We start from the raw sequence: 144,179 nt of genomic DNA, 5'->3' as shown, positions 1-144,179 counted from the left end.
TTTTCTTCAAATCCTCAAAAAGGATGAAAAACGGCGTGCTATAGTATGCCGTACGGTAGGGGCTATAGCCCATGTTCAAAAATGATGAAAAATGAGGATAACATTTTTTTCAAAAATTCAAAAAACGATGGGCTATAACCCATGTTTTTTGAAATTTTGAATTTTCTTCAAATCCTCAAAAATGATGAAAAATGGCGTGCTATAGTATGCCGTACGGTAGGGGCTATAGCCCATGTTCAAAAATGATGAAAAATGAGGATAACATTTTTTTCAAAAATTCAAAAAACGATGGGCTATAACCCATGTTTTTTGAAATTTTGAATTTTCTTCAAATCCTCAAAAATGATGAAAAACGGCGTGCTATAGTATGCCGTACGGTAGGGGCTATAGCCCATGTTCAAAAATGATGAAAAATGAGGATAACATTTTTTTCAAAAATTCAAAAAACAATGGGCTATAACCCATGTTTTTTGAAATTTTGAATTTTCTTCAAATCCTCAAAAATGATGAAAAACGGCGTGCTATAGTATGCCGTACGGTAGGGGCTATAGCCCATGTTCAAAAATGATGAAAAATGAGGATAACATTTTTTTCAAAAATTCAAAAAACGATGGGCTATAACCCATGTTTTTTGAAATTTTGAATTTTCTTCAAATCCTCAAAAATGATGAAAAACGGCGTGCTATAGTATGCCGTACGGTAGGGGCTATAGCCCATGTTCAAAAATGATGAAAAATGAGGATAACATTTTTTTCAAAAATTCAAAAAACGATGGGCTATAACCCATGTTTTTTGAAATTTTGAATTTTCTTCAAATCCTCAAAAATGATGAAAAACGGCGTGCTATAGTATGCCGTACGGTAGGGGCTATAGCCCATGTTCAAAAATGATGAAAAATGAGGATAACATTTTTTCAAAAATTCAAAAAACGATGGGCTATAACCCATGTTTTTTGAAATTTTGAATTTTCTTCAAATCCTCAAAATTGATGAAAAACGGCGTGCTATAGTAAGCCGTACGGTAGGGGCTATAGCCCATGTTCAAAAATGATGAAAAATGAGGATAATTTTTTTTTCAAAAATTCAAAAAACGATGGGCTATAACCCATGTTTTTTGAAATTTTGAATTTTCTTCAAATCCTCAAAAAGGATGAAAAACGGCGTGCTATAGTATGCCGTACGGTAGGGGCTATAGCCCATGTTCAAAAATGATGAAAAATGAGGATAACATTTTTTTCAAAAATTCAAAAAACGATGGGCTATAACCCATGTTTTTTGAAATTTTGAATTTTCTTCAAATCCTCAAAAATGATGAAAAACGGCGTGCTATAGTATGCCGTACGGTAGGGGCTATAGCCCATGTTCAAAAATGATGAAAAATGAGGATAACATTTTTTTCAAAAATTCAAAAAACGATGGGCTATAACCCATGTTTTTTGAAATTTTGAATTTTCTTCAAATCCTCAAAAATGATGAAAAATGGCGTGCTATAGTATGCCGTACGGTAGGGGCTATAGCCCATGTTCAAAAATGATGAAAAATGAGGATAACATTTTTTTCAAAAATTCAAAAAACGATGGGCTATAACCCATGTTTTTTGAAATTTTGAATTTTCTTCAAATCCTCAAAAATGATGAAAAACGGCGTGCTATAGTATGCCGTACGGTAGGGGCTATAGCCCATGTTCAAAAATGATGAAAAATGAGGATAACATTTTTTTCAAAAATTCAAAAAACAATGGGCTATAACCCATGTTTTTTGAAATTTTGAATTTTCTTCAAATCCTCAAAAATGATGAAAAACGGCGTGCTATAGTATGCCGTACGGTAGGGGCTATAGCCCATGTTCAAAAATGATGAAAAATGAGGATAACATTTTTTTCAAAAATTCAAAAAACGATGGGCTATAACCCATGTTTTTTGAAATTTTGAATTTTCTTCAAATCCTCAAAAATGATGAAAAACGGCGTGCTATAGTATGCCGTACGGTAGGGGCTATAGCCCATGTTCAAAAATGATGAAAAATGAGGATAACATTTTTTTCAAAAATTCAAAAAACGATGGGCTATAACCCATGTTTTTTGAAATTTTGAATTTTCTTCAAATCCTCAAAAATGATGAAAAACGGCGTGCTATAGTATGCCGTACGGTAGGGGCTATAGCCCATGTTCAAAAATGATGAAAAATGAGGATAACATTTTTTCAAAAATTCAAAAAACGATGGGCTATAACCCATGTTTTTTGAAATTTTGAATTTTCTTCAAATCCTCAAAATTGATGAAAAACGGCGTGCTATAGTAAGCCTTACGGTAGGGGCTATAGCCCATGTTCAAAAATGATGAAAAATGAGGATAATTTTTTTTTCAAAAATTCAAAAAACGATGGGCTATAACCCATGTTTTTTGAAATTTTGAATTTTCTTCAAATCCTCAAAAATGATGAAAAACGGCGTGCTATAGTATGCCGTACGGTAGGGGCTATAGCCCATGTTCAAAAATGATGAAAAATGAGGATAACATTTTTTTCAAAAATTCAAAAAACGATGGGCTATAACCCATGTTTTTTGAAATTTTGAATTTTCTTCAAATCCTCAAAAATGATGAAAAACGGCGTGCTATAGTATGCCGTACGGTAGGGGCTATAGCCCATGTTCAAAAATGATGAAAAATGAGGATAACATTTTTTTCAAAAATTCAAAAAACGATGGGCTATAACCCATGTTTTTTGAAATTTTGAATTTTCTTCAAATCCTCAAAAATGATGAAAAATGGCGTGCTATAGTATGCCGTACGGTAGGGGCTATAGCCCATGTTCAAAAATGATGAAAAATGAGGATAACATTTTTTTCAAAAATTCAAAAAACGATGGGCTATAACCCATGTTTTTTGAAATTTTGAATTTTCTTCAAATCCTCAAAAATGATGAAAAACGGCGTGCTATAGTATGCCGTACGGTAGGGGCTATAGCCCATGTTCAAAAATGATGAAAAATGAGGATAACATTTTTTTCAAAAATTCAAAAAACAATGGGCTATAACCCATGTTTTTTGAAATTTTGAATTTTCTTCAAATCCTCAAAAATGATGAAAAACGGCGTGCTATAGTATGCCGTACGGTAGGGGCTATAGCCCATGTTCAAAAATGATGAAAAATGAGGATAACATTTTTTTCAAAAATTCAAAAAACGATGGGCTATAACCCATGTTTTTTGAAATTTTGAATTTTCTTCAAATCCTCAAAAATGATGAAAAACGGCGTGCTATAGTATGCCGTACGGTAGGGGCTATAGCCCATGTTCAAAAATGATGAAAAATGAGGATAACATTTTTTTCAAAAATTGAAAAAAACGATGGGCTATAACCCATGTTTTTTGAAATTTTGAATTTTCTTCAAATCCTCAAAAATGATGAAAAACGGCGTGCTATAGTATGCCGTACGGTAGGGGCTATAGCCCATGTTCAAAAATGATGAAAAATGAGGATAACATTTTTTCAAAAATTCAAAAAACGATGGGCTATAACCCATGTTTTTTGAAATTTTGAATTTTCTTCAAATCCTCAAAATTGATGAAAAACGGCGTGCTATAGTAAGCCGTACGGTAGGGGCTATAGCCCATGTTCAAAAATGATGAAAAATGAGGATAATTTTTTTTTCAAAAATTCAAAAAACGATGGGCTATAACCCATGTTTTTTGAAATTTTGAATTTTCTTCAAATCCTCAAAAAGGATGAAAAACGGCGTGCTATAGTATGCCGTACGGTAGGGGCTATAGCCCATGTTCAAAAATGATGAAAAATGAGGATAACATTTTTTTCAAAAATTCAAAAAACGATGGGCTATAACCCATGTTTTTTGAAATTTTGAATTTTCTTCAAATCCTCAAAAATGATGAAAAACGGCGTGCTATAGTATGCCGTACGGTAGGGGCTATAGCCCATGTTCAAAAATGATGAAAAATGAGGATAACATTTTTTTCAAAAATTCAAAAAACGATGGGCTATAACCCATGTTTTTTGAAATTTTGAATTTTCTTCAAATCCTCAAAAATGATGAAAAATGGCGTGCTATAGTATGCCGTACGGTAGGGGCTATAGCCCATGTTCAAAAATGATGAAAAATGAGGATAACATTTTTTTCAAAAATTCAAAAAACGATGGGCTATAACCCATGTTTTTTGAAATTTTGAATTTTCTTCAAATCCTCAAAAATGATGAAAAACGGCGTGCTATAGTATGCCGTACGGTAGGGGCTATAGCCCATGTTCAAAAATGATGAAAAATGAGGATAACATTTTTTTCAAAAATTCAAAAAACAATGGGCTATAACCCATGTTTTTTGAAATTTTGAATTTTCTTCAAATCCTCAAAAATGATGAAAAACGGCGTGCTATAGTATGCCGTACGGTAGGGGCTATAGCCCATGTTCAAAAATGATGAAAAATGAGGATAACATTTTTTTCAAAAATTCAAAAAACGATGGGCTATAACCCATGTTTTTTGAAATTTTGAATTTTCTTCAAATCCTCAAAAATGATGAAAAACGGCGTGCTATAGTATGCCGTACGGTAGGGGCTATAGCCCATGTTCAAAAATGATGAAAAATGAGGATAACATTTTTTTCAAAAATTCAAAAAACGATGGGCTATAACCCATGTTTTTTGAAATTTTGAATTTTCTTCAAATCCTCAAAAATGATGAAAAACGGCGTGCTATAGTATGCCGTACGGTAGGGGCTATAGCCCATGTTCAAAAATGATGAAAAATGAGGATAACATTTTTTCAAAAATTCAAAAAACGATGGGCTATAACCCATGTTTTTTGAAATTTTGAATTTTCTTCAAATCCTCAAAATTGATGAAAAACGGCGTGCTATAGTAAGCCGTACGGTAGGGGCTATAGCCCATGTTCAAAAATGATGAAAAATGAGGATAATTTTTTTTTCAAAAATTCAAAAAACGATGGGCTATAACCCATGTTTTTTGAAATTTTGAATTTTCTTCAAATCCTCAAAAATGATGAAAAACGGCGTGCTATAGTATGCCGTACGGTAGGGGCTATAGCCCATGTTCAAAAATGATGAAAAATGAGGATAACATTTTTTTCAAAAATTCAAAAAACGATGGGCTATAACCCATGTTTTTTGAAATTTTGAATTTTCTTCAAATCCTCAAAAATGATGAAAAACGGCGTGCTATAGTATGCCGTACGGTAGGGGCTATAGCCCATGTTCAAAAATGATGAAAAATGAGGATAACATTTTTTTCAAAAATTCAAAAAACGATGGGCTATAACCCATGTTTTTTGAAATTTTGAATTTTCTTCAAATCCTCAAAAATGATGAAAAACGGCGTGCTATAGTATGCCGTACGGTAGGGGCTATAGCCCATGTTCAAAAATGATGAAAAATGAGGATAACATTTTTTTCAAAAATTCAAAAAACGATGGGCTATAACCCATGTTTTTTGAAATTTTGAATTTTCTTCAAATCCTCAAAAATGATGAAAAACGGCGTGCTATAGTATGCCGTACGGTAGGGGCTATAGCCCATGTTCAAAAATGATGAAAAATGAGGATAACATTTTTTTCAAAAATTCAAAAAACGATGGGCTATAACCCATGTTTTTTGAAATTTTGAATTTTCTTCAAATCCTCAAAAATGATGAAAAACGGCGTGCTATAGTATGCCGTACGGTAGGGGCTATAGCCCATGTTCAAAAATGATGAAAAATGAGGATAACATTTTTTCAAAAATTCAAAAAACGATGGGCTATAACCCATGTTTTTTGAAATTTTGAATTTTCTTCAAATCCTCAAAATTGATGAAAAACGGCGTGCTATAGTAAGCCGTACGGTAGGGGCTATAGCCCATGTTCAAAAATGATGAAAAATGAGGATAATTTTTTTTTCAAAAATTCAAAAAACGATGGGCTATAACCCATGTTTTTTGAAATTTTGAATTTTCTTCAAATCCTCAAAAATGATGAAAAACGGCGTGCTATAGTATGCCGTACGGTAGGGGCTATAGCCCATGTTCAAAAATGATGAAAAATGAGGATAACATTTTTTTCAAAAATTCAAAAAACGATGGGCTATAACCCATGTTTTTTGAAATTTTGAATTTTCTTCAAATCCTCAAAAATGATGAAAAACGGCGTGCTATAGTATGCCGTACGGTAGGGGCTATAGCCCATGTTCAAAAATGATGAAAAATGAGGATAACATTTTTTTCAAAAATTCAAAAAACGATGGGCTATAACCCATGTTTTTTGAAATTTTGAATTTTCTTCAAATCCTCAAAATTGATGAAAAACGGCGTGCTATAGTAAGCCATACGGTAGGGGCTATAGCCCATGTTCAAAAATGATGAAAAATGAGGATAACATTTTTTTCAAAAATTAAAAAAACGATGGGCTATAACCCATGTTTTTTGAAATTTTGAATTTTCTTCAAATCCTCAAAAATGATGAAAAACGGCGTGCTATAGTATGCCGTACGGTAGGGGCTATAGCCCATGTTCAAAAATGATGAAAAATGAGGATAACATTTTTTTCAAAAATTCAAAAAACGATGGGCTATAACCCATGTTTTTTGAAATTTTGAATTTTCTTCAAATCCTCAAAAATGATGAAAAACGGCGTGCTATAGTATGCCGTACGGTAGGGGCTATAGCCCATGTTCAAAAATTATGAAAAATGAGGATAATTTTTTTTTCAAAAATTCAAAAAACGATGGGCTATAACCCATGTTTTTTGAAATTTTCAATTTTCTTCAAATCCTCAAAAATGATGAAAAACGGCGTGCTATAGTATGCCGTACGGTAGGAGCTATAGCCCATGTTCAAAAATGATGAAAAATGAGGATAACATTTTTTTCAAAAATTCAAAAAACGATGGGCTATAACCCATGTTTTTTGAAATTTTGAATTTTCTTCAAATCCTCAAAAATGATGAAAAACGGCGTGCTATAGTATGCCGTACGGTAGGGGCTATAGCCCATGTTCAAAAATGATGAAAAATGAGGATAACATTTTTTCAAAAATTCAAAAAACGATGGGCTATAACCCATGTTTTTTGAAATTTTGAATTTTCTTCAAATCCTCAAAATTGATGAAAAACGGCGTGCTATAGTAAGCCGTACGGTAGGGGCTATAGCCCATGTTCAAAAATGATGAAAAATGAGGATAATTTTTTTTTCAAAAATTCAAAAAACGATGGGCTATAACCCATGTTTTTTGAAATTTTGAATTTTCTTCAAATCCTCAAAAATGATGAAAAACGGCGTGCTATAGTATGCCGTACGGTAGGGGCTATAGCCCATGTTCAAAAATGATGAAAAATGAGGATAACATTTTTTTCAAAAATTCAAAAAACGATGGGCTATAACCCATGTTTTTTGAAATTTTGAATTTTCTTCAAATCCTCAAAATTGATGAAAAACGGCGTGCTATAGTAAGCCATACGGTAGGGGCTATAGCCCATGTTCAAAAATGATGAAAAATGAGGATAACATTTTTTTCAAAAATTCAAAAAACGATGGGCTATAACCCATGTTTTTTGAAATTTTGAATTTTCTTCAAATCCTCAAAAATGATGAAAAATGGCGTGCTATAGTATGCCGTACGGTAGGGGCTATAGCCCATGTTCAAAAATGATGAAAAATGAGGATAACATTTTTTTCAAAAATTCAAAAAACGATGGGCTATAACCCATGTTTTTTGAAATTTTGAATTTTCTTCAAATCCTCAAAAATGATGAAAAACGGCGTGCTATAGTATGCCGTACGGTAGGGGCTATAGCCCATGTTCAAAAATGATGAAAAATGAGGATAACATTTTTTTCAAAAATTCAAAAAACAATGGGCTATAACCCATGTTTTTTGAAATTTTGAATTTTCTTCAAATCCTCAAAAATGATGAAAAACGGCGTGCTATAGTATGCCGTACGGTAGGGGCTATAGCCCATGTTCAAAAATGATGAAAAATGAGGATAACATTTTTTTCAAAAATTCAAAAAACGATGGGCTATAACCCATGTTTTTTGAAATTTTGAATTTTCTTCAAATCCTCAAAAATGATGAAAAACGGCGTGCTATAGTATGCCGTACGGTAGGGGCTATAGCCCATGTTCAAAAATGATGAAAAATGAGGATAACATTTTTTTCAAAAATTCAAAAAACGATGGGCTATAACCCATGTTTTTTGAAATTTTGAATTTTCTTCAAATCCTCAAAAATGATGAAAAACGGCGTGCTATAGTATGCCGTACGGTAGGGGCTATAGCCCATGTTCAAAAATGATGAAAAATGAGGATAACATTTTTTCAAAAATTCAAAAAACGATGGGCTATAACCCATGTTTTTTGAAATTTTGAATTTTCTTCAAATCCTCAAAATTGATGAAAAACGGCGTGCTATAGTAAGCCGTACGGTAGGGGCTATAGCCCATGTTCAAAAATGATGAAAAATGAGGATAATTTTTTTTTCAAAAATTCAAAAAACGATGGGCTATAACCCATGTTTTTTGAAATTTTGAATTTTCTTCAAATCCTCAAAAATGATGAAAAACGGCGTGCTATAGTATGCCGTACGGTAGGGGCTATAGCCCATGTTCAAAAATGATGAAAAATGAGGATAACATTTTTTTCAAAAATTCAAAAAACGATGGGCTATAACCCATGTTTTTTGAAATTTTGAATTTTCTTCAAATCCTCAAAAATGATGAAAAACGGCGTGCTATAGTATGCCGTACGGTAGGGGCTATAGCCCATGTTCAAAAATGATGAAAAATGAGGATAACATTTTTTTCAAAAATTCAAAAAACGATGGGCTATAACCCATGTTTTTTGAAATTTTGAATTTTCTTCAAATCCTCAAAATTGATGAAAAACGGCGTGCTATAGTAAGCCATACGGTAGGGGCTATAGCCCATGTTCAAAAATGATGAAAAATGAGGATAACATTTTTTTCAAAAATTCAAAAAACGATGGGCTATAACCCATGTTTTTTGAAATTTTGAATTTTCTTCAAATCCTCAAAAATGATGAAAAACGGCGTGCTATAGTATGCCGTACGGTAGGGGCTATAGCCCATGTTCAAAAATGATGAAAAATGAGGATAACATTTTTTTCAAAAATTCAAAAAACGATGGGCTATAACCCATGTTTTTTGAAATTTTGAATTTTCTTCAAATCCTCAAAAATGATGAAAAACGGCGTGCTATAGTATGCCGTACGGTAGGGGCTATAGCCCATGTTCAAAAATTATGAAAAATGAGGATAATTTTTTTTTCAAAAATTCAAAAAACGATGGGCTATAACCCATGTTTTTTGAAATTTTCAATTTTCTTCAAATCCTCAAAAATGATGAAAAACGGCGTGCTATAGTATGCCGTACGGTAGGAGCTATAGCCCATGTTCAAAAATGATGAAAAATGAGGATAACATTTTTTTCAAAAATTCAAAAAACGATGGGCTATAACCCATGTTTTTTGAAATTTTGAATTTTTCTTCAAATCCTCAAAAATGATGAAAAACGGCGTGCTATAGTATGCCGTACGGTAGGGGCTATAGCCCATGTTCAAAAATGATGAAAAATGAGGATAACATTTTTTTCAAAAATTCAAAAAACGATGGGCTATAACCCATGTTTTTTGAAATTTTGAATTTTCTTCAAATCCTCAAAAATGATGAAAAACGGCGTGCTATAGTATGCCGTACGGTAGGGGCTATAGCCCATGTTCAAAAATGATGAAAAATGAGGATAACATTTTTTCAAAAATTCAAAAAACGATGGGCTATAACCCATGTTTTTTGAAATTTTGAATTTTCTTCAAATCCTCAAAATTGATGAAAAACGGCGTGCTATAGTAAGCCGTACGGTAGGGGCTATAGCCCATGTTCAAAAATGATGAAAAATGAGGATAATTTTTTTTTCAAAAATTCAAAAAACGATGGGCTATAACCCATGTTTTTTGAAATTTTGAATTTTCTTCAAATCCTCAAAAAGGATGAAAAACGGCGTGCTATAGTATGCCGTACGGTAGGGGCTATAGCCCATGTTCAAAAATGATGAAAAATGAGGATAACATTTTTTTCAAAAATTCAAAAAACGATGGGCTATAACCCATGTTTTTTGAAATTTTGAATTTTCTTCAAATCCTCAAAAATGATGAAAAACGGCGTGCTATAGTATGCCGTACGGTAGGGGCTATAGCCCATGTTCAAAAATGATGAAAAATGAGGATAACATTTTTTTCAAAAATTCAAAAAACGATGGGCTATAACCCATGTTTTTTGAAATTTTGAATTTTCTTCAAATCCTCAAAAATGATGAAAAATGGCGTGCTATAGTATGCCGTACGGTAGGGGCTATAGCCCATGTTCAAAAATGATGAAAAATGAGGATAACATTTTTTTCAAAAATTCAAAAAACGATGGGCTATAACCCATGTTTTTTGAAATTTTGAATTTTCTTCAAATCCTCAAAAATGATGAAAAACGGCGTGCTATAGTATGCCGTACGGTAGGGGCTATAGCCCATGTTCAAAAATGATGAAAAATGAGGATAACATTTTTTTCAAAAATTCAAAAAACAATGGGCTATAACCCATGTTTTTTGAAATTTTGAATTTTCTTCAAATCCTCAAAAATGATGAAAAACGGCGTGCTATAGTATGCCGTACGGTAGGGGCTATAGCCCATGTTCAAAAATGATGAAAAATGAGGATAACATTTTTTTCAAAAATTCAAAAAACGATGGGCTATAACCCATGTTTTTTGAAATTTTGAATTTTCTTCAAATCCTCAAAAATGATGAAAAACGGCGTGCTATAGTATGCCGTACGGTAGGGGCTATAGCCCATGTTCAAAAATGATGAAAAATGAGGATAACATTTTTTTCAAAAATTCAAAAAACGATGGGCTATAACCCATGTTTTTTGAAATTTTGAATTTTCTTCAAATCCTCAAAAATGATGAAAAACGGCGTGCTATAGTATGCCGTACGGTAGGGGCTATAGCCCATGTTCAAAAATGATGAAAAATGAGGATAACATTTTTTCAAAAATTCAAAAAACGATGGGCTATAACCCATGTTTTTTGAAATTTTGAATTTTCTTCAAATCCTCAAAATTGATGAAAAACGGCGTGCTATAGTAAGCCGTACGGTAGGGGCTATAGCCCATGTTCAAAAATGATGAAAAATGAGGATAATTTTTTTTTCAAAAATTCAAAAAACGATGGGCTATAACCCATGTTTTTTGAAATTTTGAATTTTCTTCAAATCCTCAAAAATGATGAAAAACGGCGTGCTATAGTATGCCGTACGGTAGGGGCTATAGCCCATGTTCAAAAATGATGAAAAATGAGGATAACATTTTTTCAAAAATTCAAAAAACGATGGGCTATAACCCATGTTTTTTGAAATTTTGAATTTTCTTCAAATCCTCAAAATTGATGAAAAACGGCGTGCTATAGTAAGCCGTACGGTAGGGGCTATAGCCCATGTTCAAAAATGATGAAAAATGAGGATAATTTTTTTTTCAAAAATTCAAAAAACGATGGGCTATAACCCATGTTTTTTGAAATTTTGAATTTTCTTCAAATCCTCAAAAATGATGAAAAACGGCGTGCTATAGTATGCCGTACGGTAGGGGCTATAGCCCATGTTCAAAAATTATGAAAAATGAGGATAATTTTTTTTTCAAAAATTCAAAAAACGATGGGCTATAACCCATGTTTTTTGAAATTTTCAATTTTCTTCAAATCCTCAAAAATGATGAAAAACGGCGTGCTATAGTATGCCGTACGGTAGGAGCTATAGCCCATGTTCAAAAATGATGAAAAATGAGGATAACATTTTTTTCAAAAATTCAAAAAACGATGGGCTATAACCCATGTTTTTTGAAATTTTGAATTTTCTTCAAATCCTCAAAAATGATGAAAAACGGCGTGCTATAGTATGCCGTACGGTAGGGGCTATAGCCCATGTTCAAAAATGATGAAAAATGAGGATAACATTTTTTTCAAAAATTCAAAAAACGATGGGCTATAACCCATGTTTTTTGAAATTTTGAATTTTCTTCAAATCCTCAAAATGATGAAAAACGGCGTGCTATAGTATGCCGTACGGTAGGGGCTATAGCCCATGTTCAAAAATGATGAAAAATGAGGATAACATTTTTTCAAAAATTCAAAAAACGATGGGCTATAACCCATGTTTTTTGAAATTTTTTTTTGAAATTTTGAATTTTCTTCAAATCCTCAAAAATGATGAAAAACGGCGTGCTATAGTATGCCGTACGGTAGGGGCTATAGCCCATGTTCAAAAATGATGAAAAATGAGGATAACATTTTTTTCAAAAATTCAAAAAACGATGGGCTATAATCCATGTTTTTTGAAATTTTGAATTTTCTTCAAATCCTCAAAAATGATGAAAAACGGCGTGCTATAGTATGCCGTACGGTAGGGGCTATAGCCCATGTTCAAAAATGATGAAAAATGAGGATAACATTTTTTTCAAAAATTCAAAAAACGATGGGCTATAACCCATGTTTTTTGTAATTTTGAATTTTCTTCAAATCCTCAAAAATGATGAAAAACGGCGTGCTATAGTATGCCGTACGGTAGGGGCTATAGCCCATGTTCAAAAATGATGAAAAATGAGGATAACATTTTTTTCAAAAATTCAAAAAACGATGGGCTATAACCCATGCTTTTTGAAATTTTGAATTTTCTTCAAATCCTCAAAAATGATGAAAAACGGCGTGCTATAGTATGCCGTACGGTAGGAGCTATAGCCCATGTTCAAAAATGATGAAAAATGAGGATAACATTTTTTTCAAAAATTCAAAAAACGATGGGCTATAACCCATGTTTTTTGAAATTTTGAATTTTCTTCAAATCCTCAAAAATGATGAAAAACGGCGTGCTATAGTATGCCGTACGGTAGGGGCTATAGCCCATGTTCAAAAAAGATGAAAAATGAGGATAACATTTTTTTCAAAAATTCAAAAAACGATGGGCTATAACCCATGCTTTTTGAAATTTTGAATTTTCTTCAAATCCTCAAAAATGATGAAAAACGGCGTGCTATAGTATGCCGTACGGTAGGAGCTATAGCCCATGTTCAAAAATGATGAAAAATGAGGATAACATTTTTTTCAAAAATTCAAAAAACGATGGGCTATAACCCATGTTTTTTGAAATTTTGAATTTTCTTCAAATCCTCAAAAATGATGAAAAACGGCGTGCTATAGTATGCCGTACGGTAGGGGCTATAGCCCATGTTCAAAAAAGATGAAAAATGAGGATAACATTTTTTTCAAAAATTCAAAAAACGATGGGCTATAACCCATGCTTTTTGAAATTTTGAATTTTCTTCAAATCCTCAAAAATGATGAAAAACGGCGTGCTATAGTATGCCGTACGGTAGGAGCTATAGCCCATGTTCAAAAATGATGAAAAATGAGGATAACATTTTTTTCAAAAATTCAAAAAACGATGGGCTATAACCCATGTTTTTTGAAATTTTGAATTTTCTTCAAATCCTCAAAAATGATGAAAAACGGCGTGCTATAGTATGCCGTACGGTAGGGGCTATAGCCCATGTTCAAAAATGATGAAAAATGAGGATAACATTTTTTTCAAAAATTCAAAAAACGATGGGCTATAACCCATGTTTTTTGAAATTTTGAATTTTCTTCAAATCCTCAAAAATGATGAAAAACGGCGTGCTATAGTATGCCGTACGGTAGGGGCTATAGCCCATGTTCAAAAATGATGAAAAATGAGGATAACATTTTTTTCAAAAATTCAAAAAACGATGGGCTATAACCCATGTTTTTTGAAATTTTGAATTTTCTTCAAATCCTCAAAAATGATGAAAAACGGCGTGCTATAGTATGCCGTACGGTAGGGGCTATAGCCCATGTTCAAAAAAGATGAAAAATGAGGATAACATTTTTTTCAAAATTCAAAAAACGATGGGCTATAACCCATGCTTTTTGAAATTTTGAATTTTCTTCAAATCCTCAAAAATGATGAAAAACGGCGTGCTATAGTATGCCGTACGGTAGGAGCTATAGCCCATGTTCAAAAATGATGAAAAATGAGGATAACATTTTTTTCAAAAATTCAAAAAACGATGGGCTATAACCCATGTTTTTTGAAATTTTGAATTTTCTTCAAATCCTCAAAAATGATGAAAAACGGCGTGCTATAGTATGCCGTACGGTAGGGGCTATAGCCCATGTTCAAAAATGATGAAAAATGAGGATAACATTTTTTTCAAAAATTCAAAAAACGATGGGCTATAACCCATGTTTTTTGAAATTTTGAATTTTCTTCAAATCCTCAAAAATGATGAAAAACGGCGTGCTATAGTATGCCGTACGGTAGGGGCTATAGCCCATGTTCAAAAATGATGAAAAATGAGGATAACATTTTTTTCAAAAATTCAAAAAACGATGGGCTATAACCCATGCTTTTTGAAATTTTGAATTTTCTTCAAATCCTCAAAAATGATGAAAAACGGCGTGCTATAGTATGCCGTACGGTAGGAGCTATAGCCCATGTTCAAAAATGATGAAAAATGAGGATAACATTTTTTTCAAAAATTCAAAAAACGATGGGCTATAACCCATGTTTTTTGAAATTTTGAATTTTCTTCAAATCCTCAAAAATGATGAAAAACGGCGTGCTATAGTATGCCGTACGGTAGGGGCTATAGCCCATGTTCAAAAAAGATGAAAAATGAGGATAACATTTTTTTCAAAAATTCAAAAAACGATGGGCTATAACCCATGCTTTTTGAAATTTTGAATTTTCTTCAAATCCTCAAAAATGATGAAAAACGGCGTGCTATAGTATGCCGTACGGTAGGAGCTATAGCCCATGTTCAAAAATGATGAAAAATGAGGATAACATTTTTTTCAAAAATTCAAAAAACGATGGGCTATAACCCATGTTTTTTGAAATTTTGAATTTTCTTCAAATCCTCAAAAATGATGAAAAACGGCGTGCTATAGTATGCCGTACGGTAGGGGCTATAGCCCATGTTCAAAAATGATGAAAAATGAGGATAACATTTTTTTCAAAAATTCAAAAAACGATGGGCTATAACCCATGTTTTTTGAAATTTTGAATTTTCTTCAAATCCTCAAAAATGATGAAAAACGGCGTGCTATAGTATGCCGTACGGTAGGGGCTATAGCCCATGTTCAAAAATGATGAAAAATGAGGATAACATTTTTTTCAAAAATTCAAAAAACGATGGGCTATAACCCATGTTTTTTGAAATTTTGAATTTTCTTCAAATCCTCAAAAATGATGAAAAACGGCGTGCTATAGTATGCCGTACGGTAGGGGCTATAGCCCATGTTCAAAAAAGATGAAAAATGAGGATAACATTTTTTTCAAAAATTCAAAAAACGATGGGCTATAACCCATGCTTTTTGAAATTTTGAATTTTCTTCAAATCCTCAAAAATGATGAAAAACGGCGTGCTATAGTATGCCGTACGGTAGGAGCTATAGCCCATGTTCAAAAATGATGAAAAATGAGGATAACATTTTTTTCAAAAATTCAAAAAACGATGGGCTATAACCCATGTTTTTTGAAATTTTGAATTTTCTTCAAATCCTCAAAAATGATGAAAAACGGCGTGCTATAGTATGCCGTACGGTAGGGGCTATAGCCCATGTTCAAAAATGATGAAAAATGAGGATAACATTTTTTTCAAAAATTCAAAAAACGATGGGCTATAACCCATGTTTTTTGAAATTTTGAATTTTCTTCAAATCCTCAAAAATGATGAAAAACGGCGTGCTATAGTATGCCGTACGGTAGGGGCTATAGCCCATGTTCAAAAATGATGAAAAATGAGGATAACATTTTTTTCAAAAATTCAAAAAACGATGGGCTATAACCCATGTTTTTTGAAATTTTGAAATTTCTTCAAATCCTCAAAAATGATGAAAAACGGCGTGCTATAGTATGCCGTACGGTAGGGGCTATAGCCCATGTTCAAAAATGATGAAAAATGAGGATAACATTTTTTTCAAAAATTCAAAAAACGATGGGCTATAACCCATGTTTTTTGAAATTTTGAATTTTCTTCAAATCCTCAAAAATGATGAAAAACGGCGTGCTATAGTATGCCGTACGGTAGGGGCTATAGCCCATGTTCAAAAATGATGAAAAATGAGGATAACATTTTTTTCAAAAATTCAAAAAACGATGGGCTCTAACCCATGTTTTTTGAAATTTTGAATTTTCTTCAAATCCTCAAAAATGATGAAAAACGGCGTGCTATAGTATGCCGTACGGTAGGGGCTATAGCCCATGTTCAAAAATGATGAAAAATGAGGATAACATTTTTTTCAAAAAATCTAAAAACGATGGGCTATAACCCATGTTTTTTGAAATTTTGAATTTTCTTCAAATCCTCAAAAATGATGAAAAACGGCGTGCTATAGTATGCCGTACGGTAGGAGCTATAGCCCATGTTCAAAAATGATGAAAAATGAGGATAATTTTTTTTTCAAAAATTAAAAAAACGATGGGCTATAACCCATGTTTTTTGAAATTTTGAATTTTCTTCAAATCCTCAAAAATGATGAAAAACGGCGTGCTATAGTATGCCGTACGGTAGGGGCTATAGCCCATGTTCAAAAATGATGAAAAATGAGGATAACATTTTTTTCAAAAATTCAAAAAACGATGGGCTATAACCCATGTTTTTTGACATTTTGAATTTTCTTCAAATCCTCAAAAATGATGAAAAACGGCGTGCTATAGTATGCCGTACGGTAGGGGCTATAGCCCATGTTCAAAAATGATGAAAAATGAGGATAACATTTTTTTCAAAAATTCAAAAAACGATGGGCTATAACCCATGTTTTTTGAAATTTTGAATTTTCTTCAAATCCTCAAAAATGATGAAAAACGGCGTGCTATAGTATGCCGTACGGTAGGGGCTATAGCCCATGTTCAAAAATGATGAAAAATGAGGATAACATTTTTTTCAAAAATTCAAAAAACGATGGGCTATAACCCATGTTTTTTTTTATTTTGAATTTTCTTCAAATCCTCAAAAATGATGAAAAACGGCGTGCTATAGTATGCCGTACGGTAGGGGCTATAGCCCATGTTCAGAAATGATGAAAAATGAGGATAACATTTTTTCAAAATTTCAAAAAACGATGGGCTATAACCCATGTTTTTTGAAATTTTGAATTTTCTTCAAATCCTCAAAAATGATGAAAAACGGCGTGCTATAGTATGGCATGAATTGAACAAAGGGCATTGTTCAATTCATCAAAACATTTAGAGACAAACAAATAGACACTTATATGTAGTTAAAGCAACAGAGTTAAGCAACAGAAACAAACAACAATGGATTCTACAGTGTAAAGACACCAATTTAATTATAAATGTCAATAAAGTTGAATATCTAATAATATCAATTTAAAATGTATTATCCAATACAAATTTCCTTACCATTTTTTATGTTTTCGTTTTGTATTGCTATTTTTATTTGCTAATTGTAGATTGACCTACTTTTTTTTTCTGGCATTCCGCTGCTTGTTATTTTTTATTTTATTTTCATGTGAAGTACTTTGAGTTGCATTTTATGTATGACATGTGCTATATAAATAAAGTTTAATATGTGAAGTACTTTAGTTGTCAAGGATGCAGACAGAGTTGAACCCAGGAGCAAAGTCACAACAAACTAGAGTATAATAATAAAGTATTTAATAAAGAATTACGAGATATCTTACACAGGGGAATGCAGGTAGGAATCAGGCATGAATCAGAATGACATCAAAGTCAACACATGAACAGGCAGGACATCTGTGACACAGGTTACGAACTGACAATGAGTGTTTGTACTGAGTCCAGTTTTATAGTGAGCAGGTTGATTGGAGAAGTGTTCACTGCTGGGCTGATTAGGTAGTTGACAGGTGTGTAAATGGAACTGGGTGTGCTGGAATGGGATATGGGAGGCCAGTGTGGAGACTGAGGGAGAGACAGAATGTGACAGAGTTGCATTTTATGTATGAAATGTGCTATATAAATAAAGTTTACACCACTGACTGTCCCTCCATATAAAATAAAGGCGAAAGTCACAAAAGAAAATTGATCAGTTACAATTCCAGACTATGAAGAATCATTTAATAAAGGAATACTTCCAGATTCAGTTAAAGATTAGCTACAATAATTGTGATATTAAAAGTTAAATGCTCGTCATATGACATAACAGAGAGGAATGGGCCTGACCCTTCTCCCGATGGTCCTCCTGCACCTTGATGTCATGACATGGGACTTGAACCGGCCAACTCTCTGTAGCAGAGGCAACCAGTCAAGCGCTCCACACCATTGCACCAAGGCACCTTTGGGCATTCAGCAGATGTCTCCTGGTGCTTTTGAGTTTTTATTATTTATTCAAGCCTTGAAAAGTTCAAATTACTGCAGCATTGAGCTGTAGGAGGAACAGGCCTTGAACATGGAATGTCTGTACTGAAAGCCTGATGATTAGACCACTGCACCATCAGTCAGACACTCTCAGGCAAAGTCTCCTGGTAATTTTGAAGTGATCTTTTGTTCGTTAGCCTTCAGTTAGTAAAGTTTAAATAACACAGCATCATATTAATCAGATGTTTCTTAGCGCTGTTGAGTTGTTCTTTTGTATGATAGTGTAACAGCCGGGAATCGAACCCTGGTCTCCCACGTGGAAAGCCAACATCTTAACCACTACGACAATTAGAGTTTTGAGGTAGTCAGGCTGAGGCTGAGGCTGAGGCTGAGGCTGAGGCTGAGGCTGAGGCTGAGGCTGAGGCTGAGGCTGAGGCTGAGAGCCACTGCTAGAATAGCAGTAAATGAAGCTCAATAACTAGCATTAAACTTTAGGAAGAGTGGGATTTGAACATGAACTCTCTGTGCTGAATCAATCAGTAACATCTGCCTCTTTGTACTCTTGAAGAGATCTTTTGTATGTTAGCCTTCAGATAGTAAAGTTGAAAGAATCAAGAGTAGAACATAGAATCATGTTCATCAGAGTGTAACACCCAGGAATCGAACACAGGTCCCCTGCACTGAAGGCCAACATCTTAACCACTAAGCCAAAGCAATTGCCTATGGCTCAGTGGAGATATGAGACTTTTGAGGTCATCAGGCTGAGGCTGTGAGCCACTGCTATACAATAGCCTTCAGTTAATACACCTCTACATGTTCTAATCCTGTTCTCCTATAGCTCAAATTAAATAACTCAGAAACTACAAAACATTTCAAAGTAAAAAAGTTCATGGTAAAATGCGCAATTTCCGCAATTTCCGTAATTTCCAATATCCGCAATTTCGTAATTTCCGAAATTTACAATTTCAGCAATTTCCAATTTCCGCAATTTCCGTAATTTCCAATATCCGCAATTTCGTAATTTCCGAAATTTACAATTTCAGCAATTTCCAATTTCCGCAATTTCCGCAATTTCCATGGGGTTGGTAGGTTTAAGTATGTAGGACTAGTAGCATGCCAAAGTTTGTGCTATTGCCATAGAGAATGCATTGGGCGTCTAAGTTTAATAACTCAGAAAATACAAAACATTTCAAAGTAAAAAAGTTCATGGTAAAAGGTTAACTGGAAAGGGTTCTTTCAGACATAAGCCCCTACCGTTACATCTCAGGAAACAGGGAGAGAGAGCACCGTCTCCCGATGGTCCTCCAGCACCTTGATGTCATGACATGGGACTTGAACAGGCCAACTCTCTGTAGCAGAGGCAACCAGTCAAACGCTCCACACCATTGCACCAAGGCACCTTTGGGCATTCAGCAGATGTCTCCTGGTGCTTTTGAGTTTTTATTATTTATTCAAGCCTTGAAAAGTTCAAATTACTGCAGCATTGAGCTGTAGGAGGAACAGGCCTTGAACATGGAATGTCTGTACTGAAAGCCTGATGATTAGACCACTGCACCATCAGTCAGACACTCTCAGGCAAAGTCTCCTGGTAATTTTGAAGTGATCTTTTGTTCGTTAGCCTTCAGTTAGTAAAGTTTAAATAACAAAGCATCATATTAATCAGATGTTTCTTAGCACTGTTGAGTTGTTCTTTTGTATGATAGTGTAACAGCCGGGAATCGAACCCTGGTCTCCCACGTGGAAAGCCAACATCTTAACCACTACGACAATTAGAGTTTTGAGGTAGTACAGGCTGAGGCTGAGGCTGAGGCTGAGGCTGAGGCTGAGGCTGAGGCTGAGGCTGAGGCTGAGGCTGTGAGACACTGCTAGAATAGCAGTAAATGAAGCTCAATAACTAGCATTAAACTTTAGGAAGAGTGGGATTTGAACATGAACTCTCTGTGCTGAATCAATCAGTAACATCTGCCTCTTTGTACTCTTGAAGAGATCTTTTGTATGTTAGCCTTCAGATAGTAAAGTTGAAAGAATCAAGAGTAGAACATAGAATCATGTTCATCAGAGTGTAACACCCAGGAATCGAACACAGGTCCCCTGCACTGAAGGCCAACATCTTAACCACTAAGCCAAAGCAATTGCCTATGGCTCAGTGGAGATATGAGACTTTTGAGGTCATCAGGCTGAGGCTGTGAGCCACTGCTATACAATAGCCTTCAGTTAATACACCTCTACATGTTCTAATCCTGTTCTCCTATAGCTCAAATTAAATAACTCAGAAACTACAAAACATTTCAAAGTAAAAAAGTTCATGGTAAAATGCGCAATTTCCGCAATTTCCGTAATTTCCAATATCCGCAATTTCGTAATTTCCGAAATTTACAATTTCCGCAATTTGCAATTTCCGCAATTTCCATGGGGTTGGTAGGTTTAAGTATGTAGGACTAGTAGCATGCCAAAGTTTGTGCTATTGCCATAGAGAATGCATTGGGCGTCTAAATTTAATAACTCAGAAAGTACAAAACATTTCAAAGTAAAAAAGTTCATGGTAAAAGGTTAGCTGGACAGGGTTCTTTCAGACATAAGCCCCTACCGTTACATCTCAGGAAACAGGGGGAGAGAGCACCGTCTCCCGATGGTCCTCCTGCACCTTGATGTCATGACATGGGACTTGAACCGGCCAACTCTCTGTAGCAGAGGCAACCAGTCAAGCGCTCCACACCATTGCACCAAGGCACCTTTGGGCATTCAGCAGATGTCTCCTGGTGCTTTTGAGTTTTTATTATTTATTCAAGCCTTGAAAAGTTCAAATTACTGCAGCATTGAGCTGTAGGAGGAACAGGCCTTGAACATGGAATGTCTGTACTGAAAGCCTGATGATTAGACCACTGCACCATCAGTCAGACACTCTCAGGCAAAGTCTCCTGGCAAAGTCTCCTGGCAAAGTCTCCTGGCAAAGTCTCCTGGTAATTTTGAAGTGATCTTTTGTTCTTTAGCCTTCAGTTAGTAAAGTTTAAATAAAACTGCATCATATTAATCAGATGTTTCTTAGCGCTGTTGAGTTGTTCTTTTGTATGATAGTGTAACAGCCGGGAATCGAACCCTGGTCTCCCACGTGGAAAGCCAACATCTTAACCACTACGACAATTAGAGTTTTGAGGTAGTCAGGCTGAGGCTGAGGCTGAGGCTGAGGCTGAGGCTGAGGCTGAGGCTGAGGCTGAGGCTGAGGCTGAGGCTGAGGCTGAGGCTGAGGCTGAGGCTGAGGCTGTGAGCCACTGCTAGAATAGCAGTAAATGAAGCTCAATAACTAGCATTAAACTTTAGGAAAAGTGGGATTTGAACATGAACTCTCTGTGCTGAATCAATCAGTAACATCTGCCTCTTTGTACTCTTGAAGAGATCTTTTGTATGTTAGCCTTCAGATAGTAAAGTTGAAAGAATCAAGAGTAGAACATAGAATCATGTTCATCAGAGTGTAACACCCAGGAATCGAACACAGGTCCCCTGCACTGAAGGCCAACATCTTAACCACTAAGCCAAAGCAATTGCCTATGGCTCAGTGGAGATATGAGACTTTTGAGGTCATCAGGCTGAGGCTGTGAGCCACTGCTATACAATAGCCTTCAGTTAATACACCTCTAGATAGATAGATAGATCTTTATTTGTCATTGCTTACATGAAACAACGAAATTCAGTTTAGAGCTTCACCTTCACCTTCACCACTGGCATCACATAATATCCATACTGTACAGTAACCCAAGTGCAATAGTGCTGGTGCAATGTAATAGTGCAAAAGTTCAGTGCAAGTCCAAGTCCATTTCCAGTACCCTTTAATACTACAGAGGGGGGGCTCGGCGATGGGGGGGCGGGGGGCAGGTTGTTCATTCAGCAGCCTGACAGCCTGTGGGTAAAGGCTGTTGGACAGTCGGTTGGTTCTGGACCGGATTGATCGGTATCTTCTACCAGAGGGCAGACGTTGGAAGAGATGGTGTGCTGGGTGGAACTGGTCCTGTAGTGTAGTATGTTATTTGTGCGGCGTAGGCAGCGGGAGGTGAAGACTGTGGAGATCTCAGGGAGACTGGTCCCAATGATCCTCCCTGCAGCCTTGACCACCCTGTGGATGGCCTCCTTGTCTGCCCTGGTGCAGCTGGTAAACCACACCAGTAGCCCATAGGTGAGCACACTCTCTACTGCACAGTGGTAGAAATTAATTAACAGAGCCTGTGGAAGTCCTGCCCATTTTAGTTTCCTTAGAAAGAAGAGGCGTTGTTGTGCCTTCCCCACGGCAGAGGTGATGTTGGTCCCCCAGGACAGGTCGTCGGCGACAGTCAAGCCCAGGAACTTGAAGTTCGAAATCCTCTCCACCTCCTCATTTCCGATGAAGAGTGGGGAGTGGCTGAGATGACCGGACCTGCGGAAATCAACGATAACCTCCTTTGTCTTTGATGTGTTTAAAGCCAAGTTGTTATTTCCGCACCATGCCACCAGACCCTCGACCTCCCTCCTGTAGAAGGTCTCATCGTTTGCTGTGATGAGGCCAAGTAACTACATGTTCTAATCCTGTTCTCCTATAGCTCAAATTAAATAACTCATAAACTACAAAACATTTCAAAATAAAAAAGTTCCAGCATGTGTCTCCACAGTATGCTGAATGATAAAAAGTGTGAATAGAGTTTCTAGGTGAAAGTGATTTTTGACGTACCAATGTCGTATGCCCATATCGTATGGCATACTATAGCACGCCGTTTTTCATAATTTTTGAGGATTTGAAAAAAATGACGAAATGACAAAAACGATGGGTTATAGCCCATGTTTTTTGAAATTTTGGAAAAAAAAGTTATCCTCGTTTCTCATCATTTTGGACCATGGGCTATAGCCCATATCGTACGGCATACTATAGCGCGCCGTTTTTCATCATTTTTCAGGATTTGAAGAAAAAGAAATGCGGAAATTGCGGAAATTGGAAATTTCCGCAATTTCCGCAATTTGCAATTTCCGCAATTTGCGCTATTACAAATCATTTTTTTCCGCAATTTTCCGCAATTCCTCGGCAATATTCCGCAATTTTTCCGCAATACTCCGCAATTCCTCCGCAATACTACGGCATTTTTTTCTTTTTTTAAACACTCCGCAATTTGCTAATGTTTCTCATCTTCCGCAACACCGCAATTTTTCCGGTAAATACAACAAATTGAGCAGGGCACTGCAGGGAGTTGAACCCCGTTCCGGTAAACCAGAAGTACCATTACCAGTGCCTTAGCTTTTGTGTATTCAACTATTTGGTTTTTTTTTTTAATTAAAAAAACATGGGCTATAACCCATCGATTTTTTCATTTTTTTCAAATCCTCAAAAATGATGAAAAGCGGCGTGCTATAGTATGCCGTACGATATGGGTTATAGCCCATGGTCCAAAATGATGAGAAACGAGGCTAACTTTATGGGCTATAACCCATCGTTTTTTAATTTTTAATTGTTTTTTAAATCCTCAAAAATGATGAAAAACGGTGTGCTATAGTATGCCGTACGTCTGCTTTTGTTATATTTTATTAAACTTAGAACAAATACCACAGTGAATCACAGCATAATGCACGTCATGCACACATAGCTGTCGAAATAGCGGTTCGGAATAGCGGTGTGTTTAATCGTTGGAGTGGCGGGGTCTTTACCAAAGTGGAGAAACCCCGCCATTCCGATCAATAGAAGTCAATGGTCGGAATGGCGATGCGTCGGAATGCCGCTCTGTTCCCACATACTTACACCTAGAAACCCCATTCAAAACTATTTAGGTTCATCTTACGGTGGACAATGTGTGCCTGAAATGGAATCTTTTAAATGTTTCATAGTTTTAGAAATATAGTGCTTTCAAATTTGAGAAATTTACAATGGGGCTCTGCTGTAGGCGGCTGTCAGGTCCAAGAATACTACTCCAGCTTTCTCGTTATCCTGAAAGCTGTCCTCGATGTCCTGAGTGAGTAGCGTTACCCAATGTACTGTTGAACTGCCTCGGCGGAAGCCAGCTTGTGAATCAGCTGTGAATCAGCCTCTCCAGGATCTTCTATGGAACACTGAGCAGAGAGATGGGCCTGTAGCCAGTGAGATGTTCTTTCACTTTGGTGTATGACAAACTCTGGGTGGTTATTGTCTCGACCTGGTGATTGCTGCCCTTAGTTCGGCTGCTGTGAAGTCTCCCGACAGATCGTGTGAAGTTTTTGTCAGCGCCAACCATCTTTCAGGAGCTGGGAAGACAGACATGTCTGTCTGTCTGTCTGTCTCTCTCTCTCACGATGGAGCTAAAATGAGACTAGTGCCAGAGGAAGAGAAGATTAGGCTATATAGGCCCATAATACTCTCCTCTCTTCTCCTCCTCCATAATATCATTGTGTGATACTCGTAACCACTGCAGTGAGTGCAGTCAGACAACACAATGAGGTTTAACCTTTTTAATAATAAAGTTGTTGTGGTTGTTGGTATGGTTGTTGTTTTTTTCGGGGTCACTATCACTGTCAGGGACAGACGGGGTTCCAGGATTGGACACATCCAATCTCAAAATCACCACTGTAAATTTAAGTGCACAAAATTATGACCAAATTTACACAATGAATGTGCATTCTCTGAGTTATTAATGTAGGCCACATACTGAAGATTTTACACTTACACATTTGGCCAATGTTTCTGTACCAATGTGCCTGGAGGGAGGTGAAGACTGGATTGAGCCCTAGAAATATGTCTATTTGAAGGAAGTCTGTCTGAGTATGCTCTCCTTCTCTTCTCCTCTGAGATTACAGTTTTATTTGGACATTTAGTGACTAAATATATCACAGAGAGGAAGTCATCCGGGACGTCAGAGGCACAAAGCACTCTGGGTAATTTAGTGTGACAACTCTGAGCTCTCTCCTACACTTGACTCTTTACCATACTGCTTCAGGCCTGTTTTTTTAATTTAATCTGATATTTTACACTAGGATTATGTTGGACCTAATTAGATGATGTTTGTTTTTTTTGCATTCTCCCAATCATGTAACCACTCACAGCACGTCACTGTATTATTTGAAAATATTTGGAAGATTTTGATATATTTGGAAGATTTGGATATATTCTTTATCACAATTCTTATCTTCTGGGGTCCAATAGCAGAGCACTAATGTTATTTCACCTCCTCCTCCAATAGAGGAGCACTGGAAGGTTCTTTCACCTCCAGGTCCAATAGCATATAAGCGGAGCACTGGAAGGTTTGATTGATTGATCAATTGAGTGAAGTAACAGTTTGCAGAATTACAGTACATTTGAAGCAACAACTCAAGGTTCTTTTACTTTATTTTTTATAAGCTTAAGACAGTTCCATGTATTCTTCTACATAAATGTAAAATATGAATATACCTGTTGTGTGAGCACTGAGCTGCATGTCTCTCCAATGGCAAAGGATACAGTGGTTCCAGGCACTTATAGCGATGGGCTACAATAAGCCTGACAGTGTGTCGCAGGTTTAACCCATTTTGGGGCGGGAACCCCTTTTGGTGTTAGCATCATGTTATGCTTTAGCTCAGGGATACTCGAATAGATTTACCTGTGGGCCACATTACAAAAATCCGCAATTTCCATTTCCACCATTTTCGCAATTCCCGCAATTACCATTTCCGCAATTTCCATTTCCACCATTTCCGCAATTTCCGCAATTTCCATTTCCAACTATTAATGGCAGCTGGGTTTCATCATTCAAATAAAATAGAATTCTGTCCGTTTAGCTATAAAATTATGTCAGGGAATAGGGATACACAGTATATGTCTTTCATTTGCATTGCATCTCCCCCCCCCCCCCCCCCCCCCCAAGCTTTTATTTTCGTTCGAGTAATAGTACAACTCTAATAGTATTACTTATAATAATGTAATTAAAGAACTTCATTCAGATTTATTTATTTTTATTTCATTTTCCAGATTTTTTTTTCTTCTTTTTTTTCGATTTTCATTGGTGGGCCAGTCATAATGGTCCCGCGGGCCTGATGTGGCCCGCGGGCCTGAGGTTGAGTATCACTGCTTTAGCTATTGAAAAATAGCAGATCTACAAGCTCATAGCACGGCACCGAGTGCCGCGCTACGAGCTTGTAGGTCTGCTATTTTAGAAAAATCTAAGAACGACTGACATAGAAACATAGCTTTTTCAGAAAACTGTCAGAATTTAGAAGACATTTTTAGAATCTGATCTCAGATTCCCGAGCCCGATGGGCCTTGCTGCGTGTCACTCCGTATCTCTCTCTTCCCGTTTCCTGTCTGACTTCATTCACTTCACAATCAATACTGGCCTAGTAAAAAGCCCCATAAAAAAAACAGGGATAAGGATAAACAATATTTTCTTTGCTATAAAGAGTTTAGTTTCTGATACGTACAGTATTATCCTATGTACTGTTCTCAGGGTGTCGTCGGTGACACAAATCAACAGCCAGCCAAACTCAGTCCAATAAAAGTCAGGATTCATCTCAGTTTGCCTTTATTGATGCCGGTGGTGCTGGTGGTCAACTTTCATAAACAACGAGTGAAACTGTAAAAATAGAAAACATAAAATACACAATCAGCTCAATAACATAAGATCACCTAGCACATGCTAGGCTAAGCATTCAGTAGTTTGTAATTTAATAAAACATTAACACTCTACCTCACATAATTTAAGGCAAGCAATCAATCATTAAACATATTAAGCATCCCATGTAATACAACAAAACAACTCTCAGATTAAGCTTACAAGACATGAGTCAAGGCAATTGTACACAAACAAACTTACAAGAGATGGTTTCAAGCCAAAAACAAAGAATGACAGTAGCAGCTTCTGTGTGTGTGTTTGCTCCTAGGCTGCTGGAGAACAACTGACTTCTGCTGTCCTGCACACCTGAAATGACTGAACCTCAATTGGCTGCACAATTGGCTCCTGATTACACATCAAAGCTAAATGCACACACATTAGGGGGGTGTCAAACCTATCTAATATACTGAATAACTGGGACAGCACATCCTAAATTCTATTGGAAAGTTCTCTTCCGAGGCAGAATTCCAAGCACATCACTAAGGGGTGTGTTTGGTTCCAGAGGCCAGAGTGTGTTCAGCGCTACATGAGAGATATGGGACGGGTATTTCCCTACTTTCTGTTACTTATTATGCATGTGTTTTTATGCTTGAGCTTGACAGGAAAATGTGTCACTGTACACACAGTGAAATCCTCAGAGTTAATTTAACCATGCACAATTACACAGCGTAAAATCAATTTTCAGCTTCACCGAGTGAGCACGGAGGAAACGGTTAGGGGTTAAGTGCCTTGCTCAGAGACCCTCTTCTTCCCAGACATAGTAATTATGTATAGCTGACACGAGTCTCTCTCAAGGCTCTATGCTTTGTCTGCTCCTTTTTTCCCTTATCAAATCTCTTCGCCGAAAATAGCCAGCAAAATAAATATTTTTGCCTAAAGCTCTATACTCTCTGAGTTGAATAAGGATTTTACTATGGTTACCATGTCATTCTGGTAACGTACTGTATGCAAACAGCATTCACCAGCCCAGTGAGCCCTTTGCAGCCTCCCCCCGCGACCCCCCCCCCCCCCCCCCCACCCAACCCATCCAGGTACTTGAAACCCTTCTTTATAGGCCGGAGAGAAGGAAAGGCCTCATTGGGACAAGTCTCTCTGAGGGGATGGGAAACGTCAGGAAACATTTAAGAAGCACCGTTGTACTCAAGTGCATACTCACAGAGACTGCTCTGTTATGGATGCCCACCACACACACACACACACACACACACACACACACACCGCCACCCAACCTCACCTCCGTCCTGTCCGCCTCTCACCCGTCACCCGCCTTCCGCTCTCAACAGACTGGAAGTGAAAAAATGCAACAATACCTTCATTATTGAGCTGTTTGGCATCGCTTCTCTAAGTAGCACAAGCTACGTCATTAAATTAACATCACAGCATGGCTCCTCGCCAAATCCCTGCCCCCCCCCCCCCACACACACACACACACACACACACACACACACACACACACACACACACACACACACACACACACACACACACACACACACACACACACTCCCCGCCCGGCCCAGAGCATTGAGGTGCACTCAGGAGGAAACTCATTCATTCAGGCGGATACCAGGTCAAAAAGCAGAGAGTGGGGGTAGAGGGAAAGAGGTTTTGGTGGGGGGTCGGGGTGGGGGTGGGGGGATGTTACTTGTACCGGCAACCTCTTGACGTTGAAGAATGGCGGCCCTCCACACCGCCATGCTGTTGTGTTGGTTGGTTGTTCTTTCATGAGGCCGGGTGTAGGAAAGACGAAGCCTTTCTATTCCCCTGGCAGCCGTGGAGGACAGAGACAGATTGGCTTTTTGTTTTGATGTCATGGCATCCCTCTGCCCTGCCGTCGACGCTGGGGACGAGAGGACGGCTTCTGGTGCCAAGGCCCTCTGACCAGCGTTTAGGGTGTAACCGATCTCCCAACCCTCTCCCATGTGACTGTGTGTGTGTGTGTGTGTGTGTGTGTGTGTGTGTATGGGCGTGCGTGCGCATACTGCGTGTGGTGTGCACCTGCTCAGCAATGGCCCTCTATTAGGAAGATTTGTACAGTCATACCGTACGTTACTTGTTGCATTACTTGGCTCAAAAAGGCACCTCGCTGTTGATCGGAACCTGTATGGTTTTCCAACAAGGCTTGGAACAGAAGAAACTCATGCAAACACCAAATTATTTGGTAAAATGTGAGTTAAAGATGATCCAAAAAATGTCCTGCATGCAGGTGAAGTGACGTAGGGGTAAAGTTCCTGCCCACCTCCATAGAGTGGGGTACGATTCCTCTGCAGTGCCAAACACATGTCAAACACAACTGGGTATTTCCACGGGTTGGGAAGCCAGCAGGGAGTGTTCTCTGTCGTTCTCCTAGCAACTCCTACAGGTTCAGCATGGAGAGAAACTGGGAGGGACACCGTTTTGCTCCACCTGCGTTACGGCCTTCCCAGTGACAGTGACTCCCACTGTCAGGTGAAAATAAGTGGGTGACATATCCATGAGTGTATCAGAGGAGACAGGTGGTACCTACTACACACCTAGGCCCTCATTTATCAACCGTGCGTACGCCAAAATATGGGTGCACGCCGAAATTGCCGACATTTTTGACATTTACCATTTCCGCCAAAGCTTGAAATTGAACGTGACAACGTTCAAAATCCACGTTTGCTCCTCAACTGGCGTACGCATTTTTTTCTGTCTTCGAGCTGCGGAGCAGCATTGTCTGAACTGCTGACACGCTGTCACAGGCATCTAAACATATGCAGATTTTACACTCATTAGCTAGGATAGAGTATGAGAAATCAGAAAATTATTTCTGCTTTCCCCTGTGAATCCTTATCCACGTTAGCCCTCTGGCTAATGCCAGGCTACTATGGACCAACACGGTTGGCAGTGACATGGACTACAGGGCATAGCCGTGCAGGCTGCCATTTTGTGGTTCCACTCGAAAATAGGCCATGCATTTGTCCCATAAAAAATATCAATTATTTCAATTATTCAATTATTTTAAGCCGAGAATCAAGCCACCCAGGATCCTGGTGAATCATGAACATAAAAGCTTTGAATCTTCTGTACTGGCCATATATGGAGCGTGTCTTGAGTTTAAAGAGTTTGATGTGGTCAGATCAACATAATATGGAATGTCAGAACAGGTCACCTCCATATATGGAGATCTAAGGGTGGCAGCGGGGGCAGTGTCTTCAGTGTACAGGGTTTGATGAGGGCCCAGGTAGGGCCGGGCCTTAATTTCGGGCCTGTTTTGCATGTGTTCTTTTTTTCTTTCTTTTTTTTTCTCATAGAATAAAATGTTTTATTGTCATGATGACCTCTGGATGGCTTCATTCTAGGCTATACATGACAGGGTTGTGTGGGGTGGGGAGATTGGCCAAATTTTAAAAGATCAAAATATTTGATTTAAAATCTAAATATTCTCCTCCCAAGTTTCCCGTCAGGAGGAATCTTATCTTTAATCAAATCTGGGGGAATCAACAAGTCACCAGTATGATTGTTTTCTGAGAGCTCAGCCAAACAAACTAGGATGAAAAAACATATGGTTTCAGTTTAGTTTAGTTTAGTATGCACTCATGCCAGACATGAATTGGAAACAGGACTGGCATAGATGATCTATTATTTATATGCGTGTTCATTATCATAACTGATATCAGCATCATTATAAGTGCTATCGATGTGTAAACATAGAGGTGGTGTATTGGGATATTTGATTGTGGGACACTGGTTGATAATGGATTCAGTCAAGAAAGTGTTAATATGCTCTGCATGTGGTTTGTACAATAGGAAATAGTTCTGAATGAAGACAGTGAGTTTTATCACTGTACTGCAGTGCTTCTCCTTTTCAGGCCGTGACCCCCCAAAAATAATCATATTGGACTGTCTTTTTGCCTCTATAGCTCTGTTCTTTCTGACTTTTCCATCTTCCATCTGTCTGCCTACTCCTTTTTCTGTCCAGTGTTAATTTCGTAGACTAAAACTACCGGTATATCAAAAAATGGTCCTCGACTATACTTTGTTCGAAAACTAAATGAAACCTAAAACTATGACTAAATATACTAACAATTTCGTCATATTAGACACTATACTAGACTAAAATGTTAGGATAGGGACTAGTGGAGAAAAGATCCAGTAGAACTTTCATGTTATGTTTGGTTGTGCTCGGGTGTTGCGCTCTGAAAATAGCAGATCTACTCGGTTTTCAGCATGCAACCAAGCCATTACTACGCCATCAAGGCCCGCCAAAAACACATTTTAGTAGACCAATATCTTATGTTATTTAGTCCAACTAAGACCAAAACATTTCAGATGACTAAAATATGACTAAAAATAAATGAAATATGATTGCGGTCAAAATCAACACTGCATCTGTCTTTTTCTTCCCCTCTTCTTATGCCTTCCGCTCTCTGCCTCTCTCTCTCCCTCTCTCAGTGAATGGGGTGCTCATGTAAATGTGAATGTGTGGTATTAGTCACAGAGTGCTGCTGGGCCTGACTCTGGTGTTTGTGCTGTGGTATTGTTACAGTGTGTTCTCCTCTCTTATCTCTCTGCACCATTCACTGTATAATCTCATTTGCCTTCGGGAACTGTATCACAGACAGACGAGTCTCCCTCGGGTGTCTGGAGTGAAACGACAAAACGTCTGGAAGGAAGGAGATAGATGGAAGGCTTGTCTGGGTTTTCGAATCGCACAATTAAAAGGTACAATTTGGTTTGTTTTGAGATGTCTGATGTACTAGTGTTAATAGCTGTGAGTCATTAACCCATTCAGGACGGAAACCCCTTTTGGTGTTTTAAGGATCGTTATACTTTAGCTATTGAAAAATAGCAGATTTACAAGCTCATAGCGTGGCTACGAGCTTGTAGATCTGCTATTTATTTTTAAATCGTGAAAATGAGGCGCAAATCTTTGAATACATGTATATTCTTTCACAGTGAACATTTTTAACTCATATCTTTGCTTCCCTGGAACAACATCTTTTCAGATAGAGGTCCGTGGCCAATTACATATAATTTTTGGGGTCCTTGATATTAAATAGTTTGAGAACCACTGACATAGAAACATAGCGGTTATAGGAAATGTTTTTTTTAAATGTATTTGTAAACATGTCCCTGGTTCGCAGTGGTTCGGGCATGAGAGAATATTAAAAAAAATGTTAAAACTGTTGAAATCTCTTGAAAATAGGGATTACAATGATTAACAAAGACAAAGAAGAGTCCAAAGAAATTCCAAGACAAACATTTTCCTTTCTTTTTTTTTATTGTTGTCTGCATGTCTTTGAGCATGGTTGTCTAATCAACACCTTCTCACAATCTCACTTCTAACTATAGAACACAATCAACACCAGGGTTTGCTAGATATGAACACTGAGCATCCAGAAAGCACACATACTGTAGAGGCTACTGAACACAACGCCACAAGAACATAGGACAGTACGGCAGGGGTTCTCAAAGTGGGTGCCGTGACGCAAGTCCAGGGGTGTAGCAGAATACTTTGATAATATTTGGAATTGAACAATGTCACTTCAGTTTAACCACTTAAACCCTGCTATACTTAAGTAAGACCGACCACCAAACCTCCTCGTCAAAGAATAGCCGATCTACAAGCTCACAACGCGTCACAACTAACTTAAATGTCAACTAAGTATGAAGTTATTTTAAATCTGTTGTAATGGAAACTATACTCGCTCAAGTTTTCCTCATGACACATACTGTGTTTTAGGGGGAAAGATTTACATAATTACGTAGCGTAATTCAGGGCTGCCTTGGATGAAAATGTTATTTACAGGGGTGACGTGAGACAAAAAAAATGGTTTGAGAACCTCTGCAGTAGGGTATGTCGCTGGAAGAGCATAATAGGCAGGGCTTTTGCTGGAACGTTACACAGAATTTTAATAGTATGTGTTGTTGGGTCCGAAAAAGTAACCATCTGGAGTTTTCGGTTTGTCCTGTGTTTGTGTGTCTTGACCTGATGACGATGATGGTTCATTCCCGGATGTAGATCCGCGTACACACCACATCATCAGCACCAAAAGTCTGGAGGAGACAAAGGAACATTTGAATATGTTTATTTGGTACCATTGTACGATTGTGTGTTTTAAAGCCTCCATGTTTTTGGCATGAATAAAATGTATAATTTTGTCCAATCTGTAGTTTCTCAGCGTGAACAAGAAACAAATATTCTCTCCAGTTTTCATCATGACGTACTGTATCTTAGGGGGAAGGATTTACATATTTATGTACCGAGGATGTTAATACAATATAACTTATACAATTGGGGTAGTTGTATTTTGTCACCCTGCTCTTTTATTGAGACGTTAGTGCCGATAGTGTCAAAGATCATTTCTCACTTATAGACACAGGAGGATCTGACTTGAATTTTGATTAAGAGCAAAGTCAAAGAAATACATTGTGTACACCAAATATCCAGTAACGAATTCACCTTAGCCTTTTTGAATCTATATGGTAAACCTAACCCAAGAAAATAATTTCAACATCATCTAATGCAGAGAAAAAAAATTGGTATTGATTAGACTGTCTAGGACTTGGAGTTTGTTCAGCTTTAGTAAAAAGAAAATACATTTTCAAGTGGGTTATATATTTTATTCTGACAGGAGACACCACAAAGATGACCGGCTTGAATTACAGTTCCGGGTTAATCTGATAATTTATTTGTTTCGTTTAATGTACATTAAAGATACAAGATGTATTTATCTTCTCACCAGATTCTACTATCCTTCACTGTTCAGTTATTTTCTGTGAAGCACAATTAGTTTCCAGTGTATAATAAGTGCTATAACTTAATTTATATGGCTTGTGACCAGTACTAGAATGGACAGGTTGCTATAGCAACTCTGTAGTTCTTGATTATTATTATTATTATAAAACAAATCACACCCGTGTGAAGTGTGGGGCACTCTTATCATCGTACATCATCTCATTCCGGCCAATCACAATTTGCGTCCTCACCTTCGTCATCAATGTTTGTGTTACACAACTCAAAATTGTCCTTTCATTGTCAATGGCATTGTAATGTTTGTGTAGGACAACGTTTGTGCACACACACCAAAAGCTGCTGAACATAGGAGGGGCTAGCGCCCCTCAAAAAAACAAGATGGGGTGGTGGGGGCTCACATACTAGAAACTTGACCTCACAGAAAGAAAAGTAACTAAGTAGGGTTAGGCTATAAATAACAAACTACTACTACGTCTTTCCGCTACATACACTCTTCATTATGCTAATCACTCTGGGTCACATTAAAAATGTTATGATGAAACCACAAGCAAGCTGCCGTAAGAACTGGTTTGTTCGTCCAATCCAAATCTGAATATGCAAACGATGAGTTGTCTGAATCCAATTCTCTGATGTGCCAGAATTTTTTCCTTTTTTTAAAATGGTGTCTGATGTGGCCATGGAAAATTGCTAGACTTTGCCTCAAAGTGTTTTCGATATAAACCAATTAAATGGAGCGTGCTAATCCTTATGGAAATGTGCCCCACTTACAGTGCAAACTGCCAAAAACAATCAAAGCATTGGATTTATGATTGTATGTCCGTCTCTCTGACGCGGAGCTAAATCTCGGTGTATTGTTCTGTTGGATATGATGCTTTCCTCCATAAATGGATAGATGCTTGAATCAAGCATGTCATTCTGCTGCTTTTGTCCTGTTGGACTGAGGCTGTCTGGGCGCAGCGATGACTCATGTCTGTTTTTTCTTGAATACTATAAACTGGATTAAGTTGATTCTGCCCTATATTGTAGTCAAACTGACGTGTATGAACTGTTATTGTGGGTTTGTTTGTGCTCCGATCAGGATTTTTGAGGCTGATACCGATCACCAATTATTTTCCTCAGGATCTGCCAATGCCGAAACCACTTAAATGCTTAAACTATTTGCTACTACATAGGCCCAGCTGTCACAATTATTAGCCTACACAATAGTTGATAATCGCAATCATAGGAATAGCAGATCTACAGGCTAACGTAAGCTGAGATCTGCTATTTCAGCTATTTAAAAAAAGAATAAAGTTAAAAATGATCAGTAATTTCTTTGTATACTTACTGGTATTTAAGTTATTTGTCATACAGTATACGTTTTGATTACAAAGCCAAATGGCAAATAGAAATACAATTTTCATTCAGTGTTCAGTGCCATAAACACAATTCAATAGTTGACCATTGTTCAACACACATTCATCTCTTGATTAGGACCTTCAAATATTATTCAATATCAGCTGCTACAGTATATGCGTCATTATATTATATAAGACATAATGCTAAGTGACACATTTTGAATTTGACAGTCAAAAATAATGAATGAATTTTGCAATCGCAAAATTTGGCTGATCACCGCTTAAGTGATTTGGAGTGAAAATCGTCTGATTTATATCGTGGACGATCAGAACACCCCTACTAATATTAGCTGTATTGGGTTTATGCAGTGATATCACTTATTTGTAATCATGGACTTATGCAAATATGTTGTGTTATCTTGGGAAGGGAAGCTAAGATGATTTCTCGATCCAACATTTAAAATAATGTATAATATTGTTACGTGTGAGTCAGATGAGGAGAGGAGAGAGGAGAACAACAAGTCAGTTTTAATTGACATACAGTGAAACAGGAATAGTATTTCTGTTCTGCACCAGTGAAGACATTGGTGGTTATATACTGTCTCAACAACCTCTGGTCCCCATGCACAACTTCCATTAGATGTCCTCCTCCCTGCAGACCACATCACACCCAGCTGCTTTTATCACCCTCCGTCAGTACTGTAGGTCCTCTCAGATAGAAAGAGCCTCTCCATTCTTAGGAAGAGGGTGGTCTAATCTTTGTCTTCTGGGTTTACTTCATGTTGATACGTTTAGTTCATGTGGATGGCAGAAGGGAGACTAACACTGGCAAGATTTGATCCTACAGTATGTCTGCTAAAGTTACCGAGGGACGTAGAGGAAACCATAATCCTACAGTATGTCTGCTAAAGTTACCGAGGGACGTAGAGGAAACCATAATCCTACAGTATGTCTGCTAAAGTTACAGAGGGACGTAGAGGAAACCATAATCCTACAGTATGTCTGCTAAAGTTACCGAGGGACGTACAGTAGAGGAAACCATAATCCTACAGTATGTCTGCTAAAGTTACAGAGGGACGTACAGTAGAGGAAACCATAATCCTACAGTATGTCTGCTAAAGTTACCAAGGGACGTACAGTAGAGGAAACCATAATCCAAGTTTGAGATCTCATCTCTGGCTCATTTATTTCTTAAGCCATCAATGTGATATCAGCTTATGGCTCCTGTTTCTCGTCGTTTTCTCCTGAGAAATAGACTCAGTATGTCTCAGATGGAACCTCTGATGAGCCATACAGGAGATCTCAAAAATGGCTTAAATGTTGCTCAATGTAGCAGCATTGTTGCATCTCAAATGTATGTTTCTCATTGTTTTCTTCAACATTTTTTCTCTTGAGAAAACAATGAGCTCAGTATAGCAGAATTGTTGCATCTCAAATATAGCTCAGAGTGAGAGCTCATCATGTCTGTAGCACATGGACGCACAGAGCAGCACTCACAGCAGTTTTATCATTTCAGTTTGCAAGCTACTGAAATCATGTACCCAACCTATAGACACAAATGGTAAATATAAGCTTGGTTGCTTTGACAAACTGCGTGCTAGGTAGGTAGGGGGTTACAACTAACTAAGGTCATAATATCCTTGAGGATATTCTTTGCTGTGATTACATGTGCTTTTGATTTCAAATTAAAAAAATAAAATTTTAAACAATTTTGGGCGGGAACCCCTTTTTGTGTTTTAGGGTTAGTAATTGAAAAATAGCAGATCTACAAGCTCATAGCGCACCACAGAGTGGCGCGCTATGAGCTTGTAGGTCTGCTATTTTTGAAAAGTAGTGAAAATGTGCCTCAAATCTTTGAATATATATTATTACAGAGTGAACATTTTAACTAAAATCTTTGCTTCTGGGGAGGTCCCTGGAACAACATATTTGCATGGGGGGGCGGAGGCATATTACATATAATTTTTGGGGTCCTAGACTAGAAATATTGAGCACCACTGATACAGAAACATAGGTATTTCAGAAAAATGAGAAAACTGTCAGGATTTCGATTTTTTTTTTAAATGTTCAGGCCTAAATGGGTTAAACAACTAAACTTTCTGAACTTTTATTTCTTTAATCCTGTGCATATGTTGCACATCTGATGACTCGCCTTGCCGAGTCCTGCCTGAAGAAACTAGGGTGTTACACAAACATCCTGCGACTATCACATAATTCGCCCTCCCAGGACCATGTATTTATTCTCTAAATCCACAGACGAAGGGTTGCCTTTGTCTTTCTGTTGGTTTTGTTGGACATTAGCTCTTTGATAGCGCCGCAGAGCGTGGGAGAGAAGGGATGAGTTCAGAGAGGAGGAGGATTGAGGTCAGGGAGTTTCTAAGAAGGCATTCTCTGTGTAGAGTGTGTGTACTGCAGTGGTGCTCAAAGTGGCGTCCGGGGGACCCTCAGGGGCCCTTGAGAGGGTTCTAGCGGGTCCCCATCAAAAGATGAGTTAATATAGCATCAAAATGAGCCTATACGTCGGCCATTTGAAAATAGCATCGTGCAGAATGTCCCAATGCACAAGTTTTCAAACAGTATATAAATATCTTGTGAAAATAGCAGATCTACAAGCTCACTTTTGTTTTCAAATGGCAAATAGTGCTTAATTGGATAATGTATGCTTTGTAATGATATTCCAAATCTACAAAGTAAAGTTTTCAAATAATTTGAGTAAAATAAATTAATTTGCCGCTGAGAGGTAGAGGACAGTACTTGAGTAAATAAAATTACTTGACACCACTGATAAAGCAACATCATGATTTAAAGCACAGCTCAAGTCCCACTTCTACACCCTTGCTTTTAAATGATCTTTCTTTCTTTTTTGTTATTCATGTCCTCACTGTATTGCATTACTGCTCTTGTTTTTTAATGTTTATGCCTTGCTTTTCTTTTATTTATTTTCTCTATTGCTCTGTAAAGCACTTTGAGCTGCATTTCATGTCATGAAAGGTGTTAGACAAATAAAGTTTTATTATTATTATTATTCTACATAACTTTATTTGTACGGAAATATGCACAATTTGTGTACTTTCTCCTTACGTTCCATACACAGATCGCAGCTTGCTGTGAAACATGACCGCATTGGAAGCTGCTGTGCAAATAAAGTTGAACTTGACTTGATCAAACAGAGCTCTGTGCTCTGCATGGTGGCTAATCCGTCTCATGCATGTTTATAAGGCTTTACAAGATGGAGGAGATGATTGAAAAGGACATTAGGAGCATTAAGGACAGGAGGTAGCAGCTCCCGCTGCTCTCCTTTCTCTCTGCTCTGTGGGGAGTGATGAAAGACGGCTCTCCCCGGGAGAAGGGCCTTCTCATTTCCTTTATGGATGAACTTCTCCTCTGTGGCTCTGTCCTCCTCTCCCTGTCTCAGTCTATTAACCATGTCTCCGCTCTGACAACACTGGATGTCCCCGCTCTGACAACACTGGCTCCCTGTTCAAGTCCTCAAGTGTTTGCAGAAGGCATTTTGAAGAGAGTTTAGTCACAGCGTGCTAAAGAAAACCAAAAGAACAAATGGAACTAAATGGATGGGTCCATTTTTGGTTCCAATTGTGCACTCACAAAGTTACTAATGGATAAATTGAATCTGTAGTTTGATAGAAGTTGGTTCACTATATTAATAGCTGAAATCCGAAATTAGCAGTGGTCTGATGTTTCGTAATAACAGACCACTGCTCTGCCTGTGTTTATGTTGCCATGGAAGCTTGCTGTAAAAAGAAATATTTGGTCAACAAATAACTAGATTAAAATGTTTGGTTGCGCTTGGGTGTTGAGCTACAAGCTATTGTCAGCATGCAACCAGGTGTAAATTCAGCCATTATGACGCCATCAAGGCCAAAATAAAAATAAAATGACGATAAAATCCATTGTACATTTAGTCGACTACAATCTTATGATATTGACTGAAATGTGAGTAAAACTCATGACAATGATGGACTGTGAACATAAAGCACAATGATGATGATGAAGATATGAGGACGTTCTCACCAGTATGAGCTCGTCTCCGTTCAGCTCTCTGGTCCAGAACGTTTTAGGTCCGTCTCCGTCCAGAAGCGTCTGCTGACAGCGCATCTTGTTCTCCGCCTCCCAGGTGGCCAGGCTCTGTATAGGAGCACAACACATCCTGATCATGTCTCAGCTCTGTTTTCTGGACTGGTTGGTAGACGTCAGAGCTCTGGTAGGGCAACTACACGAGCATCAACAAACGGTGACTGTATTGTTCCCATGTGCTCTCGGAGCGGTCTACCCTTCTCAGTAAAGGGGGCAAACCTTTTGAACTATAGGGGGGCGGATGATAATGTGTTTAATTAGCAGAGGATTAAAATTATGTTTGGAATCAAATCAACTATGGTGCTCACATGTACTGTACAGTTACTTGACTGGTTATCTGAATGATTATGTCTACTTTTGTCAAGTTAATGCATTGGATCTGATTTTGATTATGTTAACTATTACTATGGTAGTAGTCGTAGATATTCTCTTTGGTACTTGAAGACTCTGAAATCTAGCACTTGTGCTATACTATACACTTTAAGCAATGCATACGGTTCTTCCAATGTGATTGTGATGTCCATGTCAAATAAATAAACAAACATAACAAAAGAAACAGATCACTGCGTTCAGTGCGTTGGTCTAGATCTGGTCTAATCAAATGGAGTAGACTAGAGTAAGGGTCCATTTGGTTATATTTGTAGTTTTGTACATTCTCTGAGTTTAACATGGATGAACACTGAGTATTTTACTGTCTGTAGTGTGTAGCTTACAGATTAAAGCATGCATGGCCTATTCATACTCCAGTTTTAGGTGATAAGATGTCCGGTTAGTAAAAATCACACTTGTGTGAAGTGATCATCACATTCCTGCCAATCACAATTAGCGTCCTCACTTTCCTGTCATTCCGGCCAATAACAATTGGCGTATGTACTTTGCTCAGCCAATCAAATCATCGCTATGGGGTGACTGATCAGCCAATCAAATCATCACTAAACTTCACACAGACAGACAAAGCTGGGCATAGGAGGGGCTGGCGCCCCTCAACAACAAGAGAGATAGATATGTTTGGGTGAGCGGTGAGTCGCTTACCACCGCGGCGTGACGTCATGTTGTACTTTCCGGTGGTGACCATATCACCTAAAACTACAGGCCTTAACTCTCCCAGGGGTGTATGGGTTCAAATCCCTGAATTGCTAAATGGCTGGATCGAAGTCAAAGTCAAAGTCAAAGTCGTACGATTTGTCACACACGTTACCGCAGTGAAATTTGTTCTCCGCATTTGACCCATCTCTTGGAGCGGTGAGCTGCAGCCGTGACGCGCTCGGGAATCATTTGATTAGTAGATTTGACCCCCCAATCCAACCCTTGATGCTGAGTGCCAAGCAGGGAGGCATTGGGTCCCATTTTTACAGTCTTTGGTATGACCCGGCCGGGGATCGAACCCCGACCTCCCAGTATCAGGGCTGACACTCTAACCACAAGGCCACTGGCTGATGAAGATGGAATGCTACTAGAGGAGGGCGGTAAAAGGCTCCTTGTCCGTCTGTCTGTCTACCACCTCGTTCCCAAACGTGCTAACCACTGGCTGGATTGCCATGGAAGTTCCTGTCCACTTTCATGCTCCTAGGAGAATGACCCCTAATGGTTTTTGTGACACCATGGCCGTTCACCATTAGCCAAAATGACCAGTTCTTGTCGTACTTATAATACGGAATTCATGGATAGAGCTTCTTCTCCAACCTAACATCCAGGCAGCCCTCAACCCTTTAGCCGTGTGAAAAAAACCCCACCACACTTAACATTCAGTCTAATCACTTCCACAACAGTTCAAATGAATCCAACAGGATTATTCCCAGTTCAACCTCAGGATTAATTATCCCTGAGTGAAATAATGTCAGAGACATATATACTGTTCTGGAATCATGGAACCTTTGGTGATGATTATATGGAGATTTGAGAGGCTTTGACTTACTACTGATTCTGAATTTTAACTTGAGTGACTTTGCTCCAGTGAATTACACCATACTAACCCTTTGGGAATTAAGCTAATTATGCCCCGGTTATGCATGTCGCGCCTGTATTGCAATATCCGTTGTACCCATTTTACCTGTATACAGAGTACTTGTTGTACATTGTCAGAGTAATTTGTGCAGTATCCACTCTCAGAGGAATATGTCATCATATTAATGACATCGGGGATCTTTGTATATGGGCACACAGAAAACTTTTAAGACATTTTTAGAATCATGTCGTCTTAATGGGTTAATGATCCCTGCAGTATTTTCCTTTTCCATGCAGCGTTGTGGAAACCACTCTTAACCACTTATGCCCTCTTCCCTAGCTGTCCTGCCTCTTCATCTCTTCTCTGCACTGTCTCGCCCTCCTCATCTCTCTTCCCTAGCTGTCCTGCCTCTTCATCTCTTCTCTGCACTGTCTCACCCTCCTCATCTCTCTTCCCTAGCTGTCCTGCCTCTTCATCTCTTCTCTGCACTGTCTCGCCCTCCTCATCTCTCTCCCCTAGCTGTCCTGCCTCTTCATCTCTTCTCTGCACTGTCTCGCCCTCCTCATCTCTCTCCCCTAGCTGTCCTGCCTCTTCATCTCTTCTCTGCACTGTCTCGCCCTCCTCATCTCTCTCCCCTAGCTGTCCTGCCTCTTCATCTCTTCTCTGCACTGTCTCGCCCTCCTCATCTCTCTCCCCTAGCTGTCCTGCCTCTTCATCTCTTCTCTGCACTGTCTCGCCCTCCTCATCTCTCTCCCCTAGCTGTCCTGCCTCTTCATCTCTTCTTTGCACTGTCTCACCCTCCTCATCTCTCCCTAGCTGTCCTGCCTCTTCATCTCTTCTTTGCACTGTCTCACCCTCATCTCTCTAACCTAGCTGTCCTGCCTCTTCATCTCTTCTCTGCACTGTCTCACCCTCCTCATCTCTCTTCCCTAGCTGTCCTGCCTCTTCATCTCTTCTCTGCACTGTCTCACCCTCCTCATCTCTCTCCCCTAGCTGTCCTGCCTCTTCATCTCTTCTCTGCACTGTCTCGCCCTCCTCATCTCTCTCCCCTAGCTGTCCTGCCTCTTCATCTCTTCTCTGCACTGTCTCGCCCTCCTCATCTCTCTCCCCTAGCTGTCCTGCCTCTTCATCTCTTCTCTGCACTGTCTCGCCCTCCTCATCTCTCCCCTAGCTGTCCTGCCTCTTCATCTCTTCTCTGCACTGTCTCGCCCTCCTCATCTCTCTCCCCTAGCTGTCCTGCCTCTTCATCTCTTCTCTGCACTGTCTCGCCCTCCTCATCTCTCTCCCCTAGCTGTCCTGCCTCTTCATCTCTTCTTTGCACTGTCTCACCCTCCTCATCTCTCCCTAGCTGTCCTGCCTCTTCGTCTCTTCTTTGCACTGTCTCACCCTCCTCATCTCTCTAACCTAGCTGTCCTGCCTCTTCATCTCTTCTCTGCACTGTCTCACCCTCCTCATCTCTCTTCCCTAGCTGTCCTGCCTCTTCATCTCTTCTCTGCACTGTCTCACCCTCCTCATCTCTCTTCCCTAGCTGTCCTGCCTCTTCATCTCTTCCCTGCACTGTCTCACCCTCCTCATCTCTCTCCCATAGCTGTCCTGCCTCTCCATCTCTTCTCTGTCTCACCCTCATCTCTCTCCCTGTGTCTCACTCTCACTCTTCGCTGCATCATGATCTTTCTTCACTGTACCATATCACCCTCATCTCTCTTCCCTGTGACCTGTTATGACTTATCTCTCTTCTTGTTTAGGGTTGTCTCATCGTCCCTGTCCTCTCTCTTTTCTCTATCCAGTCACACTCGTCTCTCTTCATTTATTTGTAATAATGCGCACGCACGCAGTACGCACACGCACACGCACACACACACACACACACACACACACACACACACACACACACACACACACACACACACACACACACACACGTTGTATGTTCCTCCCAGCCCACCCTCCCTACAGACCTATCCTAAATCTCCCATCATGTTCCCACCCTGTTGATAAATGAGAATTAAACCATAATAATCTCCCATCATGTTCCCACCCTGTTGATAAATGAGAATTAAACCATAATTTGACAATAAGATTAGGCCAACAACTGCTGCAAATTCTCACTAGATAAAGTTTGAGGTCTGTATTTTGCGTGTCTTAAGTACCAGGTCTTATTACTTAAGACGTGGAGGTGTGATCGATGCCATTTGGCTATTCTGAGTGGCCAAAGAGCATTGACCAGGTCTTAAGTTAAGTAATAAGACCTTGTACTTAAGACACGCAAAATACAGCCCTCTGAGTGTTCATGAAAATAAATAACATGTTGATGTCATAGGAGTGTTGGAAATTAGTGTGGGGAAGTATTTCCGAGGGGCACTAGCCCCTCCTATGCCCAGCTTTGTGTGTCTGTGTGTACCCCATAGCGATGATTCGATTGGCTGAGGGCTAAAAAAGTGAAGATAAAAAGTGAGGTCATGCAGAAAAGTGAGGACGCCAAAAGTGATTGGCCGGAATGTGATGATGATGTACGATGATAAAAGCGTCATGTATGATGATAAAAGCGCCCCTCACTTCACACGACTATGGTTTTTGACGGGCGCTAGCCCCTCCGCGAAGACATGGTTACCACACTGCTCCGGGCAGCGCACCCCCTGCGCCTCCGCCTCCCAGTTCTTCTGCCCCATTTTCCATACGGTTGTCACGTTTTCCTTTTGCTTTATACGTGATGTAAACAAGTCTTAGTGCTTTTTCTGGTTTCATCCTCGTAGCAGTTTTTGTATTGACCTGTAGGCTATATAATTGTACAATCCTATGCGGTAGGCTATTAATTAATTAATGTCTGTAGTTATGAATGCATGCAATATAGTACATATAGCCTACTTTATCTGCGGAGCCAGCGGCAGGCTTTTCCCAATTGCGGTCCTTTTAAAATTTCAGTATTTTAGGCAAAGCAGTGAAGGCCTAATTATTATATTATGTGTGTGTGTGAGATTCTGATCTGTCATCTCTGCGTGTGTTGACACTGCTCACACACAGAAGAACTGGGAGACGGAGGCGCGCGTTTCCCGGAGCAGTGTGGTAACCAGGTCTTCGCAGCCCCTCCTATATGCAGCTTTTGTCCCCACACTCAATATTAGCCAATCGACAATGAAAGGAGAAATTAGGTCAAATGTCCACCAAAAATGACGTAAATCTAACCAACCAATCACATGAATTCAGTTGTTCATGAGATGATGTATGATGATGTATAATGATAAGAGCGCCTCTCACTTCACACAGGTGTGATTTTTATTTATATAATTATGTAACCTATTGCGGTCAATGCACATAGGTTACAGTTCTCTTTGTTGTCCGGATAAAGTATTCTCAGAATTTTGCCTCAATACTCAATATTGATTGCATTTACATCCAATCAGTATTCAAGTTTCCCTCCCGTTTGTAATGCGGGAGCTGGAGAAAACTCAGATTAGTATTTACGAGCTACCCAACTCTACACAGCTGTTTCCAATGTTTGCTTGATTACATTATCTTCTCTCATTTACATTCAAATCATTCACCACTCAACAGCAGTGTACCAACATTCTGAAGATTTTTGTACTTAAATGATGTAAGTTCTCTTGATTATAGCTGTCTTTAGTTTGTTATAGTTTTGAGAATGTGGCCTAATTTGGCAACATGTGAATTTGTTTCATAAATAAAATATACAAGTAATACATTGCACAATTAGTGCACAATAAGTCCAAGAACTATGGAGCAATAATGGACCAACAATAGCCACACAATCAACCTCATTCATTAAACATGTGATGTGATTCAATTTGATCTTACTAGTATGTTTCCAGTTACCATTTTTCTAAATCTAGGTAGGCTACTGTTTGATCAAAATGTACTGTTTGGAAACGTGTGGAAATGCATCATGCTTCAGCTTGGAATTGTCAATTCCCCTGGAAAAATAATGAATAAATAAAAAGTGGCAAACAACATATTAACCAGAATTTTTTTCAGTATGTTCATAAACCATCAAGATTCCGATTATAAACAGGCTAACCATTATATGCAGAGTGCTTGGACACTGCGATCAGAAAGCTTCTGTGCAACACACCTGGCAATTCAAATAAAATAATATGTACATGTTCCCATTTTGTCCTAGATGTGAAATCAGTGGCCTTCTTTGACAGGAGTATGAAAGTAACATGGCTTGCATGAAGTCACATGTTCTATCGCCATGGAACCTTCAGGAAGACAATCTCTCAGATTCTCTCTGTCACTGAATGGTGTGTTGAAGAAATAAGTAAAAGCCACGGCCCATGGCCTTCCCTTCTGAGTCACCAGACCTCAACCCAAGTTACTGTAATACTTGGTGGCAGACACTGTCTGGAACAACACCGCAGCAATACACCAAAAGATGTACTGTACCTTCCCTGTATCTTTCATTTGTCATCATTAGATGGCCAGCTCAGTACAGCCACGCCCTCGTCTCGGGTCCCACATTGAAGAGGCCGGCCGGAGTGGTTTATACAGGGTGGTGATTATGTGGTCAGGGGTCTGCACCAGAGACTGTTTATGTAAATAAAGACCCCAAATTCCCCTCTACGGTGACTGTCCTGGAGGACAAGACAACCAAAAACTAAGATAGTGTGTCTAGCCAAGGATGTCTGAAGATAGTGAATGCACTTGTGTGAGGATCTGCTTTTACAATATAGTATAGCCGAGACATCAATAATGTTATGAATGTCAACAAGACACAGACTTAACAGGGAACTTGTTTGCATAAAACCCTTTTCAGCACTCCTCGACAATGGATGCTGGGTACTGATTTATTGTTTCAGCCAGACCCGGATTTAGAGACGAGGCGATGTGGGTCGGCTGGAGCTGGGCGAGGGGGTGTAAGGGATGGGGCTTGGCAACGGGGAGAGGGAATCCACACTGGATTCGCTCTCTGACAGCTGTCTGCACAGCGCTTCGGTGCGTTCCATCTCTCGCTGGAGTTTCCCCTGCAGACAAACGTTCTCCTCCCGCATGTTCCGCTCTTCCTCTACATAGTGGGCGCGCTTCTCCGTGTGCTGCAGCTCGGTGGAGTGAAGGCTCTTCTTCAGCCTCTCCACCTCGGTCTTCAGGAAGCGGATGTGCCGCACCATGTTCTCTGGCGACTCGACGTCCGTGGACGCGTCCCTGGTGGAGGGAGGAGCCGACGCGGGCTGGTCCGACTTCCCCTGGAGCATTCTTTTCTCTGCCTCCAGTTTGTCCATGCGCTTCCACAGTCTGTTGACCAGAGCTTCCTGCTCCTGCTCCAGTGTGTTCTCGAGGTCGATCTTTTCACGCCTCAGCTGTTCCAGGGTGAGCTGCTTGGAGATGGTGTCGTTCTCCATCTTCTTGATCTTCCTCATCAGCTTGTTGACCTGGAACTCCTGCTCGTGCTCCAAGTGCTGCTCCAACGCCGCCTTCTCGCGTTGGAGTTGCACGAGCTTCCTCGACAGATCGTTGGTGAGAAACTCCTCTTCCTTCTCGTAGTTGACGGCCAGAGTCTCCTTTTCTTTCTGCAGGGTCTGTATCTTCTTAAACAGAGTGTTGCTGATGAACTCTTCCTCCTGCTCGGCTCGTGCTTGAATGGTAATGCTGCCCTTGCGGAGGTCCCGGTTCTCCTCCTGTAGGGATTTGCACTTGAGTTTGGACGTCTCCAGCTCAATCTTCAGAACTTTGTTCTCCTGCTGCAGTGAGGCCATGCGGTTCGTCAACTCCTCCATGCGAAATTGGGAAATGACTGTACTCGATTTTCCAGCATTCAAGGCTGAGGAGGAGGACATCGGGGTGGCCGAGCTGCTCCAAGCTCCGTCGGTGTCACTCTCACTTGCACTGTCCACCATGACTGTGTGGGCAACAGTGTGGAGTGGTGATGGGTTGCAGGAACAACAGCGACTGGGGGCAGACTAGAACCATGCGACGTTGCTGGCGATTGTTGAAATAGTGTCACTCCACATTTACCTCGCCCAAATATGGAATCATACATATACGTCATATATCAGTGATGTCACAAGACCCGCAACATGAAGTCGGTGATCTGATCTGGGAGCCATGCCATTATTTTGACCCCTTCCCAAAATATCCGCTTGGCCGGGTTGAACCCTTTCCTGCGCCGGGTTTGACAAACCTGCTTTACACTCTACTGCCGGCCCAAGACTCTGGTAGACACTGAACAGCAGAAGGGCAACATGGACCCATAGCTTTCCCTACACTCTCGGAGTCTCCCTCCCTCTGCTCTGTTTGGTTTCTAATAAAGGCCCAGAAAGTCGATTAGCCACGGTCCCATTCTCCTGCAAGCATTTGTGTCTATACTCTATAGCCATGACTGGGATAGATTTGCTCTCTCATTCCCTCCCACCACACAAAAACACACAGACCCACATGCTCCTTTCGCTCTCAAAGCCAAACAACACAGGCACACGTAAACCAAACATACAGTGTACAAATATAGATTCTCTGTCTCAGCACATGCATGCACACTTTAATATTTTTTTTTACACATGGAGGGATGTTTTACAGTATAAAAGTGGTATTTTATACCACTGGTGGTATTAGGGCTTGCTTGTTTGTGTGTGCCTCAACAGAGTGGGGCGGTAGAGTATCTGCTTGCCGGTTGTGGTGGGCCGGTCTGGGCCAAATGGCAGGGCCGAATTTTGACCCAGCCCAGCCCTGGGACTCGTACCTGCATGCGCCTATGTGGTATGCAACTGGACCGCAAGGCCAACAGGTGCCCCACCAGAGAGGGAATTTTGACTTTCCCAAACCTTCTTCAGAGTCTATCCAGAAGAAGGGTTCCAACTAAAATGCCACTGACCTTTCAGAAGGATCCGAGATTTCAGTGGGGAACAAAACATACTCTCTCCCCATGCCTTCGGCCTGGTGGAGACAATTAGTCTCAAGAGTAGCCCAGACCTTCAGGAAAGATGTGTCATTGCCTTTAAAATGCTGTATTATCATCTGTATTATCTCTCGTGAGGGAGGTACAAAGTGTCTTTGTACCAAAGTGTGGCAGTATATAGCTTGTGTAAAAATGGAAGATGCATCTCTGTTACACGAAGTAGGGCATTCATTTACAAAAGACTAACAAAAACAAAGTCGAAATGTGGAAATATAATGTTTCCACAGCAACTATGAAGCCGGTACTTATGTGCTGATGATAGGGCACCATGGGGACAGTTGTTTGTGTAATGGAGAGTCATGTTGTGCGTGGTGTAATTCACACTCCTATTATTCATCTGGCTTCACCACATGCTGCTCCCTGAGAGCAGATAACATCAGTCCCATTCTGACCTGAGATCAGATTCTAAAAATGTCTGTTTGAAAATGACAGTTTTCTGAAAAAGCTATGTTTCTATGTCAGTGGTTCTTCGATTTTTCAAAAATAGCAGACCTAGAAGCTCGTAGCGCGCCACTCGGTGGCGTGCTATGAGCTTGTCGATCTGCTATTTTTCAATAGCTAAAGCATAACATAATGCTAACACCAAAAGGGGTTCCCGCCCAAAATGGGTTAATCAGCACCACCTGCTCTCTCTCTACATGAAACACACTGAGTAGGTGAGTCCAGCTCACTTTGGAATGGATACTAGATGAAGGGTATAGCAGACAGTTTGAACAAGAAGGTTTGAACGTCTTTGATACATTAAAACAATTTCATCCCAAAGTATAGTATAATGCTCTCCCCTTCATGGCAACACCCACAAGTCTGTCTGCTATGGCAACCACTGGGTCAAAACATCAGGCAATGCCATTTAGCCGGTGGTGGTGTGGTGACGTGCCACCGTGAACAAGTGAGAGCATGGATTTCCAAATTTCCACTATACTTCCTGCATTTGACTTATATGTACTGTAGGATAATTCTTGCCTGTGCGGTGGATGCTGCCAATGCTTTTCAATGGGAACGGAGCGAATTTATTTTGCGGAAATCCACGAATGGCAACAAACCGCTCCATTGAAAAGCATTGGCAGAATCATACGTTTGGCGTGATAATGGAAACAAGCCCCTCAGGGGGTTTTGACCTTTGTGCTTGTGTGTTTGTAGCGCAGAATGTGATGATTTGATTGGCTGATGGATGACAAAAAAAAGGTTTTAAATACTTCACTTAATGCACAACGAATTGAGAATATATGAAGGTTTCACGTTTTGAATTATATTACGTAAGAAAATTGACTTTTACACAATATTCTAATTCATTGAGATGGAGCTGTATATCTTTCAAAAAGAGTGTCGCTAGGTAAGCACCTCAACAAGGAGCGTCAATGGAGTGGAGGCAGGGCACAGCCAAGAGGACCCCGCCTCAGTCTGGGCCGCGTCATCCAAGGACGTTACGTGCCAATCTACGTCTGAGAGACGCACCCAAACCAGAAAAGCACTGACCCTAGCTGCCTCAGTACTCACTGACTATCCACGTTGATCATGTCTTTGGTTTGGTTCAGTCTTCAGAATTCACCTACAAGGCCCTCAACAACCAGCCTCCAGCCCCGCCACCTCTCTGACCTCAAGACAAAGAAACGAACCTGGGATGACGGGGCATTCTCAGTTGCCTTACCCCCTCCTCTCTATGGAACTCACTGCCAGCTCACATCAAAGCATGCCCCCACCTTCGCCATATTTAAACCCACACTCAAAACCCTCCTTTTCAGACCCACATTATCTACCTAATTCAAATTCCCCCTTTTTTACCTTTAACATTTTAAAAAATTGCTTAGTTTTTACCCACTTAAACTAGACGTTTTCGTAATAAGGTTTTTATTTAATTTGAGTATTCAGAAAAGAGCGATATAAATTGCATGAATTATTAGAGATTCTGCAGATTTATAGATGGATACTGTGTATCTATCTACATTAAACCGATGACTCAAGTCTTCCATCCAAGAGCAGTGACTGTTCCTTCACTTTTAGTGCAGTAGAACTTACATTTTGACAGTATTGCATCATTAACTGTGCTCTCCCAGCCACAGAGGCTTTGGCCTGTCTGTGCTGTCACTATGAGTGCCGTCTATAATGCCCACAACCTAGATTCCTAGAACAAGGGTCCCAAAACCTTTCAGGCCACGTCTTCTGAAAATAATCATGTGATTGTGAACTGGGGACTGAATTGTAGGAGTTGAGGCATACATTTTGTTTATCTCGGTTCCTCAGATAAATGTTGGGAAAATAGCTGAAGTACAAGCTCACAAGGCCTCACAGTGCGTTGTGAGCTTGTACTTAAAATGTTTGCTCACATAAAATGTTTGCTCTTTGTTGCTCAATATTTGACAATTTGGCCAATATTAAAAAGGTCTTAAAAGTCCTTAAGCTGCCACTTTAGAATGTGCAGATACTCTGTATACACTTATGATGTATGTTGGTTTGTTTACTGTTGAGTGAGAAAACAATGTTGCATATTAATCAACCAGATCACCAAAACCGCCTTTTTCCACCTCCGTAAAATTGCCCGCCTTCATCCCATGCTATCCCACACTGCCGCTGAAACACTCATTCATGCCTTCATTACATCCAGACTCGACTACTGCAATAGCCTCCTGTATGGCGTCACCACCAAGGTTCTCAAAAAACTACAATATGTTCAAAATTCCACCGCCCAGGGACCACATCACACCCATCCTCCGTGAACTCCACTGGCTCCCAGTCAAGTCCAGAATTGAATTCAAAATACTCACCATCACCTACAAAACCCTCAACAACCCTCAACAACCCCCTCTACCTCTCTGAACTCATCAACCGCCATGTCCCCTCCCGCTCCCTCAGGTCAAGCACTGCCAACCAACTGGAACCCCACAAATCTAACAAACGGACATGGGGAGACAGACAGGGCCTTCGCAGTGGCTGCCCCTTCTCTTTGGAACTCACTCCCAACTCACTCAGAGCTGCCCCCACCTTCGAAATGTTCAAAAGCACACTCAAAACCCACCTTTTCAAACTGGCTTTCCCTACATACCACCCCCCCCCCCCCCCCCACGCACGCACGCACACACACACACACACACACACACACACACACACACACACACACACACACACACACACACACACACACACACACACACACACACACACACACACACACACACACACACACACACACACACACACACACACACACACACACACACACACACACACACACACACACACACACACACACACACACACACACACACACACACACACACACACACACACACACACACTTCTTGTTTGTCCCTCTTTTGATTTTGATTTCTAGTTTTTAACCTTTTTAAATAGTTTTCTAATAGATTTGTCTGTACTTTCTGTAAAGCGACTTTGGGTACCCAGAAAAGCGCTATATAAATCGTATATATATTATAATCATCTGGGGAGTCAGACCCACAAAATAATTTGGGGGTCCCGACCCACAGTGTGGAAACCACTGACCTAGAATATGCCCCAACAGGCCCAGACACTCCTGTGTCTGGGCCTGTTGGGGCATATTCTAGCTGATATTCTATGCTGATTTTAGCTATATTTTAACCACTTTAACCAATATTTGATATATATATATTCATACAAAAATAGCAGATATACAAGCTCATAGCGCACCTCTTTGTGGTTTTAAATGGCTGTGTATAAATTCATTGCTGTGCATGCATTGAAATATAAACTGAAATCTGCCAGGCTTGTGTGGTGTGAGTTGTGAGTGAAAACATCACATAATATTCAACCAAGAACCAAAAGTCCTTGGTTGAATGTTATTGACGAAAATGTTGTGAATGCACGTATTTGCGCATTTTTCCATGCAATTTGTCTCCCCTCAAGTATGAACACTACAGCATGACATTTCCCAAGAATTCTGGAAATTGTGAGTTTGGTTTCATAAAGTGGTGGAGAGAGTTTGATCTATTAGTTCTGCTCCATGGGGAAATAACTTTGAGGAGAAGCCTGGTGCTTTATTCATCCTCAGTTGTATTTAATTATTAGATTAATTCAGTCAGCTGTGACATATTAAAATTGAAGTAAAATTTCTCAGCTTCTTCGCACCAACTTGTATGATTTAGGCATTTTCTCTATCATATGAATAGTTTGCACATGTTTAAAGGCCCTTACATGTAAGTCTTCTGACGCTTCACCCTATTATGATAAATTATGTCAATTTAAAGGAAAGTAAGAATCTGTAAGTCTTTTCTAGAAAGTATCAGACGTGACCACCAGTGGTGGAAAAGGTACTCGCATGTTATAATTAAGTAAAAGTACTGCAATGTAAAGTCCAGAAATCAAAATTTACTTCATGAGTATTGAAAATGGGAAATTCTCCAATTCAACTCAAGTAAACTGAAAATACCTCAAAATTGTACTCAGGTACAGTACTCGAGTAAAAATACTTGATACTGTGTGTGGACTGGATACTGGATGTGACCCATGTTTTGACATGGTTTAGGCCCGCCCATCCCGTGGCTTTACAACGCATTTTCTCTTAAAACGTAACAACTAACACATTTTCTTCTGAAGGAAGTGGTGTCTTCTGGATTGTAAACAACTTATTCCACAAATGCCATTTGTGGTTTGAAAAGCATGAAAATGTTGTAAGCTATTCAATATGTCTGTCTAGTCACCACAAAGATCTCAGCCCAGGGGGAAAGCCAAACTGTCAAGAGTTCAGTTCTAGAATATGATGGGTATCGAATGAATATGAACAATCCATTTCAAGACATTATTTAAAATACTTGTGTCTCTGCAGCATAAGGGAAAATAATTTACCCAAATTATTGCTTCTTCTCAACTTCTCTGCTTCTTACACTTTAATTTGGACTCATACGTCCGATTTCAGCATTTTATTTTCACATGCGCTGCTGTCTCATTGTCGCAATGATCCCGGCAGTGACATTCTTGTAATTAAAGCTTTGTCAGTGTTGTGTTGTGTAAAATAATAGCAATACAAACAATGGGAACATGAAGAAGATACATATATAATAGCAGAGGAATTGTGTTTTGACTATTACTTACATTACTTTCCAACACTGGTTGTGAAAGACGTAGTAGTTTGCCATAATATATATTTGATATTTAACATCTCTTTGGAATCAGAGCCTCCAACTGAAGATACAGGAATGATGTTGTACAATCAAGCCACTTTACCACAGACAATGACACCTGCATGTTGTTAAGTTAGACACTGGCTGACAGTTTCAAATGGGGTGTACTGTAAATGTACTCTGGTAAGGTGGTTGTAATGCCTTGTACAGTGATTGTAATTCTCTTGTTCCTCGTGGATTAGCTGTCCGTCCTTATCTGCTTCTACAAGAGTATACAAGTATTACGTATAGTGGCCCTGCCTGCCGGAGGAACTGTAGCTACATCAGTATATAAGCTAGGCAATTATCATTTGAAGCACTAGGCCGTGGCCCAACTCGGGAACGACGCAAGTCGGCAAGTTCAACAAATCCCCAGTTATGCACACTATGAAATCATTGAACAAATACTGTAGTTGATATCATTATTCTGTTGTCTACTGTTCTAGATCAGTGCTTCTCAACCTTTTGAGCCCCCCACCCTGACAAGCACTTGGAATGTCAATGTACATGTATAGGAGTTTAGTTTGACTCTGTAACACAGATAAATATTAGGAAAATAGCAAAACTACAAGATCACGTTGTGAGCTTGTAGATCAGCTATTAAAAAAATGCCCCTTTTGATGCTGTATTGGTCTTTTTTCTCCTAGGTATTAGGTATTAAAAGTGCTTAAATTGGGTCCAGAGTGACTGGTTGGGTACTGTTCTAGATGAAGGTTCTTATTGCAGGGAGTATAAGGACAGGGCCTTGTATACAGATATCAGTATTCTGGGTTGGTGTGTGAGAACTCTCCCTCAGGCTCCAGTACAGATCCAGAGAGAGGCTGTCATCCATCTGATCTCGGCCCAAGTAAAGCTCTCTAATCCGGCTGTCAGACGTCAGGCTGCTCCCAACAAACTGGAGCAAGTGTGGAGGTGGAGTTGATCTCTCACGGGCCAAATCAACAGTCATATACTGTAGTATCGAGAGAACCCTGATAAGGCTTTGACTGATCACAGATCTTTAGTGATCTCACACAGGTTTTTCTTTTTGAGCCGAATGCGAACAAAAATAAAAGCCTGGGTACCGAGGCTAGGGAGCGATTATAGTGGAGAAGTCATTTTATGTTTGGTTGCGCTCGGGTGTTGCACTCTGCAAATAGCAGTTCTACAAGCTCACAATGCGGTGTACATCGGCCATTTTCCACATGCATTAAAATGCATAAAATCAGGCATTACGACGACGCCATAAAGGCCCGCCAAAATACATTTTTGTTGACAACTAAATATACTGTAGATTTAGTCGACTAAAATCTCACAAAATGTATTCAACTAGACTAGAGGTCTAGACTAGAGGTCTAGACTAGAATTAAACTTTTCAGATGACTAAAATATGGCTAAAACGACATCAAAATGTCCTGTCAAAATCAAGAACATTGAAGCCCATCTTCTTTACCTTGCATTTGCGTCCGTCCACCGTCTCCTCGTTGAACTCCTCTCCGATGTGGAAGTTGATCTCGGTGGTCCTGACCGTAGTGGAGGTCTTGATGTAGAACGTCTCCCCGTCCTGCCGGATCTCCACGTGGGGTTTAGACGCAGCCGCTCCGGCCACCTTCCTGAGCATGGCGTTCACACCTGAGACCAACAACACAAGTTTACACAACATGTTAGTCATGGTTAGGAGAACATATAGGTTTATAAAGGTGAAACATGCATGGACCGGAAGGAAGGAAGCCTGCTGCCTCCGAGCACATAACCGCACATTCCATCTCCTATTTTTGTCTCCACCAAAGTGAGTATGTTTTGCACGTCTGTGTGTGTGTGTGTGTGTGTGTGTGTGTGTGTGTGTGTGTGTGTGTCCGTTACCAGCTAATCTCTGGCACACAATGCCAAACTTTGCACACACACTCCCTGGATGCCAACATGAACCTCTGCCCCAAATTTTCCAGAACGGCTTGTTATAGCGCCACCAGGAGGCCGACTTTTGTAAAAAGAAAAGACTCAAATCATGAACGTAGCGTGCAATTGATCTCTCACACAGTTTTAGGCGGAGGGATATATCCCACCCTTTTCACATTGGCCTGTTATAGCGCCACCAACAGGTAACACATTTTTGGAACAAAATGCCTCAAATCATCCAATTGCCATCAAAGGTATAAGAACAAATGGCAGCCTTTTCACATTGGCTTATTATAGCGCCACCAGGAGGCCACAACCTGGAGACCTGTACCCGAGGGGCACTTTTTCTAGTTTTTAAAGATTTAGATTTGTTTTTTTATATATAATTGGTTAAATCAATTAGCTCATAACTGTTCAAATCTAATGAACATGAATGAACATGAATGAACATGAATAAAAAAATAAAAAATACAAAACATGCAAAACGTCCTGTGGATCGGTCTTTGAACAACCATGCAGTGTTAATTTTGTCTACTAAAACTATGACGAAAAATGTTCGACTAACTTTTTTCACTGACGGAAAGTTCTTATTTTTCCAAATAAAAACTAAGCTGTGTTGACTAAAACTATGAATAAGTATACTGACATTTTCATCAACAAATTAAAAATGCGACTAGAGGAGAAGACATCTAGTAGAATTAATGTAATTTCATGCTTGGTTGTGTGCAGGTGTCATACTCCGAAAATGTATCTGCTATTTTCGGCACACATTAAGTATTTACAATTTTAGTAGACTAAAGTAAAACATTTCATAGATGTAAAACATAGAGAAGGTTCAGCGAAGGGCTACTAAATTAATACCAGGGTTGAAAGAAAGGTCATATGAAGAAAGGTTAAAACACTTACAGTTACCAACGTTAGTGTACAGGAGGCACAGAGGAGATATGATCGAGGTCTATAAACTTGTTCACCAGATATAATATGACTTTACAGCCGAGCCTGGGACATTTTTGGGACAGCAGGTATGAGTTGAGAGGGAATTCTCTTGTATTTATGTCTGTTGTGAGTCTGGCGTAGAGGATTTCATCCTGTGCTGGAAATCTTTTCAATACATTTCAATAAATAAATTTCAATACATTTCAGATGACTAAAATATGACAAAAACTAAAAAGGAATTTTGTTGTAAAGCCTTTTAAAACTATCAAAAATGTCTGTCAAAATCAACACTGTAGCGCTGCACTGTGTACTGGTTGAGACCATGGGGTCAGAGCAGGATAGAGAGAGACAGAGACAAAAGGAAGAGACTTTCCTTGAGGCTACCAGAGCCCTGAATGAGGACATAATATACAGATCTAATCATGTGGCTCTGGGAATCCACATGGGTACGGCATGGCTGGATCTCAGTCACTTCACTGCAGCCTGTGTGTCTAGAACGTTGTCTGTGTCTGTAGCGAGTCGTCAGAACACACCTATGACGTACATACTGTATGTCTGACTCCAAATGTGGGCAAGGTTTCAGCCTGATGAGAGACATATTAACTTCCATTATGAATTAAAGTTCATATTAAAGTATACAAAATACAATGTGAAAAGACTGTGGTGGAGGTAGTTCTTTAGCTTTGGACGTACGCACACACACACACACACACACACAGTACACACAGGCCAATCTCTTATAGACGGCTAGTTTTATGCAGAGCAACGCTGAAAAAAAGAATCTCACCCATGCGAACTGAGTGGTGCAGTGTGTGTGTGTGTGTGTGTGTGTGTGTGTGTGTGTGTGTGTGTGTGTGTGTGTGTGTGTGTGTGTGTGTGTGTGTGTGTGTTTGTGTTTGTTTTAGGCTGGGGCATAATTAGGGACATAATTAGGGTATAAGGGCATAATTAGGGACACATGCTGTCACAGTCATTGGAGCTGTGTGCACCGCTCAACAAAGCTCCCTTCAATCTGTAAACAAAACATCAACTTTTGCAGAGCATATACAGATACATCAGTGTCTTTATTCTTGTGCTGAACTTTGCACGTGAGTTTGTACACTACTTTCAAATGAAATAAACATTAAAACAATATATACAAAAATAAATGAAAAACTAATGAAAAAAATCACGGCCCCCTCACGCATTAGAATGTCCTCCTACCTGAGGAGTGAGGAGACGTGATTTTTCCACTACTTGTTTCATTTATTTTTGAGGGGCGCTAGCCCCTCCTATATACAGCTTTTGTCCCCACACGTCTCATATTTGCCATTGACAATGAAAGGAGAAATCATTATGTCCCTCAAATAATATTTGACAAATTTACGTCATATTATGACGTAAATTTGTGGCAAACACAAACATGAAATGCCATTGACAATGAAGGGAAAATGTACGTCATATGTAGACGAGCAAATCGGCTAACGAATCACATAAAATCAGTTGTTCATGAGATGACGTATGATCATGTATAATGATAAGAGCGCCCCTCACTTCACACGGGTGTGCCCCTCCTATACTCAGCTATAGTGTAGATTTTTGTCCTAACACAAACATTAAATGCCATTGACAATGAATGGAGAATTTATGTCATGTCTCTGAGCAAATTGACATGTTACGTCATGATGTACGATGATAAGAGCGACCCTCACTTTAATGTTGAAATATCCTTTTAATACGGCATATTCCATATATTATTCCCCTATATTTTTATATGTTTTAACCTTAATTCTAATGGTTTTGTCTGCGTACAGTATATGAGAGAAAGGGGGAGATAGATTAGACAATAGGAAAGAGAGAGGTGAAAGTGTGAGGGGTTGATGAACTGAGATGTAATCCCTTCTGGAGGCAGACACCCCCTGCTTTGTTTTGTCTGGACTCTAATTGACCCAAGCAGCCTCAGATCTGACCCCCTTGTCCTTCTGTCCCGGTTTCCACTTCACTTCGCTCCACCTACCTAACCACAGAACAGAACCCATTGACCCCCTCATGTCATATCTCATCACATAGTGTACGCCACGGGGTCCGGGGACCCCCTAGCGGTCCTTGAGGGAGGGGGTTCCAGATTGATAGTAACAAAATGGACACACTCTGACATTAGTCTCGCGTTGCCAGACGTTTGCCTCCCACCATTTTCAAATGCTTCCGGTGATATGGTCTGGAGCATGGAAGCTCTGATCATGAGTAAAGCGATACAGACACAGAAATATAGGCATCCTGAAACGTTGTCGCTGCAACAGTCCATGCTTGCTATATACAGTATGTCTGCCTTCTTTGTTGCTATAGCAGTCAATGTTTGCTACCTGAAACCTTACTGTGCGTGTATAAATGGAAAATGGTGCATATAGCGCTTTTATCCAAAGCACTTTACATAGATTGTACATTACAACTACATTCACCCATTCCTACACCGATAGCGGAGGAAACCATGCAAGGCACCAACCTGCACATCGGGAGCAATTAGGGACACTTTCAACACCGACTCTGGGGGAGCCTGGGATGGAACTGGGAACCTCATGGTTCCTATCCGGCTGCTCTACCGGCCACTCTATCCCTGAGCCACTTGACCTCAGATCAGATTCAATGAGGTCAGATGAAATATAATCACAGAGGTTTAAGTTAAGAATGGTGTAACTAAAGACAGAAATGGAGACATTAAACAAAGTTCAGTCACTGAAAAGCCGACAGAAATCAGTGACATTTGGCCCCAATTAATTTGTCATACAAATAACCAGTGGTGGACAGAAACAGACTAAATGTAGCCTACTTAAGTACAGATTCTGAGGATCCATACTTTACTTTTATACTTATTACTTACTTGAGTATGTTACATTTAGTGTAACGGTGTAGCCGACAAGGAAAGTACCGAGTACTTTTAGGTTGGCCGTTTTATTTTTTTCTTCCTCAACAGTAATTAATTTATGTAAGACATTTACTTTTTTTAAAAGCATGTACTTTTGAATACTAAATATATTTAAAAGCCATTACTTTTTTACTCTTGAATAACATTTTGAATGAGCTACTTGTAGTGGAGTAGATGTGACCAGGAGTATCTGTACTCGTACTGGGGTCAAGTATTTCGTCCACCTCTGCAAATAACCCCATTAAAGTATGAGCATCCAGTACGGTTTCCTTTTTGTCCCTTGGTGGTAGCCTGGTGGTAAGACTGGCATTTGTGAGTGTGGCACCACCCTGGTGTGTGGCATTAAGCCACTTTGCCATGCCCTGTGATGTGTGACTGCCAGGACCATCTGGCCTTTGCCTTGTGTTCACACACTCGTCACTCGTCTCACCTCACTGCCACCCAGGGAAGGGAGGGAACATCCCAGACCAGGCACTCATGACCTTAAAAAGGGCTAGTAGGAACAAATTAAACACACCAACGCCTATTGGCTCCAACGCCTTCATCAGGGTGTCCTGACAAACAATAATAAAGGAATACTGGGCTCAGCAATACAGTAGCCTTGTACCAATCATATTGATTATTTATATGATATTGTACCAGTAAGACGCTTGAGGGCGAGAAGGGACCTTGCGTGCCCTGGCCATGTATATAGCGTATCTTGAGTGTACAGGGTGTGATGAGGTCAGATCAAGATATGGAATGTCAGAACAGGTCAGCTCCATATATGGTGATCTAATGGTGGCAGCGGGCGCAGTGTATTGAATGTACAGGGTTTGATGAGGGTGGCAGCGGGCGCAGTGTATTGAATGTACAGGGTTTGATGAGGGTGGCAGCGGTCGCAGTGTATTGAATGTACAGGGTTTGATGAGGGCCCAGGTAGGGCCGGACCTTAATTTTCAGGCCTGTTGAGAACTCTAGTTTGAACTCTAGTTCTAGCCAGACGACGGCGTGTGCACGCATCCGCCTGGGTGGCGTCAGACTGCTGGGCGAGTGCGGTTGCTTTGGCATGTGATGAACTTTGACCAATAAATCGCAATGACCTGGGCACCATATATGGGGGCTTGCCTGGGGTGACCGAGGGCTGGTGTCACGTGATGTCACAATGACCTGGGGGGCTTGCCTCGGGTGAGCGACGGGGATTTGAGTTAGGTGACGTGACAGAGTGATGGGGATTGTGGGTTAGGTGTCAAAAACGCAAGGTTACATTGTTAACTGCAACCTCCGGTCGTAATTATGATGCGTTTGCTTTATGTTATTGATATCCATTTGGGGGGGGGGGGGAGTCAGCTTTCCTGTCTCGCTCCTACAATGTCTCGCTCTCATGTCTCTTGTCTGTCTCTCCTACATTTTCCACATCTCAGTTTTACTAAGGTCTGTCTCCCTTTTAGCCTTCCTATGGTGTGTTTTAATAAAGAATACATAGGCTTAGGCTACAAACTGTATTGTAGAATGCCCACTCTCTTTATTTAAAAAAACTATATATATATATATATATATATATATATATATATTAATCTGTCTGACGAAGTGCCTCTTTGATCATTTCTGTATGGAACGTTCTATAAATGTATATTACCGGTAATCTATATTAATGTTCTCTAAACAGATGATGAGGACGATGGGAAGTGACGGCACAACGCTGCTGAAATCCACGCTAACTAATTCCCTCTTCGACCGGGAGCTTATATGTAACAGAGGAAACAAATGATCTGCTCATGCTAGACACAGTGAATGTGTGTGTGAGAGGATGGAGGGCTGACTTCTAGTGATGATGTCACGATCAGACGTTTGCCAATGCCACGGTGCCACCCTGATTCAGTGAAAATACTAAATATATAATGCATTAAGTGTAAGAATGATTCTAACGCATTCGACGGCGACATGACATTGCAATACAGTGCATTAGCAGTATCAATAAAGGATTCTCTCATTTTAAATTAATTGGCTAAACATGGAGGGTGCCTTAGTAATCGGTGCTGCATTGCCGTTGACATGGAATCCAAACAGGCATCGGGGGTCGCAAAGGTATGACCTGGAGAAGCTACATGTCAAACAGAATGCCAACAGCCAGGGCCGGATATACCATATGGGCACTCAACAACAAAAAAAAAGAATATATATATATATATATATATATATATATATATATATATATATATATATTATTTTTTGTAGCTCCACAGAAAATGTCCCTGCTAATCGGAAGGAAATAAATGGTGTCTAAAAAGATTCGTGTTTTATCGTTTGTGAGGAGGCCGCTGAAAAGTGCAATTGTGTGTAAAGCAGCAACACTGCGCTAGATTGGCTGTTATTCAAGGTGGGTGGGCCCACTGGACTGTGTGAGGTTAGGTGATTGGCTGTTGTTCAAGGTGGGTGGGCCCACTGGGCTGTGTGAGGTTAGGTGGAGAGGTGACCGTGATTATGGTGTAATAAAAGACGCACGTCCGCCATCCAGCATTGCTTTGTTTTCATTATGCATGCATAGCGCGTCAGGTGGCTCGACAAAAAAAAGGTAAAAACACTGAAATACACTGGCAAATTCTCTTACCCATTTGCTTACTATGTGGGTCAAATAAAAATAATGTGTTTGTTACTGCCTGGCTGTCACTCTGGGGCGGGGTAGGCTACTGGGACTCTAGGCCAATATAACGCCATAAAACCCTCAGAAGTGTTAATCCGGCCCTGCCAACAGCTGTGTACACTCTCAATAAACAGATCGTTGTCAGGTGGCATTTCAAATACTGTACATCTATCATCCATGTTATGTAATTAGTTTGATGCACTTTTACACACACACACACACACACACACACACACACACACTTTTCCAAACCACACTTTGCGAACAGTAGGCATGTTGAAGTATACAGAGTCTCAAAGAAGGTTCTGGGGGGAACTCAGATTAGCTGGACTGTAACACTGTAACACATGTTAAGTGGTGTCACAATAGAATGATTGGAATGGCTGAAGATGCACTTTTTGATTCAGTTTTAGGAACTTCAAACCCATCTAGGGTTATTATTCAGTTTCATTCCAAAGGGGACCGCACGCATTGAAAATGTATGCATTCATGCTACTGTATATGCCAGACAGGCCCATTTACCAAAGTCTCACACGATAAGTAGTTGTTAAGTTGTAAAAAGCTTTTCACTTCATTCCAGTTAATAATGGCCAGCTGTTAACACAAGTCATCACCACAACCCCGTTTTACAACATGCATTCCAACACCCACGCAACAGGGAATATTCACTTGCAGATTGCAAAATTATTCAAAATATTTTCTCCCTTTTTTTTGTTGTTGGCTGAATACCCAAGTCTGTTTCAGTGACTATTACACACAATCGACTGACCCAGTTAACTCCTCCCATCCTAAACCATCACTATCAGGAGTTAAGACACACACAGAGAGGGAGAGAGAGAGAGGAGGGATAAAAGAACAAAAGGGAAGCAGGGGAATAGCGTAGCAGGACTCCAGAGAGAGACAGAGGCAGACCTCCGTTGGCATTGCTAATGCATGCCCTAGTTAAACGCTTAACATGAATAATGTTGTTCCTCGCCGCATGCCCTGGGACGCCACACTAACAATACCATGCCTGTTTGTGCCATGGAATACTGACTGGCAATGTCTCACATCTCTGCTGCCCTGTGGAACCCACAGGGGCTTCCCTCCTCAGCTCAGATCTCTCCCTCTCTCATTCTCACTCTCTTCCTCACCCCTTTCCATCTTCTTAAGAGAGGGGCAGACTGCAGACACACACAGAGAGAGAGAGAGAGAGAGAGAGAGAGAGAGAGAGAGAAATAAAAGCAACACTGTTGTTTGGAAGTAAGGTGCTCTGTCGCGAAAGAGCGGCTGTGATGGAGAGTCCTCTTCCTCTCGCATGAGATTCAGGGAAGCAGCAGTGGGTTACGAATAAGGAGTGAGAGAGGCAGGCAGGCAGGCAGATGGACAGACAGACAGAGGTACTGTAGCTAGAAGGATGGTTGGATATAGCCAGGATGAAGAAAAAGAGGGAAAAAAGAGAAGAGAGGATGGGGTGATGGAGGGATACAGACAGACGGAGTATAACAGAGGTGTCTTACCCAGTGCTTTGAGAAGTTCATCAAAATTCTCACTGCTTTTCATCTTCCAGGTGCCGGCAAAGTTAGGCATGACTGCAGAGGTCTGAATAATACCAGGCAAAGACCCTGGACCGCTCTCTCTGCTCTCTGTACTTCCTTCTCAATCTCTCTCTCTGTCTATATGTTTGTCTCTCTCCCCTCCTTACCTCCCTCCCTCCCTCCTCTGTCTCCTTCTCACTCTTACACTTTCTCTCACAACCCTCCTCTTTCTTTTCCTGTCTATCTGTATATCTCTCGTTCCCTCCGTCTGTCCGTCTCCTCTCTGCACTGGTGTTCAAACTTCTTATTTCACACTATTATACCACTTGTCTCTTCCTGGGGCTTCTCTCTCTGTCTCTCTCTCTCTTGACTCACTGTGCAAGCTGCTGATGTGTGTGTCTGTGTATGCGCGAGCGTGCGTGTGTGTGTGTGTGTGTGTGTGTGTGTAATGCACTAGTCTTTAGGATGAGGGTGAGATCCCTCCCACTCAATGCCCTGTCCCATTAATCCAGGAGAAAAACATGTATTCTCATTATTTGTGTGCAGCGAGTTGTTTTGTCATGCAAAATCGTTGAGAGCTTATGTGGCAACACGATAACACGTATTTTTGAACAATGACTTGAGTAGTTCAAAGAGTTAATATTGCCAAAGTTTGTAACTTTGTAGAGAGGAATCACACCATTGTATAAAACTAGCATAAACAATTACCATGCCGATTCAGTTTAGTTCAGTCTTCAGTTTTATAAAAAAAAGGAAATGTAATGCTGTCTGCAGAAACCATTCATTATACAGGTCCCTATGCATGCGTTCGGAAATGCTCACCGGGAATGTGGTCAATTTGTTGAGTATACCTCATACTAAGCATTTAAAGTATGAGGTATAAAGTACAGCAGCCTTGTGTTCATAAAACAGAAAGATTGGGTATTGGGTAAGACTGACGTTATGTATCTTTCAGGACCTTTCACTGCTTTGTCTCAACCATTACTCAATGGCTCTGGTCTCAGCCACCGCAGTGGATATTTTGACATTCCGTTTTTATTTATTGTTAATGTTGCCACTACTGTTGGAGCAGCCATAAACTACACAGGTTCATCTAGATGTTCTGGGCGTCTTGGTAATGTTAGTGTTAGTAAAAAGCAGGTAGAAGAGTAACGTTTGAGGCAGACTAACATCAGTCACTCTGCCGTTCACTATAGTAGAAGAGGTGCGCCTGGTGAGGGTTTAAACCGGACCCGCAGATTCGTCGAGTCCGCCTACAGGAAATACGTAAGCTGCGACCATGAGACCCGTTCCTGGATTCGTCTATAGCACCTGACGAAGCTCACGGCGAAACGTGTTGTGCTAATAAATAAGTTGATGCAGTAAGTTGTCTGTCTCTGTTCCCTGGAGTGTGCAGTCCCTTCCTTGGAAGGCTTTTTCCCTTTTTGAAGTCTATGCCTGCTAACTAGACTTGCACCTCCCACGTTTCCTTTGTTTTCTCTCATATTTTTATATACAGTATATATATATATATATATATATATATATATATATATATATATATATATGAGAGAGAAAACAAAGTTTTCTCTCATATTTTTATATACAGTATATATATATATATATATATATATATATATGAGAGAAAACAAGGGACTCCTGCACATCCAAAAAAAAGAAATTTATTATTTCAAAAAGAGAAATAAACCTGGGGACTGCACACTCATATATTATTCAGTGCAATTTTTTCTTTCAGAAGTAGTTTTAACTTCCATTCAAACTAACTGTTCCTTTCTGATTATAAAAGTTGCATCTGCTTCTGGGAAGCTATACTAGTTCAGAATCAGATACTCCTGTGTTTGGTATACGATTCCTCTCAGATTCTGTGTGTCTGCTTCTGGCAGCCATCCAGCTCTAGGACATGTACTTTGTGGTGAAATGATGATCCTGTGGGATGCCCTCCATCAACTCATCCCTCTCTTTGTTTCAATGCATCTGTGTGGGTTTTCCCCATTCTGCTTCAGAATCATAACCGCAAACAGCAACAACAACGACCAAGTATGAGGTTTGTGAGGTTCATGAGGTTCAAGGCATTTGTATTTTGGCACATGGTGGAGTGCACGTGACAACTGACAACCCAGCATTAAACAACAGAGGACTATCAACAACGTAAATGACCATACAGGACTCGCATATAGAACACAATGCAATGTGGAATGCACGTTACACGGATGACTGATTGGTAAGTAAAACTGGGAGGCAGTGTGTCCTAGTGGTTCCCAAACCTTTTAGCTCAAGACCCAAAAGAGACATTGTCTGACGGGGTATTTACTCGCGACCCATGAAAATGTATCTAAGACACACGTCCCATTACCGTTTGTAAAACAGTGCCCTAGTGGTTAGAATGACTACATACAGGTCTTGGGTTTGCAGCAGTGTCACTGACCTTTAAACCATTCTGGACGGGAACCCCTTTTGGTGTTTTAAGCTTTATGTTATACTTTAGCTATTGAAAAATAGCAGATCTACAAGCTCGAGCTTGTAGGTCTGCTATTTTTTTTAATTATCTTCAAATGTATATATTCTTTCAGAGCGAACATTTTTAACTCAAATCTTTGCTTCTGAGAGGTTCCTGGAACAACATATTTTAAGATGGGGTTCGGTGGCCAATTACATATCATTTTTGGGGTCCTTGACATGAAATATTGAGCACCACTCATATAGAAGCATAGGTATTTTGGAAAACTGTCAGGATTTAGAAGATTTATTTTTAAGTTTAAAGGTTTAAAGAAACTCTCTCCCTGTTCCAGTAGCAGCAGATAAGAGCATCGGCTGAATGTCTAAAATATCAATGTAAAGCAGCTTTAGAAGGGAGGTGGCTCATTGAGATGTTCCCTTGTTTACCCCTGAAGCAGGACAACTCCTGAGAACTTGTATGTAAATTGTGTATCTGCGATATTGTGTTGTGGGTTTATGGGGTTCATTTACTTGGTCCCTGAATTCCTGTGTGTCTTGTTTTGCAGTCAACCATGACCAAAAACACATAAAAGGATTTCATGTGTGCCCGGGGGCAAGATACTACTGTTGTAGCAAATAAATTCTCTCTAAGTTACTCTACTTCTCACTACAAGATTTATACAGAAATAGCCTACTTATTTTCAGTTTTATTGTATTTAACATTTTGAGAAGAGCTACAGTATACCAAAATGCTTATGTCTCACATGAAATCACTACCTTCGAGAGAAGCTGTACATTTGTGTCAGTTTAGGTTTCAGCTTGTAGATATTTTCACAGAATGTTCACATATGACATGCCAAGCGTAGGAATGCTAGGGTTCATGTGGTTAACTCTTAGACCGCTAGCATTTATTGCTAAATTATGATATAATTCACGCCAGGAATAGGAGATACAGGCGATTTAAAGAAACAGATAGAATGGGCGATTATGGCCACAATGATCTTAATGGCGCTATCCTGTGTTATTGACAGCACCAGCAAGCAACCCGACGCTGACGTGAGTAGCATTATGACTTGATCAATCGAAAGCCCTATAAAAGCCCAAAATTGCCGTAGAGCTACGCCAATGGCGTGGAGCCTAGCATCGATTAATTGGCTTTAATTGACGTAGATTAATGGCAATGGCGTGAAGTGGGTAAAGGAAGGACTAATGGGAGATCGGACCAATGCTATGTTACCGCTTACTTTGTGGTTGTAATAATACTTTTGTTCCTAATACCATTCAGAATCGACAGACAACGGGAGAAAGAGAGAGAGAGAGAGAAACACTAGTTTGTGGTTCTTCTTCATCTTGTTGACAAGACTGAAAGACTCTTAATCAATTTTCTTTCTTCTTAAGAACCATCTAACATTAATAATTAATACCGTATACCACACCAGCCCTCAGAAGTTGTTCGTTGAGTATTTTCTTTTCTTCCTGGGAGGAGAGGCTTTGATTTTGACTGGGAGTGAGAGATCAGAGCAAAGGTTCTGATCCTCGCCAAACAAAGCTATAAGCCCAGTGGGACGCACAGCGAACTGAAACGGTCTGAGGGTTCAAATGGTTTGACACGGATTGTCAAGGTTCAAAGGCACTATGGCCTGTCATACTGAAAGCCAGACTCACTGCGGAGGAGGAGGAATGGTGAGATGAGATGAGACACTTCCAAATGTTTGAATACACAACAACCGAGAATGATGGGGTTAGATATGAACAGACCTACAGTAGTTCTCTGCTAAATCACCACTAATCTTTGCACTGCGTTTTCCAAAGATGGTAATACAAACTTGCAAATGTCTTTATTACGTACAGTATATAGAGAGGGGTGTAGAGTGATGTTGATGAACTGACCAAATACCAGACAGACAGAAAAACAGAGAGAGTTGGAAATAACTTTGAATTTTGCCCAAGGAACATCGCCATAAAAGTTGCATTGCAGCCAGTTAAAACAGAAGCTGTGCCTGTACTTTCAACATACTTCAGCTAATGCACTGTGCCAGCTGCTTTACACACTGCCTGCATTTCCCCCAATGGACCATTATGAGTCATTAGTCTGAAGAGGACATCATTATGATGACCAGTGAAGGGAGTGAATGGAACCAGGGACCGGTTCCTGAAATACAGAGAGAGAGTCCCCCCCCACACCCACACACCCACACCCACACACACACACACACACACAAAGAAGAAAGAACAGGATCTGAAGAAAATATACTGAATGAACATAATATAATTTGGACTATAACCGGCCTAGCATAATATAGTTTACACTATTTGATGTAATACTTTTCAGTCTTGGATTTTCTTTACAGTAAGCCTATGTAGATATATTAGATTATATACAAACTTTATTACAGGCTCGTGGCCCACAAGGTAAGACAGTACATCACATATACGAGAATACAAATAAATAAAAATACAGTAAATTTACTATTTATTAGGTTACTACTCTAGGCGAGGCACTTATGCCAGTGTCCTCTGATGGTAGAAGTGTACCTTACAGAACTACGGCCTGGGTCTGTCATCTGTCCAATGAGTCTATTAATTCAGTGGGCGATCCAGCCTGCTCATGAATTTGAATGTCAGGTTCCTCAACAGAGCCATGAATGTAGTGAGACCCAATGAACAGAAAAGCCCACTGGCTCTAGTGCTCCTGGGTTTTTTTTAACAGGATTTGAAGACAGTCATTATAGGCTACTTGCAGTTTGCGTAAGCTCTCCTTCTTATACTTCACCCACAGTGGAGCTGTGTAGAGAGGGGTGCAATAAGCTCTAAAGAGGTTTACCTTAACATCTGTAGTACAATGGTGAAATTTACGGACTAACATGTTGGCTTGTGCATATAGCATTCTCCTCTGTCTAAACATGTCCTCGTCATCCTCTAAGGTATCTGTTACGATATGCCCAAGATATTTTGTCATTTTGGACACACCCATAATTTGACCAGACAGATGAAAGGAATGAATTATAGATGAAGTATAGTTTAGTTATGCATTGAAGAACCTTGTCCGTTGTACACATTAACATCTGCTGTTTTTATCCCAAATTCTGTGTTTTGAATCTTGTCCTGATATATGTATACAACATAATATTAGTATTAGTACTAATCCTTCTATTGTGATTCCATCGTAATATCTGCATTGTTTCAGGTGCTACACAAGGACGTATTCTGCGTTACCCTCACAAGTACTTAGCCGATCTGCCCTTTCTGCCACACGGAGACGGCGTTTTGGGGGACTTAACCAGTTCTTTTTAGACCGGCTCCCAGAGTGGCAAACTTCGGTGAAGCTACTTTGTCGTCTCCGTGTGTAGAACGAATGCCGCCTATTTGCTGAAACGGTGACGCCATAGTCCCCTCGCCCCCTCCAAACTAACCTCAAGTCACCAGGCTTTAGTTTCCATAGTCCCCTCGCCCCCTCCAAACTAACCTCACGTCACCAGGCTTTAGTTTCCATAGTCCCCTCGCCCCCTCCAAACTAACCTCAAGTCACCAGGCTTTAGTTTCCATAGTCCCCTCGCCCCCTCCAAACTAACCTCAAGTCACCAGGCTTTAGTTTCCATAGTCCACTCGCCCCCTCCAAACTAACCTCAAGTCACCAGGCTTTAGTTTCCATAGTCCCCTCGCCCCCTCCAAACTAACCTCAAGTCACCAGGCTTTAGTTTCCACCTCCATAGTCCCCTCGCCCCCTCCAAACTAACCTCAAGTCACCAGGCTTTAGTTTCCATAGTCCCCTCGCCCCCTCCAAACTAACCTCAAGTCACCAGGCTTTAGTTTCCATAGTCCACTCGCCCCCTCCAAACTAACCTCAAGTCACCAGGCTTTAGTTTCCATAGTCCCCTCGCCCCCTCCAAACTAACCTCAAGTCACCAGGCTTTAGTTTCCATAGTCCACTCGCCCCCTCCAAACTAACCTCAAGTCACCAGGCTTTAGTTTCCATAGTCCCCTCGCCCCCTCCAAACTAACCTCACGTCACCAGGCTTTAGTTTCCATAGTCCCCTCGCCCCCTCCAAACTAACCTCACGTCACCAGGCTTTAGTTTCCACCTCCATAGTCCCCTCGCCCCCTCCAAACTAACCTCAAGTCACCAGGCTTTAGTTTCCATAGTCCCCTCGCCCCCTCCAAACTAACCTCAAGTCACCAGGCTTTAGTTTCCATAGTCCCCTCGCCCCCTCCAAACTAACCTCACGTCACCAGGCTTTAGTTTCCACCTCCATAGTCCCCTCGCCCCCTCCAAACTAACCTCAAGTCACCAGGCTTTAGTTTCCATAGTCCCCTCGCCCCCTCCAAACTAACCTCAAGTCACCAGGCTTTAGTTTCCATAGTCCCCTCGCCCCCTCCAAACTAACCTCAAGTCACCAGGCTTTAGTTTCCATAGTCCCCTCGCCCCCTCCAAACTAACCTCACTTCACCAGGCTTTAGTTTCCACCTCCATAGTCCCCTCGCCCCCTCCAAACTAACCTCAAGTCACCAGGCTTTAGTTTCCATAGTCCCCTCGCCCCCTCCAAACTAACCTCAAGTCACCAGGCTTTAGTTTCCATAGTCCCCTCGCCCCCTCCAAACTAACCTCAAGTCACCAGGCTTTAGTTTCCATAGTCCCCTCGCCCCCTCCAAACTAACCTCAAGTCACCAGGCTTTAGTTTCCATAGTCCACTCGCCCCCTCCAAACTAACCTCAAGTCACCAGGCTTTAGTTTCCATAGTCCCCTCGCCCCCTCCAAACTAACCTCACGTCACCAGGCTTTAGTTTCCATAGTCCCCTCGCCCCCTCCAAACTAACCTCACGTCACCAGGCTTTAGTTTCCACCTCCATAGTCCCCTCGCCCCCTCCAAACTAACCTCAAGTCACCAGGCTTTAGTTTCCATAGTCCCCTCGCCCCCTCCAAACTAACCTCAAGTCACCAGGCTTTAGTTTCCATAGTCCCCTCGCCCCCTCCAAACTAACCTCAAGTCACCAGGCTTTAGTTTCCATAGTCCCCTCGCCCCCTCCAAACTAACCTCACGTCACCAGGCTTTAGTTTCCATAGTCCCCTCGCCCCCTCCAAACTAACCTCAAGTCACCAGGCTTTAGTTTCCACCTCCATAGTCCCCTCGCCCCCTCCAAACTAACCTCAAGTCACCAGGCTTTAGTTTCCATAGTCCCCTCGCCCCCTCCAAACTAACCTCAAGTCACCAGGCTTTAGTTTCCATAGTCCCCTCGCCCCCTCCAAACTAACCTCACGTCACCAGGCTTTAGTTTCCATAGTCCCCTCGCCCCCTCCAAACTAACCTCACGTCACCAGGCTTTAGTTTCCATAGTCCCCTCGCCCCCTCCAAACTAACCTCACGTCACCAGGCTTTAGTTTCCACCTCCATAGTCCCCTCGCCCCCTCCAAACTAACCTCAAGTCACCAGGCTTTAGTTTCCATAGTCCCCTCGCCCCCTCCAAACTAACCTCACGTCACCAGGCTTTAGTTTCCATAGTCCCCTCGCCCCCTCCAAACTAACCTCAAGTCACCAGGCTTTAGTTTCCATAGTCCCCTCGCCCCCTCCAAACTAACCTCAAGTCACCAGGCTTTAGTTTCCATAGTCCCCTCGCCCCCTCCAAACTAACCTCACGTCACCAGGCTTTAGTTTCCATAGTCCCCTCGCCCCCTCCAAACTAACCTCACGTCACCAGGCTTTAGTTTCCATAGTCCCCTCGCCCCCTCCAAACTAACCTCACGTCACCAGGCTTTAGTTTCCATAGTCCCCTCGCCCCCTCCAAACTAACCTCAAGTCACCAGGCTTTAGTTTCCATAGTCCCCTCGCCTCCTCCAAACTAACCTCACGTCACCAGGCTTTAGTTTCCACCTCCATAGTCCCCTCGCCCCCTCCAAACTAACCTCAAGTCACCAGGCTTTAGTTTCCACCTCCACTACAACAGATGGCTGATCATCAGCCGGATTTTTACAGCAATATGATACGTTCTGTTTTACTCCAAATGATGCAGGTTTATGACGAGCCTTTCATAACCGCCAGCTCACTGGTATTACTGTAATTCCTTAATGGTTATTTATTAATCTGTACATTATATGTGAATGAATGAATGGTGTTGTTTGACCTGTAAAGGGAAGCCTTTAATATTGTTTGTGCAATTGTGCATTTGTGCTAAATGGTTTATTTCACCATATCCACTTACATAAGTATCACAGCTATTTTATATTTGCACATAATGTCTATTTTCTATAAATCTCTTCTCCGAAAATAACCGATCTGCAGCCCTGTGAGCTTGTAGATGAGCTATTTTCGGAGAACAGATATAAATTATGGTGATTACCAATCTGGAAAGACAAGAAATAAACGGATGATCTACATTATTGTTACTATAATGGTACTGTTTGGTATATACAGTAATAGGCAGCACGCAACCACGGCTGTCTGTCAGTCCCTCTCACAGGCAGGTTTTTCCTGCGCAGTGCACAGCACGCATTAGCCGGGGAGCCACAGGCCCAAAAGCTCAACGGTTAAGGATTAACCTGTGATTTCATGCCGTACTTTTTATTTGTGTTTTTTCTATTCATTTGGTCTTTAAGGTCCACAGAATGAGAGGCCTGCACTGCCGGAAACATCGCGAAAAAAGGTTATGGCCAGTTTTTGTATACCACACCATAGACAACCAATATAAGGCAACATTTTCCAAATTCCATCATGCTTTAAGTAGCATGTGACAATTGTAACATGTCAAACTAGGGGGTTTGTTTCCGGCAGAGCAGGCCTCTCATTCTGTGGACAAATTAATAGAAAAAACACAAATAAAAAGCACGGCATGAAATGTCGTACTTTTTATGTCCAATGAAATGTCCAATTTTGGGCCTGTGGCTCCCCGGCTACATGGACCTCGTCTTCTTGGGTGGAAATTAAACATTCTGAAGGTGCTATCCATGCTTCAACTTGCTCTCTAAATAAATTATATTCTTTGCACGCAAGCAGCCAAAATGTCACGGAAAAGCCTTTGTGTAACTTCAAAACGGCTTTGCATGGAGAGACCCCAGGTAGGATAAACACATCGTTTACTGTCCATATTCCTCTATAAACGGCCTGTTATCACTGTCTAATTCCTCTTTGTTATACTTTGTATAGTAGCATATGTGCAATTTCTCTTGTTAACTAGCTGCAGATTAGGCAAAATGTTTAGCGCTCATGTCTTTTCATGCACAAGGCAGCAGGTAGAATTAATCTATTAACAAGCAATTATCTGGCGTTCAGCGGTGTTGCACAATGAATATATTCAATCTCCAAAGTCAAACTAATAAATTCACAATGCATCATGCCGCCCCTCGTTGTGAGCTTTAAGATCTGCAAACTATGAATCTCATCATGCTTATGTATACTTTGTAGCCTACTTATTAGTTGTGAGAATATTAGTAGGTCTATGTAAAATCAATAAAACTGTAATGATTTGTAATGAAAAGAAAGAAAAACATCAGCTACAGTTGATTATGCCCAGTAGCCTACTGAATGATTATGCCACAATGCCACATATGCATTTTACAGGCGCAAATACTTCTGCGTATGCTCCAAAGGTAATTAAACAATCCCGGCAGTCACGGTATATGTCATATTATAGGCTACTATAAAGAGCGGAAGTGTCATATTCAATTCATCGGAAGCTTTAAGTCCATGACCCACCTAATTCCAACACATGCTAGGGGATGAGTCAGGGTGGAATATCAATGGGATTGGTATTTAAAGACAGAGTGCCGTGATACAAGAGAGAGAGAGAGAGAGAGAGAGAGAGAGAGAGAGAGAGAAAGAGAGAAAGAAAGAATAGGCCTACATAGACACAGCCTACATTGCCACCATGCCAGCCAGTCATGAACCAACAGCCACCCTGTCACAACTCCTAGCCTCGGTCCCAGTCTTACTTCCCAAGCTTCAAGAACCACATACACATACTGTTACAACTCACACCTTCAACGGCAGATAAAACACAAACTGTAGATTCAGCATTCAATGCCAGAGCCAGAAACAACACACACACACACACACACACACACACACACACACACACACACACACACACACACACACACACACACACACCTCCACCAGGGCAGGTCAGGTTGTGGCCTCCTGATGGCGCTATAATAGGCCAATGTGAAAAGGGTGCCATTTCTTCTTGCTCCTTGGATGGCAATTGGATGATTTTAGGCATTTTGTTCCAATGTGAAAAGGGTGGGATAAATTCCTCAGCCTATAGTCCGGCAGCCGAGGTGGATGCCAGACGGGTGGGAAATTTGCTATAGTCTTTTTTATTGGTCTAAAATATTGTCTATATACTGTACACACATTCATGAATCCACTTGCTGAGCGGCTGAAAGTATTGGGCAAATTTTTATAGGGGTTTCTTGTGACCCTACCATTAACATCCTACGGCAAGCAAAATGTCAAAAATGTCAAACTTTCCTTTTGCTTTAAGTAGCATGTGACATGTCAAACCAGGGGTTTTCATGATTCTGAATCCATTCCAAGCATTAGTTTTGCACAAAATACACTCCTTGGGCTAAAAATAAGCTATATAAAAGACTATATACCAAATTTCCCACTTTAAACAAAAGAAGCCCGTCGGCTGCCAGACTACTAGCCCTGGTCCAGTGCTTACAGCGAGTCTCTCTCTGACGCCCTGTGGAAGTCTCTTCCGCAGCCCTCTAGCGATTTTCTCACTCCTGTGCGAGTGTTTACAATTCCCAGCAAATAAACAAAACGACGTAACTACCGGTACTCACCGATAGACCTTTGTAAAAGTCTATTCTCGGAGCTTCTCTCTAAAATGCACTATTTTAATCATTAAATAGAATGAATCCAACCAGATCGGCACAGGCAAAACCCGGAAATGCCATAGTAGAAGAAATGACTCTGCATGCCCGGTAAATTTAGGGTACATTGCGTTATTAAAATGGCACAAAGTGCAGAGAAGCTGGGGACCTGGATGCTTCCCAGCTTCGAGAATAGACTTTTACAAAGGTCTAGCAGGCTTTGTGTCGGTGAGTAGTTACGTCGTTTTGTTTATTTGCTGGGAATTGTAAACACTCGCACGGGAGTGAGAAAATCGCTAGAGGGCTGCGGAAGGGACTTCCACAGGGCATCAGAGAGAGACTCGCTGTAAGCACTGGACCAGGGCTTCCGGACTACTAGTATGAAAGTCCGTGAAAGATTTCACGTAAATTCATGATTTGAGGCTTTTTGTTCAAAACGGGCCAATCCTGCAAATTTGAAAGCCAATGTTAGCCAATTAGGATGGAATATGAAATATCAGACAGATCCGTCTTGAACACATGTCTAGAGATACTGTATAACGATTTGCGGGATTTTTGGACAGAATCTGGAGGAGTGATATCAAAAGGTTTTACAAAAGTCGGCCTCATGGTGGCGCTATAAAAGGCCGTTCTGGAAAATTTGGGGCAGAGATTCAGTGTGTGTGCAGAATTTGGCATCAACCGGGTTAACGGCGCCGGAGATTAGCTGTACACAGACGGACGGAGTGCATAACATACTCTCTCCCCAAGCCTTCGGCCTGGTGGAGACAAAAATATATAAATATATAAATATTCCTACCTGACTTCATCAGTTGTGTTATGCCAGGGTCAAATTGTGGAACCCATGGATCCAGTCATTTTCATCTTCCATACATCTGGCTATAGCTGGCCAGTACTTTCCTCCCAGCATCAATGGCACCGACCAGCCTCATTCTCCTGGCTGCCTGCCATCTTCTCACTCAGCCTTGGATGTTTTGTACTGCACAAGCATTCTGGTGTAGTGCAGTGGTCAGGGATTTAGGGCAGGCCCTAGGGTCCAGCATGTCACAGGAGAATGGACTCAGTGCTGAGAAGAGGCTGAGCTTGGGGGTCATCGTCACCCTGGCTTATTGTTGTGTAGGCTACCTGTGGACAACAAGAGGCAGGTGGAGCTGAGAGAGACCATTTAAGCTTTGACTATAAGTAAGTACGGTAGAAAGAAAGAAAGTGAGCTGACCAAGAGCCACAATACCATACTGTATGGGTCCTGGACAACTCACTCAAACATGCACAGCCTGTTATGCACTCCATCCTTCTGGTTACAACATATAGGCTACAGCCTAGTAGGCATTGAAGTGTATGTAGACTTTATATTACATTATGTATACTATACATAGCACAGTATAGTATAGTATAGTATAGTATAGTATAGTATATGTTTCATGATAACTACTTTTTATGAATGTGATGTATTGCCATGCTTTTTGTTATTGCTTAATGTAAATCGCTCTGGATTAAGAGCGTCTGCCAAATGCCTAAATTGTAAATTGAATTTAGATGTGCAATTCAGGTTGTAACACTACAATATCACTTTCAATTAAACCATCATTGGAATGAAGTTTCAAGTATGTGGTGCTGTGAGTGACATCCCAAACAAAACATTACTGTGTATTGTATGGCTGCACACAGCACACGCACTCACTCACTCACTCACACTCACAGACACACGTTAATGCTTACTCACCTGCAGAATAAACTAAACGAGCAGTTTGTTATGAAGATGAATTAACTTCTCTTTCAAACTGTCACACTTGCGACTAAGAGGTTTTCGGTTTTCGCTTCCTACTAACAGTAACCAGACAGAGTAGACTATACTTCCATGAGGTAAACTACATTAGGCGGCAGGCCTATACGTTGTTTATTTTATTTCCCCCTTTTTTACTACCAAAACATAAGGAGCTCTAGCCCATTATGTGCCCTCAGTCCCTATGTCGGGAGTGATAGCACATGGTGCTAAAAGGAGTAGCTCGTGTCTGTCCGTTTGTTTGCAGCAGGCCAGGTGTGTGGGGGCCGGGGGGAGTGGGGAGGGGGCGTGGGTTAAACGCTTGAAGCCTGCTCGTTTGGCGAAACATTCTCTAAAAAAATGTATGCATTGCACATTTCATTATGCATTTGAATTGGGACCGTACTCAGTAATTCACAGAACATCCGTTAGTTGGCAGTAATGCACGTAATGCAATGATCTATCTAACTATGACGAAGAAAAAAGCGGAAGTGACGCGTTGTAGTTGTCATGGCGGCTCAGATGTGAACGAGCACATTTATTCCTATATTTTACGTGGATTATTTGATGTAATGTAAGTAACATTATATTTTGTCTCTAACTGTTATCTGCAACCTGTCATTATGACTAGCCTCGGATATTCAGACGGGATCGGTTTATTGTATTTTATTTACTATGTGAACTGTGAAGCTTGAAAAGTAGTATTCGCATGCTAATGCTGCTGCTGTTTTGATACCATTGTTGACAAATTCGTAGTTATATTTGTGGGGCTTTATTGTGAACCAAAACATCCCAACCAAAGATGTTTTTTTAATTTTATTTTTTTATTATTAGATTCAGAAACAATATTGTAATGTTTACTCTTGTTCTATACATTCGTCCCGGCGTTTATTCATTCATTTGTGGGAAGCTAAATTAAATTGTCGCTCTTGATTGTCTCGCACAGTAAACGTACGTGGTGCTGTCAGTGGAACCTATTCTGTATGTATAACACGTTTGTATAACAACATTTTTATGTTTTATTTTTTTAGGTTATAGAAGTAACAGCTTTCAGGATCAACAATGAGCACTCAGGTAAACAACTGTTAGCAGAAGAGTCCCGTCTGATCGTATTAATGTGAATCCCTTGACTCCTTCAAAACCGTTCTCAAAGGGCGTCATTAATCAGACCAGTTACCACGTGTGTGTGTGTGTGTGTGTGTGTGTGTTTGTCTTTTATGCTATTAAAGTAGTCTGACATCTGACGGGTACATTGCACTTTTGTCATTTCAGTACAGCATTCTGTTCAAGCAAGAGCATGGTGAGTATATACATATTGATCAACATGTATTTATAGTGTTTATGTATCAAATAAATACGCCATTTCTATAATGCAAGTTGTTTTAGACTACAGGTGACACTCTGCTGAGATATCCCAATATCATTATGTGGTTAGGTATAAGAAAAGAAACCCTCTATGGATTAACATTTTCAGAGAGACATTTCAAAGCAAGAAAACAAAAAAACTAGACAGACACTTTGTTTTGTCCAACAGCTCCAGAGACCAAGAGTCAAGCTTGGTCCCTGTTAGCCCTAGAACGGCTCTTGTTGTTTCATACTGTATGTACAGTATTTCACATACAGAGCCATAGAACTGGCTGCTTAACTTCTGTTCTGGTTACAAATTGGCGCCCTAAATGTCACCCATTAAATAATTCCAAAGACGTGGAGTGAAATATGGTCCTCTAGTTTTATATCCATGTGAAAGTTCTGGCACAAAATGTGTATTTAGTCAATTATCTCTTTTTCAAGAGATTCACATGGACGTGGACATGGATTCACATGGACTTTCTCTCCAGGCGAGGGGGGGGGGGGGGGGGGGGCGGGGGGGGGGGGGGGCGGGGGGGGGGGGGGGGGGGGGGGCGGAATGATCGATGACGTCTGCGGTAAACAGGACGTATTCGTAAAATCAGTTCATTGATCATTCCGGCCCCCCCTCGCCCGGAGAGAAAGACGTCCGTGTGCATCTCTTGAAAAAGTGGAGATAATTGACAAAATACACGTTTTGTGCCAGAACTTTCACATGGATATAAAACTAGAGGACCATATTTCACTCCATGTCTTTGGAATTATTTAACGGGTGAGTACAAACGGAGCATTTATCACATTTAGGCCGCCAATTTGTAACCCGAACAGAAGTTAAGCAGCCAGTTCTATGGCTCTGTATGTGAAATACTGTACATACTGTATGAAACAACAAGAGCCGTTCTAGGGCTAGGTCCCTGTCACCTGCCTGCTTGCTTAATTAGTCTGGCTGTGTCCCTCTGTCTGGCGTTCCCTCCCCAACACACCACAGCATAGAAAAGAACGCTGGAGACCACCGACTGATAAAACATCTGCAGGAGCTTCCTGCAGATGTTGAAAGAGGCCAGTGTCCTCAGGCAATACATCCTACTCTGACCCTTCTTATACAGACAGTTTGTGTTAACTGACCACTGATTGTGTAGTCTCAATGGCATTGTTTTAATTCCTTGCCAGGCTGCTTCAATATCGCCACTTGTGTTTTTTTCACAGCATTGCTGTCAGGAGGAAACCACCTAACTCCATTTTGTTTAGATTCACAAGTTCACAACACCAACTTTGTTGCTTTGTTTTCAAAAAAGGTTATTTTCATTTCCTGAAAAGAATATATTTTTATGAATTTGTTTTGGAGTTACCGTAGGTGGTTTTTCCGACAGCAGAGATGGTTTAACATCGTGTATTTGTTTGCCCTCTCAGCTCACGATGACGCCATCTGGACAGCAGCGTGGGGAAAGAGCGAAGCTGATGCCTCAGAAACCATCGTCACTGGTTCACTAGACGACATGGTCAAAGTCTGGAAATGGTACATCTGTTTATTGGAGTGGATTATTGGCGTTATTGTCATACACCTCTGTCATGCAGGTCTACACTGACTGGCATGAATAGTAAGAAAAGTCAAATTAAATAAACGCCCTTCCAAGCCTTGATGTGAAAGATATTTATTTCACATTTAATTCATTTCAGCTTTTTGGGTCTTTATCAGCAAGGATCTCTCTGGAATTTGTTGACTAAAATGTGCGAAGAGATGTTCAATTATTCAGTACACATTTCATTATTCATTGTTTTTCTTCCCTTTGCACCTTAAAATGTTCTGCTGTAGGTTTTTTGGCATCTAAATTCTCATCTTTGTAACCAAGTCCCTTAAATAAAAAATTGGACCATATTTCTACTACAATTGGGGCCGTTCTTAAATAGTATATAGTATTACAGGTGTTCATCCTCAACAGGGTGTTGCAAAGTCACATGTTAGTCTATATTATATGTTAGTATTTAATGTAATTAAAGTTTAAAAAAAGTTTTTTATTTACACTTTTGCTCACTGTACAATATGTGAACCTCAGATTCTCTGAACACAAATTCAAAAGGTTTCCAAAAAGGCATTATAATTGTTTAAAGTCACCACGGCAAATGCAGAATGTGCTCTCATCTATTGTATTATTTATTATAACAGCCTTTTCACACAGGACCACAGGAAGCTACATTCAAATGACTGAGCACATGTGCCCCTGCAGGTGTGATGAGAAACTGGAGCTCCAGTGGACTCTGGAGGGACACCAGCTGGGTGTGGTGTCTGTGGACATTAGCCACAATGGAGCCCTGGCTGCCTCCAGCTCTCTGGACTCTCACATCCGCCTCTGGGATCTGGAGTCAGGAAAACAGATCAAATCCATGGACGCAGGCCCGGGTAAGAGCAAGACAGACAGAGGCGGTGTGTGTGCAACTGTGCATAGCTTATGAAGTCTTATCTGTATTCCTCTAGGTGTTAAAGGGATAGTTTTTGATACTTGCCATTAATATAGTGGTTGCAACTGTATTACATTTTTTCACGATTGTTCACACACGTTTTTCACAACCTAACCCAACCTAACCCATTCTCGACTGTACACACAAAACTGAAAACCTCACACACAAAAGGCTAAACCCTGACACTCTATGTAGAATGAGCCATTTCTCCTTTTGTAAAATGGCTTACTTTTTCATAGTCGAACATAAAACGGCACACAAATGTGCAGCCAAAAAAATTTATATTATATATATTTTTTTGTGTGGAAAAACTGTAATTGATTGCCCGAGTCCCGTGGTGGGAGTTCTGCTCTGTATATGGTATATATCTGTAGATAAAAGGACCCAGTGTTTCACCTATATGCATTATTGTGTGGGGGGGCCCCCACACAAGAATGCAAAAGACACCGAAAAATGCAACAAAGACGCAAAAAAATAATAGTAATAATTTAACGTGCATGCATAATAGCTCCCCACACACTATCAGCCTCTGGCTATGGGAAACACTGAGGACCACATTTTAGTTTTTTGGATTCACTTTCCAGGAGGAAACATCCTCTGCCTCCCCAGAGATGTGACATGATGTGCTGTGTGAACTCTGCCCTGCAGCCAGCTAAATGCCATGTCACCTTCCATTAGTCACAGGCTGTTACACCTGCTCCATCCTGGTAGCAGTGACGGTTCAAGTAGTGAGAGCAGCATCACGTCTCATCTTGTTATATCATGGATAATATGACATTTGTTTTTTAATATGTTGGGTTTTTTCACCTTTAAACCTGACATCCCTATTCTGGGCAATGTCAAAGAAAACATGTCTTTCTTTTGAAATGGCAGATCCACTAGCCGATCATGATGCATTGTGAGCTTTAGGATTAGAGAGATGCTTGGTGTATATGCTAGAGTGACAGTCAGCTTAATGCTTCGTGTCTTTGCACACGAGTGTTGCTCGCCATCCTCCTGCACTGTGGATGTCTGCGTCATTGGATCCAACATACTGCGATAGCAACATGGAAGGGCTGTTGACACTTGACACGTTCTATAGGTCATGAACTGGAACTAAACCTCAACGTTTAACCGTGTGTGTGTGTGTGTGTGTGTGTCTGTGTCTGTCTGTCTGTCTGTCTGTACACTATCCATCTATTTGTCGCCAAGCACTTTCCCTGACATGCACTTAACCTCCAGCTGACCGTAAATCATTCCACCTCCCTTACACTATTTCTTATTCAGACTTCTTTTAATGGGTCAAAATTAAATACTGTATGCATCTTTATTTTATTTTATTTTTGCATCTTTTTCTTTCTTTAGTTTTTTCATTTTTTACAGTTTCTACAAATTTATTTGATTTTTAAATATTGAGCCGTGATGAAACACGTGAGCTTGTAGAAGTATTTTTGTAAGTTTGAGTCTGCTCTAACACAAACTGGACTGGATGTGCCCAGAGAACAATTCTAAATGTTGAATTTATATCGCACCTTTTATCCAAAGCACTTTACAATGTGCATTACATTCACACACCCGATTGCAGAGGAAACCATGCAAGGCAACCTGCCTCACCCAGAGCAATTAGGGGTTAGGTATTGCTCAAGGACACTACAACACAGTGTTGATTTTAACTGCAAATTCTTTAGTTTTAGTCATCATGTCTAGTTTTAGTCGACTAAATATACAATTTTAGTTGACTAAATCTACAGTTGATTTTGACAACAAAACATTTTGGCAGATGGCATCATAATGGCTAAGATTATACATCTCATGATCGCATGCTGAAAATGGAAGATCTACAATACAAGCTCACAATTTTCAGAGCACAACCCAATGACTTGTCTTATATTAGTTCTACTGGAACCCTTCTACACTAGTCCCTCCCTAACATTTTTGTTAGTTTCATTTGTTGACAAAATTGTCAATATTTTTAGTCTTGGAGTTAGTCATATAGCTTAGTTTTAATTCAGTTTTTAATATGTAGTTTTCGTTGTTGAAAAAAGGCAGTCGAACATTTTTCGTCAGTTTTAGTAGACAAAATGAACACTGCTTCAACACTGACCCGGGGATCAAACGGGGAACGTTACGTTTACGTTACGTTTCAAGGGCTAGAGCGTGCCCACTCTACCCCTTGAGCCACTGCCACCTCTAGAGTTAATTTATAGAAATACTTCTGAAATACACTTCTGCTGTGTTTTCCAGTTGATGCGTGGTCAGTCGCCTTCTCTCCAGACTCCAAGTACATCGCTACTGGCAGCCACCATGGGAAGGTCAACATCTTTGGAGTGGAGAGTGGCAAGAAGGAGTACTCGTTGGACACAAGAGGAAAATTTATCCTCAGTATTGCTTATGTAAGGAACAGTGGCGTAAAAAAGTACTAAAATGTTTGACTTAAGTAAAAGTATCAATAGTGCAATGCAGTAAAAGTTTAAAACTTTAAAAGTACAAAGTTTTGGTATCAAAATGTACGTAAACTACCAAAAGTAGAAGGTTTTCATTATGCATAATGTCCCATTTCACAAGCTTTCAAATTTATAAATGTATAAAAATCTTTTGAAAATAGCAGATCTACAAGCTCTTCGAATTGTATAGTAGGCCTAGTAGTTACTACTAGTAGTAAAAGTAACTAAAGTTTTCAAATAATTGTAGTGGCGTAAAAGTACAATATTTGCCTCTGTAGTAGTAGAATTAGAATAGTAGTAGAAGTACTGAAAATTTGGAAATACTCCTGTAAAAAAGACCATTTCCTATTCGGGAAAATCAGGACGTGAACCCCTTTTGGGGTTCTTGTTGCCATCTACAGTATATAGGAAAAATCGGCCTCAGTCCTAAATGGGTTAAGTACATTACTTGAGTAAATGTATTTAGTTACTGCACACCACTGAAATATCAATTAATTCACTGGGTAGCATCTTAAGAAATGACAGTAAATACCAGTAATAACATAATAACAATACATTTAAATGATTTGTTTGTTTCTAGAGATTGACCATTACATTGTGTTCCCCTGTCACACACACATTCATACACAAGCTAATTTCAGCTGAATTACTGTGTTCATTTGTTCCAGTAGTTTTCTGAGAAAATATAATTTGTTTTTAGTTTGGTTGGTCAATTAAACAATGGTTTACATTAACTTCTGCCTCGGTGATATCAAGATAATGGAGTGAATTGGTTAATGGCCATTTCTAGGAAGATGGGTTGGAATGATTGATCGTGGAAAATGACAAGATATATCAGTGGTGTTTTTCAAAATTAACTCAACATAAAGCAGGTCAACCTGAAATCACATTAATAATCTGAATAGATGTAGTTTCCCCACATGATGATACTTAGTGCAGCATTCATCAACAGAGCTGTGAGTGTTGTGCTGCGGTTGTATTTCAGAGTCCAGATGGGAAGTATCTGGCCAGCGGAGCCATCGATGGAATCATCAATATCTTTGACATTGCCACAGGGAAACTTCTGCACACGCTGGAAGGTATGTAGAAGCAGCCATGTCAATGAGGAATGTAGAAGACATTAAGACAACTAGTCATTTTGTAGATCCTCTCTTATCCGGAGTGACTTACAAAGTGCCAGCCGGAGTAAAGGACATGTTCAGCTGAGTGCTCAAAGGGAATTGGAGTGCTTAGAAAACGGGTACAGTTTGGGCTTCAAAAATAAATACATGCAGCATAATGTGGACGTCAAACCTGGTATATAAGTAATATCATGTTACATCAACATAACCTAGTATTAAGACCTCACTGCTCAAAAGTTAAAACACATCAAAAGGTGTTATTATTTTTATTATATTTATTTTAACATGTTTTATTCATAGCACAGATTTTTATCACTTTTTCCAGTCCAGATATTTAAAAAATAATTACATTTCTGGTCACAAGCCGACAACAGTAGGTCACCTGTGGCAATCTGCGGCTGTTTGGGAAAAAGATCACTTACCATTGTGGTGCCCTTGAGTAAGGCTGTAGTTGTACTGGGCAAGTGGGCAGCTCCCATTGAATATATTTGTACAGTATTCAGCAGTGAACGGTAGGATCCTAGTGTGGAACTATGGTTGTACTGGACCGCTCCCAGTGGCCAACAGTAGAATACTGTGGTTGTACTGGCCCATGCATGTCTTCGGATTAAAACAAAGGTTGATAAATGTCCATTAAGGTTGATAATAGACCATGTTTCTTCCATGTGTGTGTGTGTTTCTGCAGGTCACGCTATGCCCATCAGGTCTCTGACCTTCTCTCCTGACTCCCAGCTCCTCGTCACGGCCTCAGACGATGGATACATCAAGATCTATGATGTGTGAGTTAAAATTCACTGGTCCTATACACATCCAGGATACATCAAGATGTATGTAGGAGCCTGCAGAACCATTGCAGCTCAAGAATCCACCACTCCTGAATTAAGTGTCTGGTGCTGGGAGTCTGGTGCAACGCACAGGTCCTAGCTGTACTCCTGGTGAGAGCAGGAGTGGACCTGATGAGACGTAGAAGGGGCCCGGACAGGAGTCAACCCACAGAGCCTAGTCCCTCCACATGCCTCTCATTCCCGGCATAGTAATTCCGGAGTGGTTCCAACAGATTGTGTGGCCCTGGTCTTTCCCTAGTGGGTCTAATCGAGGGTAGCTACTGGGACATAAATCGGGACTTGGTCACCCGAGTGAAGGATATGATGATCGCGAGGATCACTGAGGATACGTCCCAGTTGCATCCATGTGAATCCTGAGTTCCTGACGATGTCAAGTATTTTGTCGACGACCCAGAGTTTAACAAAAGATGGAGTAAATTGGGTAATGACTGACGAGACCCTGCATTTTATTCCATATCGGGAGCTCTGACTTTGATCTCGAACAATTCCAATGAAACAATTTAGGAAAAAGGTAGTCACTCAGATCTTAGGAACTGATCAAAATAGAGATAACTAACTGTTCGCAACATAGAGGATACACATAACCCCCCCACACACACACACACACACACACTAGTCGGACAGTGTCAGACTTTCAGATATTTGTGTACCGTAATTATGTTCTTTTTGTTAATTGCGTCTTAATTTTGTTTGTAACACTGGGTGTATATAACAACAAAATGAAAACAATTGCAAGAAGATGTAATATGTTTACTGTCTGCAACATGAAATCTAATATGAAGTTGAAAAAGTATATAAAAACAAAAAGTAATGTTATTGTACATAAACTTTGTTTTGCAGGCAACATGCCAACCTGGCAGGTACGCTAAGTGGTCACGCCTCCTGGGTTCTTAACGTTGCCTTCTCCCCGGACAACACTCACTTTGTGTCCAGGTACAAACCAACTGGTCACAAAACACTAATGATGATAATGTCGACCACTGTCATGTTCAAAACCCTCATCTCCTATTGCTTCCTCTCCCCAGTTCATCAGATAAGAGTGTTAAGGTGTGGGATGCCAGCACCAGAACATGTGTCAACACTTTCTTCGACCATCAGGACCAGGTGAGATGCTTAAACCCATTAGACCAGGAAAGCATCTGTGTCATTTTAGATTTGAGCTGAAAAGCATTATTTTATACTTTGAATATTCAAAAATAGCAGATATACAAGTTAACGCGTCACTCACTTTGTGCCACACTTTCTTTTTTTGTATCGTGAAAATGTGTGCACATCATTGAATATGTTTTAAGAGAATATTTGTTTAACAAACTAAATCAAAATTTGCTGTCAAAGTCAACACTTGTTCACTTCCTCTGCCCCGTCCAGGTGTGGAGTGTTAAATACAACAACACAGGGTCCAAGATCATCTCAGCTGGAGATGACCGAGCCATACACATCTACGACTGCCCCATGTGATACTACTGGGTCAACACAGGAACAACTCTTCTGGGATCACTGAGTGTAGATCAATTCAGGTTTTGGTTTGAGGATAGAATGGACACATTGTAAATGACTTGTATTATTTTGCATGGCCTCCTGTGGTCAAATAAAAGTTTTTTTTGTAATTATTTTGCTCTTCTTGCATTTGTTGGAGTCTTTAAAGTGCACCTATCCCTTGAGCTAGTTGTCAGTGTTCAATATTAACAATCGTTGCTGTTGGGAGGAAACCACCTAACTCCATTGGACCGTAGAACTGTCCAATAAAACGGCTAACTCCACCACCTCATGTATGTAATTGACAATATATAAAGTCACAACACCAACTTTGAGGCTTAGTTTTCTTCATTTTCTGAACAATTAACATTTTGGAGTTAGGTGGTTTCTTCCCGACAGCAGATATATATATTTGTTTATATTAAACTATAGATAACCTTCAAATTCCATGATGTGGCCTGATTCTCAGATTTCTAATTTCATTGTCTGAAGTCAACTCCAGTCCTTACCTTACTCATTTTGGATTTTCCATTCTGTCTTGAGTTAAATACCAGAACATAAGAACATCTGGTATCCTTCTTTCAGTGTTCTTTTACTCCCTCTGCTGGTCCAACACAAGTACTACAGTACAATCATAGCAATTAATTTTGTTTTTGTGTGCTTTTTACTCCTTTCCCCCCAATTTAGTTATGCCTATTAATGCCTCCACACACGTGTTCACTGCTGTTTCCTGTAAGGAAGGCTCCTCACCTGCCTGTGAGGAGCCAGGTGACAGGTGCTGCCTAGTGTTGATTGACAGTACATTTAGTTTTATTTGTAGTCATTTTAGTCATCTGAAATGTTTGTCTACTAAATAAGATTAGTTAGTTAACTAAATCTACAGTCGATTGTCGACAAATTAATTTTCTCATAACTTGGTGTCGTAATGCCTGATTTATACACTTGATTGCATGCTGAAAATAGCTGATCTTTTTCAGTGAAAAAGGTAGTCAAAAATGTCAGTTTTTGTCAATGAAATGAACCGGTGCCCCAGCCCGTAGGAATACGTGAAATATCACTGTATTATGCACAGATCGATGTCACAAGTTATGGCAGTGTTCAAGACATAGCTTTATTTGATCAGGTGATCTTTCACATAGACATCTAATTTTGAAGAAATCGGTACATCTCATTTGCTCAGTGTCCACATTACTTCATAAAATGTACTTAATGACAAAACAATATTTACCTGTTTACAAACATTGGCACGAAAAACATAATTCACCACCAGTGGGATGTATTACGTCTCAAGAGATTTAAACATAGTTGCAAACCCTCTGCTTCAACAGCCGTTTTGAAAAACAAAACGGGCAGTGTGAGCTACACATTTATACTGTAACGTAACTTTACAGACACATTAAACCCAGTTCCTTCAGCATATAACACATGTTGTCTTTAACATAACATGTTAAGTGGACAAGCTCATATCTTGAACTCCAATACAGCTCCCAAGTCTGACAAAGAAAAGAAAACATCTTCACTTTGGATATACGACGTATACACACTCCCGGGGGTAAAAAGAGGCAGTGTACTAACATAGCTACTACTAACTGTTGATCTTAATGTGAAACAGTGAGTTTCATACTGATTTCTCAAACTTTTACGTTTAAATGGGTGGCACAAATGTCTGTTTCTGACAGGTTTTTGGTCTAAGAATCATACACACCTGCTTTTTCATTCACATAATATTCAGAGGTATCACAGGTGGTTCTTGCGATTTCATTTTGTGCTTGGGACCAAATCCAAACAAAAGATGGTGATGCATATGAAAGGATACAATCTAAATTATATTATCCAGTATGGATCCAATAGATATACAGTAGCTTTGGAAACTATGCACTTAGAGACCACTCAGTTTCTCTGCTTTACTATTTATAGGTATGTTTGAGTAATAGGCCTTTTTTTCAATAATATACAGTACATTTAATACACATTTCTCCCAAATTCAAAATTAAATATTAGCGTTGTCAAAAATAAGCCAATACTACTAGGCAGAGTTCAGAAATCAATATTTGGAATAACCCTACTAACAATATCCATCCAGCTGGTCCTGTTGCGTTAAGATAGTGATGACCAGTTGACCACAGGAGTGGCTTTTATACAATAACAAATCATACGTTATACGTCCGACACGGTTAGAAATGACAGTTACCGTGTGGGGGTCCCTCTACTGTACTGTCACTGTACTGTAACACCACGCTATTTTCATGTTCAGACCCAGCCAGCCAGCCAGGGACAGACCCAGGCAGCCAGACACCCAAAGGTGTAACCATTCTGCAAGAAAGATCACGCGTGTGAAGTGAGCGGCGCTCTTATCATTCACATTCTGTGCTCAGCCAATCAGCTGAGCACATTCCGTGCTCAGGCAATCAGTTGAGCACATTCCGTGCTCAAACAGACAGACACACAGCTGTGCATAGGAGCTGCTACAACTGCAAAAAAAAGCCTACATAATTATGTATTATCTATTGGAATGCACATTCAAGCTTTTAAACAATCACAATTTTAAAACTGGTTCTCAACTCTAGCCCTGAGGACCATTAGATCAATCTACCAGGTCGTTAACTAACTCGTTAATTAAGTAGATACCAGAATGAAGACCAGTACACCTGGTCCATGAGTTGGGAATCCATGCCTTGAGTTTGATCAGTAGCACAGTCATGCCTATATGGTATGCCATTATTGGCCATTGATTTTGTCACCTTGAGAACTAAATAAGATGTGCTACTAGTACTACACTAGTCAAACACTCATGTACATCATTTACAGTTCAGTCTCATTTGCATGTGCTGTTCAATAACAGCACTTCTACTGAACAAAATCACCAGTAAAAGCACATTTTAAAGGGCAACATATTATTTTTAACCAGACTCCTATCATTCTATTGGATGTAATCCAGATAAACCGGCCAATGGCCATAGCCTCTGAAGCAAGAGGAAGCAAGAGGATGCAAAGAGCGGGCGACAGTGGTCCGAGAGAAAAAGAAGAAACCTACACAGAGACTCTGTGCTGACATGGCTTCTGAAAGACAGTCTAGGTGGGAAATTTCTGCTGCTGATGTAAACTACGGTGAGACCCTGAACGCTATGCCAGCAGAGCTAAGGACATCGTGAACACACCTGAGGTGAGCAAAGACAAAACCATCACGGTGATCAGAGATCTGCAGGTGCAGATCGTTGAGCTCCGAAGCATTTGTTAGACATTGTAGTTTGTTTGATACAGACAGTATGCACTGTGCACAGCGCTAGTTGTTTGTATATTAATGTAAATCATATGTGATTGTTACCATATATCTACAGTCCTTATTTGCTTTGGTGTATAATATTTACATTTGTATGAATGTACAGAATCTTGTTTAGTCAATATAGGCCATATATTTAATCTATTGTATTTGTTGCAATTTATTGTTTTACATAAAATAAGATGTATGAATGTCCTATGTTTCAGACCACAGCTGTAATAAATTGATTCTTCTGTGTCCTCTAACTGGGACACACACCTCCATACTTGGCACCACGCTGAACCCCACTCACTTGAGACCCTTGTCTCCTTTACACCAACAGCTAATTCTGAACCTGAAGGCTTCCAGATATACAGTACTGCAGGAGCCAGCAGTGGCTGCACATATGCCTCAATGCAGTGAACACTCTGCCCCAGAGGTTGAGAAGAAAAAGCAGCCCAAATGCCAGTTGGAAGGCTGCGAACAGGCGTTCTGAACGCCGTTCATTCGGAAGAATCACGCAATAGGAGACACTGATATTTTCACAAATTGTTACCACGTATGGTGACCATAACATGTTTGTATTCCTACATGTCTCTAGTTTATATTTTGGATAAATCTTCCAATTCAGTAGCAGATGTGTAGAGACATAAAGGAAAACATAAAACGGTTACCTTACGTGGTACCAAAATCTATTGGCCTCCTGCTGCCACATCCAAACTTCTGAGGACACTGGACCTGGAGGAGACGAGTGTGGACCAGTCCATAAACTCTGCGGTCGTCAACGGCCTGTTAAGAGGGCGTCTATGAGGAAGATGAGGATGCTCTGAAGCCCCGAGAGGAGCCTCGCGTTGAGAAGGAAAAGCAGCACAAATGCCAGGCAAAGGGCTGAGAGCAGCATGCTGTTCATCTGGAAGAATCCCGTACTTTGGAGAGTGGCCATTCCTCTGCTTCTTCTGTGACGAGAGCTACACCGCAAACTCCTCGCTGAAGACACATCTGCAAACACACGCAGAGGGGAAACCCTTCCAGTGCGGCAACGCGTACACGCAGTGCAGAAACCTTGTGGAGCACAGCAAGATACACCAGAAATGAACAGGTTGATGAAATAGATGAACAGAACTGGTTGATGAACTAGACTCGAGCCATGCACTGCAGGCTGTCAGTTTTTCCAATACCTTGGAATGATAGAACTCGGGTTTAAAATCTGTGATGTTGCCCTTTTAAATATGAAATAAGTCCTAACCACACCCAATAGTTATCATCGGTGTTAAAATGATATGGCCGCAGTACACTGCACGCTACACAAAGACAAGCAGCAATACCAACAATTGGTTTGTGGTCAATATTAAAGTTCCTGAGTAGATGTTTCAAATATGAACATTTGAATCACTTAGTTAGATTAGAATCACTGCTTTACAGGATGAATGTTTTTTCTTTCTTCAGGCTGACTACTCATGTGTTACACAGGTATTGCAGTTTGTTGTTTTGATGGGGGTCAGTTGAGGAAGAACCATCTTTCTCCTGTGGTTCCTTGCACATTAGGTGGGATGGAACCAGGTGAGATTGCTCTTGTCTTGTGGACAGATATAACCACCAGCCTTTACACAAATATGGTCAGTGGTAGAAGGTGACGGAGTACATTTACTTAAATACTAATTATTTGTATACATTTGAAAACTTGAAATGGGACATTCTGCATAATGACTACTTTTACCTTTGGTACTTTAAGCTCATTTCGAAGCCAATACTTTTGTACTTTTAGAATTCCGGAGTATTTATAATATTGCAGTAATGATACTTTTACTTAAGTAAAAAATGTGAGTACTTTTTCCACAACTGCATATGGTACTGTCATATATTGAGTACGAGTCATTGATCCATTGAGAGGATGACAGGATAAAGCTGTGGTCACTTCACTCCCTTCAGAATGGGAAGTGATTGCCATGCGACAGAAGCCTACTACTAATGGCCTGCAAGGCAGTGAATGGCATGGCAAGCCCTAAACTTCAGGACATGCTCCCTCACCTCTTCCTGGACTTCCCGTCAAGACACTTGGTCAACACCCCAAGCACAGACTCCTCCTAGCTCCCAGGTGGTGGAATGAGCTCCCCTCCTCAGTCACTACTTGAGTCTCATGAATCATTCTCCACCGCAGTCTGAAAATTCGCCTCTTCACACTCCACCTCACAATCCTCTTTCCTTGCATCACTTGTTGCCTATTTTGTTTATATTACGTATATTATGCATGTTGTTTAGACAGACATATAATTGTCTGCTTGTCCACAAAAGTAGGTTGGGTGTTTACCTGGTATCCTAGTTACAATTCAGCCATTTTATTAGACACACTTGTCCGGAGTGACAAAATGCAAGATAAAAGTAAATGACAAAGTAACTAGGATAACCAGGTAAAGGTCAGTCCAACAACATCCGTCTAAACATGATACTATCTTAATAACATACCGTTTGTGGTAGAGTTGTCCCGAAACCGAAGTATCAGAAAAGCTGCCGATGCTGCCTAAAATGCGGGTATCGGTATCGGCGAGTATGCCAGTCTATGCCATTCTAATACCATGTTATTCCTCACATGACAAGATTTCATTTACTGTCATATTTGCACTACCGTTTTATATTCTTACTGTACAATTTACATTATTTTTACTTTTTATGTATCACTAGATCAGTGGTTCTCAAACCTTTATTTCAAGCACGCCCATAACTGATGGTGTACAAATGATAGTGTACAGTCTCAAGCGTTATAGACTTGTAAGGGTCCATTTGGAACCCCCTCAAGGAACCGGGATCGGTATCGGTATCGGGAAGGAGAAATTGTATCTACAAAAAACAAGAAGTGATGGGTAACTAACTTTGTAGCATTTAAGTTTCCTTGTACTCCCTTCACCCTGTCGTTTGGCTACAGCTCACGCCACTCCGATCTTGCACTTTCTAAGTCACTCTGGATTCAGATTTAGTCTAACCACTGCGGAGGTCCTGTTCCACTCTAAAAATAAACAGCTAGCTGGTCCACTGTTTGCCTCTACTTAACTATGGATGCTGCCTTCGTCTGGAGGCTCCATTCTAAAACCCTTGCTAGGAGATGTAGTGGTGAAAGTGATGCTGAAAGCCAATAGGTAACCATTTTGTTTATTATTTTTTTTAAAGCAAAGAAAAACTAGCTGCAGTTTGGTGAAGTAGACAATATATGAATTGAGTCCCTGCTCACCAGTGACTGTTTTCAAGCAGTTCCTTCCCTGTTAACCAGTGCTGGTCGGTTTAGGGAGAGTAGGGACCACTGGGACAGCATGTAGGCAAACAGAAAACGTCATTTTCCACCTGTGCTTTGTGGCAGCGGTCACCAGTGTCTGTTTTGGACCAGATCGTCCCGCAGACTGAGTCTCTTCAGGGTCTCGTATCCGACGACGATGAGCACAGAGGTGGGCAGGGAGGAGATGACGCGTGCCGAGAGACCTTTGGTCAGCCCCCACGTCCCCTCCTCTGCCAGCAGCTGTTTGAACGTCTCTATCACAGACGACCGGCCCTCCACCTTAAGCAGAATCACACAGCAACCACAACCAAACAAGCATCAATACCCTGTTTAATCTGTGGGTGGCATCAAGGCACAGACAACTAGATGAAGTGCGCCTCGGGGCACAGGTCTCCACCAAGCCAGGTCAGGTTGTGGCCTCCTGGTGGCACTATGATACTAGGCCAATGTGAAAATGGTGCCATTTCTTCTTACACCTTGGATGGCAATTGGATGATTTGAGGCATTTTGTTCCAAAAATGTGTTTGGCAAATATTCACCCGTTGGTGGCGCTATAACAGGCCAATGTGAAAAGGGTGGGATATATTCCTCAGCCTAAGATTTCACGTAAATTGCACACTACGTTCATGATTTGAGGCTTTTTGTTCAAAACGGGCCAATCCAAATCCAATGTTAGCCAATTATAATGATATTAATATGAAATATTGGACAGCTCCGTCTTGAACACATCACTGTAGAGATACTGTGTAACGATTTGCGGGATTTTTGGACAGAATCTGGTAGAGTAATATCAAAAAATGTGTTTTACAAAAGTCCTGGTGCCGCTATAACAGACACTACCTAATGTGTTTTACAAAAGTCCTGGTGGCGCTATAACAGACACTACCTGAGGGACTCCAGTACCCCAAATGTACATTATTATTTTAGTTTCATTTTCAAGTCAACTAAGCTGGTGTGGTCTACCTTAAAAAACGTTTTATCCCAAACTGACCCTTCGGTGTGGTTTAGGCTTTTTTTTTAACGGTCAAAAAGATCAGATTTTTCTTTTTTTAATCCATTTTTGCACGCACGTGAGCTCCGGCACCTAATAATTTACAAATGAAACACTATAGCAATCATTTGACATATATTTTGCAAATTACATATATCCTGTTCTTGTGGACAGGATGATTGTTCATGCTCTAAATGTTTTATTGTGCCTTACATAGGCATGTGCCTCATACAAGTCCCTTGGGCTTCTTGCCTCCACCTGGTACTTTACCTTTTTATACATCTGTATGTTTTATTATATGTTTCTTATACTGTGCCAAATCAATTGCAGGGAACAAGCAACCTCGCAGCACTTGAGTGCAGTGCATCCCAGATAAACCATTATTATGTATGATGGTCTATGTCAGATTGGGCAGAAAGTGGCAGTTTACAGTTTACCTGCACTCTGGCTCGAACCACATCCATGGGGTTAGTGAGGGTGGAGGCTGTAGCGGCTGCCATTGGTCCAGCGACGGCCTGCAGGAGGAGGTGGGGACACTCCGTGGGGGCCAGCCTCGACAGCCGCTCTGGGGATGGAGAGAAGACATTATGAATGAACTGCACACATCTATTCACACCGTCATGGCTTCCACTCTGGCTCATGACCTGTGTGTGTGTGTGTGTGTGTGTGTGTGTGTGTGTGTGTGTGTGTGTGTGTGTGTGTGTGTGTACAACCTCCACTCTAACCTCACACGACTGTTTTTGTTCACCGTGTGTGTGGTCAAAGTAAACTAATTCACAATGCTAATACAAATACAATCAAATACAATAGCTGGTTACCTGTGTAGAAATGGTAAAATGGCCACCAGAGCGCACTGTTAGGGATGTAGGTAAGTAGCGAGGCCACGTATCCTCTGTAGAATCCACGAAATCCGTCAGCTGCCAGTATCTGCATCATGATGTCTTTCGTCTGCCCAAATGAGAAGTTGTGTCTGCTCGCTGCAACCGCCATCTTAGGTTTCACCTTATGTCAGAACAGAAATGTATTGTCAATGGATACTGGTGGGCATTTAAGTTTGTTTCCCTTCACTGTTCTGTAATAAACAAAAAAAATAAACCAGGGAAACCTGATAAATATAATAAAACATAATCCAATACATTAAAAGGGTTATGTAATGTGGTGTGTGGTCTGCTCTGAATCACACATATTGTATATTATAACGCTCATCCGTTTCTCTCCAAGAGTACAATATTGATGACATTGATAATGTGTGCCTTAACACATAGGGCCACAATGGAAACAAGTCCCCAGGTTTCGTGTTATCCTTTTAGCCTTAATGTCTTACTGTACCACGTCCTGTTTTACATTTATGACTAATAAAGTATTCAATCGATCAAAAACTATGCATGCTAAACCAAACAGCTCTCTTCCACAGCATTTCGTTTTAGACAGCCTTTCTTTGCTTTGAATATTATTAGTTGAAATGTCAATTTCTTCTAAATTCTTTTTAAAAATGTGAATATTTAAGTGCACAGACTCGGGAGTTGCAAACTTATTTTTGCTGCACCTGCCAAAAGAAAGGAATTGTATTCTATCCATACATTAAGCCTGGAGGCCAATTCTAAAAATGTCTTTTAAAAACCAAAAGTTTTCAGAAAAACCTATGTTGCTATAACAGTGGTGCTCACACTTTTTCATGTCAAGGAAACCCAAAATTGCATGTATTTGGCCACCGACACCACCAGGGCCCACCAAAGATTTGAGCTAAAAATGTTCACTTAAAGTAGTTTTTTTTGCCACTCAGTCTAGACAAAAAAACAACAAAATCAAAACATAATAAGAAATATCATTAGTATATTCCACCTTGAAGCGTGTCAGGTGCTCTCCTTGCCCCTGCATCATCAGCTGCTGGGACACGATGTCTATGGGCACGGTGATGGTCTGAGCCACCAGGGACGCTGACCCGCCCGCTATCACCGACTTCACCGTGTTACTGGGCGAGTAGTGCGACACGTACTTGCGCGCCAGCTCGTAGGTGGTGATGTAGGCCTGGCCGGACACCAGGGTGAACGTGTTGACCATGAAGCCTCGGTAGAGGCCCACCATGCCCTCTGCTCCCAGGATCTTGCAAAAAGCATCCCATGTCCCGGTGTAGAGGGCTGTGCCCCTCTGGACCTACAGAAGTGGAGAACAGATTTTATGACATTGTAAAAAGAGGACAGACCTTGTAGTCAGAACACGTTACTCTTTTACACAGATCACTTAATTGGCTCCCTATCAGATACCGAATAGATAGATGTCTGGGGGTCAGTGGCTGTAATTTGTATATATATGTTCGTACATTTTTTTCACAGGCTACTGTAGTAGTAAACCGAACATATTTTGTAACACAGACTATTGGAGCTTTAGATTTCAGGCTATTTTTTTATTTCTATTTTTTTCCCCCCCCTTTATTTACCCAGGGTAGTAGCTGAGCACACATGCTCATTTTCAGCAACGCCCTGCACATACAGACACACATTAAAACCTGGGAGCTGACCAGTACAACCACAGTCTTATAATACTGTTGGCCACTAAGCAGCTCCACTGGAGCAGTTGGGGGTTCAGTGTCAGGGCACTTCAGCGGTGTTGGGTGAGTGATCACTTCTCGGCCCAGATTTTTCCTGCCCGTCCGGGGAATCGAACCGGAAACCTTTTGGCAACAAGGGCGCTCCTCTAACCCTTAGGGGTTGTTAGAATTGAGCAATAGCACGTATCAGACGATTCAGACCCGCTCTAGTGATTTTTTAAGGCTCAAGGTTCCTCAGGCTCAGACAGAGTTGGGCAAGACAGCTTTTTCTGTCAATAGCCCAACCTCGTGGAATGAACTTCAAAACTCCTTAAAACTGAGCTCCCTGCCATCCTTCGGTCAGTTCAAAGGAATGCTCCAGAACATTTTTCACCGTGATTGCTCCTGCTTCAATTGATTTATTTTACTGGTTGTTCTGCATTTAAGTTCCTTTGTAATTTATCCTGATTTATAATGTTGTGTTGATGTATTGTTTTGACTGTATTTGTGAAATGTAACCTCGGCTACATTGAAAATGATGGGAAAATGATGATGATTATGAGGCCACCGCTGCCCAACAGTATATATTCGTGAAGCTGACCTGCAGGCGTGTCCGGATGAGGCTGAACGGGTAGACGGTGGCACGAGTCGTCAAGGTCATGAACACGCCTAAAGAATAGAACTTCCTCTTGTCTAGATCCTCCCACTCGATGATCTGGATGGCCCCTTTCTGGTGCATGATTGATGCTGGCTGGCCGTGGGGCTATAGAGACGCTAGGGGCGAGAGAGGAGGTGGACAATAGGGGACGATGTCGTTGGCCAAAAAGAAGTGACGAGGAGAAAGACAGAGGGGGGCGGGGGGTGTAAGGATAGGCCCCCCTCCTTTAAAGCCCCATGTGTTCCGTCATGAATCCTGTCACCTCTGCCGTCACCTGTGGAAATAGAACAAAAAATTATAAATTCGTCATTCATTCATCTTTTAAATCCAGGCTCAAAATTATTTTACCCGCAAGCATTCTAATCTGCCTGATATGTTGTTGATGTTCTGTCGAGTATGCTTCTGTATGTTATTTTACTATTGTTTGCATTTGTTGTGCTGATGAAATGTTCTGCACTTTGTGCATGCATAGTGCTTTATAAATAAACGTGTCTTGTAAAAAAACAATGAATTCAACAATGAAACCAAATTGTTGGACCATTGTCCAACAACGAGAATTCAATATGCAGTGCACAGACTCAAGATATTTTGTGTGGAGTGGAGCTACTCGGTGGCCAACAGTGTGTGCGCGCGTGTGTGTGTGTGATTGTGAAGCAGGTCATTGCTGATAAACAGCATCATGTGCTCATCAAAACTTCCCTGAATAAATAAGAGGCAAAAAAAACTAAACTAACAAAATAAACCTGCAAGACAGTAAAGACACCATTCCATCAGAGAAAAGTCTGAGAAGTTATGCACAAAAACAATAAATACAACACACAAGTCTGTGTTCACAGGCTGCACACAAGTGAAGCATTATGTATGAATGGCAATACCTTTTCATTTTAGAATTGGTTCACATTGCAAAGCAAATTTCAAATGATTTTCAAATGATCTTTCAGGACAGAAATTAGAATACAAGGACCCTAAGTTATAACACCTTTATCTAACCCTAGCCCTAGAATGGCTGTGATATTACTAACATTACATGCATTCCATGAAATTTAAATGTATGTAATATCACAGCCAATCTAGGGCTAATCTATTCTAACCAATGAATTAACTATACCTGAGGTCATGGTGTCAGTTTGTAAGTGGGTTCACAACCTGCTACTTGTTTTCACTCGATGTATTGTATTCGTTTAATCGGGGATTCATTGATTGAATATGTATTAACAGTTTTCAGAATTACAGTACAATTCAAGCACAACGCAATACAAAGACTGTTAAATGTGAGTGGACGATTAATTAATTCAACCAGAACCGAGGGTCGTGCGTGGTCCCCAGCAGACCTCTACATAGAAAGCCCGATAGTACAGTACAGGGGTCATAAATTATACCTGGTCTGGTCAACTTTGGCCTGGGTTAACGGTTTATGTAAGAACACAAATATGCAACACACACACACGGAAATGCTTTTAGACACATCACAATGGCACTTAGCCCCTGACTGATCTGTCCTTGAAAGGGTGATTCATGCATGCTAGGGAAATATATGTCAGATGTTACTGTGTAGCAGTAACAAGAAGCATTGAGTTATTAGTGTTATTAACGTGCCAGATCATCATCAGAACAAACAAAAAACAAACAGACTTTCTTCTTCTCGCACGCCTCACTCACCCACCTTAACATTGAGCATCCACGCCGAGTCGTCATGGGAATGTGCTGCACAATGCAAGACGGCAAGGCCGGCCGTGTGTTTGATGTGCTAGTTGTTCTGGACGCCTGGGCCTGCTTCAAAGCTACTCCAGGTGTGTTGTAGAAGTCATGCCGTCCCCTCCATTCTGCTGCGAGTCTGACAAAACATTAACATTGGGACTGGTTGCGTTATGCATATTGCAGGTTGAAGCAGATCCGGGATGGGTTCTAGAGCGGATATGGAAACGGTTGGGCGCATGCAGACAGAGCCATTGTGTGCATGTATGTGTGCGCGTGCAAATGACCGGATACAGTAGGCGGGCTCTAGAACGGATCAGAGCACCGACCAGTAAATAGAAACCAACCAGAAAGCTTAGTGACGCGAGCGGGGACGCGAGGGTGGGTGGAAAACAGACACTATTGACAAAAGGTGAAAGTTCATGGAGTGGAGATTTATTTATTTATTTAATTATAATTTACTTATATTTGCATTGACGATTATTTGTTGTACTGGTTCGGTACATTCAAATTAAAAGCGAAGTAATCTTTTAGGTTTTTTTCCTTGGCAGTTGAGAAAAAGGAATTGCATGATGCGTCATATCCGCATTGCCATATGACCACGTTTTTAAGGCGACAGTATACCGTTTAATACCGTGTTGATATTCCACTATGATTTCAATGCTTGCGTTCTGAATCTATCCAGTGTAAAATAATTGTCCGTTTGAATTTGTTTGATACCGACATTCTTTACTAAAATTCCCCCAATTAATTGTAATTACAATTAAATCAAATTTGATTTGTAATTTTCTCCAATAACAGCATATACATTAACTAATTACAATCATAAGTGTGTGTGTGTGTGTGTGTGTGTGCGCGCGCACACACACACACACACACACACACACACACTTAACCCAAGTTATGACCTTATGAATGCATTTCATAAGTAAAGTGATTAACTTTAATATTAGTAAGACTGTTGATAAATCTAATACATGCAATTAATTTGTGATTGTGACCAAGTATATAACAGACAGAAACTCTAAATATTACTGCTTCAGATTAAAGACAAATAAATGTGTGAATAAATAAAACAACTAATCATGTAATATTGACAACAAAAATAGCCATAACATCCACACTCAAGCTAATAACCCAATTCCAAAAACTCATCTGAAACTGTATCTTTATTCAAATTCTGGAAACAAATCTTAGAAAACCTCTAATTTTCAATGATGTCAACAAGTCGATTTTACAATGTCAAGTGCCAGTTCTCTTGGCATTACCAACTACTGTCACTTCAGTAATGTACAATTTATTTATTTATTTGACAGGGACAAAGCTCATTAATTTAACAGTTTTCACATCAATGTAAATGGGCCAGAGTTAGCCGAAGCTAAATTTCATCTGTAGTCATTTGACAATGACATTCTGCACCTTCTAAAACAATGAATGCCTAAATGAACTATTGGAAAACTGTAGGCATAATGGCATATTGGTTTGAATAGTTGGTTGAAAGTAGACATATGACAAAGAAAATCACAAAATAGTATTACAGTATTTCTATTCTCCCCTCACAAATCAACAACATTCACTTAAGCATATCTGGGGACAGTTATAGTATAAGCTCTTTACAATGGGTACTTTTTTTTTCTAATGGCCTGTATTATTTTAGTATTAAATTGGTTTGGTTTAGTTGTTGACTGTTGGTGTTGTTCTAGAAAGCATAACCCACCCCCCTCAAAAATGAACACAATTAATATTTTTAAACAGAACACAATTTGGGAGAAATAATTAAACAATTAGGCATACCACCCCAACATTGAAATAATAATGTATAACTACAACACCGATGAATCAACTCAAATGACATGTATTATTAGAATGAAATTATCGACTCGAGACAGACTGTTGACTGTCAAATTCAAAGGAAAAGAGGGCGCTCTTTTTCCTTAATTTTTTTTGACGATGGGTTCTCAAATTGCTATAATATTAAATAGATAATGAAGTAACAGAAACATTCCCTTAACACAGGGGTTTTCAACGATTGTGAACGAGGGACCACCACCCTGACTTAGAATCAACCTGGGGACCACTGGTGTGCATCCCATATGTATACATCCCACTGTTTCTCAACCAATGGTCCATTGATGACTACTAATCATTTCCTAATATTGACTCAACCAGACAATCCGGTGCACTTCCCACTTCTTGAGATTCTAACTACCCTTTTCTGTTGAATTTCTTGACTTTTTGACTACATGGATGGAGGGCAAAGGAACTGGTTGGAATAACGTGTTCCTTCCACGTGCCATGTCCAGCCGGCTAAACTCTCCCCGGTCAGGTGAAAAGAAGCAGCTTGGAGTCCTCATGCATAGAAGGTAGCATGAGGTCAGTCCGCTGCCCCCCCCAGGGGCAGACGAAGTGTAGTGCCCAGGATTACATTTGATAATTGACACTGGGTGAAAAATGGGTTACAAAATCGTGGGATAAAACATTTAACTTAAGAAAATAGAATCAACATGAACAAATCCTACATTATTAAAAATAATTGTCAGGTACCACACAATACTTCCACGGACCACCTGTTGAAAACCCCTGCCTTAAGAGATTGTTTACTTGTGTCAATTCTTAGTTTGCAATGACTCAGCTCAAATCCATTTCTATGGAGCCATTTTGTCAACAGACCTACTTGACTTGTTTTAGACAGTACTGGTGTCGGCTCTCAAGTCCCAACTGCTTTTCTACCTTTACAGACACATCAAGTGGCATCACCCTGACTGTGAAGAACTTACAATAACTCTTAAGGAAAGGAAAGAGCCTCTCCTTGAACCTGTGTCTGAAGGTGTGTAGATGTTCGTTTGTATCACAATCAGAGAAAGACAGCTCCCCTCTGTCCCAGTCCAGCTGTACTCTGATCGTCTGGGGTTTGTGGCTGACTTCAACAGTAGTGCGTTCTCCGTACACCACTCCAGCCTCGTATTTACCATCTCGATGCAACATTAACCAACCTTGTTGTTGCATTAATTTCGTCTGGCCAGGTTTTTCCATCACACCAAGTTCCCAGTCATCAAGTCCTACCTCTATGTCCCAGCTATGGGTCCCTGAGTCATAGCCCTCGGAACCCATGACGCCGTGTCTGCAGTTGACCCTCTCTGGGTTGTCAGGAAGCGGCTGGCGGCTGCCATATCTCACACTGGTCAGATGCTTGGACAGAAATAAATGAGATGAGGCAGTATTGGGGTCCAGAATCACAGGACTGTAGGAGACCAAGTCCTTCATCTTTTCCCAAATGTTGAAGGCCAGGTTACCGAGGTGTTTGGACACATCAATCAGTGATTCTGAGACCATCTTTGGATCCTGCAGCGTGCACTGGGCTCTTTCTACTGTGGTCTTGTAGTTGTCCAGAAAAAAGATGTCTTCAGCTTTCAGCTCCATCTCTATGGCGTTGATTTTGTCTTCCAGGGTTGTCATCGCTTTACTCAGCCCATCAATCTGATCTTTAATTAACAGACTATGCTGCGCCTCTTCCCTCTTAAGTGCAGAAATCCTGGTCTCCTCTTCGTCTTGTAACAACTCATAAAACCTCTTAAATTCCTCCCTAATCCGTTTCTCTGTGTTCTTTGCCTGCTCCTTCATGTATCTTTCTGTCTGAGTGCACTTCTTTCGAATCTGAATAAAGACATCCAGCTTCTGCTTCAATGGTGTAAGTGCTCTCCGAAGTTCCTCCTTGTAATCGTGGGCAACTTCATCGACTGGACAACACTCGTGAGTTCTATGTCGTTTGGAGGTCTGACACACCACACACATTGGCTCTTTGTCTTCCATGCAGTAGAGTTTGCGTTTCTCGCCGTGCTGGGGGCAGAGAAACCCAGGCCTTGCTCTCCGCTCTTCCTCCTCCAAGAAGGCCTGGCAGAGGTTCCTTAGAGCCAAGTTACAAGGAGGTACACTTGTTGCGGAGACACTCCGACACACAGGACACTTTCTCTCTACCTGCTGCGGACTCCAGCATCGCTGCAAACAGATTTCACAGAAGCTGTGACTGCAGGGGAGGAGGACTGGATCATTAAAGATGTTGTAGCACACGGGACACGTTAAATCCTCTTTCGGGAGGGTCGACACAGAAGCCATTTTACTTTCAACTTGAAAATGTTCCTGAGATTAAACGTTCACTTTCACATAACTGTCGTGTAACTATACAGAATACACCGCAATAACGAGTCTTGTAAAAGAATGTAGATGAATTCAACGGAGTTTTGTTTGCGTCCAAAATACCCAAGACGCGGCAGGAAAGGAAAGTGAGTAAAACTGTGAGCGCCGTCGCCCAATGATAACGTAACATCCGGTCTGGGACCTCTATGCCAGAGCCATAGAGAGTAAGACAGAGTTACGACAACTCCGTTCACTTCATGTGGACTTGACTTCTATTGAAAAGCGACAACCGGAAGTTTACGGAATGCATTGGTGTCTATGGGCTCGCATGAACCACGTGACCAGGCTGTTTTCTGCCCCCTCAATGTCGTAACTCTATCTTACTCTATGGCTCTGATCTATGCCATCGATCCTTGCAGAGCATTTGAACTGAAGTAACCCCGCGTCACCCTGTTGTAAACAAGTAATGCTTTATCAGTCCACATAGTAACAGTCTTTAGTTTGTATTGAGTTGTGCTTTCATGTGAAATACCTACCCATTCTGCAAACTGTTAATAAATACTTCAATCACTCAATCAAACCTGATATTTATTTATAAATGTGAAATTCTGCCAATATTCCACCAGAATCCACTTAAAGTCTATTATGAATTGTTGCACATAAATTCATTGTAAGGAATAACTGCTAACTGCTGTCTCAGAGTCATGGGAAGACACTGAGACAGCTATCCTCTCCTCTTAAGTATTAATTGGATACTTCATTGGCAAGTTTTGGAAACAGCACAGCAGTAGGCTTACAGTCTAAAAAAGCTATGCGAAAAAAGAAAACACAAAAGCCCCCGGGAGGCTTGTTTCCATTGTGGTCCTTTGCATTTTGTATTGCACATCAAGACATGCAATACATTACATATCATTATATCAATATAGAAAAAGTAGGCCAATTTGAAAAGGGTGGGATTTATTCCTCAGCCTTAAAAAGTATGTGAAAATGTTCATGTAAATTGTACGCTGCGTTCATGATTTGAGGCTTTTTATTCAAAACGGGCCAATCCTGCAAACTTTGGAAGCCAATGTTAGCCAATTAGGATGGAATATGATATATCGGACAGATCCATGTTGATCACATGGGTATACAGTAGATCTATATAGTCATGTGATCAACACAGACAGATGAGTAATATAAAAAAATATTTGACAAAAGTCGGCCTACTGGTGGTGCTATAAAAGGCAGATGTGAAAAATGCAGGTCAAAGGTCTCTAGGGATTGTGCAATTGCAAAGTGTTATGCAGATCTGTGCAGTTATAAGTAAAAATGTGAAAATCTGCCTCATGGTGGCGCTATAACAGGCCATTCTGGAAAAGTTTGGGCAAAGGTGTGTGCAGAGTTTGGCATTGGCCGGGCCAACGGTGCCGGAGATTAGCTGTAAACGGACTGACGGTCACACGCGCACGCACGCGCACACACACACACACACACACACACACACACGCGCACGCACGCGCACACACACACACACACACACACACACACACACACACACACACACACACACACACACACACACACACACACACACACACACACACACACACACACACACACACACACACACACACACACACACACACACACACACACACACACACACACACACACACACACACACACACACACACAAAATTCAATTCCGTTCAAAGGAGCTTTATTGTCATGAGAAAACATATGTTTACATTGCCAAAGCAACACACACACACACACACACACACACACAGATGGAGACAACACCACTAAAATGTATTCTAGGTATATTTATAGCAAAAAGGGGGGTGAAGGCAAGGGCAGAGAATGAGACGGTTTGACTCTCTGGGGGCAACACAGTAGACCAGGGATACGATTACCAATAACCTCATGACACCACACCATCCAGTGTTCATAGGCTACTCCCCTTGAGTCTTGACATGCATTCACACTTGTGCCCAACTCTCTCAGAACAAGAAACCAAGACCCATTTATCAGGCTTCTCTTGTAAGTTGTTCATCAGAATGATGCAGTGAAAGAAAGTCTACATGTTTAAGCTCTGCTTGCAGCAGGTCTGTAAAGCAGGGCTTCTCAAAGTGGGTGCCTCAGAATACTTAGACATTTTATCAAACTGACCAGAGGCGAGTTAAACTGTACTCATATTAGTGCGTTCTTTTTCAGCCTAGAATACAGCAAGTCTCTTTACCAAAAATAGCAGATCTATAAGCTCACTACCAACACGTTGTGAGTTTATAGATCTGCTATTTTTGGTGAATGTTCCCCCCAGAATAGGAATACAGGGGTTTAAGTGGTTAAACGCCATGTATAAAAGTTGTTTTCAGTCTGTCTGTCTCTGTCTGTCTGTCTGTCCTAATGCAAAAAATCTCTCTCTCTTAACTTTTCTGACGAGTCATGCGAGGTTACCTTATGATATACCGCCAATTTACATATTTACATACCGTTAATATGACAAAAGGTGCTGTAAATTAACAATGTAATCATTCAGGGGTGCCGTGAGTGAAAAGGTTATTTACTGGGGAGACCTGAGCCAAAATGCTGGAAAACCACTGCTGTTAACAAAGATGGAATGGTGTCAGTCTGTAGTCTGTCCCTTTGCTGCCACACATTGCTACTGGCTGGATGGTCAGATTGTATAATATACTCTACTTTCTCCAGACAGTTTTAATATCAGCTCTCTAATTTATACTTTGGCATGTCCCTTTCTCTTGCCAAAAATAATGTAAAGCTGGAAAAAAAGTGAAAGGGTTTGCACGAAATTAAGTCCAATTACAGTAATCTCACCTTGGCTTTAATTCTACTATTACTATACTACTACTACTACTACTACTATACTACTACTATTATTACTACTTTACTGTACCTTCACTGGTAAGATCCTCACAGGGTAATGAGGACAGGTACTGCTAAAAACAGGAAAGAGTCTCTCAGTGAAGTTGTATCTGAAAGTGTGTAAATGTTTGCTGCCATCACAGTCAGTGAATGACAGCTGTCCCATTTCCCAGTCCAACTGTACTCTGATCCTCTGGGGTTTCTGGCTCACTGTGAGATCAATAGCCGGTTGCAGTGGAACTTCAGCCTTATAATCACCATCTAGACACCAGATCATCCAGTATCCATCCTCTATGGTTCCTTTCTTCTGAACAGACTCTGACATCACACCTAGCTCCCAATATATGCCATCTCCAACCTCAATGTCCCAGCTGTGAGTCCCCGAATTGAAGCCCTCGGAACCCAAGACATGAGCCACACTCCCTGCTCGTCGACACTCACGAGGAGAAAGGACAAACTGACTACTGTACACATACAGGAGAGGAGACTTGTAATACCTGTATCTTCAACCGGTTGTTGAATCATTTAACCTGCTGGCTGCTGCATACATTATATGATTGAAAGAGAAAATAATAACAGGAAATGGTGAGAGAGATGGGGGGGGTGACATGCAGTAAAGGCCGGGAGTCGAACCTGCGGCACGTACACTGCCAGACTTGGGCTACCGGGCCAAGGTGCCTGAACCGCTGAGCCACGGCCCAGGCCATTATTATTATTTCCCCTTGTTTTTTTATGCAGCATCACCCTAAAGCATCCCATACACTTCAAGAGTTTTGACTTTTAACTTTTTATATAGAAATGTCCTTGTGTAAACGAAACAATGAATCATGTGACACAGTGAAACCGTCATTGGTTCCCAAATGTGTAGATGTGAGTGCTACAAGTTTTTGATTGTGAAAGTAAAAGTAAAAGATGTGACAAGGAGGAACGTTTTGCAGATTTCTCCATTGGTGGCGATTATTAAAAGGCAGCTCAATACGCAATACATTAACTTTATGAATAAACATGTGAATTTGTTTATGAATATAATTAGTTTTAGAGGGGTATGATGTTGCGAGACCCGAACCGAAACCCAGATGACCTTGGGATACATCACTCAGGGTAAGTCCCAGGTGCATCCATGTGATGTTATTTCGTTCGTTCAGAAAATGTAATTCTCGTACGTACGTACGTACGTACGTACGTACCAGTCTGAACTGTTGGAGATCCTGTGGGGAGATTGGAGGTCAAATTGAAGTCTTCGCGGACAACTGGTTTAAATAGATTACTCATGTCTCCAAGACCTGATTTTATTTAAATTCAGTTGTGTTGAATTTGTTCCATTAATGGACTTTGTTCACCAGTTTGAAATGGATGCAATAAGTGAGTGAGTAGAGAGGTCAGATATCCCCCTTATACGTATTTATATTGTATGTTTGGTTTGTATTGTCTTCAGTCTTTTATTTATGTATGTTTCGTTTACACAAGGACATTTCTATATAAAAAGTGTGTATGGGATGCTTTAGGGTGATGCTGCATAAAAAAACAAGGGGAAATAATAATAATGGCCTGGGCCGTGGCTCAGCGGTTCAGGCACCTTGGCCCGGTAGCCCAAGTCTGGCAGTGTACGTGCCGCAGGTTCGACTCCCGGCCTTTACTGCATGTCACCCCCCCCCCCATCTCTCTCACCATTTCCTGTCAACCTACTGTCTGTCCCTCGACTCACTCTATAAAAACCATAGAGGTGAAAGCCACAAAAAAACATTTAATAAATAAAATAATAATAATAATCATCATCATCATCATCATCAGTCTCCATGACAACCAGCTAGCCAATCCCAGCAATGGCCGACCTTCCAGACAATGGGTCTGCTCAGAGCCATGTAAGGCTCTGGGTCTGCTCTGCTCCACAGTGTAGGCCTACCTGATGGAAAAGAGTCGTGTTGGTTTTAGAAGTCATCATGGCGTTCACTTCCTCCCTGCAAGGTAAATAAAATAAAAAGCATTTGATAACATTACCTATTGACTCACCGCCGCATTAGATTAGGAAAGAACCAAATGAATCGCCTGAAAATAGTCTTAACGGTTGCTTGTTATTATTTAGGTTAAACTGAAATTGTTCTAGTCTGTCAGTAGTTAGCTAACGGTGGCTATACTGGCTAGCCTACGACATTTACGAATTGTGGCCAAATTGTGCCTCTTCTATCTAAAATCAAAGGGGCATGTCATGCATATTTGAAATATAGCCTTCCCGACGGTTTACAAAATTACCTAACATGAGATTATCCCCCCCTGTTGTTATTTATCAAAGGGAGGACCCTTGGAAGTCTGGAGTAAAAATGACAAGATAGCTTAGCACTAGATGCAAAACAATGTAAATGTATTCAGGAGACAATATTTAGGTTTAATATAGGCTATTGTTTTTGCCTCTCTGTTTGACGCCTGGGAGAGTTTATGATCCAATGTTTTACTGGCTAGCAGCTTCATAAGATTTTACATATTTTAACTGGGCTAAAGCTGAGCTCTCCATCTCTAAGCTAATGATGAGATCTGTCCTGTTGTTGACAACCTACGCTGGCAGTTGTCCCGTTGTTACTTGTTAGTAACACAAAATTACATGCATTCTATTCCCGTTATACGGTGACTTTGTTTATCTAGTCAAGACATTTGGATTGGAGCTCATGAGCTATAGGAGACCAGCTAATGTGGGCTTTCAAGATAACGAGTCGTGTTCTGCTGTCGTTTAGAAACTACCACCCACAGTCACCTAGATATGGATTGATTACAACCATGTTCTAATATATAAAGCCAGATAATCATGTGCTATACATACTGGTTTTAGTTTGATCTACTAAACACTACACCTGATCTGACTTGAGTTGACACAAAACTTTGGGCTTATATTCAATTTCCCTGAATGAGGCTTAAATAAATATAATTCAAGCTAAGTCAACTGATGCTCTTTTTAATTCAGTGTTTGCATCAGATGCACATGATTACTTACACATACCACGTCTTTAGGCTATTCCTTTACTTATACCCCAATGCCAAAATCCCACCTAACTTGGAATATATGTATGGGCTTTTCCAAAGCCCCCTCAAAAAATAAAGTGTGGGCACCCCTGCTGTTGCTGCTCCAAGGACAAACTGAACCATAACAAGATAGGCTGTACCAAAACAATAGCTGTCAGGCCTAGTGGAGACATCTAGGGTCTTAAAAGCTACCAAATATAATGTATTATTATGTACTATAAGTGATGTAATATAAGGAATAATTCTTCATTCTGCAGAATCTGCACACAGATGCTTTCCCAGTTTTAATGGGCTAAGCCTAGGTCCTTGCAGACTGAACGAGTTTTTCTGAAAAACGCTGCTAAAAACACTGCTAAGAAAAACGCAGCAGTGTACAGACACCGTTACTCTGATTAGTCCAGGACTAGGGTTAATCTGTGTCAGAGAAACCAACCCAAGTGTTTTAAAAATGACGAATTAATCAGGATTACACCACTGCAACCATACTGGTACAGTCCTACGTCTGAACAACATGCATGTAATTGTCTATATTGTGTCTAAAGACAGAGGGCAGTTACTCTATTTTTATGTAATTGTGTGGGTTTTTAATCTTTCGATTACTGTTTTGGGTTCATTCATACCAACATGATTTCTACTAAACAATGTATTATCCACTTCTACAACCACAATCCTTTTCACAGGACAGGACATGACGTTTTGTGTTTCGGCACTTACAGTATACAGTCACTGTAGTACTCTGATTCTCCAAGACTGTGGTCATTAGAGCTTTGTTTATAATACTTTTTCCTCCCCATGCAGAGCACCCATACAGCCACCTCATTGACACACTCGATGATGGCAGTCTTAAGTTCTTCAACCCACAGAAGCTCAACGATCCCAGATACAGTGAGTCAACAAACTTCTCCCAGCATCCCCAGCCTCTGAACCTTTTGAGAGTGGCTTTTATTTGCAAAGGCGCGAGACAGACACTCCTGTGTTCTTAGACTAATAACTGTTTTTTGGTTCATTCATTGTTGATGCAGAGTTTTTCTTAAAAGCATGTTCTGCCAAAACAATGTATCTTACACTACCACCAGAAGATCAGTCAGGGTCTAATTTTAATGTTCAGTGATTATTCTACACAGAAGGCAACACAATTAGAATTATATCAGAGTGAATAAGAATAATGTAATGTTCACTGTTTGTAGCCTTTACAGTTTACAGCATAAACTTGTATTTTTGGCACCAAACGGCCAATCGGGCCAGACCATGCATGGACTCCATGGTTTGTGTAACATATTCACCATTAAGTCAAGACAAACATTTTGTAAAACCTACAGGCCTATAGGCCTACAGTCTCCTACATCTCCGTGGATGTTTCCTTGTAGCTACATTAATGCAGTCTGCAGCACACATTTGTAATTATTTCAATAAGTCTGCACTTACCATGAAATCATGTTAGAAGAACACACATTGAAGAACATCTGACTTGTCCACCGTGCATGTCTGTTGCTGTTCTCTCAGTAGTGTGTAACTAACTGTTCTCTTCATCAATCAATTCAAACTGAAATGCAGGTGTGGGCAGGAGGAGCTTAATTACATCTCTGATGAGTTGGGTTAACACTTGTGTGAACACCATTTAAATCAGAAAATGTTGAAATTACACTTTGGGAGTGGAAATCAACTCTGGATTTAATCAACTATTTAAAACAACTCCAAACACTTAAACATTACACCAGATAGTGTTAAAATTACACTTTTGGGGTGGAATTAACTCTGGGCTGAGTTTGGTAACACTGACTTGATCAACTCTTTCAAATGACTCCAACACTGAACCCAATTTAAATCTGATGATCCCAAATGACACTTTGGGAGTTGAAATCAACTCTGCAATGTTTAACCCTGGAATTTCAACTCTCCAATTTTTGCTGTGTACTATATGCCGTTATCATTCGTTTGGTTCAGAGAACCTGTGTGGCCTGGCTGTTTGGGGACTGGGAAGGAATAAGTCCACTTTTTATGTTACACCTAGAGACCCCTAGCCTGGGTTTTAACAGCCCCACAAAATGTAATTACTGCCACCACGTCAAGCTCTGTCCAAATAATATGCACAGATTCTCCATCGAGCTGCAACTTAATGAATCAAATCAGTCTGATTTAGAGTTCAGACCCAGTAAAGAAAACATGGTGTGAATGTTTGTTGAAGCTGCACCCAAGTGGGCGCCCGCTGGCCTAGTGGTCCAGGCGCATGTCACATATAGGCTCTGCTTCCAACCAGCAGGTTGGTGCCTTGCTTGGCTTTCTCCGCAACCAGCCGTGAATGGAATGCATACATTGTGAAGTGCTCTGAAAAAAGGCTTTACATGTAAGTAGGTTAGAGTGGCTTATTATCGCTATCAGCCAAGAACGAGGGAGTTTATCCCTTTTTCAATGTGCTAGACCCCAAATGGATTGCTGAGGTGGAGTGCAACACCTACAGTACCATCAGCTCCCAGTCCCAGTACTTACTCACACTTTTAGTTACTCAGCATATGCTACTCATACATTTGAGTTATCTGTGCCTGGGAATCGAACCCAGAATCTTCAACCTTGTGGTCCAAAGGCGAGAGAGCTTTACAGACTGATCTAGTATATAAATGGATTGCAATAAATGTAGGTGCTACTGCTATGTAAATGCAGACCATTTAATGTATCTTGTCTGATAATACTGCCTGCGTGAGGGCAAAGTAAAAGTCGTACGATTAGTCACACACGTTACCGCAGTGAAATTTGTTCTCTGCATTTGACCCATATCTTGGAGCGGTGAGCTGCCCTCGGGAATCATTCGTTGATTTGACTCCCAATCCAACCCATTGATGCTGAGTGCCAAGCAGGGAGGCACTGGGTCCCATTTTTACAGTCTTTGGTATGACCCGGCCCGGGGATCAAAACACCGACCTCCCAGTTATCCATCAGGGCGGACACTCTAACCACAAGGCCACTGTCTGGCTTCTGTTTAGAGCTCTTCACGGCTCCCAAAACTGCTGTGAAATTTGATCAGATTCAGACCCATTCTGAAAACATTTGCAAATAAGAAACCCAAACCCGAATGGACCTGTGACAATTTCGACCTGTTTTCCGAGATTCCAGAGAAACCTGACCCAGGTAAATGTGGACTTTATGAATTAATATAGCAGACTTGTATTGACCAATTACCAATTTATGGTTAAAGATAGAGAACGACTTGTTTCGAACGCAGATAAATCCTCAGCATTTCAAAGTTTTAGCTGATGCGATGTGCCTGAAGGCTCCACACTTCATGCACTTATAACAGCTCCTACTTTTCTTTATCCACGATTTGCATGAAGTGGACCCCCGCAGGAAAGTTGCCAGTTGCTTTAAGCTCCTTTATAATAATTTGCTTTGAGCTTTGCTTTCACCTCAGGCTCCTCAGCACTGTTGTCGAGATCCCAGACAATGTAGAATTGCGGGTCTTCTCGGATTCACTCGGGTATTACACGTAATGATTGACCGACCCCAGCCGCAAGAGATTACTTCAGACTACTTCTGTTTTGTTCTGTTCTAGTGTGACAGCCTTGGTATTTTCTGAATCATTGTTTTAGTATATGACCACCTTCTCCCCATGTTTTCTTTCATTCACCCTGTTCAGAGGAGCTACCTCTGTCCATCCGTGTCCTGTTGGAGGCGTCCATCCGTAAGTGTGACGGCTTCTACGTGAGACAGGACGATGTCCAGAACATCCTGGACTGGCAGAAACAGCAGAATGTGGCAGAAGTTCCGTTCCTTCCAGCCCGTGTCCTTCTTCAGGACTTCACGTGAGTTTAAGAACGTCTCTCTGGAGTAGAGCTGGGCGATAATTGACCACGGCTCTCCACATTTTGTCTCTGGAGAGAACTACCGAAATTTTACCAAAACTGTGACCCAGATTTTGTTAGTTTTTATAATGTTTATATAATCGCGGTCTCAATATGGACCCAAATAATGGTGATTAAAGTTTTTGTCATAATTGTGCAGCTCTACTGTGTAGCATGCTCTTGCTAACCTGTTTGAAATATGCACCACATAGTTTGGAGTCACCAGATACATCTGATTAAAATTGATATTGAACTTGAAAGCAAACATGATGGGGAACCACAGTAAAAAAAATAATATATAGAAATCATTGTTCTCTAGAAGGGTAGATAAAGCCTGCTCTTATTTGCATGTGATATTTTAATATCAAATCTATTTTGTGCTTATTGAAAAAACCATTGTCCAAGACAACACACTTTTCCATCAGATATCCAATCGTTAAAACAAAAGCAACAAATGTAAAAAAATTAACACTCATCTTTCACTTTCTCTAATAACAACCTAAAACACGAACCTTGGTTGAAAAAAACCCCCAAAGTTGTCCTTTAAGTTCTCAGACTTTAAGAGATGTTGTTAATGCATCGTAATGACATCAATAGCTTGATAAAACCTATGGGCTTTACTTGTAAAAGGATAATATGACTCCTGTGGGGAAACGCATGTTAGGTTAGATTTGAGATCCTCCCGATAGCAACCCAGCACAACTCAGAATTTGATGAGAGTTAGCACTCTTGCTTCACATATTGTTTTCTTCCATGAGAAATAGACCCGAGAACCTTGCGACCAGCTTGTCACAAGCCTCTGTTTCTCTGTCAGTGGTATTCCTGCCCTGGTGGACCTAGCAGCCATGAGAGATGCAATAGCAAAACATGGTGTGGACCCTGGCCTGGTGAACCCTGTGTGTCCCACCGATCTCATAGTGGACCACTCACTACAGATAGACTTCAGCAAATGGTGAGGTTTCTAAAAATGTTATATACTCTGTGTGTGTGTGTGTGTGTGTGTGTGTGTGTGTGTGTGTGTGTGTGTGTGGAGTTACTTACCTTAAAAAAAAACCTCAATATGATTATAGGAATTAAAACAAAATGTAATCACTGAGTACTACTACAGTACCTGCAACTTAAACATCTCAAATTACTAAATTGTTTTTATACTACTGCAGTCGACAGCCATTAAAGACTTTCTTGGAGAATCCTTTACACTGAAAATATTATGGGTCAAATTCTGGGGAGAATATTTGGGGAAAATAGCAGAAGTACAAGCTCATATCGCATAAGCTCATATGTATTTGCTTTTCGGGAAAAAATAAGACAAGGTATAGAGACCTGTGGGACCGGTCAACTAAGTTTACAAAACCACCATGAATTGGTTATTTCATCTATGCTGTGTATGGAAATGTGCGTGTGGTCTATACTTTCATATTTCTATGATTTCATTGTTTTAAAAAAACGTATTAGACTGATCTAACATTCAGCACAACATTTTTGTCAATTGACCGTCTCTCATCTTCTCCTCAGTGCCATACAGAATTCCCCCAATCCAGGAGGAGGAGAGGGTCAGAACCCTGCCCCCCGCTCCACGCCTCCTTCCAAACCTTCCCTTACCCCCAGAGGAGCAGCGCAGCAGTGTGGGGGAGGCCAGAGAGGGCCCTGTAGTAAATCGGGTTGCAGTGAAGCCCCAGCGATCTCCGCCTCCGGACGAACGTCAACCACTGTCCAGCAAATAGAAAACACACCCCTCCTCTGCCCCTTTCACCTGAAGCCCGTCTCTGAGTAAGTTTGCTCACTGTAATCTGTTAGTCACATGGTTTGCATTTTGCAATGCAGGAAACGTGACCTATTCATTCAGATTGAGCCAATGAAAGACAGCTGTGTTTGTCAGGTTCATGGCCGCAAGCCAGCAGCGCAACCCACATACTCTGCTGTGCTTCTCATCCCACAAATGGGAATAAGCAGACTGTGCATGGGTATAAAATGTATTGCCATGAAGCATTGTTACAACAGAGTCATTATCCACCAAACATTTCCGAACGATTTTCTTTCATGTTTAAATATGTATATATATATTTTTTCTGCAGACCTGAAACAGCCCTAAAGAATCAGGAAATGGAACTGACAAGAAACAAGGAGAGGCTGCAGTTCTTTAAGGTTGGACCTGATGTATTTTAAAATGAACTCTCTTTAGGAGGATTTGTAAAAATTAATGTTGGACCAGATTTGTAAAACTCACCTGAATGATGGATAGTTTGTTGTCAAAGTGGCTGTTTACGAAGAAAAAACATCCAAATCTACCAGTTTGATGACTGGGTTTAAAGGAACATGGTCTGGCATTTTTAATTTAATGTATTAATTACTACCAACCATTTTTCAAAGCATGGCTTTTGAGGAAGCCAATGACTCCTTCTCATCCATGTATATAGCATCAGTTAATTTCAGTACATTAGCAAAATCAACTTGCCGACTTGAAATGTGATTGAGATAGGTTTAGGGATAAAGGTTAAGGCACGCCCAAGATAGGGCCACATGTGTCAGTACTGTATATCAGTTAAGTCCGTGGACCATCGTTTGAGAAACAGTATAAGACATGGGATGCATTCCATAACAAGTGTTACGAAAGCACTAATCTTAGCCCATATCCCATTACAACACAACAGTGGTCCCCAGGTTGATCCTTAGTCAAGGTGGTGGTCCCTGGTTCACAATCAGTTGAAAACCCCTGAGATGGGTAATCCAACAAACTATCATTGACCAGTTAGTTTGTCAAAGTTTTGTAATTGTGTTTACGGTAAATAATTCAAATTTGAAAGGTCTAGCCGAAAATAGTTCCTGTAAAAAAGATTGATTATGAATGAAAGTCAAACAACCATGACTTCTTAAATGAGCACTTATGTCTGTCCATCATTGACTTCTACTGACTTTCCAAACAAGGAAATACTAATTCTGTTTAGTGAAGCTGTGGACATTTGTAGTAAAAAAAATCCCTGAATCCCAGTTGGATGCGTTTGCAGCCTTCCTCTCATCCGGCCTTGGCCAAAGGCATAGCGACCCAGGCCGAGGCACCTGCGTGTCGTGCGCTCGAGTCCCGACCCGATTCCCAACGACCTTTCCTGCGTGTCACTCCCCATCTCTCTCTCCCCATTTCCTGTTGGCCTACAGTCCTGTCAATAAAGGCATGAAATCCCCCAAATAAATCTTTAAAAAATAAATAATAATAACTCACTATCTATCTATAGATCTATAGATGTGCAAATCCGGTCAAATATCAATCTTGGTTAGGGCTGCTCCGAATATTCAGCCACCGAAACTATTCGGCTGAATAGTGACAAAAATACATCCCTAATCTTGGTCTTGGAAAACGTTAGACTTTTGGTGATGAAAATGTATTGGAATGCTGCTCACCCACTGTCATTGTGATGTTTGATTGTTGATTGTGATGGTGGCCTCTCTGCCTCTACCCTTCCAGTGGTGTTCCAGAGCGTTCCAGAACGTAAACGTTGTTCCTCCAGATGTGGGTGCCGTCCACCAGGTGAACCTGGAGTATCTGTCCAGGGTGGTGCAGGAGAGCGATGGATTGGTGTACCCAGACAGCGTGTTGGGAACGGACTCTCACACCACCATGATCAACGGATTGGGAATCCTGGGATGGGGTAAAAGTTATTCCCCCCCTTCTTTCTTTTGTATTTCAAAAGGAACCCCTTTTGGTGTTTTAACTAAGCATTATGTTATACTTTAGCTATTGAAAAATAGCAGATCTACAAGCTCATAGCGCGCCACGCTTCGAGCTTGTAGGTCTGCTATTTTTGAAAAATCGTAAAAATGCGGCACAAATCTTTGAATATATATATTCTATCAGAGCGAAAGTTTTTTTTATTTTGACGTCAGGTACTGGGTTAAGTACACTACAGTACTTGAGTGAATGTACTTGGACTGTAATGTCACTGGTCTTGGGTCTATGTTTTACTGTATGTATCATGTTTTAAATTCTGGTCTTGGGTCTATGTTTATGGTCTATGTATCATGTTTTAAATTCCTGTGTTTCCTGTTAACTGCCCATGATTGATCCAGGTGTGGGTGGTATCGAGTCGGAGGCAGTTATGCTGGGACAGCCCATCTCTATGACCCTGCCTCAGGTGGTGGGCTGTAAACTCTCTGGGTCCATTGGCCCTCTCACCACCTCTATAGACATAGTCCTGGGCATCACCAAGGTAATTTGTCTGATTTATTATTTATTCTACATGTTCAGATCGTAGTGGGTCTCTAACAATTAAGTCAAGCATGTTACACATGGCACTTTGTTGATGTTGATGTTGTTATATCTTTGATATTTTGGTATATTATTGTACGGTATTATCGTTTGGGATAAATGATATATTCACCAAATACTTGTCTCACTTCAATAAACCGTTTAGAAGACATTTGTAGAAACTGCCTCAGGTCTAAATTCAATACAAAGGCGATTCACAAGAACAATATTGATGTCGATATTCACTGGGAAAATAAAAGTTTTCATTTGAACTAAGATCCATACTTTCGCACATGAGTTTCCTTTTCACTTCACCAAGCACTTCTTTTGTTACTTGAAGTCATGAACATAGTGGCATATGCTGTGCAGTGTACCACTACCTTTGAGCATGTACATACATGCACACTGTGTATATGCAGACACATCTAGACAGAAGACTAGTCTAGGCAGAAGAATAGAATAGAACCACTTAATCTGGTCTTGCTATTTTTGCCATACTGTTATTTACTGCCATTTGCACATCCCACCCCACTATGTACCATAAATAAAAATGATAAGTTGTTGAGCATTAACAGCTCAACAACGCTCAGAGTCTTTGAACTGATGGTAGCTTCCACAAAAGACCTCCTCCTCTGTTTGAATAACTTCCCCCAGCACCTACGTCAGGCCGCGATCGGAGGCAGGTTTGTGGAGTTCTTTGGACCTGGGGTTTCCCAGCTCTCGGCTCCGGACCGCACCACCATCGCCAACATGTGTCCAGAGTACAACGCCACAGTCAGTTTCTTCCCCATCGACCACGTCACATTAAAGCACTTTGAACACACAGGTAGGTACACTCCACGCCAAAGCACTGTAAACAAACAAACAAAGAGGTCTGTCACTGGCAGCCAAAACAAAGAGACCTTTCAGGGTGTTTTTCAACCAGACATGTCCTATTGTATGAATCCTGTTTCTGACTGTATGCTGCTCAATATTTGTCTTCACTGCATTACTACTAATTACCGGTAGACAAAAACACATTGAAATATTATACAAACAGAGTACCATTGCACACATACAGGACATTGAAGCAAAGTCACTAATTTATGTGTGAACAGCTTTTAAAGAAGCAGTGTGTTTGATAGCTTGTTTAGCGTGCAGAACGAGCAGGGACGAGACCAGGGCGTTTACAAAAAAAGGGGGGGGGGGAAGGGCCCACCGATGGCCAACCCAGCCCTGGATGACGCATTTTGCTTAATGGCTAATACAAAGATTGAAATTAAATCATTAATGTTTTACGCTTTATTTAATTCATTGCACGATACTACGTGCAACAAATTATATTGACCCCAGGTATTATTGAACTGAAATATACAAGTCGTCCAGAGCCAAAAGTTACGTTTATTTTTATTTTCTTTGAGAACCACTGAAATAGTCTATCCCACGGCTGCTCTTCTTCCACTCTCTTACTTGAAACTTCATCCAATTAAATCCATTAAACTAACTGATATACAGCACTGATATACAGACACATGATGACATGATTAGGGTAGGGTAGGGCCGTGCTTTAATTGTCAGGCCCGATGAGAACTCTACTCTAATGTAGGAATGGCTCCATTTTGACTACCGGTAGATGTCACTGTCCAAAACAGCTACACCAAACTTGGGGAGTTAAGGTCCCTGCACACAGAGTGCGTTTTTCAGATTTTTAGCTGCGTCTCTCCGTCGCTTTCTTTTCGAAAAACGCGTCCAGTGTGCAACCACCTTTACTCTGAGAATGATGTCATTATATGTTCCTTTTCCTTGCAGACTTTAACCAGGAGAAACTTGAATTAATGGAGTCTTACCTGAAGGCAGTGAATCTGCTCAGGAGTTATGAGGACTCCTCAGAAGACCCCACCTACTCAGAGGTACCTCTAAACGTCCCTGTGCACACAGTCAAATCCTGAGTGTAAATGTAACCACTTAAACCCCAGCATCCATCCATATTGTGTGGAAAACATTCACAGAGCAGAGGCATTTTATAGTCCGCATAAACTTAGAACAAGTGACAGGCCAGTGCATTGTGTGTCCACTGTCCAGGTGATTGACATCAACCTGAGCTCTATTGTGCCTCACGTGAGTGGACCTAAGAGACCCCAGGACCGAGTTGCGGTCAGCAACATGAAGGAAGACTTCCAGAGCTGTCTAGATGGGAAGGTAACTTAAAGGCATATTTCACTTTCAAATAAAAGCAAGCTCACAATGAGTCTCGTTGCGTTGTGAACTTGTTCATTGGCTCACCAAAGAAGAGATTTGAGGGAGAAAAGGAGCAGAGTCGACAGACCTATAGTACTGGCCAATATAAAGTTTAAACACACGGTAAAGTAATAAACGCCTCAGTTTGAAGTTTGCAATGGGTTCCGTTGCCAGATTTCCAACGATTTTATGCCATTTGTTTTGATCAAATATAGGTTAACACAAGCCAAAGGAAGTATCACGTTTTGTTTTAATTTAGGAATTATGTGCTTTCCCCAACTTTCTTTTTCTTTCTTTCTTTTCCATTTTTACAAATTGGTGTTCTGTGAGGAGACTGTTTGTTAAAATAAAATGTTAATATTATTCTTCATTCAAATAGCTAAGAGACAGGGCCTGCTGTAGTACAGTAACACAGGGATGTGTCGTTGTACACTCCTCTCCAGGTGAGTTCCAAGGGGTTCAACATTTCCAAAGAGAAGCAGGATGGCCTGGTTCCATTCGTCCACTGCGGGCAGCAGTACGAGCTGGCCCACGGCTCTGTGGTCATCGCTGCCGTCATCAGCTGCACCAACAACTGTAACCCTTCCGTCATGCTGACCGCAGGTTAGACATTTGTCCAATGAATGAAGGTTTTTGATTTGTTATGTAAACGTGAGAGATTGAAATGAAATCCTGATTCTACTCGTCTCGTCATTTTGCAAAACAAGGTGCTAACCATGATTGGCTGGTGGTGTGTTGATTGACAGGTCTGTTGGCCAAGAAGGCGGTGGAGGCGGGTCTTACAGTGAAGCCTTACATAAGGACCAGCCTGGCTCCGGGCAGCGGAATGGTCACTCACTACCTCAACACTAGTGGAGTACTGCCTTATCTCAGCCAGCTAGGGTACACACACTGCACACGTGCACACTAAGTTCACACTAAGTTCAGTCCTGCTGAACTCTGAAGTAACTGTTTGTCTTCCGCAGGTTTGAGGTGATTGGATACGGCTGTGCCACCTGCGTAGGAAACACAGCACCTTTACCACAGGCCGTTGTAGACGCTATCAAACAGGTGGGAAAACTAATTTATAGTTGATCCTTTTGTAATCTGTCTACTTATCTTATTGCCATTTGCTTGTATAAAGCACTTTGAGTTATTGTTCTCCAACAAGACTGGATTCATATACTTTAGTCAGTATGTCTGGATTGAGGTCTTGTAGTAATCAGGTTGGTTGGCTTGGTTCCAGGGAGACCTTGTGGCCTGCGGGGTGTTGTCTGGGAACAGGCATTTTGAAGGCCGCCTGTGTGAGTGTGTCCGTGCCAACTACCTGGCTTCACCCCCTCTGGTGGTGGCATATGCCATCGCTGGCACCATGGGCATCGACTTCGACACAGAGCCTCTGGGTAAGGATGGAGAATCTTCAAACCATTTACTTCACATTACATTACATTAGAGCACGCCACTTTGCGCTGGCTATGATCATTTAGATTTGTTATTTTGTGCTTCTGGGGTTCCCTGGAACAAATACATATAATTTTGACATGGAAAAAGTTTGAACACCATAGCTATATAAGTTTTTTCAGAAATTCAGAAGACATCTTTAAGTTAATGGATTAATGTATAAGCCCAAATCTTCAGGTTGAAACGGGGCTCAACGGTGTGGTGTGTTTGTCCACAGGTGTGACGTCTGAGGGGAAGGAGGTGTACCTGCGGGAGGTGTGGCCGTCCAGAGAGGAGGTGCAGCAGGTGGAGGAGCAGGAGGTCATATCCTCCATCTTCAGGGAGCTTCGTTCCAGGATGGAGGTTAGGAGGAGAAGAGTTTGTTTCACTGCTCTGACACCCTGAATTTTCATTTAGTTTCACTCCCATTATTCAGTCCGAAAGCCCCCTCAGTACAGCCGTTTTCTGAACTGGGGCCGTGGCCAAAGTGGAACTCTTTGGTGATTTGTTCACCCAAAACATACATTTTGTAACCGGCCATCATATACCGTTTATAGCAAAACACGATCTCGGTGACGAGCGCGTTTGGACCAGAAAATGGTCAATTTGGTTCCATTTCTACACTCCGAGTAAAATCAATCGGTACGAAAAGAGTTTTCTGTGCAAGAAGCCTGTAACAACATCAGTCGGTAAAATATTGACATAGTATGGGGTCGTGGTATAAAAAGGTTTGAGGACCCCTGGCAGCACTCCAGCTCCTCTGGGGTGCAAACATGTTATTGATGACCCTTGGTTTTTGTGTCTTCCAGAAAGGGAACACCTTCTGGAACAATCTGGAGAGTTCCGACTTGGTGACCTTCCCGTGGGACCACAAGTCCACTTACATCCGTCCTCCTTCTTTCTTCAGCAGACTGGTGAGCTGACTGACGAAGCCTTCCATTTTATTTTCATCTTTTTAAGATTTGTACTGTGGATATAGAACGCACTGAAAACAGTCAGGATTTGTGTATAGAAGGCACTTTCAGGACTGTAATAAAATTACTTGATAAAAGGAAGAGCGGTTTCATTAGTTCGTGTAGAAAACGCTACATTTATTTATCAGTATTACCCGTTTTAGTTTTCACATCTCGTCCACTGATCAAGGTGGATTTCCCTGCCTGTCTGTTATCACATTAATTACAGTGAGCTTGTGTTCTAAGTGTCCCCCATGTCTCGTGTCTGTCTCTGTCCCAGACTAAGGAGATCCAGTCTCCAGTGTCCATAGAGAACGCTCACGTCTTACTGTTCCTGGGAGACAAGGTGACCACAGATCACATCTCTCCTGCTGGGAGCATCGCTCGAGTCAGTGCTGCTGCAAAGTACCTGATCAACAAACGGTCAGAGTCCACTGCTGTACTGTTTATATAGACTGTACATTTCACCTGAATTTTATTTATTGTGTTTTAGTTAAAAATAGACTGTCTTGATGAATGCAAAAGGAATGATTTATTTAATTGCTTCTTAATTTAAGTTTAGATGTTCCTATAGATCTGTCTTAAATCAATCAAGCAATAAAACGTCCATGTTTTGTTGACGTGTCACCAGGCTGACTCCCCGGGAGTTTAACTCGTACGGCGCTCGGAGAGGGAACGATGCAGTGATGACTAGAGGAACATTCGCCAGCATCAAACTACTGAACCGCTTCATTGGAAAACCAGGTCCCAAGACGCTCCACATCCCATCAGGACAGACGGTGAATTTCACAGCACACACAATACTAATCACACTTGCTTGTACCATTGACCGAACAGTAGTGGCTTAGGAGCCGTCTGTGATTCCATTGCGTTTAGTTCAATCCCTGGCTCCTTCTGGCTTTGTGTCAAAGTGTCAGTGTGTGAATGGCTGAATGTAACGCACATTGTACGTCTTTGGATAAAGGCAATGCAGATCATTTAGAGGATTCAAACTGACAACAATAACAGTGAATGTTCCAAACCTCTTCCTAGATAGGTAAAACAAAGCCTTATTGGTCTGCTGATAGCTTAGCTAGCCAGATACAATGTCCAGTAGTTACTATGGAGAGAAAAAGAAAAGCCGATAGGATTGAATGCTTTTTGGAGAATTAAGCCTGGAACAAACTCCACATAAGTAAGTGGACACGGATCGATTTCACACATCATTACGCTCTGGAATGCCACCTGAAAAATCGCACAACGCAAGAATGGCTATGGAAATAGCATGCAACCACAGAATGAAGATGTCTTCTTAGATTAGATTAGTCTTCTCATAATATTATAACGATTACAATAATAACAATCAAAGGAACCAATTATAGCAAAAATGAGGGAGGTGGTGGGTCAGTTCAGAATAAGAATCACTAAAGAAATCGGCAAATAAGCTTAACGGTGATTTATTAACTCAAAACAAAATAAACTAAAGTTTTCAATCACAAAATAGTCACTTAATTAAATCAAAATAAAATAAACTCAAAAGGGATGGGTGTGAGGTTCAAGTGTCCTGGCACTGTCCAAAGCTAAACTTAAATGTCCAAACAATTAATCCAAAATGGAACCCAGTCAATGCTGTGTAGTGGTAAGTCTCCTCTTACCACCCTTCACACAGTTACGCAAAGTCCGTCCTCGATCGCATCCAAACTCCAGAAATGGGTAGAAGGTCTTTAAATCCAAAGGTAAAATCCAAATTCAGGGAAATAATCCAAATGGCTGTATGGCAAGACTTGGGAAAATACTCCTCTTGCTTCCTCAGTAGACTGTCTGTCTCTCTGCACCTCCACTCTGGCCTGACAGAGTCAAACTCTCCAGGTGGCCCAAACAATGTGATTGCCCCTCACTCCATCAGCCAGGTGAGCTGTGGGCGGGGATTCCCAATCACTGCCTGTTGCCATAGCAACACATGTATCTAACTGGTTTCTCATGGCATATAGGCCAGCAAATAACTAGAAAAACCTCATAGCGTAGCAGATTGGTGGAAAATAATAAAATACATGAAAATGGTGCATAACAAACAAAAAATGCATAGAAACAAAGTGACTCTGGGCACAGATGTTACAATATAGTAGGCTGTAGTTTCAAATATAACTATGTGCGTTTATTAGCTCCACCAGGAGAATTGTTTTGTAGATATAGGTCTTTCAATATGACTAGATACTGTCCACAGTGTTTGTACTTCGGTAGTCTTGCAAAGTCCCCGAGCGGCCCCATGGAGAGTTATACAACATGATGAAAGACGGATGTCTACCCATTTTCGAGCAATCAAAATATGCTATGAAGGGGTTCCAAATGGACCCTTACATGGTCTGTAACTCCGAGAGTGTAGGGCGGCTGTGGCTCAGGAGGTAGAGCACGTTGTCCAATGATCCATGGGTCGGCGCTTCGAATCCCGGCTCCTCCTGTCTACATGTCGAAGTGTCCTTAGGCAAGACACTGAACCCTGCATTGCCTCCAGTGGTTGCCAATGTGGGAAGTGAGGACGCTGGCGTCGACTGTTCGCGGCTTCACCTCCCCTCCCAATGTATGAATGAATGTGGACCATTGTACTGTAAGTGCTTTGAGTTAGGCACGTAGTGCATAGAAAGGCGCTATAAAAATGCAATCCATTATTATTATTATTACATGTACACTTTGGGAGTTATGGGGGTCTTTGACATGGAAACGTTTAAGAACCACTGCTGTAGAAAAGATGCTGATGTCATTTCCTCTTCTGTTCAGATGGATGTATTCGATGCTGCTGACCGTTACCAGAGGGACGGAGTTCCTCTCATCATCCTGGCGGGCAAAGACTACGGCTCTGGGAACTCCAGGGACTGGGTGGCCAAAGGACCGTATCTACTGGTATATACACACACACACGCACGCACACACACACACACACACACACACACACACACACACACACACACACACACACACACTACAATCATACACACACTGATCACACATTACAAATAGGGTTGGGATCCAGAATCGGGGGAACTGGATCCAACATTGAGGAACCGGAATCCATTTTGATCAAACTGTCAGAGCTGGCATGTGGACTTCAAGGACCAACCATTCCTCTGAGAGTGTACACATGGACCCTTTTGTACACACAGTTACAGACCTGTAAGGGTCCATTTGGAACCTCCATAGAGAGCATTCCTGGCCGATTACTGGGTGGAGGCCACTCCCCCGCTACCAGTGTAATCGTGTACCTCACTTCTGGTCTGTTTGCGCTCTACCAGAGACTCCATTGCTTGCTGCGGACGGTGCTGTCAAAATAGTGTGTGTACTGTAGACGGGTGAGGAATCGTGTTCCCTTATCAGATGAGTGTATTAGGGATGGGAATTATCCAATAATTCATTAATTGTCAAGTTTATCGGTCGATTAACTGGTTAGTTGATAAGCGGCGTTTTTTTTAAATATCTGATAATCTTCATTTTCCTCAATGTCTAACATAAAAATCTACATTTTGCTGATATAGACAAAGAATACAAAAGGCATATTGTATTCCTTAATGTGTGTGTGTTCCTCTGCCATGCGCGCACAGACAGCATTACATTCACAGAAAACCACCCAATGATGGAACCGCAGAATTTTTAGATTTATTACGATGAATTATCTGTCAAGTTTAATTGATTAATTTCTTAACGACGATTAATCGATTAACGATGAACTATTAACATCCCTAGAGTGTATGAATGTTTCCATTTCAGTTGCATTGTTAGTCAGTTACGTTAACGAAGTAACACGTCTGTACAACATCAATCAAATGTGACAGCAACTGGAACAATCGTACACAGACGCTGAGAGCGGAAGTAGGGGGCATGGCCAGGAATACGGTCTATAGGAATCGTTAAAGGAAACCGTTAAGGAATCGGACCGTGAAGGGGGGATCGTTAAGGAACGAGAATCGTTAAATTGCAAAAGGATCCCAACTCTAATTACAAGCTTGGCATACACAAACTATACAGACACAAACAAAATGTAATTTATTTACTGAATACAAAAAATTACTTTCTGTACATTCAGCGTATAACAAGTGTTTGTCACATCGTACACCATATTACCTCGGTTGCACAGTACACACACACACACACACACATGCTCAGGACGAAATAAATACAGATAGTGATGTTAACTGTTTTAGTGACGTTAACAGCAGTAAATGTCAACAGTTTGCATTGTACAGGGTTATACTGCAATAACAGTCAGGTTTGAAGCAGTGCTGTTGTGTTGTTAGGGTGTGCGGGCGGTCATCGCAGAGAGCTTTGAGAAGCTTCATAAGAGACAGCTGGTGGGAATGGGCATCATGCCACTGCAGTTCCTACCGGGACAAAATGCAGATTCTCTGGAGCTGACTGGGAAAGAGAAGTTCACCGTCACCCTTCCTGAAGAACTGACGCCGCAACAGCAACTCACTGTCAAGGTGAGGCTGAACATTTAATGTAGACTTTATTCATGTTGATGAAACGTGAAACGCCCTGCATGGGCGAAACGTTGTTTACTTTTGGTTAAAATATCATGTGGGATCATTCCTTTTTTCTTCACTTGATTACTATTGGGTCCAGCACCATGTTTAAAGAAACTGGGCATGTGCATATCCTACCCTCTTTTCATAGTCCCTAAATTTAACCACATAAACCCTCTATACTTAGTAAACTTGACCTGAGTTGGTTCCCCCCACACACCAAATCTCTTTGCTGAAAATAGCTGATTGCTAGTCGACGCCTTGTGAGCTTGTAGATCTGTCATTTTCGGCATCCCCAGAATTGGGATGCCATGGTAACCTGGTGTACATCTGCCAGGGTGTATATCAGCTGCTGAGGTTAGTTTCTACTCTCTTCTCTTCCAGACGAGTCTAGGGAAGTCCTTCTGTGTCACAACTCTGCTGGACAGTGAGATGGACGTCATCTTTTATCGCAACGGAGGGCTCCTCAGATATGTGGCCCGGACAAAGCTCTGAAGAAGAAAAAGAAACACGAGTTTCTCAACCAGTGGCAATGAGATGCTCACAAAGAACACGTCCAGCAGAGGAACTGAAGTGTTTGTACATTGGGTTTCCTGACTTCATGGCCAACTCAAAAGAACAGGTGTCCCAGACAGTGTGAAACCAGTACAAAACCAGTGTACACGTCCTTTTACAGCTTAATTTTTTGGGCTGACATTGCGCACCTTGTATTGGGTCCTCCTTGTCGCTGGAACTTTGATGTCACAGCTAGCAATCAGGCTAGCTACATTTGGCCTTTGAACTGTAGCATGGTGATGTCACTGCTGGCAGCCTGAACGCAGAGTTTGTCCAGAGGCTGTTGTCTCCGTCCAACTGAGGGAGAAATTGTGCTTTAGACCTGCCCACTTCTACTTTTGCCAACCTAAAGCATTTAACATTTACATTTCTATGATTTAACCGACGACCTTATCCAAAATTAGTCGAAATGAATACAGAGGTTGGCGGTCAGGGTGCATAGTATCCTGAAGACGGGAGGATTCCGTTTAAAACCTTCAAATGTCCACTAGACCTGGACGCTCTGCATCCTAAGAGGACGAGTCATGACACGTCCTCCTGAGACAAACTCAAATTAGGCTAGGGCCTACCTGGTACGCCACCAGGACACCCCTGTTTCTGGACCAGAACCAGAGAGCAGGATTTGCTCCAACAGGACAAAAATTACCTCCAGACTGAAGCCCACACAAGACAAAGAAACTGAAATGGTGCTTACACACATCGGACCACCTCCATTGTTTTTAACATACAACATCCAATGGCAGCAGTAAGGGGAGAGAGAGAGTGGCTGTACACTGGTGCAGGTGTGATTATTTGCCGCTGCCATCTGAGTTGAAGGTTAAATTATTCTAGCTTACTGCCTAGGCTAGTCATGACAACCACACCAGGAAATGGGGGGGGTAATGTACTGAAAACCCAGAACCCTGAATTTTGTTACAGCTCTTCACTGTTTTACATTAAATGGGCATGTGGAGCAACATTAGGTTCAAAGCTGGATTATCCAGAATTAGCCAAATGTATTATGTATCGACACGTGTGACCGCAGGCCCCAACCATGCGTGCAGCCAGCCATCGCTAATGTCACTTTTCCACTGCATCGTAATTCAGCTCGACTCTAGAACGCCTGGTTTGGTTTTCCATTAGCCAAAATTAACTGCTAACTTTTTTGTATCACTGAGGGACGGTAATGCCAAAAGGTGACATGAAAATACTGCAGAGTGCAGACTACCGATTGGTCAGAGAGAATCACCACTAGCGATGGACAGACTCCCCCATATACTGCATGGAAGCTCCCGAATACTGTTGAACTTTTAAACTGGCTGTTGGAGAAGTGAAATAAATCCATAATGAGCAACTGCATGGCCTATTTCTTGCCTAAAATGATATCGGAGGCTATTTCTGTTCGACTGTAGAGACGGTATTAGTGATAGCATTATCTTTATCTTCAGCATTGTTTAGCAACCTCCTGCACAGAGGGTTGGACGACGTTGCTGTGACGATCAACTATATTGATGGTAGCCTGGGATCAATACCATTTTTCAGGTTTCTGATCGGGTCGGGAGCGGAAATAACTTTACGCCATGTTGTAGTCACTGGTTGTAGTTATCAGGCCAGAACCAACGGCCCGGAAGGGCATCATAACTTTAGGGCCTATCCAATAAAACCCCTGGTGTGGCGTAGTTTGGTTTATAGGAATAATCTGGCATAGTTTGTTTTGTATATCCATCGTCTATTCCAACTCGTAGAGACTGGGGAGAGTAGTTATACTCAATTCAGCATTTTATTGGGGATTGGGGAACCAAAACAAAGTGTGGCCTAGACCGGATCACACGGTCCAGTGTGATCCGGTGTGTGGTGTGTCAAACGGTCCAGTTTGAAACGAATACCAGGCTTTCCTCCGTGGAAAGTCTGACGCAAGGTTATATTGATCGAATCCCATCTGCATTGGACAACAAAGTGATGCGAGTAGATTTGAGTTGAGCCACAACATCACTACCTGCGTGTGTAAGCACCCTATTGAATTAACACATCCACGCATGAATGGGACTCACCGTGACATGGTTCTGCCTCATCTTTCATCAAGAAAGGCCCTCAACTCCTCACAGGTTACAAAAGCTCTTTTGGTTTCATTGCATTTAGGTTTCATTACAGCCAGCATGATGTCTGAAACACTCTCCCTGAGTCTTCAATCTGGTTCATATCCAGAAAATGAATGCCTTCATTGATGGTGCCAAGTGGATTCCACTGCACTGACTGCAGCATGACTGTTGAATTAAATAATGTCTCGTTGCAAGCCAGTGCAAAAATAGCCTACTGCAAATAGTGGCCTGGTATCTTTTAATCTTCAAATCGATTTAGCATATTAAACGCCCGGGGTACTATTTGGAAAAATAGTATATAAAATAGTATTCCACAATCCTGAAACTGTCATCCGTTAGTAATTTATTTTTTATTTTTTGTATTGTTTCAATTGAATACTTTTAGTCTGAAATATAAACAGCAAGTGGTACATTAAGGCTAAAGGATAAAACATAAAAGTCTTGGGTTTTCCATTGTCGTCCTCTTCTTTGCTTGAGATTACTTTATCATCAACTCTGACCTTGAAATCATTTGCATTTTGCATTACTAAGTGTAAGGGTGCTTTACCAAGGTGTATACAAGTAGCCAAGTATGGATTTTGCTCGAGTTCACAAAAACATATTTTAAAATATATTTTGTTACAAATTTTACATTTCAGCTATATGCTTTTGACTAATTTAATTTACATTAGGACTAATTTAGGCGACTGCAAAAGTAATCTGCTTTACCACCAAATCATTTCATGGCACGGAAGCATTTGAAAACTGTGAGTCGGTCAACAGTCTGGTTCGAGAGACGAGAGAACATGGCAATAGAATGGAACTTGTATTTGTCAACCCCTGAACCTTGAGGAGTGCACTGTTGTTTATTACAATTTACAATTTTACAATTTACAATTTAGGCATTTAGCAGACGCTCTTAATCCAGAGCGAGTTTATCATCAGTATATCATCACAGTGGCAAAACCTTTGGAGCTAATTTCTTTGTTGGGTTAGGATATTCAGTCTAGCTTTGGTCTCATTAAAAAATAACCTTGTCATTTCATGCAATGACAGCACTGTTGATTTGATTTGATTTGGACTGGTGCATGAGTGATTTAGTTTTTACATTAGACACAAACATACATGTTGACATGTCTGGTGCTGACAGGGAAGTTTACAAAAAAGTCTCCTTGGTGCTTTTTCTCACAGTAGCATACTGTACATCTGGAAAGTGTGTGGGATCCGTTTATCTTTAAATCATCATTCATTATGCCAGAAACCTGAACATGAGAGCAGCGTCGAAACAAGTAAAAGTTGCAATATGCTTTACACTTTCTGCAGTCCTGAAATGTTGTAAAGGATTATTCCCTCACAAGTGTACGTTTTTTTCCTTTTAGACATTTGTCCTAGCAACCAATTAATGCTGTATCATCAGACTTGCTTCTAATTGACCTGTAGTTCAGATGTTTTTTTTCCCCTCCAGGTACTAGCCTTCTTAATCAAGGTTTACCAGATTCACTAAATTGTTTACACCCGTATTTTGGGTGTAACAGAATTTTCCAAATTCCCACCTAAGTAGTTTAGAATAAGGCAGCCCATGCAAGTCTGCATCCAAGCAGACTTGAGGAAGAGCGGCCATCTGCAAAATTCACAGACAAAAAAAGATTACTGAATCATACTACTAAGTGGAAAGTTTGGAAAATTCCTTTACAACCAAAATATGGGTGTAAACGGCTTAGTGATATAGGGATATAGTCCATAATGTGTGGGTTTTGGAACAGTAGCCTTCTTGCGTATGCTATCTAATACTTTTCTATATGAAAAGTTATTCTTTGTCTTAGTAATTTATTGACGTCTACATAGCCCTACAAAGGCCAAAGGGATTACTGTAACTGAGTCATAAGGGTCAAGGTCGTGCCCAGTAATGTCACAAAAAAATCCATGTTGGAAATGCTTACACTTTTGTACCTACAGGAGATGAACATTGACTTTTTTTCCTGACTTGTTAAATAAAGTTGTTGCTCTTTGTCTTTGCATAACATTATACATTTGTTGCTCTTTGTGTGTGTGTGTGTGTGTGTGTGTGTGTGTGTGTGTGTGTGTGTGTGTGTGTGTGTCAGTGTGTGTGAGAATTGGTGGGCTTCATTTCAACCTGCATTTTGGTGGTGGGGTTGAGAAAGTGTTTCAACACTCAGAGACAAAGTCAATTTCTGAATTATTTGTTATGCTTTCATGAGTCGCGTTAAGAGTAATGTGAATATCTCATTTTGGAATGAACCCTTTTAGTTTGCCTTCAAAGATCTTTGTGTACCGGTAAATACATTTTTGTGTATATAATTTATATTTTTGTATTCTCAATGAAGCTGTAAAACGGAGCAGAGGATCTGACTCAAACAGACAGAAATACATTGTAATAAGAAGTTTTATGTTAACATTACTATCATCAGAGGAAATCACTTGAATAGGAAATGTATTTACCAATTTACATTGGTTATATTATAAGTGTGTGTTTGGTATATATAGTAGTAGGCTGCTTCTTCGTTTAAATATCAACTCCATAATTGCAGTAAGGCATATTTAGTGCAGTTAGTCTGGTTTCCAGCCCATAGACCCCACACACTGCACTGAGTGCACTGCTTCAGGAGGCTCAGTCTGATAATCAGGCTATCTAGCAGTTTATGCAAGACTATCATAGTTCCATGTATCTCACTAGTGTCCCAAATCAGTGTTCATTGTGATGTGCTGTTGTGGAGCAGGTACCACTGCCATTCTTCTTATGGACACAAGAGGGCAGAGTTATACAAGTTGTGCACCACTGGAATAAATAGAGTGGAAGGTTTTCTTGAAAATAAAGATGTACACCATTGTGTATTGCTGGTGAATGTGTCATCTGGATGTGTACATTATAGAATAATAGAAGTGCATTTATTAAAATAATGAAACACTGGAAAACAACAATGCATATCAACCTAGATAAATCCAAAACTCATCCATTCATAATTTCCCATCCTATACAAAGCTAGCCTGGTAAACCCCTCCCTTTTGAAAACATTTTATTATTATGTGCGCAAGTACTGTGGCCGGCTGCGTATGTATATAGAGACATGGGGACTACAAATGTCACACCCCCAAATGAGACAGCGGTATTTCGTTTTATATGCTATAATATATGTATTTGTTGAAAATGATCTAAACAGCATGCAAGACTAATATTATTAATACTCATCTGGAGAATTCACTAGGTAGTCAGGAACTCAGGATATGTCACTCCTCCATTTAGCTGGGTTATTTTCCCATGCAACTATTCAGCCAAGTTAATTATACAACGGTAAAACACACCGTCGGAGCTCTGTGGTAGGTAGAACATATTAGTAAGCCCGTGACATGTTCAAAATATAGACATGAATAACAAAGTCTGTCGGGATCGGTATGTATTATTGAGAATTCCACTCTTCAAAGTCGGCACTCGTAGCCTCGTAAAGGCAGTGACGTCCCTTAAAAGCGACAGGTTATCTGTCTGCCGTCTCCCCTCGATCTTCTCTGTTAACATTATGGGTAACGCATTGAAGACGTGGTCAATTAAATGTGAAATACATCCTCTATTGAGAAAACAACAATATATGTTGACAAAGACACTTCAAACATTTGGAAAGATATTTTTATTCAAATCAATAAAGTCTAATTTCTATGGGCTGGTCTGCAGTACATCGTTCTAACGGACCAGAAGTGGGGACGATGTCTCATTTGCCGGCGTGAAATTTGTAGTCCCCGTGTGTCTCTTTGGCCTGTCCTCGGTGGTCCCTAATTGGCTGTGGATGGTGACGTACGGTAATTAAGATATATGTTGGGTGGGTAAAATACTGCGATCGGTGCAGTGCGATCTGCGTCGGCTGGGTATGTAGGCATGTCCTTGGTGGTCCCTTATTGGTTGTTGATGTTGACGTAACTAAGATAGATTGTAGAAGACATTTATGGTCTATTTGTGTGCGCAAAAACGCCCATAGACGTCATGACAAATATGATGAGGTCAGCACATTTGGGCTGACCTCACAAGTGGCTATGGCTGTTTTTAGCCCAAGGAGTGTATTTTGTGCAAAACTAATGCTTGGAATGGATTCAGAATCATGAAAACACCCTAGTTTGACATGTCACATGCTACTTAAAGCAAAAGGAAAGTTTGACATTTTTGCCTGCCATAGGAGGTTAATGGTAGGGTCACAAGAAACCCCTATAAATGCTCAATACTGACAGCCGGTCAGCAAGTGGATTCATGAATGTACGTAATGTATATGGACAATATTTTAGTCCAATAAAAAAGACTATATACCAAATTTCCCAACCGTCCACCTCGGCTGCTGGACTATATCGTCCAATCAGTTCTCCTTAAATCAGGCCTTGGTTCAGGGCTGATTCTGTACAAGCCTGATGCCAATGACGACTATGACCAGGAGGATCCCGATGATGATCTTGACATCTAGGCCTAGGGCAAAGAAACCACTGCAGATGCCCTGTTTCATGCCAACCTTGCCATGCAAGGCTAGCAAATTAGATGTATGCTATACTCACCAACATTGTACCGAAAGCTTGGGTTATCTGTCAAATTGCTGTTTCATAATCCACCGTGTCATGAGCTGCTTTCTGTCAATACATTCCGTGCAGTGCAGGTGATTATTTTTCTGTGTTCGAGTTTGAAAGTGCTTTCTTGGAAATCACTCAATGGTCCTGCATACCACCTGTTTCGAAATTGGACATACGTAATGCAGGAGGCAGCAGGACGTTGCATTATTGAACTCTGTCAAGTTGCAACTTGCAAGACTATCATAGTTGCAGGGAACACACTCCAAAATCAACACTTTCTGGGGAATACAACTCACATGCTCACGTGTGTAATTTTACAACTATCCCTGATGATATGTTATTGATTAGATCAGATCAGTCTGCAAATGAATGTTGTACACAGATAAAATATCTCTGTAGGCTACCTAACTATTAATAAAACATGTATGCAAAACAGTTTCACACATCACATGATAGGAGAAGACAGGTAGGCCAGGCCAGGTAACAAAGGGCATGTTCGCCAGCATGCAGATGACAGAATGACTGGTCAGCATGAAATACAGCTGCCAGAAAGACTCTTTGTCTTAATGTGTTTAGCATTTGAATGAAGATGTTGGTGAATCAGTTTCACATCCTGTTTACCGTATATGTCTACTCATAAAATGTTACATTAAAGGCCAACCTAGCAGCATACAGATTGAAAAGCAATCTCAGAGCTCTCAGAAAACACGCAGAGATAAAAATAGAATAAAAAAGTTTATTCTACCAGTCTCCCTCAGTTTTGCTCTGCAGACATCTTTCTTTGTATACCCCTTGTGTGGAGATGGGGCAGAGAGCTATGTAAAAATATGTTTTTTGTGTGTGTTTAATCAGCAAGCTGCGTTGTTGTCTGAAATGTTTTGTCTGCATCTACGCTCTAAAGAGCTCATTTTAACCACTTTGTGGGAGCATATTTATGTTACCTCACTCTCAGCCCTATGTTCCCTCAAAACTAACTGTACCCTATAGTCCTAAATGGATGGAATGTATGCATGACCCACTTAGCGTAACCTCGCTTAGATCCGTCTCTTATACTGTAATAAGTGTAATATATGTAATTTAATGTAGGCCTACTGTAGCCTACATGTAGATATCAGATACCTGTATCTTGTTTTGAGTGCTTATATAGTAGATATTTACAGTATGTTCTGTTCTATTGAAAGGTGCAGTTACTAGGTCTGCTGAGCATAAAATGCTCCATCCTGATGAAACCAGGTGAAAATACAAATGTCACAAAATAGCAGATCTACATGCTCTACTGAGCATACAGTCAACATTGGACTGCAGTAGCGTACCATTGATTGTTGATGTATTAGAATCATGACAAAATGTTTATGGTGTGACACATACAGTATGGGCTAAGCCGCCAATAGAAGAGGGTGTGTGTGTGTGTGTGTGTGTGTGTGTGTGTGTGTGTGTGTGTGTGTGTGTGTGTGTGTGTGTGTGTGTGTGCGTGCGTGTTCTGATTTAGAATCTGCTGTTGTGATCAATATCACAGTCAGAGGTGGTGACTTCATGGTCGTTCGATTGAATTACCCTTCAACAAGCAAGTATGAGCTCAGAGAGCAAGATGACACCAAGTCAGTGTCACACGATGTGTTCTAAAGCGCGCACAGAGAATTATATTCCACATTACAGGACTGTAATGTACAGGTCACTGTGTGTGTGTGTGTGTGTGTGTGTGTGTGTGTGTGTGTGTGTGTGTGTGTGTGTGTGTGTGTGTGTGTGTGTGTGTGTGTGTGTGTGTGTGTGTGTGTGTGTGTGTGTGTGTGTGCGAGAGAGTGCGAGGGTGCATTCATGGAATTAATGAGACTGTGGTAGTACAGGGAACATATTACAGAGACAATCAGCTTATGGATGCTAAGTATTACTCCAGTCTAGAGAGAACAGTACACCGCTCTCACTCATGTGCCCTGGCGTCAGTGGCGTGAGTCGTGACACAGCAAGCGTGTGTGCGTGCGTGCGTGTGTGTGTGTGCGTGCACAGCTGGCCTAGAATCCAGTCCTGCCAAGTTCCCTTCTGAATCTCATTCTGAGTCCTCAGCTGTCACAATGAAAGATGGAAAACAAACAGAGAGACAATACAGGGGAGTATACATACCTTTTTTACACTTCTTTAGAAATATTTTCCGGATGGGTAATGATCATTAGAGCAATGGGTATCGAGGCTATTAGAGCAATAACCCTCCTATCTCCCAGACTCCATGCATAGAGTTAGGAGTTTGAATTAATTATTATTCATTATGTGCAGGATGAGATGTGTTGGGACTTGATTTAACTGACTGATTTAACCTCTCTCCCACTTACCCAGTTGATCATCCTCCGCTGTGCACCCGTGCCTAAGGTTACCTATACCCCTAAAGCTGTATAGGTCAGTCCATGATAAAATCAGACTAAAACTTTCCTTTTACCTTAAATTGAGGACAGTGACACAAGAATGTAAAACCTGCAGATGTGATTGTTGTGATTATGAGCATGAGTCAAAACAGCATTTCCTGGATGGTGAGTAGGCCTATCATGTGGGATGCTACTAACTACTAGACAGCAATGTCATTACATCAAGGAGGTGGTCCTGATGCAGTCCATTGCATGTTCACATACTTGTTTGCACATGTACACACGTGCAGACTCAAGTGGTGGATATGACGTATAGAGCAATGGTTCCCAAAATGGGGGTCGCCAAATTATTTTGGGGGGGTCGCCAGATGATTAGCTTAAAGTGCAGCATTGTTTTCTCACACACACACACATTTCTAAAGTTACAATGATTTTTAAGACCTTTGTAATAACTAATTGGCCAAATTGTCGAATATTGTGAAATATTTATCTGTGGAACTGAATCAAACTGAATATATAAATATGCCCAGAATTCCAAGTTTTTGGAAGCGGTTTATCACGGGTTAGGCTTCACGTCTGCTATACAATTACAATACCGGTGGTTCTCAAACTTTTTTATTTCATGGACCGCCATAACTCTGAGGGTGTACAAATGAAACCAACAAAATAATGGACCCTTAACCCATTCTGGGCGGGAACCCCTATTGGTATCTTACCCCCTCAGGCCGGGCACCCATATTGGGGTTCTGTACAGTATGTACAGTATTCAAAAATGTAAATTTTTTGATGCTGCTATATAAATATTTGAAGTTTTTCAGAAACCTTAGGTCAGGATTTAGAGGCGTTTTTAGAATCTGCCTTAGGCCTAAATGGGGTGTTTTTAGTGGTACTACATCTATTGTGTCTATTCTGACTCAGTAACTTTGCCCCAAAATGTACCAAAGTACCCAATTGCTCTGGGAGTGCTGACCCTGTACTCTCTGATGATGAAATACATGTGCTGTATTCAAGGTCAAAATATGCTTAGTCCTTAAGGGTCCAATTTGGATTAAATGAACATCCATTTTGGATCCTTGCTAGAATTTCACCCACAGATTTACACCTGTAAACCTGTGATGTGACAAATAAAACAGATTCAGATTCTGAAGCCATCAATCTCCGGTGAACTTGATGTTGGGCGAGGGTCTCCGTCACAGTGAAGGAACTCCCTCCTTCATACATTATTTGGGCATCCTCTATTCTATTCCTTTTCCCCCAAGGATTCCAGGACAGGTCAGAGACTGGATTAATTAGCTGTTCTGCCCCCATGCACTTTCTCTTTCTTTGTACATTCCTCTGTTCCTTTGGTTCCCACAGTTTGTTGTTGCTCACTTGTTGTGTGTGTGTGTGTGTGTGTGTGTGTGTGTGTGTGTGTGTGTGTGTGTGTGTGTGTGTGTGTGTGTGTGTGTGTGTGTGTGTGTGTGTGTGTGTGTGTGTGAGAGAGAGAGAGAGAGAGAGAGAGAGAGAGAGAGAGAGAGCTTGCATCATATTGAATCACATAATCACATAATGGTGGATAGAGACAGTGTGCAGATGTTGTTGTTGACAGAAATGACCTTGCAAATCATGAGGGTGGTCCACCTTAGCATGTCCTAAAATCAATCCCCAACGTAGGCCTACCCAGCGTGTAAAATCCTGAGTGTTTAGTGCTGTTAAATATTTGATCCCCCACCTCCCAGGACAGATTGAATCCCCAACTCCGTTTCACATGATCTTCCCTTTGTCTGAGGGGTGTGAGGATCTCAGAGGACAATGAAAAATACCAGGTCAACGGTGTCACTCTCAAGCAGCGGTGCGGCATTGAGCTGAAACATGAGAGTTGTTCTCCGTTTCAGCCACCATGTCGCGTGTGATGCGATGACGACAGCTAGGGAACTTCAAGGGCACCCGAGAGCCTTTCTGTTCTGAAACCTTAAACCTTCGATGAGCTGAGATTGGGGCCATGCTAGGATAAAACTGCCGGTTTGTGTATCCATCTCCTGCAACAGAAGAAATATACAATGCGGCTTCTGCAATGAATAGAAAATATAACCACCACGCCTATGAAGCCACATACCTGACAAAGATCACATGACTGCAGTTGGACAAAGCCAAATTAATTAATCATCTGGTCGACAGGCATGTATCATTTATCATCAGACATTAATGGATCAAAATGTTAAGTGAGTCACGATGAGAGGAAACTACAATTGCTAAATGCATCTGCATCCACAGACCTGTCACAGTAAAATAGTCAAATGATTCAAATCCTCAGTGGTCTTGGGCACAGACCCACAATGGCTATTTCCTTTCCCCATGGGGGCCTTCCATGCTAAAACTCAAGGTAGCCTACTCTAAAGTACTTGAGATAAAAACTTCACCAAACCCTCATGCTATCTTGATGCACTGGCAACTGCCACAGTCTGTAGTAGACTGTCAGAGAGAACACAGCAACATATCTGCAGCATCTCAGACAACGTTACATCACATGAGGCTGTTTTTCCATATCACCAGCAGGTGGTTATGAGGCCGTGCAGGCTGTCTGTCTGATAGGGCAGACAAGCCTGTCGCTATTAAAGCCTGCCTGTTAAAACAGTGATGTGAACTTAGGACAAACCCTTGTGCCAGGATCAAGTAGCTAGCCAGCTATCTCGTTACCAATCTGATAATCTGCATGGGGCACCTTTTCCACTCACTGTCTTGCATAAGGGGATCTATGTAGGCTGTAGGGACTTACATAATTAGACTAAACGAGCCAGCTATGAGTGTAATGACGAAGCTATAGTTGTTAGTGATACATTAAAAGAGGCACTTGATGACATTGACATTTCATCATTTTTATAACCACCATGAACCTGAACCCTGTCATAATAATATAGGCCTCTGAAGTTCTTATCAGTTATATCTGTATGGCGCCCCCTATTGAGAAATTGTCATAGGGGCTTTGTTTACATAGAGATTTGTTAGATCATTTTCAGAATCACAAACACACTTTATCAAGTATGAGGTTCGTGCAAGACATTTGGCACAGTGACAAACCCAGTATCAAGCAACCAACATGTACAGTAGACCTACAGGACATAATATAATAATATTATCGTGTATATAATTCAAGTACACTATATGAAATTGACTGATTCACTGATGTTATCCAGATGGGGTAAGTACAGAGGGGCAACATCATGGGATATCAGAAACATGCATAAAGCTGTGTGTGTGTGTGTGTGTGTGTGTGTGTGTGTGTGTGTGAGAGAGAGAGAGAGAGAGAGAGAGAGGGAGAGAGGGAGTTAAACAACTCCAACTATAGGTAACGTAAACAACTTCAACTAGGTTATGTGCAGCCTTCACACTCAGTGCAAAAACAGATGGTTTACAACTAAAGAACAAAGAAAGAGGTCATGCGATAACGACAAAATCCTGCCTTTTCTGGCTTTTTCCACAAAGCCTTAGTTGAAAAGTGTGAAACCTAAATACGGGCCCAGGAGCAGGAGGTATATATATGGCACAGTTTCAACATGCAGCACTTTAACTTGTAAACACATTGGCACATTACTTCCTGAATGGATGTCCAGTCGATCTTAAATCCCATAGCTCGGGTAGGGCGCTTATTGGCGCTGAGATTGGCTACTTGGATATCAGGGCAACAACAGCGCGTTCAGAAATAGCGCACTGCATGAGCGCACTCCGGTGCGGAATTTCCGATCGCAGTCGTATAAAGTATTTTACTCAACTACTGTACTTCAGTACAATTTTGAGGTGATTTCTCTCTCTTTTTTTTTTTTTACATTTATTTTCGGCCATTTGAATTATACGGTTATACCGCAAGTCCACAATGCATTGTGCTATTTTAAATCTGCTATTTAAAAAATAATTAATACATTTTATAAATGTGAAAAGGGACATTCTGCATATTTGACTACTTTCTACTTTCTACTTTTGGTACTTTAAGTACTGGTACATAATTTTTACTTGTAAAAGTCTAACAGAGTATTTTTCTACATGGCAGTATTGATACTTTTACTTATGAAAGATAATACATTTGAGACATTTCCGATTTCCCCAAAGTACAGTTTCATTATTCTAGAGCTGATGTCTGGTTGGTGGAAAATTAACCAACTCTACAGCCAATTACTGCAGGGCCGCACCTCCGAACCATGGGATCTAGACTGTGTTTATAAATATGGGGTTTCTTGCGGCCACTGAAGAGAGGTTTGTTGGTGCCGCTCCTGTAAACAACTACCAGGGATAAATAAATTAAATACATATTATTACCGTCTCCACATACATAGTCCCACACTACCGGACTTTAATTCTACCAGGGTTTTTTTCCTTACGGATGGTGCATTTCTCTGTGGAGCTTCTGTTAAATAGTCATTGTTTTGGTTGTCAACAAGGACACAAGTTTCCCGTTTCCTCCAGGCTATCATGCTGAACACAGAGGAAAGGTAAGGCAATGTTTTCCCCACATTCACAATATTCGTGCGTTCCTTTGTATCTATGCTAAAGCGGTTGTTTGGTTGGTAGACAAGTTGGTAGTGCGTTGGGAAAGACAAACCTTTTCATGACGCAGTGGGAAATGTTATTTTGCTTTGTTGTATTTTTTACCTTTAAAAATATATATAAACCCCCACAAATAACTGCTGGACAATATTGCGCTGGGGCTGCAGAAATGTAACCCCACCCGGTGCAACAACACCACATATTTGATATTCCATCTGATCAAAACTTGTTTATTATAGTTATTGTTATTGACATCATCTTTTTTTATAATCTTTTTGCCTGTGGTACATTTCCGTGTTTTATTCTTGCTGCGCACGCAGCTGTCAATGACATCTGCTGCTGAGATGTTAGTATGATGTACCCTATTATTTGACCAACCAAAAACCCAAAATATTATGTGATTTATTATTTCTGTTACATTGCATCATAGGAATTCATCTTGCAAAATTAAGTCTTATACGGTAAATTAGTATTTCTCATTGTCTCTCTACAGTAGGCTAGTGCTACTTAGAATGCCAACAATGTATCCCCCAATCAATCTCCCATGCCATCGTTGAAGAAATAACGTCTGCTATGCTAAAACGGCAATTTCTTTGTCGGTTAATAATATTATGGGTCTATGGGATGTTTGTTTGTTTGTTTGATTGATTGATTGATTGAATACTTTATTAACAGCTTGCAGAAAAAAGCACAGGAAAGTACAGTTCATTACAGGTCTGTACTAACAGTGCTATGGCTTTAGGGGAGCTAAAGTCCAAGAAAGCCTAGGCTTGTTTTCCATTGGGGTCCTGTTATGTATATCAACACAAGTTACTTGTTTGCTCAGATTAGCTGGATCTTGTGAACACCTTTCCATTGTTTTGCCTACTTTATTATCTGTAGACATTAGGACATTAGGCCTCGTTGTTATTATACGTTAATTGTTATTATTGTAACGGTTACATTATAATAATTTATTCTTATGCTTAAAACAACAACAAAAAAACATATTTTAGTATTCGTAATCGTAAGCTATTGTTATTATGTCAAAAGCTCAATAATGCATGCACATGCTGTGTATGTGCATTTTTCTATATATGCTTGTAAGGGAGAAGCTTGCAAAGACAATCACAGGAGAGTGCCGTTCAATACAGGTCTGTTAAGAGGATTTTAAACCCAAGAAAGCAAAGCACTAACGCTTATTGGGGTCCTTAAATGTCAGAATGAGTGTCTTCCATCCATGTGAGGCTAAGCAAGGCCATAGATGTTCATTCTTGTTGCATAACCCCCCCCCCCCCCCCCTCTCACCTTACCCTGTCTGATCCATTCTCCTCTTCACTCACATTTTCCTCTTTTTACTCTCCAAACCCTCTAACCAGTGTTGACATCGTGTTCCCTCTTTTACTTTCTTGATGATTTCCTTTTTTATTCATAGAAGTGTATATTTGTGATATTTCTTAAATATTCTGATGAATTGAAAATGGTGGACTCTGTTATAAACACGTCTTCTTTAGTGCTTTATCATGGATTAGTCCACAAAGTAGCAGTTTTTTATATTGATTGGCTTCGTTTCATACTGTGAAATAAAACATTTCAATCAATCAAAGCCATGTCTGCTTATATAAGCGACTTTGGGCTTATGTTTCTGTAAAGTTGCTAGTAATAAAATGTTACTTAGTAGTTACGGGTTGCGTTTTTTTGGGGGGGTCTTGTTTCCAAATAGGCAAGTATACTTATTATTGTTATTTAGTTGAGGCCTGAGGCCGAAATGCATGAATCCTTAAACATTCTCAAGAAATAAGAATGTGTATCTGAGCCGGTCTTGTATTCTTAATTTTGGAGTGCTGCTTTTCCCACTTGGGTGGTATTTTGTGTTGTTGGAATGTTTCAAAAAACATTGCAAATATTCCACATTTTATTTCAAGAGTCTTTGAAAATAACATATCTACAACATGATGCGACGCATTGTGAGCTTGTAGAATAGATCATCTATTTTCAAATGGCTGGTATAAAGTGCTAGTGTGGCCTAGTTGCTTCTTGTGGGCATGTTTTCCTACTGCCTTTCCCTCCCTCCCCCGAGTCCCCCGCCTTAGGAGCATCAGTGGAGAGGATGTCAGTTATGTCACTCAGAAAGTGCCTGGTTGCCTAATCTAGGTATTAGGTAATCTGATTGATTCTGTCCAGCCTGTGACAGAATCTGGTCACAGATGACCGATGTGACTACTCCGTCACATCTCAGTTGAGAAGTGGCAATGCATCTGAATGTTCGTACGAAATGCATATTAAATGAGTGTCGTGTCCTTGGCTTCTAAAGTATTCTCCTTTTCTGTGTACAATTCTTACCTGCCTATAAATCAAAGTCTATGGGATCGAACCCCGACCTCAGGGTTGACACTCTAACACCACAAGGCCACTGAGCTGGCCAACCCATAGTCTGAACGGCATAAAACCCATACTCTGAACGCCGCAACGTGAAGCCGAGAGCTGAGGCAGAGGCTTCGGAACACAAACTGATTAGATGTTCATAAATGAAAGCTTGCTGCAGCTGGAATTGATGTCTGAGTCACTTGTTTTTTCTTTCTTAGTGTACCACTCTGGTTACAGATGATGGCTCTAGTCTGTAATGATATTGTGTAACTGGTGAAAACTTTTTGAACACCAAAACAAAAGCTTGTCTTTTCTTGTCTGCATCAATAACAATGCCAAGTGTTGCATGTTAAGTCTAGTCCAACAATTAATAAGGTATGGTGTGGACTGGCTGAACTGCACTGGAGGAGATGTTATCAGACACAAGAATGACATAATATAACTTTGAGTTAATAATATGCTTTCCTGTTGTTTGCATGTGGCTTAATTTATATTCACCTTACTAAGAGGCACTCATTAGGCTGCATCCAACAAGTATGTGTCATTTGGATATGGAAAACACCTTGTCCTGCCAAACATTCATGCAAGCTCGGGGCATATTTGTGTCACACTGGCAGCAAATGACATATTCTGCAACCCAAATGTTTAACATGACTTTGTCAAAGTTTGTCACTGGTGGCAAAACCACGCCAGACTTGCTTCAGTTAAGCCATAGATTTTACCTAGTGGCTAACGGCTTTTATATTTGTAATGGTTAATACATGTGTTGAGGATATTGCAGTTATGCATGTGTCTCTTGTAGGCTACAGTATCAGCATACGTGCAACTTGTTTTAAAGTGTGTTACAGTCCATAAAATGACACAATTCATAATGATTGTTTTAACCTGGTGGTTCTTCAGGCTTCAGACTTGTGTCTGTTTTTTGGCATGTACTCTGGAGTCCAGTGTCCGGTTGCACAGCACGTGTTGCCTTCCTGTTTCAGTCTGAACTCATTTTCTGACGTGTCGTGCAAACCCTGTCAGACCTTGTGTCTCTGTTTACATGAGACCAAGACAAGTAGTCCAAGAAGAGGATTACTTTTTTAGAGTCAAGGTATTTGCCTCTGTGGGCAATACCTTGCCAGACATTACAGATTGATGGTTCTTAAATGACAAGGTTGTGTCCTGGGACTCAAGTTTGCAAGTCTCCTACATTGCTGGCTATTACTGCTGCTGATACTACTACTACTACTAATTCATTGCTCCTCTGCCGACAGTTGCATTTGGACGGCGTTACCAATTCGCTCCGGTTCATGTTTTCACGCCATCCAAATGCAACGTGACGCAGCGCACTCTGTGGAGCCCAGGCCTTACAGTGCAAGGACTCAATTTGTACTTTTTTTAGGCTAATAAACAAAATGCCAATGTTTCAGACATGCATGCACAGTTGTTGCACACAACACACAAGCTGATTTTTACCACTTTCACAGGCTCATACACACACATGGTGCATGCACGGAGCCACAATCTTTCACTTGTGAACATGCGCGCACACACTCTCACACGCTCTTTTCTGGAGAAGGGAAGGATGACGCACTTAGCATCCTCACGTCCCGCAGCAACACACACATGATTAATGTCTCACAGCCCTGCTAACACACACTCCTTTAAGATCACCACCCAGATTCCCATTTTTAGAGGTGACCTCAAGCTCATGACCTATTGCAGGCCTGACAAGCCGAAGGCCCTCATTTAGAGGGAATGGGACGGGACAGAGTATCAGAAATGTTGAAATGTCATAGGACAAGAGTGTAGCCTTTCAAAACAAGCTGCCATTCCTATCAAGGTCATATCTATATACGTCCGTCTGTCTGTCTGTGTGACCCAAAAAAATACTGTCCAAACAATAATAATTAATAGTTAGAGGAACTTGTGTGACAGAGAAGAGCAGCAGGGCGGTCATAATGAGATTGTTTTCCTCTCTACCGGGCTTGTCACCATGCAGATCAGGGTGCCCAGGTGACCTGCATGGTGAGTAGTTGCCAGAGCATCGAGGGCACACTTCTTCCCTCTTGTACCAAGATCGGCTGGGGATTTTCATTGGCCATCGGGCATCGGCCTGTCTGTGACATAACAGGAAATGGAGGGCGCTTTGGGTTGTTGTTATGGGTTGTTGTTGCGATGTCATGTCCTCCGTCAGGTCAGCCAATCGGATGTGGTTTCTGTTTAAACTTTCCTTTTCCTGACACATGGCTTGACTTTAGAAACCCACATCCTCGGCAGCTGCTGTCGAGGTGCCTTTGAAACACACCTAACTACCTAATACCTAACGGCCAACAATCATGTTGACTGTGGTTGTACTACTAGTACTACTAGGTCATTCCTGGGTGTGCAACTGACTGTGGAACCAGGCGTTGCTGTTGTTGCAGACACACACACACACACACACACACACACACACACACACACACACTCGACAGTGGCGGTTGCAGACTGTCTTTATGACTGCTCTGATATATTGCACTGTAACCCAAAGCGTGGACTGGGTGTTGCCGTGAACTCCAGTGAGCTATTTCAGAGGTGTTTACAGATCATGTGTTCAGCCC

The 144,179-nt window shown here is 41.0% G+C and overlaps 6 protein-coding genes across 7 annotated transcripts; 2 read left to right on the top strand and 4 right to left on the bottom strand.

The window, feature by feature from the left end:
- Positions 1-32,200: 32,200 nt before the first annotated feature.
- crabp1a (cellular retinoic acid binding protein 1a) lies at positions 32,201-63,132 on the bottom strand. Its single transcript, XM_080760681.1, has 4 exons — positions 62,944-63,132; positions 54,541-54,719; positions 39,065-39,178; positions 32,201-32,995 (listed from the first exon to the last, which is right to left on the bottom strand). The coding sequence occupies exons 1-4, from the start codon at positions 63,011-63,013 to the stop codon at positions 32,945-32,947; spliced, it is 414 nt and encodes a 137-aa protein (XP_080616807.1). The 5' UTR covers positions 63,014-63,132; the 3' UTR covers positions 32,201-32,944.
- Positions 45,899-46,921, bottom strand: LOC308313827 (coiled-coil domain-containing protein 6-like; the record flags this gene model as incomplete). The annotated part of the gene is made up of 1 exon (XM_080761156.1): positions 45,899-46,921. One exon carries the CDS (start codon positions 46,919-46,921, stop codon positions 45,899-45,901), a length of 1,023 nt encoding a protein of 340 aa, XP_080617282.1.
- Positions 63,133-76,469: 13,337 nt separating the features above from the next.
- skic8 (SKI8 subunit of superkiller complex) lies at positions 76,470-85,771 on the top strand. The gene is made up of 11 exons (XM_080761002.1): positions 76,470-76,545; positions 77,003-77,045; positions 77,244-77,271; positions 78,729-78,834; positions 79,544-79,716; positions 81,999-82,147; positions 83,184-83,277; positions 84,005-84,098; positions 85,005-85,097; positions 85,190-85,268; positions 85,533-85,771. Exons 2-11 carry the CDS (start codon positions 77,034-77,036, stop codon positions 85,620-85,622), a joined length of 918 nt encoding a protein of 305 aa, XP_080617128.1. The 5' UTR covers positions 76,470-76,545; positions 77,003-77,033; the 3' UTR covers positions 85,623-85,771.
- Positions 85,772-86,733: 962 nt separating this feature from the next.
- Positions 86,734-98,174, bottom strand: slc25a44a (solute carrier family 25 member 44a). 2 transcript variants are annotated; one of them, XR_013963991.1, is made up of 7 exons: positions 98,004-98,174; positions 96,284-96,614; positions 94,998-95,309; positions 93,974-94,157; positions 93,593-93,720; positions 89,235-92,443; positions 86,734-89,197 (listed from the first exon to the last, which is right to left on the bottom strand). XR_013963991.1 is itself a non-coding variant. In XM_080762528.1 (6 exons), the coding sequence occupies exons 2-6, from the start codon at positions 96,419-96,421 to the stop codon at positions 92,252-92,254; spliced, it is 954 nt and encodes a 317-aa protein (XP_080618654.1). In that variant the 5' UTR covers positions 96,422-96,614; positions 98,004-98,174; the 3' UTR covers positions 86,734-92,251. The 2 variants fall into 2 exon arrangements, 1 of the variants encoding a protein (XP_080618654.1); XM_080762528.1 differs by having other exon boundaries at positions 86,734-92,443.
- A 1,788-nt stretch (positions 98,175-99,962) lies between these two features.
- On the bottom strand, positions 99,963-102,301 carry LOC308314189 (E3 ubiquitin-protein ligase TRIM35-like). Its single transcript, XM_080761656.1, has one exon. The coding sequence runs from the start codon at positions 102,146-102,148 to the stop codon at positions 100,706-100,708; it is 1,443 nt and encodes a 480-aa protein (XP_080617782.1). The 5' UTR covers positions 102,149-102,301; the 3' UTR covers positions 99,963-100,705.
- A 4,569-nt stretch (positions 102,302-106,870) lies between these two features.
- ireb2 (iron-responsive element binding protein 2) lies at positions 106,871-125,727 on the top strand. The gene is made up of 22 exons (XM_080762527.1): positions 106,871-107,002; positions 108,848-108,934; positions 111,678-111,843; positions 112,697-112,834; positions 113,398-113,652; positions 113,958-114,027; positions 115,343-115,526; positions 115,945-116,084; positions 116,777-116,948; positions 117,911-118,011; positions 118,184-118,300; positions 118,783-118,942; positions 119,086-119,221; positions 119,305-119,389; positions 119,565-119,721; positions 119,997-120,121; positions 120,568-120,672; positions 120,992-121,134; positions 121,343-121,490; positions 123,466-123,588; positions 124,977-125,162; positions 125,589-125,727. Exons 1-22 carry the CDS (start codon positions 106,978-106,980, stop codon positions 125,697-125,699), a joined length of 2,934 nt encoding a protein of 977 aa, XP_080618653.1. The 5' UTR covers positions 106,871-106,977; the 3' UTR covers positions 125,700-125,727.
- The last annotated feature ends 18,452 nt before the right edge of the window (positions 125,728-144,179 follow it).

The sequence above is a fragment of the Protomyctophum bolini genome (genome assembly GCF_963924005.1).
Source record: "Protomyctophum bolini genome assembly, chromosome: 4".
Taxonomy (NCBI): Eukaryota; Metazoa; Chordata; class Actinopteri; order Myctophiformes; family Myctophidae; genus Protomyctophum; species Protomyctophum bolini.
The sequence above is the reverse complement of the archived record's forward strand: the minus strand, read 5'-3'. Positions and strand labels throughout refer to the sequence as shown.

Excerpts from the sequence above, each read along its gene's own strand:
- LOC308314189 (XM_080761656.1), bottom strand. The coding sequence starts at position 102,148 with ATGGCTTCTGTGTCGACCCTCCCGAAAGAGGATTTAACGTGTCCCGTG.
- crabp1a (XM_080760681.1), bottom strand. The coding sequence starts at position 63,013 with ATGCCTAACTTTGCCGGCACCTGGAAGATGAAAAGCAGTGAGAATTTT. Across the intron at positions 54,720-62,943 it reads TGAACTTCTCAAAGCACTGG|GTGTGAACGCCATGCTCAGG; the intron begins GTAAGACACCTC and ends TGTTGGTCTCAG. Across the intron at positions 32,996-39,064 it reads ACGGAGACGAGCTCATACTG|ACTTTTGGTGCTGATGATGT; the intron begins GTGAGAACGTCC and ends TGTCTCCTCCAG.
- ireb2 (XM_080762527.1), top strand. The coding sequence starts at position 106,978 with ATGGCGTTCACTTCCTCCCTGCAAG. Across the intron at positions 114,028-115,342 it reads AGAGGCTGCAGTTCTTTAAG|TGGTGTTCCAGAGCGTTCCA; the intron begins GTTGGACCTGAT and ends CTACCCTTCCAG. Across the intron at positions 119,222-119,304 it reads CCTTATCTCAGCCAGCTAGG|GTTTGAGGTGATTGGATACG; the intron begins GTACACACACTG and ends TGTCTTCCGCAG.
- skic8 (XM_080761002.1), top strand. Across the intron at positions 83,278-84,004 it reads ACTTCTGCACACGCTGGAAG|GTCACGCTATGCCCATCAGG; the intron begins GTATGTAGAAGC and ends GTGTTTCTGCAG. Across the intron at positions 84,099-85,004 it reads TACATCAAGATCTATGATGT|GCAACATGCCAACCTGGCAG; the intron begins GTGAGTTAAAAT and ends TTTGTTTTGCAG.
- slc25a44a (XM_080762528.1), bottom strand. The coding sequence starts at position 96,421 with ATGCACCAGAAAGGGGCCATCCAGATCATCGAGTGGGAGGATCTAGAC. Across the intron at positions 95,310-96,283 it reads TCATCCGGACACGCCTGCAG|GTCCAGAGGGGCACAGCCCT; the intron begins GTCAGCTTCACG and ends CCACTTCTGTAG. Across the intron at positions 92,444-93,592 it reads TGGTTCGAGCCAGAGTGCAG|GTGGAGGGCCGGTCGTCTGT; the intron begins GTAAACTGTAAA and ends ATTCTGCTTAAG.